This window comes from Podarcis tiliguerta (assembly GCF_965153285.1).
Source record: "Podarcis tiliguerta genome assembly, chromosome: 9".
Lineage (NCBI taxonomy): Eukaryota > Metazoa > Chordata > Lepidosauria > Squamata > Lacertidae > Podarcis > Podarcis tiliguerta.
The window spans coordinates 23,241,247-23,343,575 of NC_139542.1; the positions used below are offsets into that span (position 1 = coordinate 23,241,247).

At 43.6% G+C, this 102,329-nt stretch overlaps 1 protein-coding gene across 1 annotated transcript; it reads right to left on the minus strand.

Annotated features, from left to right (window-relative positions):
* Positions 1 to 29,931: 29,931 nt before the first annotated feature.
* On the minus strand, positions 29,932 to 78,327 carry PAPSS1 (3'-phosphoadenosine 5'-phosphosulfate synthase 1). Its single transcript, XM_083456777.1, has 12 exons — positions 77,777 to 78,327; positions 67,972 to 68,086; positions 66,576 to 66,811; positions 63,811 to 63,949; positions 62,245 to 62,363; positions 52,967 to 53,080; positions 52,194 to 52,305; positions 49,112 to 49,317; positions 47,123 to 47,258; positions 44,040 to 44,308; positions 38,101 to 38,330; positions 29,932 to 30,652 (listed from the first exon to the last, which is right to left on the minus strand). Exons 1-12 carry the CDS (start codon positions 77,834 to 77,836, stop codon positions 30,514 to 30,516), a joined length of 1,875 nt encoding a protein of 624 aa, XP_083312903.1. The 5' UTR covers positions 77,837 to 78,327; the 3' UTR covers positions 29,932 to 30,513.
* Positions 78,328 to 102,329: the final 24,002 nt, after the last annotated feature.

Here is a 102,329-nt window from a genome sequence, read left to right on the forward strand (position 1 = left end):
TTCAAGGACTTTCAGAGACCTCAATTTGATAGTTTTGATGTTTTGCATTATTTAATAAAGTTTTCTGTACTGTAATTGTTTCTGGCCATCGTGTTGCTTTCGATATTGCTGCGTTACATTTTAAACACACCTAGGTCTGAAACATTAATATTAACATGCAACTTCACTGCAACCAATTAAAAAATATAGACTCACTTCTGCTACCTTCCTGTAATTGTTCACTCGTACTCATTCTCTTGAAGTAGCTGCAATTACTCCATAGACCAAAAAGCTTCTGCTATTCTACCTTTGGTCAAAATAATAGCCGCCAAAACACATGCACAAGTATGGAAGTCTGCCCTATGAGGAGGAGGAAATGTGTGAGAGAGGCAGGTATAGAAGACATTGGGCCTGTTCCTGGCAGGCTGCCCCCTTCTCCCCTCACCACCCCCAGGTGCCACAATGCTTGTTATATGATTTGTCTTTGCACTTTCACATTGGCCAACTGCCTTGGGTGCCTTGGCAGAAATGCAATGCAATGAGTAAATATAAATAAATACTTTCCTCCCCCCTCAAAAAACCAGGTTGTTTAAGAAAGCCAACCCAAATTGCTTCCACACGTGACTGGTGGAATGAACGTCTTTATGAGGATGGTCCTGATCTGACTCAACACTTCCCATTTGAAATGCTTCATTTCCTGGGTTGACGACAACAGTGTGACTTTTACACAGGAGACAGGTTACAGTATCTGAGGCTGTTTCTGGTATGGAGTTAAAAGGGCAGTTTTATTCATTAGCAATGCAGGCAGGCCTTTTTAAGAGATCAGAAAGTCTGGCAAGATTAAAGTAGGCTTCCCAAAGAAATGCCAAAATGCATAGCCTATAGCTGAGGACCTGCTGTGAAGAAGAAGAAGAAGAAGAAGAGTTTGGATTTGATATCCCACCTTTCACTCCCTTTAAGGAGTCTCAAAGCGGCTAACCTTCTCCTTTCCCTTCCTCCCCCACAACAAACACTCTGTGAGGTGAGTGGGGCTGAGAGACCTCAAGGAAGTGTGACTAGCCCAAGGTCACCCAGCAGCTGCATGTGGAGGAGAGGAGACGCGAACCCGGTTCCCCAGATTACAAGACTACCGCTCTCAACCACTACACCACACTGGACTCCCAACTCCCATCAGGCCCTGAGAGCACAGAAATGGTCAGGAACAATAGGAGTCCCAGTCTAGCAACACCTGTAACATCCCAGATTCCCCACCCCAGCCTAGAAAGTGCAAGCATAGATATTTAAGACATTTCAAACATCCTTGTTCATATCTATATACATGGTGACCCATCAAGCTAATAACAGTTCACCAGCCAAATATAACAACCTATCAGATATTCAAACAACCCTTATTTTTTCTGCTTGTCTGAGATTTCAGAAATGTGGGTGGGGTTGACCCTTGGCAGGTACTGTACATGACTGGAAGGATGGATTTGGTGCAATGGTTCACAAGCTATTTATACTTGCGGTTTTTGCATTGATAGTCATCTTCTTCTTAGCGCACAAGTTCTTTAACGCAACCCATCCAACAATATTGCAAAGGGCATTATACCAAGGCACAGCTGTTCCAGGTGCTGACAAGTAAACTCTCAGAAGCGACAATGTGACAGTCATGCACTCAAATTGAGCTTGATATGCAAGAATGCACACATTTGAGATGCATCTTTATGCCATCTTGATTTTCTTATTGGGAACATATTTGGTTAATAATTAGCTCAATATCCAGTCTGAATTTAAGACAGGAGGACAAATATAAACAGCTGGAAAGTGAGTCATGTCGCATTGTCAGGGACTATGTATTATGCATCCCACGTTTATCATGTTTTCATGTAATGATGCTTACCACAATATATTATATTAAATGTACAATGAAAAGGATAACATGAAGACTTCCATGGTGGAGTAGCACAGTGGGGAGCATTTAAAGAAGTTCCCATATATATTTTTAATATGGGTGAGAATGAAAGATAGTGACACAAAATAAGCAACATAAAATAAGTGCTAGCAACACATATAGCCACATTCCAACCACCGCTGCATACCCAAAATCACATTCTCTCTTATATTTCAATCCACAGTTTGATATTCAATAGTTCTACACCCTTTTCTATCTTCTGCAGGTGATTACAGTCTCATAGTCTCCAGTTGCCCCCAAAATGCATCACAAAAACCTTTAAACCATCATGGCATCTCAGTTTCTCATGCTGAGTCCCAAATTCCTAAGAGGCCTTCCCTTCACTACAGCGTTTCAACATGTTACTGGAAATTCAGATCCGTTAGTGCCTCTAAAACATTTATATGCCTCTCGCTCCCTTCCTCCTCCCGCCCCTCCTGTCAATATGGCGCTACTTCCTATTTCTATGAAAAACAAGATCCTGGTCGCTTGGATACCCCTAAGAAAGTCTTTCACTGTTTCCTCAGCAGGTCGGACTCCCAATAAAGCGGTAGGTGGGGGTGGAAACGGAGCAGGGCCTGTTGGCAAGGCTGTTACAGTTGCTTGGTTCTGGTATGCTTTGCTTGGCTACCAAGTCTATATCCCTGCCCTGGCCTTGGAGGAAGAGGCGGCACTGGGGGACACAGAGAAAGCTGAAGGATTGCTGAAGCCCTGAGACCGCTGGGCACTGAGATGGTGGCCCTGTGGGGGAAAATGCCTTTGCTGAAGGTGGAGCTGGGCACCTGCCAGAGCTTTCTGGGATGAAAGAATCCGCTGCACCTCAAAGCCCAGGCTAACATTCCTATTTTCATCTGAGGAATGGAGGGTATGCATCCTATTAGTAATTACAAGAGAATCTCTGCAATAGCTCCATAATCTTTCATTTAATATCAGCAACATATTTAGTTTATTAATCTTGGAACTAAGGAGGGTGTCGTAAAAAGTTATACTAAGATTAAGTATTAAAAAGGACCGTTATTATGAATAAAATATTTTCTGGGTGAGGCCATTCCGCTCGAAAAAATTAATAAAATGAGCATGATTTTTTGTCATCTTTACACTGTTTGTCCTGACAGCCTTCCAAGTATGATATGTCATTCTCTCTGAAGGGCATTTGCAGATTAAAATGCTATTAAAGGACAGTTAGAGCTGGCAAACTGGCAGCTCAAAACTCAGCTGTATAACATTAGAAATGGCTCAACATTAAGAAACTGTTGATGAATACTGAGTGTGTTTCTCCCCTATCCCACAGCATACACACCCATTTTGCTTATGGAGACTTCCATAATAAAGTTTTCAAAAGTCTCCTAAACACCATGTGCGTCAATATTTTCACTTAAGTATATAAATCAGACTTATTTTTTAGTGTGGTTGTTCCATGCACAAATGAACACAGTCCAATACTGCCATGGGAATGGGGTGATTTCATGACCTTGTTGTCTACTCTCTGTGGTACTTCTGCCCAGATTCCCTTTTAGCTGCCCCTACACATCTCAAGCATTAGATCTATATCACACATAGACTCATGCAGGTGTGCATGTACTCTTTCCTAAAGACCTTTTTGTTTGCTCTTCTGCACTTCTCAACACACCTCTCCATTTTGAACTTTTTCCACTAGGGATGGATGAAATGATTGTCCTACAGAACTTTCAGATAGGAGAGTCCGTAAAGGCAGCCCAGTTAACCCAAGTGAGCCTTTCGTATCCCGGGGTTGCTTAGATATCTAGATCATCCTGCCCATCAACTTCCCAGTTGAGTGACCAGATGCAAGAGAGAACATTTGAAAAGCTCGAAGGTCCATCTAGTCCAACATGCTCTTCTCACAGTGGCCAAGCAGGACCTGAGTGCAACAGCACTCTTCCAACTTCTGATTCCCAGCAAACAACTGGAGAGAGACATTAACCAAGTGCCATTTGTCATGCTGAAGTGAGGAAAGCAAGAACTGCCTGAATTCCCTCTTCTGCAAAACTCTTGCAGGTAAGAGGAACTCTGTTGTCCTTTGTAGCTGGTAGCTCAAGCTCCTTATTCCTTGCATTCCTAAACTAAAATTATTATTTGGTCCTGCAGGTTATTCCCTTATGACTTTAGCAGTGAAAGCCATTCACACACTGTGGAACTCTACATAAAGGTGTGAAAATATAGCTTGGGGCTATTTTGCCACCCCCATGAAAATGCGACTCAGTCCTTTTGCGTTATGTTGCAACTCATATAACAGTCACCTTGAGCCCCTTGCCTTCTCGGTTAGGTTATTGGTTGCAAAACACTGTTTTGATAGGCACCAAATGGGACAGGAAAATCAACTTCCTTTCTGTATGCCCAGTTTGAATGACATCATGCTCCAGGTGATTAGGATACGGATGCTAATAATGAGGCTTTAAAAGGGATAAAAAACTGGGGTGGGGGGAAGTCCTGCGGATCTCAAATATTCCATTTTGGATTCCCAATTCCCATGGTCATCAGCAGTAGAAAGAGAATTAATACTTGCTAATCAGCCCAGCATTCCATTGCCTTGAGCAGTACAGGTGCCCTTGCTCTACATAAAAGCAGAGATTGGACATGCTTTCTGAAGCTGGGCGTCCTGTCTCTCTCCCTCCCCCCCCCCCCCGCCCCCCCTCAATCTATAAAACTGCAAGCTATAAATTCTTCCTTCCCAACCACCACATGGTATGATTTCACTGGCTATTTTTATTCATTAAGACCAGCTGCTTAGCAGTGCCTGAAGGTAAAGGTAAATAACAAATACATCTATGCTGAATGCAACAAATAAGGATGCTTTAAACATACGCTTCATTTAGAGAGGGAGAGAGAGAGACCTTTAATGTACCAAAGAAGCTGCTGATACACACATCGCAAATTAATACAACAATAAGCACATGGGAAGCATATAAAGCAGGACTCCAGCAAATCCCTTATTAACGTTAACTGTTTTAAAGCGTGATGTGGGTCTTTTTGTTCGCTTGCAACACGACTAGAAGAAAGCTCTCTCATCATCACCACCACCACAAGTAATCACTATTAATCTCAACACAGTTCAGATGGCAAAAAGAACCATTATGTCATCACTATGTTTCCCTTCCTCCCTACTCTACCTTAGCATGTGTCACCTATATTTTAATTTTTTAATGTTCTCCAAAACCTCTTCTATGCCACCAGATTTATGCAAACAGTTAAAAAGGAGGCAGAAATGTTTGTTACAGTTGGCTGATTATCTGTGATTTTGCTTGTGTAGTTTTTATTGTTCATGTGCTTCTTGTAGCATGCTCCAATCTTTCTTATTGATGAAATTGTGTGTTCTGAATCCCTGGCCTACCTGGCAGCAAGTCAGTATGCCAAGTCCTAATTTCAAAGTCTGAGAGTCGATCCACACAAGTGAAGTCCAAAGGTCAGGAAATGAGGTTCAGGGTCAGTCCAAGTAGCCAAGTTTGAAGTCCAGCAGTCAGGATACAGTCCAGAGTCAAACCTGAAGCACAGTCCCATGGAGGTCCAGGAGCATCCAAGCCAAGGTCCACCAACATGAATAGGTGAGCACACACAGCACCTCAGCTCTGCTGCCCTTTGGTACCTGCTGATTACAGCATCTGGGCTTGATGAGGCATGTGATCCTCACCTGTTCCAAGCCTACTCCAGATGAGGAATCATATCCCTCCTCCCAGCATTACTGAGGCCCACCTGGCCAGCGAGGGATCTGGGCTGTGGGCCCTTACTTGCTTCAGCCTCCTAGAGTGCCACTCCTGCTGCTCCCTATGCCTCAGAACCCACTGTGGTCTTGGAGACAGGGCCCTCTCTGGCCCTGGTGATGGGTCCTGCTGATCCTCTGCTTCTTCAGCCACATCTGGTGCACCTTCCTTTGTCTCAGACTCCCCTGGCTCTCCCCTTCCCTGTCTCCTGCCTTGTGGGTAAAGTCACACCTCTTATATCACTGGTCCCCTCTGCTGGGTTCCTCCCCTGGTCCCTTGCCTCCACCCATAGGCCCCAGCTCCTAGGGGCTGAGGCACTTTTTGATCTCCCCAATGTTGTTTTTTGAGGGGGTTGGGCCCCCTCAATGTTCAGAGGGCATTTGCTTCTTCACCCTGACTCCACATGGCATTGCGTGTGAGACATCAGGAAGTCACGTCAGGCCCTCTCAGTCATCTTGAGAAGATGGTGCCTCTGCCTCCTCCACATGCTCTCCAGAGCCCTGCTAGTCCCTGACAGGCTCTCTGGAGTGCATGCAGGTTGTGCAGGGGGGGAAATAGGTTGGAAGTTCCATTGTAGAACGCAAGTGGGTGGATACTACTCGTGGTATGCGCAGCATCACCGCATTTCTGCCAAACAGCTGAAGGCCATGCACAGTGAGAAAGAGTCAGACCAATGCTCAATAGAGTAGCAGTGTGCGCTGATGGATAGAAGTTCTCCGAGATCTCAAGCAGAAATATTTAGGAACACAGGAAGCTGTCTTTTGCTGAGTCAGACCATTATAAGTTCTTGCTCAGTGTTGTCCACACTGACCAGTGGTGACAGGGGACATTTCCAGACCTACCTGGGGATTCCGGGGATTGGACCCCATGGAAGTTTGCCTGGTGCCTTCATTACTACACCTTTAGGCGCCAGGCAAAAAAGTTCTTTTTTAACCAGGTCTTTGATTGATTTGATTGACAACCTATGCCCTTTTAAAATGTGGGGTTTGGGAGGTATTGTTTTTATTTTGATTATATATTTTGTGATTTTATATTGTGATTTGGTTCTGTGAACTGCCCTGAGACCTCCAGGTATAGGGTGGTATATAAATAGGGTGGTAAATAAATAAATCTTCTTCTTCTTCTAGATACAAAGTGGATGCTGTGCTACTGAACTAGGGATCTTCCCCAGCCTTGCAATACCAGATTCCTATTGAATGTGGAGCTGGACTTCATATATGGAAAACGTGTTTTCCATTGTAGAGCTATGACCTTTCTGCCAAGCATTTCCCTTTCTGTTTGATCTCCCACCAAGACCCAGCATAAAGCTCAGCATCCTGGAAGCCTGTGCCTGCAGAGCACTGCTGCTGTCAAGCAGCTGAAATATACTTAAATATACCCAGCATCAGTACAGAACCCTTAACAGTGCTGGCACCAGGAACTGCCTAACTTGAAAGAGGAGGGGCGTGCAAAGCAGAAATGGTATCACTGCTGACTTCCAGGCCCTGGCAAATGCAGTCCAAATCCAAACTCAGCTCTCACCTGTGGCTCCTAGAGGTGCACTCCATCGTCTCTCAAGACAGATGGATGCCAACAACAGTTGAACCCAGCATAGCTGTCAACTTTTCCCTTTTCTTGCGAGAAATCCTTTTCGGAATAAGGGAATTTCCCTTTTAAAAGGGGAAACATTGACAGCTATGGAACCCAGTGGAAATGGGAAGATGTGGATGGGATAAGTGATCTCCACCTGCTTGATCACTCCAGTGATGGGCTTGTTTCTCAGCTAGCTTCCTGCATTAAGATGAAGTGGGACTCTGGAAATGTGTGGCACAAGCAAACTACCTGCATAGCTTAGCCAGATTATCTCATCGTGTATCAATAAATGGAGATCCACTGGGACTAGCACTGTTTCCTTCCCATCATGGCTTGCTGGAAGCAACAACCTGAGCTCCAACCAAATCTTAGGAAGAGAGAGCTGTCCTGACTAGCTATCCTGTCAGGAGCATTAACAGGAAGATTGTTGTGTACTGAGTTGAATAGGATCCAAAAGGCAGCAGTCTGATTGGTCCTAAAACAATAGGATTCAGAATGCAGCAGTCTGATTGGTCCTAGAACAATAGGGTGCAGAATGCAGCAGTATGATTGGTCCTAGAACAATGCAGCAGTATGATTGGTCCGCAGGAGCCACCCTATCCAGCTCCAGGTGGAAGTGAATCCGCAACCTGATTGGCCTACAGGAGAATCCCAGAATTAGCCAATCACATGTGGCCCATTCTGTAAATAATGTATATAAAGCAGATATTTTGGGGAAACTTTCATTCCTCACTACTATGAGCTGAATAAAGAGCATGAAATCCACACTCGACTCCAAGTATATTTCAAAGATCTAGAAATGAACACTGATTCGGGGGTGGTTCTAGGTTTGAAGGGTCCTGAACAAAGTGACTTAGCTGGATGCAGCAGCTGCACTCTGAGGAAGCCTAGCCAGCTGAATGCAGCCACTCTTTTCATTTCCCACAATGCCCTACAGTGATGTCAAGTCAGGAGAAGGTGTTTTCTAGTAAATCAAAATGGTGGTTGAATCCAGCCAGCTGACACTGAAGTGTTGAACCCGGCAGGAATCAGTGCTGGGGGCCTTGGCCACTGGCCAAAAATTCTAGGTGCTGGCACCATCCTGGGTCAAATTAACCAAGAAGACTGAAATGGCTGGCACTAGCATGGGTTGGAGGGGTGGGGACAACACCACGGAACAGAATGAAATTATTATTGCTGTTAGCAATCCTTACCTCATTCTTCTCCCTTTCAGTTTTTTTCTTTTCTTTTTGCTTTGATGAGTAAAGCCTGTTTTCCCCCAGCACAACAATTCACAGTTAAACTCAAAACAACCATTTATATGGGAAAAGAGCCACAATCAAATCTTCATTATCTCCCACCTCCTTGTTGTATCTTGGTCATAAAAAAAGCACCAGCACACATGCTCAGCACATGCCCACATGTCACTATCACTCCCTTCCACTCCATTCGCATAAGGCTGGTTTGAGCGTGTGAGTGTACACACACCAGATGCAGAGCCATCTCCTTCCCACAGGTCTTCGGCAATGGCACACAAATTGCGTTTCCTAAGCTTTGTCAAGAGAACACACAGGGTCCGCGAAAGGGTGGAAGGGTTAATGCAGGATGGCTATGCAAGTATATATTCTGCATAAATATAAATGTTAATTCAAACCATGGCTGTGCTGTAATGTACATCATTCAGAAGAAAAGAAAAGAAAAAGCAGACTTTGAATTCAAAACAGGCTCTGTGAAAGTTTGAACAGTAATGAAAGCCCAGAGCAATTAAAATTTCTTTATCATCACAAGCCTAACAGGAAAGCATATGTCAATCATATAGCTCCAGCATGAATAGCTGTGTCCGTGCCATTGCATCCATGCAAACTGTTTCCAAGAACATCAGCTTGAAGTGAGGTTTTCTACAGTCTGCTCATCTAATTGGGCCGGATACTATGTGGAGTTCGGAGAAATGTCTTCCTGACAGTATCATTGACATGTCAACAGGCAGAGAAAAGGGAGTCTGGCAGGAGTCCATGAAAAACTATGTTTATTTGGGAAGGGGGGATTAACAATGAAATCCTTTATTCTTTATGGAAGTCAACCAAGAATTAGAATGCCATGTGTAATGCAGATATATCCTTTGCATCACCCAATACTGGATTATTTTTCCACAATAGTCCTTTGCAGACACTAAACATGATTATAATGCAGGACAATGTGATGGTAGTTCTTGTGGAACGGCAGGAAGTGGAAGACAAAATAGAATGGGAAATACAACGTGATTTGGAAAAACCTCATGTCACATGTTGGATCACACTCAGACAGAGTCATCAGCCCAGCTGTCACACCAGAGTGCTTAAATTCATTTTAGCAGAGCTTTAATTGATTATAGATTTTTCCCGCTTTTTCTCCAAGGGGCTCAGGGTAACATACATGGTATTCCTACACCTACACACACACACACACACACACACACACACACCTTTTATCCTCACAGAAATCCTGTGGGGTAAATGAGGCTCAGAAATCATGATTGGCCAAATGGAGATTTATAACTGGGTATCTCTCATCCTAGTCCAATACACTAACCACCATACAAGATCTTATGTGTGGTTTACTAACCTTAAGTGAAAGGCCAATCACCTCCCTTTCAGAAAGGCAATGGGGCCTCCTTGGTTCACCCTCTAACATATTATTTATCTTAGGCTGTGTGCAAACTTATCTTAGGTTGTGTGCACCTCTAAGCAGTGACATACTTCAAGGATTCCATCACATACCTTGGAATGAAGGTCATTGGAGACTGTGGTGTCTTTATCTCATATGCATCCCTGTGGAACACCCTTCTATCAGAGGTCAGGGAGATAAAGAATTACACATCTTTTAGAAAACATCTGAAGGCTGTTCAGGGAAGTTTTTAATGTCTGGCATTTTATTATTTTTTATATGTTGCTGGAAGCTGCCCAGAGTGGCTGAGGAAACCCAGCCAGATGGGTGGGGTATAAATATTTATTATCATCATCATCATCATCATCATCACCACCACCACCACATTTATACAAGCTGAGCATAAAATGGAAGGACTCACAGCATCAACACTTTAACAGATCTTGTTACCCAATTAGGTTACAGCTTTGGTTTCAGCAGAGAGCAAGGCAAGTCTCTCTGACTCTCAACCCCAGGTCAAAAGGACAAGACAGACTCCTGGTCTATTGTTCTCCCTCTACTCAGGATGGTATCACCTGAAGCCAGGTGAGGAGGGAAAGCCTGACACCTTCTTCTGGAAGCCAGCCTGCCAGGGATGATAGGAGTTGGAGTCCAACAATATCTGTATGACCCCAGGTTCCTCACCCCAACTTTACATGAACCTCACGTAATCCTGCCCAAGGAATCATTACCACACAGTGCTGTTATAGGTCTGTTTTCTCTTGCTGGATTCTGAATTGAAAGTGACCTTTGTGTATTGAAAGCTGTGCATCAGCTAAGCAGATGAAATAGCCAGACAACAAGTTAGATGTGTTTCACAAGTATTATATTTAGGCTGTGCGCTGATCATCCATGTTACATGGGAAAAATCAGGACAGAGTGAAGCATTAGATGTTGGAAAGTGGGGAGCAATGATGGGGATTTAGGAGACACAGCAATATATGCCATGTGGCCTCCTCTGAACCTCCCTGGGGTATCATGCTGCCTTCAAGTATGGTGGAGGATGCTATCCCATCACTTGTGTTGACCTGCCAATCCAGTCAACTTCTGTACATGGTACATCATTTTGTCCTTTGCATCAAACAGCAAAACATTGTTTATTTTAATTGTTGCGTTTATGTCCCACCTTGCGTTTATGTCTCCAAGTTGCTCGAGGTGGCATACATGGTTCTCCTGGTCCTCAATTAATCCGCACATCATCCCTGTGAAGTAGGTTGGGCTGAAATAGTTACTGACCCAATGTCACCCAGTGAGATTCATGGCCAAGTGGAGATCTGAACCCTAGTCTCCCAAGTCCTGGTTTGACACTCTAACCGCTAACACCACACTGGCTCTCATGAGCCAGCCCTAAAGGAGAAACTATTTACTAATCCAACAGAGGCAGGGACTCTGGAATAGTTATTGGGAAATGGCCATCAAGCAATTATTAACAATCTGGGCTTTTCACAATGTTTTTGTTTCTTTGGTGAGCACGGAATAATTGGGCAATGTTTTACAACACATCTTGCAGTCTTCGTTTACTAAGAAACGGAACTATTTAATCTCCACATCATTTTTCCAATTGGAAAATGCTTGCTTTGGCCCTGGCAAAAGGGTGCTGTGGGATAGAGTCCAGCTGGCTCCCTAACTGTTCTATCAATCCACAATGCCAACAGAAGTAAACACTTGGTTTCTCACAAAAGAAAACAGATGAATGGCAACGACCCCATGAGTAGAAGTTGCCTCCTGGTTAAGCCCAGTGCTGTGCTTTGAATTTAGACATGAGCTAGCGACAAACCATCTGCCTCACCCTTCTGTTAGGACTCACTCCTTAACCTAATTCACGTGTCTGTGGTGAAGAGCTGCATTTCAACACTGACAGCACTCTATGTGGTAGAAGCAGCTGATTGTGACATGAAGAAACAAGTCTGCCTGGGAGATGTATTGCAAGATGGAGAGGGAACCTGTGACCTCCCAGACATTGACTCCAGACATTTGACTCCAACTCCAATCATCCCCAGCACATTGGGACTGGTAGGGTGGAAGGCTGGGAGCCTCACTGTAGATGGAACCAGAGTGAATGACAAAAGGAGCCAACTCATTCTAGTTTCCCATCACCTCCTTACTGAGTTCTAGAAGGGCAAAAGTGAGACTATGGAGGAGAAAGCCAACAGCCAGGCCCAACCCCTGGGTTAGTCATAAGTAAGGAGGGGGTCACTGATGGCAAACATATGTGCCATATTTGCTATAGTGGACCGGCCAGGGATAATGGTCAAGGGAGATGGGAGTTGTAGTCCAGCAACATCAGGGAGTGCAATGTTCCTCAGCCTATAATACAACCTCTGGATCTTCACTCCTGCATATTCATATACAGAGGCAGCCCCAAAATTTTATTGTTTTTAACATTCAATTGGGAGCCGCCCAGAGTGGCTGGGGAAACTCAGCCAGATGGGTGGGGTATAAATAATAAATTATTATTATTAGATTTTTGGAAGTGGAAAATGCAAATGATGCCCTCGCTACCACCCATTATATATTGATAATTCAAAGCACATGATGGAGCCTGCAGAGAATGCTGCCTTCTACTAGGTCAGACTCTTTCCCCATTTAGCTTTGTGTGGTCTCCTCTAACTATAAGTGACTCTCCAGGGTGCGATTAGGAACTCCTGGTTTATGGGCCAGGATTCTGGCTCACATCAGAATTCTATCTGGCCAGTGGTCAACTCCAGCCCTGCCCTACACAGCAAGATAAAAGGTAAAGGGACCCCGGACCATTAGGTCCAGTCGTGGCTGACTCTGGGGTTGTGGCACTCATCTCGCTTTATTGGCCTCGGAGCCGGCGTACAGCTTCCGGGTCATGTGGCCAGCATGACTAAGCTGCTTCTGGCGAACCAGAGCAGCACACGGAAATGCCGTTTACCTTCCCGCCAGAGCGGTACCTATTTATCTACTTGCACTGGTGTGCTTTCGAACTGCTAGCTTCCATAAACTGAGTAGTAGTGTTGTGCTAAATTTTCATGATGGTCATGGTGAAAGTTGCCATCAATGGGGCATTTATGGGATGGACCTTAACCTTCTAATCTCCTGTTCTCCTGCTTCCCTGACCCCTCCCCCTGACCCCAGTTTCCAGGCAGAGTTTCTCCAATATACATACTTCTTGTTCGTTTTTTTAATAAAAAAATGACGCCAGCTAATCAAGGATTGTGGAATGCTTATGATGTCATAATGGTATCACATAGCCAATGAGATATGGCTACTAAATGACACGAGGAACATATGGAAATAGATGATTAATTAATTTTGATTTAATCTATCCCATCTAGAAGGCCCCAGGCAGGTAACAATAGATTATATGTAAAACTTAAAAGTAATTAAAATTTAATTATATGTTAAAACCTGCTTCTTAAAAGAAATGGCTCCCATGTCTTGGGGATGAAGTTCTCAATCAGCACACTGGCTAAAAAACAAAACCACCATCTGGAATATTTTTTTACCTTTGATCTATGACACATGCTTGAGAAAAATATCTCATAGGAAGGGCGTCACATATGAAGAGGCATAATTAGATTCTATGGTGTAATCTTGTGATCAGTAATTTCTGATTTTTTATGTTTAAATAGTTGTTTTTAACCAATAATATTGTTTTGTTTTGTTTTGTTTTTTGTTAAACCACCTGGAGTCTTTTCACAATCAAGCAGCGTGTAAATTTTATGAAATAAAACATGACATGAACTAGTGGGTGCAAATTTGTCTTTTGGGCCTGTGCATAAGAAAGAAATGTTCTGAGATACAGCATCGCTATTTCAAAAGTGTTGAGCAGGAGCATTTCAATAGTTAGCAGTTGCCCGATGCCTTTGGGTTCCCACAGAATGAATCAGCAACCACAGCTGGATTACCTTTTATGAAGCAAACAAGCTTCATGGATAGAAAGGGCGGGCGGGAAATATATACGGCACTCTTGTTGCAATAAAGCACTGGCAATCTGTAGCTGCCTTCTTAGAATAAAGTCTCTAATCGCCATATAATTAAACTCCTTTCAGCCCCCCACTTTCCAATTTGGGCAAGAGATCAGAGCGAAAGGAACGAAGTGTGTCACATCTGAGCAGCAGGTCTGGTTGGGGTTTGATGATGGGGGGGGGGACCCTATTACGATTCTTGCTCATTCAGCACAAACCCTTATGGTGAGTCGGGGGCGAGGTTTGTTAGTTCTTCAAGTTATATAATTTATTGAGAATTTTATAGCTTCAAGAAATGCAGTATACCAAATCAAAAGCAGTACCAGAAAAGAAAAAAGAAAGGCAAGACACACAGAGACACACACACACACACACACAGAGCGCCAGATATTTTGTTGAGACAATTGGGCAATCTTCCAGTCACCTAATCAGAAAGAAAGGAAAGAAGGGTGAAAACTAAGCTGGTTCCACTGGTTATATCCACCTCATGCTGAAAGCAAATTTCAGAGCCCGTGTGGTGTAGTGGTTAAGAGAGGTAGACTCGTAATCTGGTGAACCGGGTTCGTGTCTCCGCTCCTCCACATGCAGCTGCTGGGTGACCTTGGGCTAGTCACACTTCTCTGAAGTCTCTCAGCCTCACTCACCTCACAGAGTGTTTGTTGTGGGGGAGGAAGGGAAAGAGACTCCTTCTGGTAGTGATAATAATAATAATAATAATAATAATAATAATAATAATAATAATAATTTATTATTTGTACCCCTCCCATCTGGCTGGGTTTCCCAGATGTCTTCTGAATGTCAGGTTATTTATCGCTTTGACATCTGATGGGAGGGCGTTCCACAGGGCGGGCGCCACTACCAAGAAGGCCCTCTGCCTGGTTCCCTGTAGCTTTGCTTCTCGCAATGAGGAAACCGCCAGAAGGCCCTCGGCGCTGGACCTCAGCGTCCGGGCAGAACGATGGGGGTGGAGACGCTCCTTCAGGTCTCCAGATAAAGCAGGATATCAAATCCAAACTCTTCTTCTTCTAAAGCAACATGGTTCCCTCCAAAGTACCCCGGAAACTGTAGTTTCTTAAGGATGCTGGGGTTACAGATCTGTGAGGAGTAAACTAAAGTTCCCAGGAATCTTTGGAAGGAGTCATCCACCTCAAATGCATGGGGCGGGTTTGACCGCATTGTGTACAAATTTGTGTAAAAATAAATAAATGCAGATTTCGGGAGAAATATACCTGAAAATGCACACAGAATTTGCAGTGGGGCAAATGAAACTTAAGACTGGGAAAATGAGAAATGGAGAGAAACAAAAGGGACATCCAGCAGCGCAGGAAAAGATTAGCATCATTGTCCCAATCATGGAAAATCCCCTCACTGCTTCTACTATATTCAAGTTTTGCGTTTTAAAAAATCACATTTAGTATTGCAGGGAGCTTAGCCTTGATATGTGGAGCGAAAATGGTAGGACAGTGTATGCCTTTTAATGCATCTGTTGGGTTGTACCCAGATTTAAAATACATTGGACGCCACATTTAAGATGGGGGGGAAAGTGACTACAACCCAACAGATTTAAATCTGGGTACAATTATTCCCCCTTTCATGGATCACTGCCTTGCCGTGGCGAAGGGGCTTGAAGAACTTCGAAAAACTATGAACTATGCCGAGCAGGGCACCCAAGATGAACAGGTCATAGTGGAGAGTTTTGACCAAATGTGATCCACCTGGAGCAGGAATCGGCAAGCCACTCCAGTATCCCTGCCAAGAAAACTCCATGGACAAAGACAACAGGTATATAAAAGTTATGACACTGGAAGATTAGCCCCTCAGGTCGGAAGGCGTCCAACATGCTACTGGGGAAGAGCGGAGGACAAGTACAAGTAGATCCAGAGCTGATGAAGCGGCTGGGCCGAAGCCGAAAGGACGCTCAGTTGCGGATATGCATGGAAGCGAAAGGAAAGTCCAATGCCGTAAAGAAAAATATTGCATAGGAACCTGGAATGTAAGAACCATGAACCTGGGTAAGTTGGATGTGGTAAAAAATGAGATGGCAAGAATAAACATTGACATCCTGGGCATCAGTGAACTAAAATGGACGGGAATGGGCGAATTTAGTTCGGATGACTATCATATCTACTACTGTGGGCAAGAAACCCGTAAAAGAAATGGAGTGGCCCTCATAGTTAACAAAAGAGTGGCGAAAGCTGTACTGGGATGCAATCTCAAAAATGATAGAATGATCTCGATACGAATCCAAGGCAGACCTTTTAACATCACAGTAATCCAAGTTTATGCACCAACTACTGGTACTGAAGAAACTGAAATTGACCAATTCTATGAAGACTTACAACACCTTATAGAAGTGACACCAAAGAAGGATGTTCTTCTCATTATAGGGGATCGGAATGCTAAAGTAGGGAATCAAGAGATAAAAGGAACAACTGGTAAATTTGGTCTTGGAATTCAAAACGAAGCAGGGCAAAGGCTAATAGAGTTCTGTCAAGAGAACAAGATGGTCATCACAAACACTCTTTTCCAACAACACAAGAGACCACTCTACACATGGACATCACCAGATGGGCAGCATCGAAATCAGATTGATTATATTCTCTGCAGCCAAAGATGGAGAAGCTCTATACAGTCAGCAAAAACAAGACCTGGAGCTGACTGTGGCTCAGATCATCAGCTTCTTATAGCAAAATTCAAGCTTAAACTGAAAAAAGTAGGAAAAACCACTGGGCCAGTAAGATACAATCTAAACCAAATCCCTTATGAATACACAGTGGAAGTGAGGAACAGGTTTAAGGATTTAGAATTGCTGGACAGAGTGCCTGAAGAACTATGGATGGAGGCTCGAAACATTATACAGGAGGCAGCAACGAAAACCATCCCAATGAAAAGGAAATGCAAGAAAGCAAAGTGGCTGTCCAATGAGGCCTTACAAATAGCGGGGGAGAGAAGGCAAGCAAAATGTGAGGGAGATAGAGAAAGATACAGGAAATTGAATGCAGAATTCCAAAAAATAGCAAGGAGAGACAAGAAGGACTTCTTAAATGAGCAATGCAAAGAAATAGAGGAAAACAACAGAATGGGAGGAACAAGAGATCTGTTCAAGAAAATTGGAGATATGAAAGGAACATTTCGTTCAAAGATTACCATAATAAAGGACAAAAGTGGTAAGGACCTAACAGAAGCAGAAGACATCAAGAAGAGGTGGCAAGAATACACAGAGGAATTATACCAGAAAGATATGGATGTCTCGTACACCCCAGGTAGTGTGGTTGCTGACCTTGAGCCAGACATCCTGGAGAGTGAAGTCAAATGGGCCTTAGAAAGCATTGCAAATAACAAGGCCAGTGGATGTGATGGTATTCCAGCTGAACTATTTAAAATTTTAAAAGATGATGCTGTTAAGGTGCTACACTCAATATGCCAGCAAGTTTGGAAAACTCAGCAGTGGCCAGAAGATTGGAAAAGGTCAGTCTACATCCCAATCCCAAAGAAGGGCAGTGCTAAAGAATGCTCCAACTACCGCACAATTGCACTCATTTCACACGCTAGCAAGGTTATGCTTAAAATTCTTCAAGGAAGGCTCAAGCAGTATGTGGACCGAGAACTCCCAGAAGTGCAAGCTGGATTTAGAAGAGGCAGGGGAACCAGAGACCAAATTGCAAACATGCGCTGATTATGGAGAAAGCTTGAGAGTTCCAGAAAGACATCTACTTCTGCTTCATTGACTATGCAAAAGCCTTTGACTGTGTCGATCACAGCAAACTATGGCAAGTTCTTAAAGAAATGGGAGTGCCTGATCACCTCATCTGTCTCCTGAGAAATCTCTATGTGGGACAAGAAGCTACAGTTAGAACTGGATATGGAACAACTGATTGGTTCAAAATTGGGAAAGGAGTACGACAAGGCTGTATTTTGTCTCCCTGCTTATTTAACTTATATGCAGAATTCATCATGCGAAAGGCTGGGCTGGATGAATCCGAAGCTGGAATTAAGATTGCTGGAAGAAATATCAACAACCTCAGATACGCAGATGACACAACCTTGATGGCAGAAAGTGAGGAGGAATTAAAAAACCTTTTATTGAGGGTGAAAGAGGAGAGCGCGAAATATGGTCTGAAGCTCAACATCAAAAAAACGAAGATCTTGGCCACTGGACCCCTCACCTCCTGGCAAATAGAAGGGGAGGAAATGGAGGCAGTGAGAGATTTTACTTTCTTGGGCTCCATGATCACTGCAGATGGTGACAGCAGCCACGAAATTAAGAGACGCCTGCTTCTTGGGAGGAAAGCAATGACAAACCTAGACAGCATTTTAAAAAGTAGAGACATCACCTTGCCAACAAAGGTCCGTATAGTAAAAGCTATGGTTTTCCCAGTAGTGATGTATGGAAGTGAGAGCTGGACCATAAAGAAGGCTGATCGCCGAAGAATTGACGCTTTTGAATTATGGTGCTGGAGGAGACTCTTGAGAGTCCCATGGACTGCAAGAAGATCAAACGCATCCATTCTTAAGGAAATCAGCCCTGAGTGCTCACTGGAAGGACAGATCGTGAAGCTGAGGCTCCAATACTTTGGCCACCTCATGAGAAGAGAAGACTCCCTGGAAAAGACCCTGATGTTGGGAAAGATGGAGGGCACAAGGAGAAGGGGACGACAGAGGACGAGATGGTTAGACAGTGTTCTTGAAGCTACAAACATAAATCTGACCAAACTGCGGGTGGCAGTGGAAGACAGAAGTGCCTGGCGTGCTCTGGTCCATGGGGTCACGAAGAGTCGGACACGACTGAACGACTTAACAACAACAACAACACAATTGTTCCATCAGTATGTGTCCCAGTGCAGTGCGTTACAGCTATTCATTTGGGCCACAGAGAGAGAGAGAAAGAGTGCAGGGAGGCGAGAGAAACAGGAATTGCTGGTGCATGGTGTGTGTTTTTGATAGCCTGCTGGAATAATGTCTTAGCTCTGCACCAAAGAGGCAGAGGGGAAATAAATGAGGGGCTACCAGCTACCATAAACAATTAATTCCCTTAATTTCCAGCTTTGTAACAACAACAACAACAACAATAGAGCTACCTTTTGGCTGATTTTAATATTAGGAATTTTGCATGGAATGTTCATATTTAGGAAGTCTGCTTCTCTTGCTGGTGGCCACTGCTCTTTTAAATGCATCTATTTCCAGCTTTGATTCAAGGAGTCAACGACCTTTTCACCTGCTGAGACTGAGAAGCAGCAGGGGGTTGCTGAATCCTGTCTGCCTCCTTTTCAAGGACTACATGGTGTCTCACCACAGTTTTGATGTGGCTGTAGTCCTGCAAGAGAACCATGCATAAAGCTCTGCTATTGCATAGCATAGCTCTGCTAATGGGAACCAAAAAACAAACAAACCAGTGCATCCTTCTTAGTTCTTGAGACCCAGCTCAGACAGTGATGCATTCAAGGAAGCTTGCTGCAATGTCTGGATCTTTCTCGCTCAATCCACATGCAAAAGCAAGTCCATTTAAAAACTTGAAACCCTTAACCAACATTTTCAAGTAGCCCCTTCGTTCTCTTCACACAAGCTGAGGTACAAGAAAGCATAGAATCATAGAATCATAGAATCATAGAGTTGGAAGAGACCACAAGGGTCATCGAGTCCAACCCCCTGCCAAGCAGGAAACAACATCAGAGCACTCCTGACATATGGTTGTCAAGCCTCTGCTTAAAGACCTCCAAAGAAGGAGACTCCACCACACTCCTTGGCAGCAAATTCCACTGTCGAACAGCTCTTACTGTCAGGAAGTTCTTCCTAATGTTTAGGTGGAATCTTCTTTCTTGTAGTTTGTATCCATTGCTCCGTGTCCGCTTCTCTGGAGCAGCAGAAAACAACCTTTCTCCCTCCTCTATGTGACATCCTTTTATATATTTGAACATGGCTATCATATCACCCCTTAACCTCCTCTTCTCCAGACTAAACATGCCCAGCTCCCTTAGCCGATCCTCATAAGGCATTGTTTCCAGGCCTTTGACCATTTTGGTTGCCCTCCTCTGTACACGTTCTAGTTTGTCAGTGTCCTTCTTGAACTGTGGTGCCCAGAACTGGACACAGTACTCCAGGTGAGGTCTGACCAGAGCAGAATACAGTGGCACTATAACTTCCCTTGATCTAGATGCTATACTCCTATTGATGCAGCCCAGAATTGCATTGGCTTTTTTAGCTGCCGCGTCACACTGTTGGCTCATGTTAAGTTTGTGGTCAACCAAGACTCCTAGATCCTTTTCACATGTACTGCTCTCAAGCCAGGTGTCACCCATCTTGTATTTGTGCCTCTCATTTTTTTTGCCCAAGTGCAATACTTTACATTTCTCCCTGTTAAAATTCATCTTGTTTGTTTTGGCCCAGTTCTCTAATCTGTCAAGGTCGTTTTGAAGTGTGATCCTGTCTTCTGGGGTGTTAGCCACCCCTCCCAGTTTGGTGTCATCTGCAAATTTGATCAGGATGCCCTTGAGTCCATCATCCAAGTCGTTGATAAAGATGTTGAATAAGACCGGGCCCAAGACAGAACCCTGTGGCACCCCACTAGTCACTCTTCTCCAGGATGAAGAGGAACCATTGATGAGCACCCTTTGGGTCCGGTCAGTCAGCCAGTTACAAATCCACTGAGTGGTAGCATAGTCAAGACCGCATTTTACCAGCTTCTTTACAAGAATATCATGGGGCACCTTGTCAAATGCCTTGCTGAAATCAAGGTAGACTACATCCACTGCATTCCCTTCATCTACCAGGCTTGTAATTCTGTCAAAAAATGAGATCAGGTTAGTCTGACATGACTTATTTTTCAGAAATCCATGCTGACTATTGGTGATCACAGCATTCCTTTCGAGGTGCTCACAGATTGTTTGCTTAATGATCTGCTCCAGAATCTTCCCTGGTATTGATGTTAGACTGACTGGGCGGTAATTATTTGGGTCCTCTCTTTTCCCCTTTTTGAAAATAGGGACAACATTTGCCCTCCTCCAGTCTGCCGGGACTTCGCCTGTTCTCCAGGAATTCTCAAAGATGACTGCCAGTGGTTCTGAGATCACATCTGCCAGTTCTTTTAATACTCTTGGATGCAGTTCATCTGGCCCTGGAGACTTGAATACATCTAAACTAGCCAAGTATTCTTGTACTATCTCCTTAGTTATTCTGGGCTGTGCTTCCTCTGCTGAATCATTTCCTCCAAATTCTTCAGGTCGGGCATTGTTTTCTTTATCGGAGAAGACTTCATCTTCTACTTCCACCTCCCACTCCTTTCCATCCAATCGTTGCTGGGCTTAGCGTACTTTAACATGTCTCGTTGCAAAATTACAGGAATTTGCCTGTTAAAAAAATTCACAAAATGCAAAACAATGACTGGTGTTAAAATTCTCTGCCAAAAACTTGTTTTATTTACAGGGCGGGGTTTTTTGGGGTGGTGGTGTATGCATTGTGTGTGCAAAAAAGAAAGAGAGGTTTTGCTATTTTTAAGTTATATTGTGTGTTTTTAAAAGGAGGAAATCAGTTTTCCCCTTTCACATGCCTTGTCTGCCTCAGCCCCCACTCCTCTCATAATTGAAAAATGATGTTGATTGAAAGGTTTTGGTTGTTATTTTTTTTTTATATATATATATATATATATATATATATATATATATATATATATAAATCTGGATACTGTGAGAATCTTGACTCAAAGCTGAGCAGCTTTAGAAAAACAAAGTTCTGGCATCCGTGGCAGGAAAAAGCAAAGAACCTCATGCTAAGAGGTTCAAAATACAAGCAAAGCTGTCACTGAAGTCCATCGCTGTTCATTCAGCAAATTTATTTATTTATTTGGTTTCACTCAATATTGGTTCAAGTAGCCTTTAAGGAGCAGCCATTGATCATGGCACCCATGAGCATCTCAAGCCATTGACTAACAACAAAAGAGGCAAGTTTCTCTTTACCAAAGAGCTTAGAGTTGAAAGGAAATAGCACAACAGGTTGCAGGTTGTGAAAGGTGGGAGAATCCATTTCAGATAATTTTGAGGTAGGCGAGCTGATAAGTAACTCACCAAAAATCCTCCCTGCTCCTGCTGGAAATGGTTTACTCAGGATGTCCTGGAATGCTTATTGTTAATGTGTATTACATTAATAGCCCATATTTTGCCTAAGGAGCTCAAAGTGGAGTACGTGTACCTCCATTTTATGCTCATGGCAGATCTCTTGAGGTAGCTTAGGCTGAGAGACAGTGACTGGCTCAAGGACACCCAGCGAACCTCATAGAAACATTGTGGGCCTCTACAATTCTAGTCCAAATCTCTAACAGCTACATGATGTTGTGAGCCATTGTCAGAAAACCAAAATGGTGGTCAGCTGCCACAAGGAGCAAAGATGAGGATCTTCTATGCATGGAATTCACCTCCTGGGTTCCCCCAAGAAGGAAGGTCATTTCACCCACACTTTCATGTGCATCTTCCCTAAATGTGGTCATGAGAACTTGGCACATAAAATAAAGCCAGGACAACTTACAACCTGAGAGGCAACATGTGAGAGGTAATTAAGGGAGGGGAGGGGGAAAGAATACTGTATGCATTTAGCTTCCTTTCATTTATGAAGGTGATGAGAACTAAAAGGGTTAACAGAAGAGATGTGGTTTGAAGAGGGACTTAGAGAGAGAGACAGCTTCACATAGGTGCGTTGGGATGGAGTTCTGGGAATAAGGGCAAGCAAGAGGCAAATGGTGGCGTTGCTTAAAAGAGCAAGTACCACCATATGGCAGAGAATAGTATGGCTGGAGGAGCAAAGGTTATGGAGCAGGGAGCCATTGGGATATGTGAGTAGAAAGAGCCAGGGAAGGAGAAGGCCATGGAGTAGTTTGAGTAGACCCACTGGAATAAATGGGACTTGTTAGTTATACTTAACTTCAGGTCTGTTCATTTCAATGCTCAAAGCATTACTAAATCTGGCCCAAAGGGTTTGTGCTGGATTTGGGACAAGGTCTGCCCTGGCATTAGGCAGAGTGAGGAGGTACCTTCAAACAACAGGTGCTGGAGAGTGGGTAAGTTGCTGGAGGACAACGATAGGTTGAGGCCATGCAGCTCCTCTGCATCTTCTAAGTGAGACTGCTACCCTCAGGAGGCCAATTGCCAATGATGAAATAAGATTCAACTATCAGTCTGGTTAGCTTCAACCATTTCAAATTTGCTCATTGTTTTTAAAATGCGGATTTCCCCCCCTGTTCTTAATTTTTTATGATACTGTTATTAATTGTAGGTTTTATTAATAGTTTAATTAATAAAAACAATATGCCAGTTTCTAGAGAAACAGATTAACACTCTCACATTTGTAACTCTAAAATTGTATTTTATGTATGTGAACCACTTTATTTTATATTAAGCACTACATGTTTTATTTGTAAATAAAGAAGATTTAAATCAGGAATTCTGTGCTCATTGCCTTCTCCAACAGTAGTTACTGTATATTTTTACTGGATTATTTTGTACAGGGATCTATAACACTTGGTGCAAAAAGTAGGGATGTCATATCCAGTACAGTGGTACCTTGGGTTACATACGCTTCAGGTTACATATGCTTCAGGTTACAGACTCCGCTAATCCAGAAATAGTACCTCGGGTTAAGAACTTCGCTTCAGGATAAGAACAGAAATCGTGCTCCGGTGGCACGGCAGCAGCAGGAGGCTCTATTACCTAAAGTGGTGCTTCAGGTTAAGAACAGTTTCAGGTTAAGAATGGAGCTCCGGAATGAATTAAGTACTTAACCCGAGGTACCACTGTATGTAGGTAAAACTACATGCATTTCAGAAGCCATAAAATTTGTGATTTTGACCAAAGGAATGGAGCAACCGGTTGCTAGACATTTAAGTTCTGAGAACAGCCTGTCAGATTTACCAAAAATTGTTATAGAGATACCAGCAGACCTAACCACGTTAGCAAAGAGAGAGAATTTCTGGATTCTGGATCACATTAACATTGCAAGGTCTCAGCCTGGAGGGTAGTACCAGCATCACTTAGCTCCAGCAAATGAAGCCCTCCTAAGCATGCCATCCTCAAAGCTCTGTAACTTACACATTGGAAACTTCATAATTTCATTTGATTATGACAGATTTTGCCACATCATTAAAAACAAAAACTGTGCAGAGATTATAGACATACACACTCCTAATGGCTGGGAAATTTGCCAGAGCAAGATCAGTAAAAGAATGGAACCCCAGGTAAAAACAGGATAACAAAGCCTAATCCTAGCAAAAGAAAATAACTAGTTTTCTTAAGTGATGTTTTCTTATAAATCACTTCTAAAATCAGATTTCAAAATGAGGGAGACCAATCTCACAAGCACAGCTACAGTAGTTTTAATGTTATAGTTCTGTCTCCTTGTCACATATATTTCACTTCTCCCTTGTGTAACTTCCACACAGGACCTCGGGGTTGAAGGAGGGTGGGATGTTGGGATAATCAATATTTCACTGGAGAGCCATTCAAACAGATGCCTTGATTAAATTGCCAAAGGCATCTCTCAGCATCTCAGGTCCTGGAAGCCTCCCTCTGGATTCCTTAGCTCCAAACAAGCACATCAGATCCTTCCTAATGAATCTAAATTAAATGTGAAGCAGCAATTACTCTTGATTATGCCTCAACAGCAATAATCAAGGGAACTGGAGGGAGGACCAAAGCCCATATAACCATCTGGGAAAGACACCATTCTAGACTAAGCATTCTCAGTCCACCAGACAGTGGGAAAATGGAAAAACACAAGGGTAGGGTTACAAATGACGTAGCTGTTCTTTAATGGCTATATAAAATGGAGGGTGAAATTCTCCATAATGAAGAGATTCAGTGCACGGCTCAAGTACTTGTTTAACTCCCGTTGGGATTTATTTACGTGTGTAGGGTAAAGCATACTGCATAGTTAAGTTCGCCACAATGGTCTTGTGCACAAGGAGTTTGGAGAAGGGTTCCTTTGATTCCATCCAAGCCTCATTGAATTTTATGGGGGCGGGCGAACTCAAGTGATTTATACTTGGGGCCATTTCTTGTCTTTTAGGAGTTGCAGATGTGGCTTTAAAGCCTGGTGATGGTTTTCAGGGGAACAGCCTTCTCCTCCTCTTTCCACTTGAAGAGTTCAAGCAGTATAAACATGGAGTTTCCAGGAAAATCGATGGTGACATTATAGGAACGAACTTGGCTTCCCTACCAGCCACCCTCACCCCTGTCGTAACAAAATGGAGATGCGAAAGAACAGTTTTTTGTGTGTTTTTTTGCATGGTATGCTGTAGGAACTTTCAGGAGGAGCCTCTAATCCCCTGGTCAGCAACCAGTTTTCCCAAAAGGCCTCTTTTAAAAGGACCAGGAATAGACATGGTAGGCCGTAAGCCCCAGACGAAAAGCCTGCGGCCTACTACCACCAGTGTCATTTTTTCATATTATCTCTTTTGTCTCTAAATTGGTAACAAAGCAGTAATATGATGTTGTGAAAGATCCCAATTTTGCCCTTCATTTACCAGTCTCTACCCAAATAAGACAACTTGATCACTAGCAGCTGGTATTCAGAGGAACAGCACCTCCAACAGTGGAGGTAGAATATAGCTTTATCCTCTATGAATTTGTCTAATCTTCTTTTTAAGTTAACCCAGTCCTCACATCTTCTGGGAACAAATTCTAGTCCAACTTTGCACTGCATTAAGAAGTCCATTATTTTGTTTGTTCCAAGACTTCCAATGTTCAGATTAACTGGATAGCCCTAAGTTTGAGGGAGATTTTTAAAAAGCTTCCTCTCTCCACTTTCTCAACACCGTACATAAGCTTACACATTTCTGACATGTCCACCCTAACACCCATTTTTCTAAATTCCTTTTACGTGTGCATAAACGCTCGTACAGAAATACTTGTTCTAGTGTTTACTCTTTTGCAAATGCATATTGATCCTCTTAGGCTTTTAAGGGAATAGCTATACTTAAAAGTAAGCATGTATAGCATGCGATCAGTGGGACTAACTCTCTAAGCATGCTTAGGACTGCAGCCTCTGAATAGCTGTGCTATTATCCATTGCCCTGCATTGATTCTTTTAGTCTTCACTCAGGGATAGGTCTCAGGGCTGCTTTCACGGTTGCATTGACGGCAGCATCAAGCACACACTTTCATGTGTGAATGCTACAGAAAACCAGCAGTGGAGAAAGAACTCCACATCACTTCACTGCAGGGAGTAGCCAGCATTATATTACATTTCCATATCTTGCTGAAATACAACTCCCATAATATCTCTGGTCAATGCCTATGTTGGCTCTGGCTTGTGGGAGCTGGAATCCAACAGCACTGGGAGGGCACCACAGTGGGTTCTTAACACCCAGGATGGTCTGTAAGGAAAGAGGTGGTCTTTAGCATCAGTTGCCAAATCCACAAAAAGTTCATGCATATAATGTGTGCAAGGATGGAACGCAGTGAATAGGGAGGCCCAGCTGGCCCAAATCCTAAGGCCAGTGCACTGAGCATGGATGGCTGAAGATGAGCACTTACACATAAGCAGCTGGTCAGCCACAATAAATGCATCAACATCAGCAGGTGGGAGCTGGCACAGCCTGCAGCACAGCCCCTGCATCCTGCTCATCACATGAAGGGGACTTTAGTCATGTTTAACGCCTATTAAAATAAACATGACTAGTTAATCCCATTCATTTCAATACAACTTTAATGTGCCTTTCTTGGACTATCGGCCATATAGTTTAATTTATTGCTAAGGAGATTAATAGCCCGCCTTCATGCTGTGCTCCCATGGTGCCATGCAAAGAATTCAATAATTATTTGGTCAAGATGCAGATGGGCAGTCTTTAGTTCAAATTCTGTGTCTTGCCCCTTTCTCTTCATCTTCTATTTTTCCCACTTTTATAATTTCCCTTCTTTCCTTCATCAAAAAGAATGGGATAGTGATGGTGGAACTTCTCAGAAGTTAACCGCTGACCTATCCTGCTAGAAACACAAGCAACACAAAAATTAGGCAGCATTAAGTCAACGATCATTCTATAAATGAGAGAAAATAAATGGGCAATTCAATAATGTTTAGAACAGCCTAGGAAATGTTTTTTGGCCCCTTTGACTGAGGACTTTGAAGGTCACTTCACACCATATGGCCCTTGGAGGTGTAAGTCCTCCAAGATCACACCAGAAGGGTCTGATGCCATTTTGCCAAACACGATGCTCCTTTTAGAATAAAGCTTCTATTTAAAAATTTGCTTACCAAGGTCTTTGTGGCCCATTTCTTTTAAGAATCAGTCAACAGGGCTGACTTCAGTGCTTCACTTGCAAATCTCCTTAGACAATCAAAGACCAACAAAACTGAAACCCACAAATTCATGCATTGTGGTTTCTCCTTACTGATTTTTATTAGTGGTATTATTTGCAATGTAGACCTTTGGGTTGGCTCCAGGGTTTTTCTTTAATAGCTTTATGCAACAGTCCCACGTCTGGTAGTACTTATTGAGCAATCCAGGGTTTAAGATCTCTTACTGAGCATCCCAGATCCACGCCAGCACCCTTAATCTTCATTAAGAGAGTGACTTCTCCGTCCAAGTTCAGGACCTCAGATTCTGAACGTGAATTTATATAGCTTTAAAAATAAACAACTTGGAGCCTCCATCTTGCAAAGTGGCATATACCTAGCCTTTAGCTTTTTTGTTGACCCCAGGGGAATAATTGACGTCACTTAAAGTAGGTTAGAGAAGAAAGCATCATCTGGAATAGATATCTCATTGATGAACTGTAATGGTTTTATAGCACTTATTCAACTCCTCACCAAGATTTAGCAAACTCCATCCACCTCATTAACTTCAGTTTCAGGGGAAAAGGGAAGAGTGTCCCCCACTCTCCTGCTTCATTGATTTTAGGGTTCTTCAAAACTATCAAGAGGGTTTTATTTTATTACTCTCCCTCTCCACCCCCCTCCCAGCCCTGAAGCAGTCATGCTCCATGTGTCAGGATGATTTCTGATAGGGGCAAATAAAAGTTCCAAGGTTACAGCAGGATTAGGACAAACATATGGTCCTCCTGCGTAAGATTAAGAAGGGAAGGTTTCAGCACACTGGCAAGGACCATAGCTAGACAGGAAAAGTATCACTTCCGTGAATTTTGTATCTAAATTCAAAGTTAATGACCCAAAAACATTGCTTGAAAAGGTTTTCAATATGATCCAAGAAGAGAGGGTCTTTGGATAGATGGTCATATACTGAGTAGCAGTGGAAAAGGTTCAAAAGGAAGTCTGCTTTAGAGAAACCAGGTGGGAAACTTCACTGGTTTTCAAGAGACAATTTGAACCAGTAAATCTAGCAGGAGTTAACAGGAGCCAACAAGCCATTCTAGTGTCTTCCACAGTGCCTGGAGTTGAAGATGGGATTCACATGCCCTGTCACTGTATCTAGAACTCACACATCTCCCTATGGGACAGATATGCAAGTACAGTGCTACCTCAGGTTAAGTACTCAATTCGTTCCGGAGGTCTGTTCTTAACCTGAAACTGTTCTTAACCTGAAGCACCACTTTAGCTAATGGGGTCTCCTGCTGCCGCCGCGCCGCTGAAGCACGATTTCTGTTCTCATCCTGAAGCAAAGTTCTTAACCTGAAGCACTATTTCTGGGTTAGCGGAGTCTGTAACCTGAAGCGTATGTAACCTGAGGTACGACTGTACATTCTTTGGACATTACAGAAGTAATGCAGCAACAGAAAATGACTTGTTCCTCCTCATCCCTTTCAAAGATGTAGCATCAAAGCATCTGTTAAGCTAAGGAAATGGCAAATCCTCAATTGTTGGAATAAAATGCCCAATTTTACTGTTTTACTGTCATGCATCAGCATTCTATACCATCACCTATGTGAGCATTATGTAAAGTTCATATGAATAGAAGGAGCTCATTTACTCAAGAGTGAAGCAACTGAAACACCTAGGTCAGCATTTTCTAATGTAATATCCCATGGTCTCAAGCAGAAGTCACTCTCAGAAATCTCCGCCTAGGGTCTTTCTAACCCCTTTCTGACTATGCTGGCTGGGGCTGGTGGGAGTTGTAGCCCAACAACATCTGGAAGATCACAGGTTTCCCAGACCTAGTCTTGGAAGCCTACCACATTTTTTTCCACAGCCATTTTAAACTCTGCCTTTTTTCTGTTGACATTACCCATCAGGATACATAAATAATTTGAATTACATTCCTCCCACCTTCTTCCTCCTCAATCTTCTCTTTGCATTGCCATATTTCTGCCCACAGTTTAGGGTCTCTGTTAGTGTTACTCACTTAATATTGAAAAAACAAATGCATGGAAAAGCACCCTATGGCTCTTCTCATTTCCTTGGTGGTTTATACTGAGCAGCTTAGTTTAGCTTTTTACGCACCTACAACTGCAACATACTTTGCTGTGGAATTAGAATGATCAGGACTTGAGATGAGCATAGGAAGCTGCCATATATACAGAGTAAGACCACTGGTCAACCTCACTCGGTGCTGTCCACGCTGATGGTAGTGAGTCTCCAGGGCTTTTCTCCATCTGGAGATGCCATAAATTGAACCTGCAACCATTCACATGAGAAACCTGAGTTCTCTATTGAGGTAGGGCTCTCCCCTATCTAACAGCACTAGTGATTACCATGGCACGTTCAGGAAATAATGTTAGGGGGTTGCATCCGAAATAGACCCGCTGAAATTCATGGGCATGGCTAACTTAGGTCCATTAATTGCAATGGGTCTTACTGGGAGCAGAACATCTCTAGATACAACTCATTGTGTCTAAGTAACGAGGAGACAGTACCTAGCAAACATGGACATTCCTATCTTTCCCATATAAAGGGTATGTTACCATCATGTTTTGAAAGGAGAAACAAGTGAGGTTCAAGGAAGCACCTTTGAAGTAGCTCCCCTGCTCCTACTCCCTAAAAGTGTATCTTAAGTGATAGTCATCCAATGGAAGTGACAACCAGCTCTTCAACAACAACAAAATATTAATGTCATGTTAGAAGACAAGAGCAAGGTTGGAGAGAAAATTGCAAAACTTTTTTTTTTTTTTTTTAAAGCAGGCAACTGTGTTAAACCTACCACAAGTATGTGAGGCAAAAAAATCAGTAATGCTTGAGGATTTGCAACCACAAAATTCACAGATTTGGTACAGAAAGTTTAATTTGCAATACAGTGTAGTCTATTCTGGAGATTCCATACAAGAACTTCAAAGAGCACTGGCTGAAAAGTACAAGGTTAGTATCTTTTTAAAAATCTTTTTCGTTTTGATTCGATTTAGCACCTATATCTAGCTGGTATAATCAAACTGCTATATTTAGCCTGTAAACTATGAAAAGCAACAAACCCACACAGAAAAAGACATGAGATACATTAAATAATGTGAAAGGAGGGAGGGGGAGAGTTTCAGCAGCACTGAGAACCGCAGGGCACAGAGGTATAATAATGTTTTAGAAAGACGAGGTTTAGAAAACTTACTGCAAGAATATCAACTGTAATAAAAATAGAAGACATTAGAACCAGCAGTTTGTTAGGTGCCAATAAGTAATGGAACCCATAAGAGAAGCAGAAAACGATGCTAAGTTAAGGAGAAAGAGCCTGGTGTTTTTTAGAGGAAATGCTTCCTGACAGACACGACAACAAAGCAGCACCAAAACGGCGATTGTGTGGTCCTCCTTCTTGCTAATAAATCAAACGTCAAAGGCTGATCTGCAACAAATAAGTAGCCTAAGCCTTTTCCAAGGATTTGTAATACTCTTTCAGCACAGTCCATGCTTTGGGGGCCATGAAGCCTTCCGGAGGATTCTGTCCCTCCTGAGCCATTTTGCGCATGCGAGTTCCTGAAATGAATTCAAAGTCTTCGTGGCTGAAACGAAAAGCAAAAAAAAAAAAGGAGGGTGAGTCAACAGTTTCAACTAAACTTTGTATTTTAAAAATACAACCGTGATCTGCAAGTGCCCACTGCTGAGCAGTCTAGACCCTAAGGGCCTTCCATATGTTGTCAGATTACAGATCCCATCAGCAGGGCCAACCGTCAGGGACGATGTGAGTTTTAGTCCAACATCTGGAGCAGGCTTCCTCAAACTCAGCCCTCCAGATGTTTTGAGACTACAATTCCCATCATCCCTGATCCACTGGTCCTGCCAGCTAGGGATCATGGGAGTTGTAGGCCAAAACATCTGGAGGGCCAAGTTTGAGGAAGCCTGATCTGGAGGCATGAGGTGCAGGAACTGCTGCTCTACGGCGTCTCTATATGCAGTAATAAATAGAACAAATAGGAAAAACCATACACACAAGGTGGGCATGCAATAAAATGTTCCTGTTCAGAGGTCCAGCCAGCCATGCCCTTCACCGTATATAGCCCATTCCATTTTCCCTTTCTCTTGCCCCTCCAACACTCAGCTGGCATTCCATGGCCACCAAGCACTCTCAGTTCCCATTGGGCCATTTGGAGGGATTGTCCCACCCCCTTTTTTTGTACTTCTGTAACTCTCTGGGTACCCTCGAGCCAGCTGGTGTCTTCCTCTTGGGTGTGGCTGGTGCTGTTTTAACAGCATAAGGATCCACACTTAGATAATAGTTCTGCTGCAAATGTATGTGTTTGTGTGCACATGTGCGTGTACACACACAGAGAGAAGGTGCCAAGATGAACCATTTGTTCACCTTACGAAATCCATCACTACAGAATGTGATGTAAGAAATCTAAACTACTGGCTTCTTAGAAGGAGTAGAAAAATATAGAGAGAGTGTATATATTTATCACAATGGCTCTGATAACTGAAAAGGAGACTGCTATTCTTAGAAGCAATATCCCTCCACATACCAGGTACCACAGAGCCTAGGACTTGCTGATCAGAAGGTCGGCGGTTCGAATCCCCGCAACGGGGTGAGCTCCCGTTGCTCGATCCCTGCTCCTGCCAACCTAGCAGTTCGAAAGCATGTCAAAGTACAAGTAGATAAATAGGTACTGCTCCGGAGGGAAGGTAAACGGCTTTTCCGTGCGCTGCTCTGGTTCACCAGAAGCGGCTCAGTCATGCTGGCAACATGACCCGGAAGCTGTATGCTGGCTCCCTCGGCCAATAAAGCAAGATGAGCGCCACAAACCCAGTCAGCCACGACTGGACCTAATGGTCAGGGTTCCCTTTATCTTTTTACCAGTGTTGAGACTGAAAAATAAAACAGGTGGGCATCAATGCCTGGATACCCAGCTGACTGCTATGGGAGACAGTATTATGCAACCCAGAATGGCAATTATTGGCCTTAAATAAAAGAATGAAGCCATTTTCCTAGAATGGAAAATATTTTCATTCAGTCAGAAACATAACATTTATCAAATTTCCAGAAGGACCCATGGGGCAAAAACCAAAAATCCAGGTCACCACAAGATTTTTTTTTTGTAAAGTACCTAGATTGAATTTTATTAAAACAAATTAAAAATAAGGATGCAAAGAGACAGGAACTTCTAAATCCTCTGGAGCAACAGCGATTAATCCAACAATAAAATGCAATGGTTTTACTTACTCTGTTTATTCAGTTTGAAGCATCTATTTCTTACTCATCTGCTGCTAGCTTGTTTGAAATATAAGCCAAACACTGACCTCAGTTGGATATGGCTCAGGGTGGTGGTGGTGGGAGAGGGAGAATAGAAGCCAAATGTTTGCTGGGGATCGTTTTGTTTGCGCGGATATTAAGCTACACTTAGCAAACAGGGACTACGTTTTTCTCACAGTGCATGCAACACAACAGGGGCATACATCTTTGATCTGATTCACTGGATACGAAGTTGCAACATCCAGTTATTTGGTATGCAATTGAAGGTGGGATTGTTGCAATTCTTTGATTGCCCCTGTCAAGCAGAAATGCATGAAGAGCAATCCTTGATGATGTCCATCAACTTTGACTGTGAGCAGGTTTGAGTTGGTACATTCGTATTTTGCCTTTTTGAAGCCCATTCATGTCTGGGTCCTGTTCAAGGGACTTGTTTTGACCTTGGTCCTTTTTCCCCCTTTCCTATCTTGGCAGCAGATTTGTCATTCTCTCTCTTTTGCTTGCAATACAGTGGTGCCCCGCAAGACAAATGCCTCGCAAGACGGAAAACCCGCAAGACGAAAGGGTTTTCCGTTTGCAGAGGCGCTTCGCAAGACGAATTTCCCTATGGGCTTGCTTCGCAAGACGAAAATTGACGAAATTTTTTTTGGGGGGGGGGTTCGCTCCAAAATCCCTTTTTCTGAAGCGCTAAGCTGCTAAAAGCATTTTAGCAGCAAAACCGCTAATCCCTTAAGCCTTAAAAAGCCGTTTTTAGCCCTTAAACTGCCAATAGCGCTAATAGTGCTACTCCGCTAATGGGCTTGCTTCGCAAGACGAAAAAACCGCAAGACGAAAAGACTCGCGGAACGGATTCTTTTCGTCTTGCGAGGCACCACTGTACTCTGCTTTTGTTGAGATCTGGTACACTCAATTTGTTCATCCTTTAAGAACCTTAACAAATAGAGGCTTCCATTATACTCAAGTTGGTTAGATGAGTGTCCGATTTCTTTTTAAAAAATCTCTATGCTGTTTATTAAATTGCAATCTTTGCGGCAAGAACGGTTTTTTTTTAAATTCCGTACGATGTTTTGCTTTTTATAAGTATATTTCAACACTGGCTGCCGATTAGCTACTGGGATAGGTTTGAGGTGCTGGCATTGGTGCGCAAAGTCCTATACAGCTTGTGACAAAAAGATCTAAAAGCAGGGTCGGACTTTGGTCTTTCAAATTTCAGCAGTGCCCTGTACAAGGCCAAATCCCGCCACCCCCCCCCCAAAAAAAACCTCTTGCCTGCTCAAATAACTATGTCATAGTTGCTGTGACCTGTGGTGTCCCCTAGGCTCAGTGCCCAGTGTGGTGGAACGGGTCACGCGGCCCTAAATCCACCTCAGCAAAAAGATTGCCTCATCCCCTACATCCCCAACCAATCACTGCATTCTGAAGGGGGAGGAGTCCTCCAGATGCCATCCTATCATGAGGTCTGTTCTGCACAATGTTGGAATCCAGCCTTTAGTGAGGCAGCACCTAACCTTTGGCACTCCCTCCCACTGCATACTAGCCCCATGCCTTTTCTATTGTCTTTCTGGCACCCGTTAAAGTCTTCTAAGACCTTTATCCCAGTTGCCTTGGATTTGAATTGGGTTTTATGTATATGCCGTTGTTTTAAACTGCTTTGTATTTATAACTGGGTTTATTTTAAAAAACTGCTTTTACATATGTTATTATATTGTAAACTGCTTCGAGATGCGTAATGGGAAGCAATTCATAAATGGAAAAGATAAAGGTTTTTTAAAAAAACTATTATCATAGTGTCAATCATTAAAATGTGGAGGATCGGAAAGAGCAACGTTTGTTTCTCTTTGGCTTCAAAACAACACGTACCATATGAGAAGTCATGAGGATGTAACGTAAGAGCACACCTGCAGGATTGCGCCAGGCACCCCTCTAGCCTTATTTAAATCCTTAAATAAGAGACACGGGGGAATGATTAATGGACTTCAATGTCTGTACACTAATGCACAAAGCATGGGAAATAAACAAGATGAGCTTGAGCTCTTGGTACAGCAAACTAAATATGACATAATAGGCATCACTGAAACCTGGTGGGATAAATCCCACGATTGGAATGTAATAATGGAGGGCACACAAGCAACAGCTTTGCCATTCCGGCACACAGCCTCCACAAAATGTGTTTCCGCTTAAGTTTCCATGGCTAATAGCCACTGATAGAGATTTCTAATCCGGCTAATCCCCGTTTTCTAAAGCCATCTAAGCTTTCGTTGCCATCACGACGTCTTGTGGAATACAGAACTCTGCATATTATGTACTGCATTCGAAGAACTTTCTCTCTTCTGATCTGAATCCAATTAGTCTGGCTGGATAATAAGAGGTTTATTAAAACAGAAAAGAGTGAAAGCTCCCCCCCCCCCCCGGTACTTGCAAGAGTTTTTAGTCCAGGGTTTTTTCTTCTTCCTCACCTGGGCACGTTTTCCAGTTTCTGCTTCCACGATTCTGCTTGACAAGTCATTCCTACCATCCTCTTGGGACTTGCTTGTACCTTTGCTACGCAGCAGTACACATTTTAGCTGAGCTATCAAATTCTGAATGCACAGCACGTGTTTCTCTAACTAAGCTAAAGGACCCTCCTGCTAAACTGTAGCCATCAGTCAAGAAGCATGTGTGTGGCAACCACCTCTCATTTTCTTGGGCTAACAACAAATGCTCCAGAAGCGGATATAAACTTCCTAGAGTATACAAAAACTCTGCAAGGGATAAAGGGACATCCGATATTGCAAAGACACAGAACCATTAACTTCTCCAAAGGGACTTCTCTTGGGTTTTTTGCAAGACACATTTCCATGCTGAACAATGCTTGTTCTGAGCAGCACCCTGTGGCTAAATTGTACAGTTAGGCTTCCAATAAAAGCTTATGAATCTGTGCACCACCAAAACAATATGGCTGACTTGCCAAGTCTTGTCTTGTAATATTTACCCATCCTCACATGGCCAAATACATGTACTCTTAAAAAAAAAATTAAATAGGCCAGATGTTCTTTCATCATCTGCAGTCTGATAACTGGCCAAACACGATCTCGCTCTCGCGCTCTCTCTCTCTGTGTGTGTGTGTGGTGTTGTTGTTGTTTTTACTGGCAAATTATCATCACAATCAATGTTTTCAATACTTCAAAAGCCCTCCTACTGTATTCATTGCCTGGATCGTCCAGAGGTCTTGACAAAGTGAGGAACATAATGTCTATTGATAGTCCAAGACCGAGTCTAGGACTCTGGGAAGACTAAACCCATTTTAATTTCCCCCTTGTGAAACATTCCCTATGCACACTCCTTCCCAATTTTCCACTTTGCGCATTGGGCCTGCAAAAAATAAAACAAATGGCTGGTGCCTGCCAAGGTTTCAAAAGCATCTTTCCGATTCAAATACAAATGGCACTGGGTGAGGGGAAGGGGAAGAGAAGAACAGACAATCTGTATCGTGCTCTAGGGCCGCTGCTTGTCTCTTCAGGCAATAAACTGCTCCAACGCCGCATTTTGTTTAATCAAAAATTCCTCAAGTGACAATACCCATATTTATGTAGAAGATTTGAGCATGACCTGCTGTCTGGCACAGGAAATGGAATAATAAAAGCCTACAAGTTTGTTCTGTTCCGACTTTTTGATTAAAAGAGGGGAAAGGAGGCCAATCAAAGCCTTATATTCCCCCAGAGTGCCAAGCTCTCTCTCTCTCTCTCTCTCTGTGTGTGTGTGTGTGTGTGTGTAGCTCTGTCGGCTGGCATGCTTCCCTTTTGAAGGGGGATTTAAAGCGCCGCTCCCTAGGCACCTTCTTCTGAGAATCTTTCACCCTACATCTGCGCTTCATGCTGCAGACACCATTCCAAATGGGAGTTCTGCTTTCACGTCTTGCCAGCCATCTTCTTCCCAATCCAGCTACAGTAAACACATCGGCACAGCCTAATTAATTAAGAACCACTTGGAAGCTTTTGCCCGGCCGCATGCTTCTTCTTTTTTTCCACCACCACCGTGCCTCACGGATGGAAAAGGCCACAGCACGCAGAGAGCTGTTTTTATACAGCAGGGGAAGTCTAAATTTTCCAGGCCACCACCAACCAGCACACAGCCACCTGCGCCACAAGGCCAGCTGCTCTGGAAACTTCGCTGGGGTTTGATTCGGGGCAGAGCTTGGCTGCGAGCAAGTGCAGGCCTGAGTACAGACACCATTCCCAGCCGACACATCCAAGGTGCTAATCCGTGTGACAGACAATGCCTGTCCACACGAAGCAGCGAGACAAATAAGAGTGACGTTGCTACAGAGCATAAAAACAAGAATGCTAACTCCCAGCTGGGCTTCCTGACTGGGCCCTCCCAGAATCTGGTGTGTGTGTGTGTGTGTGTTCCGGAAGAAACACCACATTCACTGGCCCTGAGTTCTAATGGAAGATTAACCCTGTGTGACCAACCAGCCCAACAGATGACAGAATATTGGATTTGTGACACTGTGCACAGAGCCAGAACAGGATTGTCACTAGGGCTGCTTGCGCAACTCATGCTAAAAAATGCATGAAGTTGTGTCAGAATATCTTTCTGCCTCTCATACGAGAGGTGATGTTACGGAAACTACCGCCCCCCCCCTTAATCTCCTCCTTGATGCAGCATATCTTAATTAAGAACCTCGGAAATTAAACTTAAACAGTATCGTTCACAACATTACACAAATTGTTGGTGCGGGCTGCATTTGGAATATGGTGTGTAGGGTCGCCTGACCCGAAAAAGGATATTGTAGAGCTGGAAAAGGTTCAGAGAAGAGCAACCAAAAAGATCAAAAGGGTGAAGAGACTTCCCTATGAAGAAAGGTTGCAATGTCTGGGTCTTTTTAGCTTAGAGAAGGAGGAGAGTAAGAGATGAGATGATAGAAGTTTATAAAATTATGCATGCCTGGTTTTGCACCAACTTTGCAACATAACGCCTCTGCTTGCCAACGATATTTTATATGAAAGTGTGCTTTATAAATATTTAAACTAAATAAATGAATAAAAATAAACCGACTGATCCGCTGTATTTTGTTGAGGTCTCTTTTCTTAGGTTTCTTTATTTACTGTGATAAGAGGATGTTTTTCTATCTGAAGCATAAATAGGCTTCCTTAAATCTGTCAGTGACGTGAATGTACAGCCTACCTTGCGTCTGATTTCTGTCCTACGCGGCGCACCATTCTGCATAAAGTGTGCCAACAAAAAATTAAAGATTTATACAGAGGGATTTTAGACAGGTACCACAGACAAAAGAACTGCCCATAATTATAAACATACTGAAATTGAAACATAACCTAGAAACTTGTAAAGCTGAACAACAGTATCAAGTGTAACCTGAAACTAAACTCTTAAAAGAAGAAGTTTGAAACATGGCCTACATTATCATGGCAAAGCAATATTTTGTATGATAGATGCGGGAACACAGCCTGGTTTCACTCCAAGGCCACCCAGACTGGCAAAGCAAATTCAGAGCAGCGCAGATTCAAGTTGGTTTTCGGGGGGGGGGGGGGGGAGCGGTTATACAAAGTTCACAAGATACCAGCTTAAAATCGCTAAATGGTTTCCAGTGGGGGCCATTGGTTTCCAAATAAGACAGGAATGAATGGACCCCGAGAAATGAGAATTTACTTGGAAGGTATATGCTGAGACGTGCTGGTGTGCAAAGCCAAATTCCAAATCACCCTATCCAGCGTACTGTGTGGGACCGTGGGACATTAATCAGTTCTTAAAACCGAAAAAACTTACTGTTCCAAGTCATAGTAATCCATGCATTTCTTTTTCTTGTTATAAGCTGCCACTCTGAAGGGTACGATTTCCAGCGTTATCAGGCCTGGCGCCATAGTCAGCACTTTGGCACCATGGGTTGGATCGTAGAGATCTTTTCCAGTCTCGGGATGAGACATGCCGGCAGGATCTCGACCCACAATGTAGAAGTTTGCTCCAGCTACCATCCTCGACCTGCAATGCCACTGAACCTAGGGTGAGATCGGAAAAGCAAAGTTAGCAGAAGCGAGGGTGGAACCATGGAAACCGGAGAAGAGGCCCATCACTCGCTGTACAAGAAAGCAAAAAAATATTCTCCAGCTCTCCGAAATAAGCCTCCAGGTCATGTGCTCACCCACAGCAGAGCTACTGTGGTCACCCACTTGTTTATTAGGTATGGGTGAACACACACACACACCATTCGGAAAGGCAATACTTGAAAGTAATTTGTACAGCAGTTCCCTAAAACAGTAGACGGCCCCTTGGCAAGGAAACCTTCCTGCCAGGAGTCAAAACTAGCACTCTTGAAGGGAGGCTACCCATTTGAGCCAATTAGCTCCCCTTTGATCAAGTGACCATAAAGGCATGCCTCTGGACAAGACAGAGACGAGTGCCAAGGAAAGCTTTCAATCGCAGTCATGCATTCAACTCTGGTTAGCTAAAGTGGGAAGGCATGGACAAGGAGGGAAACTGGATTCTTAAAAGAGCAACAAGTCAGTGGGATGGCATGTAGAAGCAGAAAGCAGAAAGCTGGTGAGCTGGTTTCAAGGTCATGAGTGAACCCATTGCCCAGAGAAATACGTATTTTTCTGTGTATAAGACGACCCCGTGTATAAGACGTCCCCTATTTTGGGGGGCTCCAAATTAAGAAAATGGGGGGAGATTGCCAAAACTTAAGCTTTTTGGGGGGAGTGTTGTTGGGTTTTTTTTGGGGGGGGGTAGCCAAGAGTTGTTGAGCTTTTTGAGGGGAGGATTCCTGATAATCTCTCACCCGCCAGACAAATGCAGGCAATCTCACGCATCGACAAAGCCACCAATCATCTGCCTGATCGCCACCAGCACCCGCCAATCACCCGCCCAATTGCTGCAGCGACAGCCAATCTACAACAGCCCTTGCCGCAGTCACCAATCACCCACTCAATTGCCAATGACTATCTCCTGCTCAAGGGACGCGGGTGGCACTGTGGGTTAAACCACAGAGCCTAGGACTTGCCAATCAGAAGGTCGGCGGTTTGAATCCCCGCGACGGGGTGAGCTCCCATTGCTCGGTCCCTGCTCCTGCCAACCTAGCAGTTTGAAAGCACGTCAAAGTGCAAGTAGATAAATAGGTACCGCTCCAGTGGGAAGGTAAACGGCGTTTCCGTGCGCTACTCTGGTTCGCCAGAAGCGGCTTAGTCATGCTGGCCACATGACCCAGAAGCCGTACGCCGGCTCCCTCGGCCAATAAAGCGAGATGAGCACTGCAACCCTAGAGTCGGCCACGACTGGACCTAATGGTCAGGGGTCCCTTTACCTTTACCTATCTCCTGCTCACAGAAGCAACCAAGCGCCCGTTCCCACACTGCACTATCCGTGTATAAGACAACCCCCAATTTGTAACATAATTTTAAAATAAACAATCCTCGTCTTATACACGGAAAATTACGGCAATTGCTGGGTGTGTGGCCATATTGCCCTTCATGTTGTAGGAGGGTTTCCTATGCTACCAGTTAATCTGAATGCTACCGCTTTATGACATAATATTAACCCTTATTTGAAACCAGAATAAACCTGGCTTATATAGGTCATAGAATCATAGAGTTGGAAGGGACCCTGAGGATCATCTAGTCCAACCCCCTGCAGTGCTGGAATATGCAGCTGTCCCATAAAGGGATCGGCAACCCTGAATATGTACTTCTAATTTTTTAAAATGCTTTTTAAAACAAAAATAACAAGAGTTAGCCAGGGCATCTTTGTAGTCAAGTGACAGATTTTGTTTTAAAAAATAAGACTAATCTAACCAGTTAATCAATCCAACTTTGCAGCCCTGATCATGAGATGAATTTTGTGGGTTTGTTAGAGATCTTTTATTCATCTGTGAGTTTCTGAGGCTTTTGCACAACCACAGAGGAAAGAGAAGCAGTAAGCTGAGATCCTCCTAATTTTTTCCAGAACTTTTGCTCAAGAAAAACAACAACACTATTTTTTGCTTATTCCAGCCAGGAGATTTCCAATTCACATCCTTTTGACATAATAAAATAAATTGCTAATAAAAAGTGTTTGCAACAAAAATTATTCATTTTAAGCTGGAGGCTTAAGAATAGCTCCAGAACTGCAAGCTGACAAAGGTTTATACTTCTTAGCATTCACTCATCTCGCCCCACCCTTGCTTGCAAGCTCCTCTGCAGTAGTCAAAGACTGCAGAGTTTCTTATCTACCCAGCAATGACAACACAAACAAAACACAAAAGGCAAAGTTACAAAATTCAGGGCGGAAAAAGACTTTTCATAGTAGGTAATGTGCTTGGATTGTGTCATTATATAGTTTAATCACTAGGTGGCACTGCAGCAGAATCAGGAGTTTTCCTGTTGCTGTTCTGTTCTTCTTGAAGAGAAATAATAAAGTTCTTGTACAGCTTCCAGGCTAGTGTGTCCTCTAAGCTTTTCCATGGTGTGCTGAATACTGCCCAAAATATTTTTATCTGGTATCTAACATTATTTATTTTATTTATTGCTTGTGAGCCTCCTTGGGGGCTTTTTTTGGCTGAAAGACAGCACAGAAATAAACATTAACATAGCACATCAGTGCCACTACAGATGCAGACAAGCTCTTTCTTCTTTTGTTACGTTGCAAGTCAGACGTCAGGTGTCAGACCAGGCATGTCCAAGGGCTGTTTTGGGGGCCTAATCCGGCCCGCCGGTCAATTTAATCCAGCAGTATAAGTCCTGGGGTAAAATCCTAAAAAGAAACCTCAACAACTTTGGGGTAAAATTGTAGAAAAAGCTCAACAACTTTGGTTGGCCCTCACACATGTTCACTTCATCAAATCCGGCCCTCTTTGAAAAAAGTGTGGGCACCCCTGCAACCATCACACTCACAACTTTTTTCAAAACACTTTAAAATGCGACATTATAAAACGCACAGATTACTAGCAAAATAAGTTTACCACCCAAACCCTCTGCACACCAGAGGGCAAGTATGACAGCCAGCAGCTAATCTGAACAATTGCCAGAGTGAACAAGTGGTAAACATTTTCACCTTGACCACAAAAAGGAGGGACATGCACTGCAGATTATGCTGCAGCTGGAGGGAGGTATGTTTCAAAAACATGTGGGTTTCCCCCCCTCCCTTGTTATCCCAAACTTTTAGGAGTTTGCTCTACACCAGTATATCCTATTTAAACAATGGTGCACAGCTGTGCCACTCCAGCTCTGGGTGTTTAGGACAGATTTGGAAAATTATTTGCTTTCGGTTGCTGTAAGGCAAATCAAGCAAGGAAGCAAGATTCCCATCCTACTGGTAAAAATTAATAAGGTTTATGAGCAAGGTTTTTTCCCCGAAAGACTGATAGTGTTAGACATAAGCCGCTATGCACTGATCTTCCCCAATGATTTTAGCAATCAGGATTTCGCCCAACCCCACTCCTGCAAAAGTATCTGTACTTTTCAAACATATCCTTTGCTATCGTGTAGGTAATAAACCTATAGGCTGAAAACACAATTTCCTAGCTTATTGGACAGCACCCCATAAAAAGCTTGTTTTTAAAAGGAGTTTCAAAAATATATATCAGATTGAGACCAACAAAACATGTCCATTAAATCTTTACTGACTGGGAAACTATGTTCAGACAGTTGATAACCATATTGGCTTAGCAACTGTCTGTTGTTCTGCAAGTCATTTGTGCTACAGAAACAAATCTGGTACCAATGTCTTCTAAATGACCTACAGAAAATGATTAAAGGAAGAGTTGTATTTTATTAGTTGTCTAAAACACACTATTGGCAAATGGTTTTCTGAGGTCATTGAAAAACGCGGCATAAATTAAGGAACATTTCTTATTTTATTTGCATCCATGACTGAAAACAGTGTGTACAGGTTTTGTTCAGCTCCTTGCTTCCGTGTTCTCCTAACGCACATCTCAAAACCACAAGGGAAGGCATGTTCACATGCAAAGTTTTTGGAAAACACAATAAAATATGGCAAGTAGTGAAGGGATCAGGCATGTTATCTGTTTCCATTGTAGTGAACAGGATTTAACCAACCCCTGTTCCAGATTGCAGCCCATAGTGTGAAGCATTGAAAATATGCATCGGCAGTGCTCCTCCAAGAATAAACTAGCATTTTAGGAATGTAAAATGGAGATAAGGGAAGTCTTGAAAAGGAAAGCCTGAAAGGAAGATGCCAGAGATCCAAAGGATGGAATTCTCCACACAAAAACACTGCATTGCCCAAGTATCAGAATCCGTAAGATTATAGTTTTCTGTTTTGAGTTTTTGCAAAGCTCTCTGCAGTTATTTGAGGCAAACACCTTTTTTAAACATATATATATATATATGTGTGTGTGTGTGTGTGTGTGTGTGTGTTTAAAAAAGGTGTTTGTGTGTGTGTGTTTGTGTGTGTGTGTGTGTGTATATATATATATATATATACACACACACACACACACACACACACACAGTGGTACCCCGCAAGACGAATGCATCGCAAGACGGAAAACCCGCTAGACGAAAGGGTTTTCTGTTTTTCGATGCGCTTCGCAGGACGAATTTCCCTATGGGCTTGCTTCGCAAGACGAAAATGTCTTGCGAGTCTTGAGATTTTTTTTCGCTCCCCACCCCCTTTTTCTAAGCCGCTAAACCGCTAATAGCCTTTTAGCAGCTAATCCGCTAATCCCTTAAGCCTTTAATAGCCGCTAATAACCGCTAAACCGCTAATAGCGCTAATCCGCTAATAGGGTTGCTTCGCAAGACGAAAAAACCGCTAGACGAAGAGACTCGCAGAACGAATTAATTTCGTCTTGCAAGGCACCACTGTATACACACACACTAAGGACATGATGGCTAGCTAACAATGCAAGACCCCACAGCTTTGAGTTTAGCACATTTTTAGTAGAATTTCCCTGGACAGAAGTCCCAAGTTGCGTTTACTATCCTACATGCCACCTCACCTTAGTCCAGTCTTCTCCCCTAGGCTGAAGAGTCCGTCAAGAGAGAGACTCTTTCAAAATACAGATAGGACACAGATTAGAAAGATCATCAAAAGAAGTGGCAGGATATCTTTCACCTGAATCCTAGGATTAATGTGGTTCTGCCTTCTGCATGAATTTTACTCACCACCCCAGCAAGCAAGGTAAATGGCCTAAAAGTAAATGGACTTTAAGCAATTAGGAGGGACCACAAGTGAAACGACCTCAAAAGCTTTACAAAATGCACAATGGCAATAGGGTATAAAAAAGCTTAATCCCCACCAATAAGCAACTCAAATATTTCTAAATCGCAGATTGAAAGAAAGCCATCTTTATAGCACTGCACGTCATGCCTCGAAGCCATTTGCTCAGTCAAGGAGCCTGCCAAAAGCATGTTCCCTTCTCAGTTGTTTTCCTCAACTCCATGTAGATCAGACGAAAAACATTGGAATAAGAAGAGAACCCAGCTCTTTCAGCTTTGGCCACGATTCAACCTGTTAAAGAGCACTCATATGACCTTTGAAAGAAAGGGAAGAGGAAGAGATGGCACAACAAGCCCCTTTAAGCGTAAACAGGAAGTTTCTGAAGGACCTCCCATTTAAGGCCTTGAAACCAAACTCTAGAAACTCCTCGCAGCGCAACCACCACGCATGGGTTTTGGAGAGTAGTGGTTGTCTCCGAAGGAGGCCGTATCGACAAACGAACATCAGGGAAATCATTCGGGACGAACTAAGAACAAAAACGCAACTCGTTATACCTCAGTTGGTCCAGCATACATCATGGGAGAAGGAAATATGGCCACCACAGTCGTTTCTGGGTTCAATATCCCTTCCTCCAGGACTGCTGCATGTTGTTTCATTCGCCACGACAGAGGAACGTCATCGTCCTTTGTCCAGCCCCCCAGAGGATGCAAAAGGAGGACGGGGCGCCTGTAACCTCGACCTAGAAGCTGCTTATGAGTATCTTGCATTAGCAGGGCATGTCCGCTGTGCACAGGGTTGCGCAACTGGAAGGCGAAGACAGCGTCTAAGGGGAGAAAGAGAGAGAGAGATGCCAATATGCTTGACGGTTATTAATTCAGGCAGAAGCCGTCAGCGACAAGCAGCCTGCAATGTTCTATAGGCCTCGCTTTCAGACCTTGCACAGTCTATCATTTGCAGAAAGGCTTCTCTCCCAATGCAGCTGGGAGAGGAGTGGGTGGGTGACAGGAACCCTGCCAGACGACTGAAGAGAGATACGTCAACACAACTGTCCGCTTGACTGTGCCAAGCATTTGAGAGATCAAAGAACAACGTTGCTGCAATGAGCACTACTACACAGGACTGTACTTCTATTGGGAATATTTAAAGTCTCAGCCAGTGGCTGGCTGCCTGGCATTTTCTACAATCGTGTGACATTTCGCCAGCGCTATTGTCACCTGCGTTTGGCGCCAAGGATCCTTCAAACGGCAGCCCAGCAGCACAGGGCTGCCGCATCTCATCACTGGTCGTGTAATGTCTCAATGCTCTGAACTGAGCGATGAGAGCTCTGACAGGGATATTTAAATAGCTCTCAATTAGATAGATGGCTGAAAATAAAAGAGTAGCAAAACCAAGAATCAAAAGAGGCTTGGCCGATCAACATATTCCCTTGAATCAAGGGAATTTTTGTATGCATTATAGGCATGCCACAAAAAACCAACCCCAAATTAAACACTCATTGCTACAAGAGCAGCGAGTTCCCCCTTGCCCTAAACATGTTTTAGAAGTTATCAAAACTGGCAAGAATCAGACACTACATGGGGCAAAGCAGGGGGAGAGAAAAGATGCTTCTCCCTTTCATAATGGAAAGAGGGTGTGTGTGTGTGTGTGTGTGTGTGTGTGTGTTTTCCCACTTCAACTTCGCCACACATAGAAATCTCTTTCCAAATGACTTGCTATCACTGGACTAGAGCCTCCGTTTTCTTAACCCAAGTATAACAAGTCCTGTTTCTACTCATTGCTCATTTTTTACTACAGAAAAGCACAGCAGGTCAGTTCTCGTGTTATGTTTGGTTTTCCACACAAGCTACTCAAGATCTGTAAATGTCAAGTTGCTTCTTTTTAAGACAACGGAAGGTTTTAAATTTCATTACCTAACTTCTAGCTTGGGGCAGCTAATGAGATTCCATGCAGATGGGACCTCACTTCCCATCAGCCCCAGCCAGCTGAAGGTGAAGGATTATGGGAGCTGTAGTCCTAGAACATCTGGAGTACCCCATGCTGTCTACTCATAGCTCTAACTGATTGAATGAGCTGATCAATTTAAGTAATACTAACAGTACAGTAGCAAAACTTTAGGTCCAGTATATTCTAAAGAATTTTTTCTAGAACTACTACTCATTACTAGAAGTTCCTTCCCACTGCAAACACATCCACAAAACTTTTTTCTATTTTTTAAAAAATAACTTGATGGACTTTTTGGAAAATTAACACACAAAACCCTTAACAAAAATTCTTGTGAAAATACAAGAATACACAATCAGCAGTCTAAAGACACAGAACAACAACCAAGGGTCTGGATGTAAAAAAAATTAATAATAATCAGGATTTTTTTCCTTATTCATGTAGTCAGTTGTAAATGAGTCCTTGTGTCTCACTCATGAGCTAACCATATTTTGTTGTTCAATTTCTCCATCGGGCCAAGTTCCATTAAGCCAATTTGATAAGGACATCCCTTCCAAGTCTTTCCAAAACCGGGCCAACAGTGGATAAGCAATGAGAGATTTAAATAAGATATCTGCATTCTGACTCTGAAATATATTTAATAAAGCTAACTCAGGTGAATGAATTACCAGTGATAATTATGTAACTCTACAAGTACTGTCTTCCAAAAACCCAACACTTTAGCACAACGCCATCACATATGCTGCCATGCCTTTTTTGCCCTATTAAAGAAATATCTCAGGGCCAAAATAAATTCAAAGAAAAAAGTCCACCCTTAAATATCAACCTTACTGATGGAGATTTAACCCACCTCTCTCCCATCTAAAGCCAGAATTAATTCAAGCTTGGGGTCCTACCTATTATAATTTGGTCATTTCAAAGAACATTGGTTTTTATTTTTCCCCTGCCTCTGTTTTTCAGCCGCCTTCCCCCAAGCAGCCTTTTGAGAGTCGTACAGGAGGCTGCTCTCGCTACCCCGGCTAAAACAGCACAGAACAATCAGCTGCCAGACTATTACTGCTTGGTCTGTTCCTTATTTCTCTAACACGAAACACAAAAATGGAAAACAAAACAAACAACCTAACAGGCTGCGGATTTCTCAACTCGGCTGTGAAGCTAGCAAAACTATTCCCAAAACTAATTTTTCAGAAAAACTGTAATACCTTTCATCGCACTCTGAGTTCCCTGTGAGACACATGTGGTTTGTTCCTTTGCAAGAACTTTTTTTTATCGCTTTCACAAGAAAATCTAGGACAATTCAACAAAGGCAAAACAGTCGAAGTACTGAGAGAAAAAATGGGATTCACCACACACTGGGATTTACCTGGCAAGTCTTTTAAAAGGTGCAGCAAAACTTGGGCACACATCACCAAAGGTGTTTGAAAAGTTCTCACCACCACCGATCACTTTTTGGAAGGCAAGCAAACCATTTCTCAGAACTACTTTGACCGCAGTCCTTCGCCACTGCTTTTTTAGGACTGCAATCACAGAAATTGTGTTTTCTTCAAAACAAAAAGGGAAAATAAAGTAAAATCCCACTGGTACTGTGCTGCCCTTTGCTGAAAGAGACATTGCTAGCGAGCTTCTGGGCAGCTGGAAATGAATTTCTCTGTCTCTCGCTCTCTTTCACACCACCCCTCTTCATGTCATAACTTACCAGCATTCATGTCTTTGAACTTCTGCTTTAGTTCAGCAGGTGTGAGACGGTATTGGTCAAGGCCATCATTCCAGTAAATGCGATCAAGGACTTGGAGATCACCCCCCACAAGCCAATCCCCTTGTTCCATGACCATCTAGGAAATTTAAGGAAGGGAGTTGTTTCAACAGCATGCAACACTATTCCTGCAATTTGTCTAAGCTGTTTTTAATTCTGAATTTCAGATTTGGGGATTGGGCACTGCTATCAATGGCTAATAGATACAATAACTGAATTCTGCTTCGCTATCAGAGAAAAAGAAGACGAGTTTGGATTTGATATCCCGCTTTATCACTACCCAAAGGAGTCTCAAAGCGGCTAACATTCTCCTTTCCCTTCCTCCCCCACAACAAACACTCTGTGAGGTGAGTGGGGCTGAGAGACTTCAAAGAAGTGTGACTAGCCCAAGGTCACCCAGCAGCTGCATGTGGAGGAGCGGAGACGCGAACCCGGTTCCCCAGATTACGGGACTACTGCTCTTAACCACTACACCACACTGGCTCTCAGCATACCACTTAAGGCCACTTGCTGGGAACAGGAGTAGCTGGCCACTATCAGAACCAAGATGCCTTTGATTGATCCAACAGAGTTATGGCGCTTTAAACAAGCACCTTGAATTGGGCCCAGAAATTGATCAGGAGCCACTGTTTAAGACTACTTAAGGTAGTGTTCGAGATGGCCTCACCTAGTTCGCAGCAGAGCTGCTATATGCGCCTGGCGCCATCACGCCAAGCTGTACTTCACATATTTCTTTTCATCCAACTTTACCCAAAATAACTTACATTTTTTTTAAAAAAAGCTCACAAATTAAAAAGAAAAATATACAAGGGAATTGGGGTGGGGGTGGGGTGGGAGAAATGCAGAGGAAGGGGATCAGTTTGACAATGCCATAACAAAAATGGTGAGTTGGAAACGGGCCTTTGTGCCCACTTGGGGCCAAACTGTTGGTGGTTTGTTTACCATATTTATTTACTTTCTTCTCCAAGCAGCCCAAGGTGGTGCAGATGGTTCTCCCCCTCCTCATTTAATCCCCACAACAATCCTGTGAGGTAGGTTAGGATTGGAAGCAGCAACTTGCCCAAAGTCACCAAGTGAGCTTCATGGCGGATTTGAGCCCTGCTCTCCCAGGTCCTAGTGCAATACTCTAACCACTACGCCAGACTCTCTCCGCTTCCCTGAATACATATTCTGCAACTCATCCTACAGTATTGCTCCTCTGGCCTATGGCAGAGGCCAGACCTAGGGCAACGAGGGGTTGGGGCAGAGCATTCGTTCTGTTGGTGGGCGGAAAGGAGACAAACTCAGTTCCCTACCTGCCCCATAGATGGAGCGAGGCAGTTCTCTCCCCACCCCCACTGTCATATTTTTTTCCAACCCAGCCCCACAAAACCCACTTTTGCCTAAGCATGCCTGCAGCAAAACTGGCATTCTACCCCATTTAAGAATTTGAACTATGACCTGAATTAGGGCCATTTAACAATTAACATAGCATTAAAAGAAAAAATCATTAACTTGAAGACTGGGCTCTAAATATTCTGATCCGGCTGAGCCAAGCCCTGAAGCAGAGCAGCCAGCTGTTTTCCTGTCATCGCTGCTGAGTAATTCATTTTGGTGTGCTTCCTCTATGTCTCTTGCACACAAGGCTACATTTATAAACCACAGGAGAGGACAAAATTCTCTCTGATCTTCCCTGGCAGACTACGGGGCTCATCTTAAATCTGTTTCTGTCACATATCTATCTATATATGCACACACAATCATCTGAGACAGGCTTCCACACTCTGAATGGCCACAGAATGTGTCCACAAACAGTCGGATGTACCAAACGGGAGAGAGAATTTGCTAGGGAAGATTGGAATCTGGGCCGTCGTTTGCATATGGATTGTTCCTCGCACTTCTGTATGGAACTTCATTAAGGGCTTCAAGTCAGCAAGCCTTGCAAAAGGCTACCTTGATGTAAGGGTGGTCCTTGCACGTTGTCCCCCACTGCCGGGCACAGCGTTCCTCTTTCCGGTGCTCGAAGAACTCTGGATTGCGGAGAATAGCCACACGGCGACCATCATACAGCAGAGCAAAAGCTGTGCAGCCATCTAGTCTCTCCTTGTCTTCTGTTGTGGCTGTCAACACTATAGGCACTGACAGGTTAATGATTCCCCCTGTAGGGTGAAAGAAGAAGCAACGCAATGGTAGTTGTCATCTAAACAGAAAATTCATCCAGGTGTCCTGGCGAAACAGTAGTGCTAAAAAGCCTACTGTTCTGAGAGCCTGCACTTTCCTAATGCATAGCAGGGCTACCTAGCCTTGGGTTCATTTGAGGTATAGGCCTGTCTCAGGAATCCTTTGCAGAATTTCTTTACTTCTCCATACTGGTATCTAGGTAAAGGCACCAAGGAACAAGACTATTGTGGGTACAAGTGGGAGATCCCTTGTCCTGAGCTGGAAGATGGAATCAAGTTGCATAAGACTCTCTCATTGGGGCTGCCATTGCAATGGTTCCTGGTTCTCTGGAAGAGTTGCAATGCCATCAATTCACAGATACACCCAGGAAATGTGCCTTGTGGAAAAACCTGCCAACTCAACAGTAAAAACTTAGCAAAGTCCCAGCTCTTCCATAATTGAGTAGGGCACACACGACTGTTCTTAATACTGTCCCTGCCATATTGGCTTGAAATTGCCTTATTGTCATGCAGTTGAAGCAAATAACTAATGCCTGGGCAAAGAGACACATCTTTCCTTCTGGTGATTCACAAGACTGGAAGCTAAGAGATACCCAACTGCCACAGAAAAGTTGGAAGCACCCACTGAAGCATTTGAGAAAATAAAAGGAAGTTCACATTTTGGCAGGGGTAGGTCTAAACACAGACACACTTACTTTACTTATGCAATCCATTCTCCAGTATTACTTCTACTAAGGTGGTTAAGGTAAAGGTAAAGGGACCCCTGACCATTAGGTCCAGGTCATGGCCGACTCTGGGGTTGCGGCACTCATCTCGCTTTATTGGCCGAGGGAGCCAGCGTACAGCTTCCGGGTCATGTGGCCAGCATGACTAAGCTGCTTCTGGTGAACCAGAGCAGCGCACGGAAATACTGTTTACCTTCCCGCTTTGACGTGCTTTCGAACTGCTAGATTGGCAGGAGCAGGGACCGAGCAATGGGAGCTCACCAACGCACATAAAAATGAGTAGGAATAATACAATAATCTCTCAAATGTCAAAAGTACTATGGTAAAGTACATATATAACCATTCAACCACTTCGATCCGCAGAACTGGCACAGCCACATAGCATTTGTTCTGGAGTCGTAATAAATCAATCTTTCATTGTGGCAGTTCCTACACTTTGGAAAACACTGCCCTCCGGCATCAGGCAGGCCCCTTCACTTAGAACAGTGTTTCCCAAGTTTGGGTCTCCAGCTGTTTTTGGACTACAGTTCCCATCATCCCTGACCACTGGTCTTGCTAGATGGGGATTATGGGAGTTGTAGTCCAAAAAGAGCTGGAGACCCAAGCTTGGGAAACAGTGACTTAGAAGGCAACTAATAAATCAATGTTAATATCAAGAACAGCACTCCAAACTATGAGCCTACTGTAACACTGACAAAACTTATGCTCAAGCTGAAAAAGCCTATGCACATATTAATAGGGAGTTCCTACAAAATTAATCTGGAACATGGCATTTTTGTCTATGTCTTGCGAATTTGACACCCAACGGCCTGCTGCAATGCATGGCGATCCTACAACAATACATGGTTTGTTTTAAATATCCATTTCCCTACAAAGAAACGTTCTGCATTTATCACTTCAAGCTTCAACGATTGCCAGTTGATTTTATGCTTGCGGGAAGCTATTACCTGGAATTCTTAGAACTACATTTGTTTCCAATAAAGAAACAAATTTTAGTATACAAGGTTATAATATTTGTAGAGTAAATGTTTTGCAGATGGCTATCCATGCATTTGACATATTAGCTCTTCTCTTACATGTTTCTCACTCCTTTATGAAACTCACTATGACCCCTGGACTCCTGGCAGGTTCCTTCTTTTTTTCAGCAATGACATCTAGATGATTTTTTTTGGTCCCTACTAGTCCACAAAATAAATCAATAAATATGTTTGTGTGTATAAATATATTTAAGCATGTGCATATATATTATATGTGACAGGGAGTTGTGTGTGTTGAGTGAGTGTGTGTGTGCGTGCGCATCTTACATGAATTTCACAGATGTGGTTTCAACCATACGTGATGTCCTGGTCTGGCTGGATGTAGAGGAGAGGTGGGAGGCACCAGTTGGGGAACCCCCTAAGGAACCACCTAGGGGAACAAGGCTCAGAACCAGGGGATTGGTGGTGGGACAATGATGTAAGGTCAGAGAAAGAAGAGGGAGCAAACTGGCAGGGAGGAGATGTCAGAAGCTGAAGGGGCAACAGTGTTTAGTGAGCAGGAAGAGACTGTGGCAGAAGGCAGACCAGACTGAGAGGCAAGAGAGGAGGGGGACCAGTAAACAGATGAGACAGGCTGCTCAAGAATCCAGGGAGTCTCCCCCTTCTTTTGCAACCAGCTGCCCTGCTCCCTGGTGCCCCATAACACAGAGAGAAATGAAAAGGGCAGGGGAAAGATCAGTCAAGTGCAGGCACAGTCTCCGATTGCTTGGGGAAAACCCTGGAGAGGAGGGTTTTTTCTGTTTTTTACCAGTGGCCACATTTGCAAAAACATGGCTTTGCACTGCATGGACAAGCCTCAAGGAGCCTGGGAAAAACTTTCCCCTTTTCCTCACACCCAGCCGAGAGTCTTTCGAAGAATCTCAGCTTAGCATCGCATTCAAACCAATGACTCTAGTTTAAAAACAAACAATGGGTAGTTTTAATAGGCTAGCTTCATGACTCAGGGTTTGAAGTGGCTTATGAAGCTGACTTTGAATTTTTTACTGGACCTATGACAAACTATGCTTTTAAAAGACTAAACGAGATGATTATCCAAAGCCCACATGACCAACATAAACTGATGCTGCTGTAGGTAAATTTCAAGGTGTCTTACCATCAAGCAGGCAGTCAAAATGAAGGCACTGCAGGTATTCTCTCTCTCTCATAAAGCCATTCAGCGGTGTTGCCCAGCCCTCTGCCAGGACTTGTACCCACTGCATATCCAGCTAAAACAGGAAAGTTGATAGTATTAGACCAAAGATCCCCCATCACTGCTCAGAGTGATAAACAGAGACACGTAGCCATTAACAAACAAGGGATCAATGAAGTTGCATGAATGCCACAGGGGTCAACAGTCAAATTCGGGACTGCAGAAAGAGAAGTTAACCAATTAAAACAGAGGCATAAATCTGTAAACTGAAGTGGAAAAAGGGAAATGCATAGCATACTGAAGACTTCAGAAACGTGATTGTATTAAACTACCGGCTACTCAGATGCAATACAGATGCTGTAGGAAAAAAATTACTGGAGACAGTGGCAGACTAGTTAAAAAGAGAAAATAGGCCAGTTCAATGATATCAACAAGATACTTCCTAAAATAAGGCAAGTTGTCCCAAAGCACTGACACATTGGGGGGGGGGGGAACAGACTTATGGCTGAAAGGCAGAACAATCAGAATTGTAGTTTGAAATTGAATCATGGAAACAGAACCCAATTCCTGCTATCTCAAGCTTGCAAATCGTTACTCAGCCAATCACGAGGGGTGAGCAAGAGAAGACTCCAAGGCAAAACAGTTTTAGCAGACTGGGAGATCAATATGCCACAAATAACACAGGTTCTATCTGGACAAGTAAAAATACTTTTGTGGCCTTTGCAAACCTGCATTACCTTATTTATTTCCAGGGCAGGTAAAGACTCTGCATCTGTTTTGGCCAATTTAAGTTTGTTTTCAGGCACATACAGCTCCTTAACCTCGTAAGAGGCATCCACTGGTACAATGTCCTGAAAGAAAAAGGCAAAAGTTGTTAAAAATTTCGTATTATTATTTTATATGCTACATATCAAATGGTGGTGCTGCAGGTCAGCAGCCTGCTGCCTTTTAAAACTAGCTGTAACCTGTATTAATGCCAGTGCTTTTGCCATTCAAGTTACCTGCAGAAACATTTTTATCTTCTTAAATCTCACATCGCTGAAAAATCCAGCAGCGGCTCTAAAACATTCTGGTGTTAACTGAGAGTTAAGTCCCTTTGAATTCAGCAAGACTTACTTCTGAGTAGATTTGGTTTAGATTGCATTGTCATTTTATTATTATTATTGAATTTATATACCGCCCTATACCCGGAGGTCTCATTGTCTTCCCTTATAGCCAAAAAAGGCTGAACTGTCAACCAAGGAAAGACTCGACCCTACTTTCTCCACAATAATGTAAATAATCTGATGAAAAAAGAAGCGGGAGGCCTAGTTAAATGGAAACAAGTTATATACAGACAAAAAAGAAGATGTCTTAGAATTGGGAGCCTAGGTAGGAAACCAGTTGCCCATCCCTATAATGAAAGTGGCCATTCAACCAGACCTATTAATGCTTAATCCAAGCCCCAGGGTGGTGGTTAAGAGTGTTGAGATTAAGACCTGGGAGACTGGTGTCCAAATGTTCACGTGCAGTGCTTTTTTCTAGAAAAAGAGGTTCTGGAACTCACCATGGGCACCTCCCTTGTTCTCTTACAATGGCAATGGCGCCCACCTGAGTGGTGCCAGAACTGAGTTCTGGTGAGTTCCAGCGGGGGGGGGGGGGGGGAGCCCTTCTCATTTGGCCACGAAGCTCATGGAGTGACTCTGAGCCAATCACAGTCTCTCATCATAACTTACCTCAAAGGGCTGTTGGGAGTATAAAATGAAGAGGGGGAGAACTAGGCGCACCCTACCTTGAATGAATGGTAGAAAAAGAAGCAGCTGTCCAGTTATATCTGCTCCCCCAGCGTTATCAACCTGCACTAGCAACCCCACTGACAAAACTGATGGAACAATGTACACTAGGATAGAAAAAAAATAATAGGTGACTCATACATCCTTTGTTAGGGACGTGGGTGGCGCTGTGGGTTAAACCACAGAGCCTAGGGCTTGCCCATCAGAAGGTCGGCGGTTCGAATCCCCGCAACGGGGTGAGCTCCCGTTGCTCGGTCCCTGCTCCTGCCAACTTAGCAGTTCAAAAGCATGTCAAAGTGCAAGTAGATAAATAGGTACCGCTCTGGCGGGAAGGTAAACGGCGTTTCCGTGCACTGCTCTGGTTCGCCAGAAGCAGCTTAGTCATGCTGGCCACATGACCCGGAAGCTGTACGCTGGCTCCCTCGGCCAGTAAAGCAAGATGAGCGCCACAGCCCCAGAGTCGTTCACAACTGGACCTAATGGTCAGGGGTCCCTTTACCTTTACCTTACTTCCTTTGTTGCTGCTTACTCTGCACAGGGAGACATTCGTTCTCCTAACTGATGGACAGAACCATACATCTTCCCCTTTGTACCTCCTCCTCCAACTTCATGAGAGACAACAAAGCAGCAACAAAGGAACTATGAATTATTTGTCCTCCCTCCACTTTCTAATCTAAACCTTATACAGTGATAAATTTGTCCTCCCCTTTCTTACTGTGTGATGGCCCAAACTCATCACAGCTAAGACTTAAAAGCATGGCACAAGACAATACAAATGTGGTGCCTGGTTTGGAACATTTTGAATTAAAAAACCAAAAAACAGTGCAGTTCAGCATTTGCCAGACAGCACAGAGGAGGACACAGACAACCAGAACAACATTCGAGCGGGAAAAGAACGTGACAGAGTCACCACAAAGTTAAATTTCTCGCCAATGACGTGTTCAAATGCTATAAGTAACTTAAAACATGTTAAAATATTGGTGCTTGAGCAGCCTCTTTGTCCCACCCTCCCCCTACCCAAAAGTTCTGTGTGCTTAAAAAAAAAAAAAAGGAAAGTCTATCATGCTTCGATTCTGAATCTGGAAAAATATACTGCAGGGTGTCTTAAAATAAGGCAGCCATTCAAAAGACTTAACACAAACCAAAGTCTGCTCCTAAATTCTTCCATTCCTCACAAGGCTGGAACATCTACACCAATATGCTTGGAATCTGTCAAAAGGTTCAGTAACTAGATGCACAGGGGATTCTTCTATCCAAACCTAATTAGCATAGTTTGAGAAAACAGCTCGATGAGAATCACATTCAGAAATTTGTATGTTAATTCCTTCCCGAAGGAAACAGCAATTGCTGTAGAAGGAAGATGATGGGCTGTATATAGGCACTGACTGATTAGCCAAAGAGCATCTACCAAAATATTTTAGAAACTAACAAAATGAAAGCAAACACCCTGCCACTCAGATTTCAGCTCATGGCATCTGGGCAGCTTTAACATACATAATACTGCACAGAAAGGAATCTACTGTCAGACCCAAAGGTACGCAGTGTTGCTGACTTTACAATGGTAGTGGTATGTTCCACTAGTTTTTATTTTATAAATAATTGTTAAGAATAATGGCTGCAAAAGATTAAGAAAGCAGTGACAGAGGCCAGTTTCAATGGCTTTAAAATGGTGTGTTGTCCATTGGGGGGGACAAATGCTTATTTCATGGACCCTTACTCCCAAGAACCCAAGTTTTAATATTTTTTCAGTGACCCTGGTGTAGCCCTTTGGCAAGCAACAAGCCTTCCTGCAGGATGTAAGCATGGATTGCTCTAATCAGCTGGATAGCAATCCCTGACCTAGGATGTCTAGCATGCCTCACTTCAGAGGGGCCAAGCTGGCAAGCTTCTCCTTGCCCTATCCTTTCCCACAGAAGAGACCAACAGGGGTCTTCCTTGGCTACTGTTTGGCAGAGGGACCCTACACAACTCTGTCCAAAAGTGGCGAAACCATCCACCTTTCCAACAAGAAGGTCCAGGAGGAAGCTGGCTCACATGAAGCACATACTGTTTTTGCCTGGGCTGTTGACCACAATCTAGATCTCTGTAATTAACACCATAGGGTGGCGTCTTACGGATCTGCACCAAAATACTAAAGAAAAAATATGAACCTACAAGCCAACAGTGGAGGTTTATGGGGCTTGCTCTCGGGTTAAGTGTGTAAAGGTTTGCATCCACAGAAATGCAGGATTATGCCTCACACTGAGTCAGACCATTCAACCGAGCTCAGAATTGTCTACTAAGACAGGCTGCGTCTCTCCAGCATTTCAGACAGGATTCTCTCCCAGCAAAACCTGGAGTTCAGGGAGATAGATAGATAGTGTGTGTCTTTGCTTCTCAAGTTGTACTGTGTTATTTTATGCACTGTAACTTGTTATTTTTATTTATTATGGTTTAGAAAATATTTATTGCAATTAAAGAGTGAATTTTTGTTTATTTGCTGATATTTAATTTTATTGTGTACTATTATATTCCAATGGATTATTGAATATTACTTTGATATAAGTTGTTCATTTTAAAGTTATGTTTTTATTATGAAATTTCTGTATCGGATCAGATTGTTGTATGTTGTGCGATCTTCGCTGTTTCTATAGTGATATAGAAAGGTGGATTAGAAATTAAAAGATGGATGAAATGAGATGAGATGACAGGTCTTGAAACTTAGACCTTCTGCATCCAAATCAGATGCTGTATCCTGCCCCAAAGAATTACGGAAGCAGGGGCTATTTAGGAGCAGTCTTTACAAAAAAAAAAAAAAGTGCTAGGATAAGCTATAATGATGAGGATCAGATTGGACACTTAAAACTGGTTCTGAACCCCCATTGTAACCGCAAAAACAAGATGGATATGAATCACGTTAACACGGTGTCATTTAAAGAACTTTGGAGCAAGCAGATCCAAGTACAGCTGAGATTCATGCATTAGCGATTTACACATTTACTCTTCAGTGCTTGCAGAGATGCAGGTATCTCTTGCTTTTAGTGTGTCTACAAAAGATGACCGTGAACTCCGGAGAACAAATATTCCTCAGGTTTTACAGACAAAGAACCCGCTAAGTTAACAATAAAGTTGAATCATTTTATTGCTAGACTCTATGTCTATTTTGAAATTAATACTACTTTCTTTACTTCATAACGCCTAAAGGCCGAAGCCTATTAGTAAGCGGCCTTAAAGATATTGTCTGCTATTTTGCAGAAATACGTAGTCATCGGCAAAAGTTTTAGAAACAAAGCATTTTAACAAGTTGTGTTTGTTTTTTAATGTAATAAAAGGACTTCCTTTTCAGTCATTTTTCACATGGGGCATATGTTTTATTCGTGAACACTACAAGTCTATTTTTAAATGTTTATATTTTAAAGTATATAGCCAGAAAGCCTGTGGGCAAGACAGATATAAGAGACTGCATCTAAATATGTGGTGTGCCTTGTTTTAAAACAAAAAATATAGCTTTAGTTAAAGAGTGTTTCCAATCAAACTGCTAGGAATGAGCATTCTGTTAAAAGCCACATAATATTAAAAGTTCCTTCGTTGTCGTCTGCTTTGAAAGTAAAACAACAAGCATAGAGGCTAGTCGTTTTAGGAAGCATTTTAGCAAATTATTAAAGCATTTTTCTTTTACACTTTATGAAGTTGTTCCAAACGTGGGGATCAAGTCATGTTGTGTGACTACTGCAAAGTCTACTATCTTGACTGCCATAAATGTGACACACACAAGGCACAATCACCGTACATACTTGCATTTCACCCTTAGCCCAAGATGCAAACACCGGCAGTATCTCAACGCTACTTGAGCTGAGAAGCTTGACTTGTGCACGGGCACAAAATACATTTCAGAACATTAAACCGTGACTACATGAAAAGGCTAAACATTCGAGTAATTTATAGCATTAGTAAATCTAATGCTCCTGGTACATACAGATACAACTTTTAAAACATCGCTTTAGATTAAAAACAGAGGCAAGAACCTCATCTCTTAGGAGTCACATACAGCTCAGTGAAAAATGCGGTGTTTGGAAGCCCTCTAGTGGTGAAGCCTGTGCTTTTTTTCGAAGTGTTTTTTTAATAATAACTTTTATTAAATATGTCTTAGTTTACAAAAAGAATATGTGCATTGTCTCTTTTTTCAAGTTTTGTTTTCTACAGCTCAGTTTCATTTGTTGTGAGGCGTCAGTGTTGCATGCAGTATAAGGTTGGGAAGAAAAAAAGGGGGGAAGAGTTGGAGGGTGAGGAGCGTACATAGGGTGGGGTGGAAATGCTTCTATTCGTCTACTGAGTTTATGTGTTTCCAAGTTTCTTTTAAAATGCATCTTAACATAGTCATTATTTCACTGCGATTGTTGGACATACCAATGCATTTATCACTAGTCAGAAAATGCAAAAGCACCCCATCATAAAAAGATAGTGTTCTATTATCTACATAGCTGCAATGCTATGTGTAATGTTATTTAAATGTATTTTTAATCTTTGTTGGAAGCCGCCCAGAGTGGCTGGGGAAATCCAGCCAGATGGGCGGGGTACAAATACAGTGGTACCTCCGGTTAAGTACTTAATTTGTTCCGGAGGTCTTAACTTGAAACTGTTCTTAACCTGGGGCCTCCTACTGCTGCTGTGGCACCGCCGGAGCACGATTTCTGTTCTCATCCTGAAGCAAAGTTCTTAACCCGAGGTACTATTTCTGGATTAGCGGAGTCTGTAACCTGAAGCGTATGTAACCTGAGGTACCACTGTAATAAAATTATTATTATTCATTTTAATGAGCTGTTAAGTCAATATTAATTGATTCATTATTCAGGACTAGGAACCAAAAGATGTTTCTTGCACCCACTAAAACTGAATGCAGCAACATGAGGTAACTTCTTTTTAACAGCTATCCAGAACCTAACAAAATTCTAACACTGCCTGAATCAAGTGCATATCCACAGGAAGATTACAGAATGCACATTACAGAGGTAACTAGAATAATGAACTTAGCTGTACTATATATACACCAGGTGACATGCACAACATTGCATGAACAAAGCCCTAGATTTAGTTAAATCAATCTCCCTTGGGCTCCTTTGAAAGGAAGGAGGATACAAATTGAAATAAATAATTGCAAAGGATTTGTTCCACAGCAAGGATGTTGCCTGCCCCTTAACAGCCATGTACATTTCATATTGCAAACTGTGTCCAAAAGAAGTCAAAAGCCACAATACAGAAATACTTAAAACCACTAGTATCAGTCTGTGTTGGATTACAGCCAGAATGATCTGATTCTGTTTGGTCACATGAGTAAAACATTTTGTATCTCGGGGCATAAATATTTAAACTTCTGTTGCAATGTAGAAAACTTTTCTGCTTTGACTGCTCTTTGTGAGCCACGGTTTCTTACTTTAAGGCTATATATAGCTCAGGGATAAAGCATCTACTTAGCATGTAGAACGTCCCAGACTCAATTCCTAGCATCCCCAGAAAGAACTGGGAATGTCCCATGTTCCTATAAACAGGGAGGCGGCATCTGAAAGTTTCCAATTTTCTGCATTCTGATGTCCCAATGCACCATTTATTGGCAGGTGTTGCTGAACTTGAATTCCCAGCAAGCATGGCCAATAGCACCCATAATATTTGCTTATTTTCGTCTCTGGTAATGCAAGGCTTTGAATTCTTTTGTTTACCATTTGAATGACAACCTGTTTATGGAGGGTTTTGAAAAGGCTCCAAGAAAAGTAGTTTCCAGCTATTTCACTTGAATGCACACAGCTCAGCACAAGCCATTTTGGACAGCTGGCTGGGTGAGGAATCTGCTGGAGCTCTATGTGGATGGAGCCAGGTGAACAATGCTCATTTGAAAAATGTCGAGTTCCAGGATGCTACATCCTAGGAGGTATATCAATTACAGAGAGACCATATTTCACCCAAGTCTGACATAACAGCAATGAAAAATATTATGAGACACTTTACCTAACCATTTATTTTGAGGGACAAAACAAAGGGAAAGCACGTTTATAACTCAGCTGAGAACATTTGTTGGAGCATACTTTCAAAACTGACTGCTTTCTCTCCTTTGGGTCCGAATTGCAACACTTGCTGGGGAGTTTAAAACATGTCATCTTCTTCCCATTGCAATAAGAGGAACAAAATGGAACATGTGCAGTCTCTAAGCAGAACTATCATGGCCGCACAGGTCAAAACCCATTTTAAGAAGCACAAAGGAAAAAACAGGGAGTCTTTCATACTGGCACATTGGCTCTCGAGCTGAAATGGTGCAAAATGAAACTTATTTCAATAAAAAAGAACTGTGGCATCAGCAGAAACCTGACTCAGCGGCATCAAATGGAAGTGCTAATACAAGTATACAACAAAATAAACTGGATTACTAATGGTACTAGGAATACCAGCAGTTTGAGAGTTTAGGTGAATTCACTGACTTGGGGTGGGGGGGTTAATTCTTAAATGCCTTTGAAATTCTTCTGTAAGTTTTAAGAACATAACCTGCAAGTTGCCCATCTAGTCCAACACCCTGTTTAGGATGCCCATGGGAAGTCCACAACTAGCGACCGAGTGCAACCACACTCTCACCTTCTGAGTTTTCCAGCAACTGATATTCGGAAGCATACCGCTTCCAACAGTGGAGGTAAGATAGCTTTCACAGTAGTAACATCCCAGGGGGGTTGCCCTCTCTTACTGAGGAAGTTATCTAGGTGGTGGTTATTTACCAGACTGGGACTCAAGGCAGCTTATACATAAACTGCAAAAAGTTGAAAAGTAATCAGTGTTTACTGTTGGATCTCCATTGGGTATCCAATGGGAGCCTCCACATGGATCAGCCAAACACATTTAAGCTATGTTTTAGCAGACATATACAAGCCCAAATTGCTTTCTCCTTTCCGTGATAAGGATCTCGCAGAGCTCCACGACTTACAAAATAAAAAAGTGATTCTGCTAATGTGCATTAATGTAGCAGAAACATACAAAAAAGGACAGCAACATGCCTTTCTTTTCTTTTCATTCACTCACAGCGAAAACAAAACGAGAACAAAAAACAGGTAGTTCATTTCCATTTAAGACAGAGGGGCAAGGGAGTTCCCAAAAATAAGAGCGCTGCAGTAAAGTCTCTCTTTATTGATGCTCTGTGTATTCATTCCCCAATTCTCTTCATTCAAGCAATTCCACTATGATCTCTGCACCACTCACAGCTGGAAGCCCGTGGTAGCAGCTACAACCTGCCTTTTGGGAATTGCCATTTCAGAACAGAACAACTTTTCCTCTTGCAAAGCTCTTGGCTGTTCGTTTATTACAGACGCTTTAATACAGGCACTCCTCCTCCACCCTCAAATGATCCAATTACAAGAAGGGCAAGTCAGCCCAGTAACAATAAAACCAAAAAAGCTGCAGTTCGCATATTATACCATTTATTCATGAAGTAACTGCAGTTATCCCTTCATAAGCCGAATGTGTAAGATCATCACTTCTTACCATGGCAGGCCAACAATAGCTTTGCTCAAGCACTAAATGCAAAAGCAGCTCTCGGTTTTGCTGTCCTTTTTCCTGTCACATTGAAAAGACTGAAATATTTGAAATCATGCGGCTGAAGTACTGTTTGCTCACCGATGCGAGATATAGATTGCTGGGTATCACCCAATAGAATTAGACCCGCTGCATTGGTTTTAGGGGCTTTACACTCGAGTGTGACTAATGTTGCATTTCACCAGATTCATCTACCCCATTCCACTAGCAGAAGTCAATGCAAGGACCTCCTCTACCACCTCAGGGCTCCCCCCACCCTTCCACCAAACCCTTTTTGGACCCCACTCCCCCCCAGCAAAGCACACAAGGGAGGAAAGTGGGGATCACTCCACTGGGCAAATAGAAATTCTTCCATTGACAATATTCTTAGCACTATTATGAATTCCACCCTCAAACAGGGATATCAGCAAACAACGAAACTTAACTTGATTAATGGTACAAGTTTGGATTGAGCAGATCTGCAGAAGCCTGCATATTAATAAAACCACACTTCTGAAGAGAGGGACACATTTTACCTGTTTTTGGAAAATACACAGGAATTGCCATTCAATTGGAAGTTTTTAAATCGATGGATCTAACCAAGTCAGGGACCAAATGTTGCACCCACTACTTTTCAATAAGCCTGTTTACATGTGTAGCGAATATTAAGCTGGCAACTTCACAAGATATTTACAAGTCAGCACTACAAGACTCCATACCCTCTCTTGCAGAAGTTCCACAACTTGCTGAATGCAGTCATTGACATCACAGGAATCCGTTTTAAGTACCAGCTCAGGAGCTTCAGGTTTCTCATACTCTGAGTCAATACCAGTAAAACCTGAGTGGAAGGAGAAAAACAGAACATAGGACAAGGCTGCTTTTCAGATGGGTCTTCTACTCTCATGCTGTAATATGTTATTCCAGCTACTTATCTGAAAAGCTTGCTTGCATCTAACATTCCTGGTATTTTCTGGTCCATCCCAAAATAATTACTGAACTGTAACTAAAAGGGTCCTTCTGTCTCACTGTAAATCTTCTTGTGGACAAAGACAATGTCATAAGCACATTTTTGAACAGGGAATATGAGGTATAAGTAAAGCTTGTGGTGGCTGACACATCAGTAATTTCAAATTTTCTTTCACTTCTGGGCAATGTGTGTGTGTGTGTGTGTGTGTGTATATATATATATATATATATATATATATATATTGCTTACTGTCTCGCCAGAGTGGTGCATGCTCTAGTTATCTCCCGCTTGGACTACTGCAATGCGCTCTATGTGGGGCTACCTTTGAAGGTGACTCGGAAACTACAACTAATCCAGAATGCAGCAGCTAGACTGGTGACTGGGGGCAGCCGCCGAGACCACATAACACCAGTCTTGAAAGACCAGTACGTTTCCGAGCACAATTCAAAGTGCTGGTGTTGACCTTTAAAGCCCTAAACGGCCTCAGCCCAGTATACCTGAAGAAGCGTCTCCACCCCCATCGTTCTGCCCGGACACTGAGGTCCAGCGCCGAGGGCCTTCTGGCGGTTCCCTCATTGTGAGAAGCAAAGCTACAGGGAACCAGGCAGAGGGCCTTCTCGGTAGTGGCGCCCGCCCTGTGGAACACCCTCCCATCAGATGTCAAAGCGATAAACAACTACCTGACATTCATAACATCTTAAGGCAGCCCTGTTCAGGGAAGTTTTTAATGTGTGATATTTTAGTGTATTATTGGTTTCTATGGAAGCCGCCCAGAGTGGCTGGGGAAACCCAGCCAGATGGGCGGGGTGCAAATAATAAATTATTATTATTATATATATGCTTAGACAGCATATCTTGTTGGGCATGTGCAGTTTGAGAGAAGGTACTGGATCTTAAAAAACAGCTTTGTATCCAGAGTAAACAACAGCCAGAGTAAACAATAATTTTGCTCTCAGGGAGAATGAATAATAGTTAGACAGCTAAGTATGGTTGCATTTGGATTCTTTGCAGTGTTACTGGGTTGTGTCTCTATCACATATATATGCTTAGACATAGAATATGAGACCGGAAGCTAAGCAGGTCTGTGTCTGGTCAGCACCTGGGTAGGTGACCACTTGGGAACTACATTTATGCCACTTTGGGCTCCATGTTTTTAAGAAAAGGCAAGAATTAAATGAGTGCTCTTCTGTACCCTAGTATTACAGAGAGCAGATGGCATGCATTATATTTTATTTGTCATTAGCTCATTCGTACAGTAGGCAATAGCCCAACAGCCCCAGTTGGGACACCATAAAAGAACTTTGGCATGAAAGCTCACCTTTAATTTCTCCAGCACGAGCTTTTTTGTAGAGGCCTTTCACATCTCTCTGCTCACAAACGTACAATGGAGCATCCACAAATACTTCAAAGAAAGGCAGGCTTGCCACTTCGTGAATTTGCCTTGCATTGTTACGGTCCTGAGAAGCAGCAAAGAGAAAAGCAATGGCAGAAATAAAACTTTCCACCACGTCACATGTTAAACAACGACCCAGTGAAATGTGTACCTATGCAAGTCACGGTTAACACAAAAAGGCTTCCTTGTAACCTTGGTTCTCAGTATCAATAACAAATACAAATCCTCACTGTAGAGTGTAGTATCAGTTTGAAGTGGGCTTTCAAACCATGGTTAAGAGAAAACCTAGCCTGTGCTGGCGCACATGGAAGGTGGTGAATCTGACTCCCAATTTACAAAACCACAATTTTCAGGGAACCAGTGATATGTCTACATGAGGGTATTATGTCGGAAGGGGGGCAGGAATGAAACACACTAAGGCACTGCAAAGTATCATGATTAGACACAGCGACTGCTTATGTATCAAGCTAACTGAAAATGTTATCAAATGTTGTATCTGCTTGAATGACTGCTGGGCTGGTCTTCATAGCACACCAAACGAGTAATTGATTTAGACTTGCACAGTAGGTAGCATTTTTATATCCCCAGCATAAACATATGTTTGCCACACTTGCCATGGTGAGAATCCCACTGCTTTGGGGTGGATGCGATGAGACCCAGCCTACTCCTAAAAATGAAGCTGGGATGGGAGAGGAGAGAGAGAGACTGAGGATCAGCAACAGCTGAATTGTACTTCTGAAGTTTCCCAAGCGCAGCACTTCCAAAGTGCAACACAAGAGGCTGGTTTGCACAAAATGTTAGACCAAGATTTAGAGCTATGTGAATGAGCCTCAGAGAGCCAGAAAATAGCACCCAGTTCACATGTGGGTCCGAGTTGGAAATCTACTGAGTTTTTTTTTTCAAAGGATCTCAGCTTAACGTTAAGTGTGAAACAGGAAAACTGGTACAGTGGTGCCTCGCAAGACGAAATTAATCCGTTCCGCGAGTCTCTTCGTCTTGCGGTTTTTTCGTCTTGCGAAGCACGGCTAATAGTGGCTTAGCGGCTATTAACGGCTTAGCGGCTTTAAGAAAAAGGAAAAAACTCGCAAGAACTCGCAAGACGTTTCGTCTTGCAAAGCAAGCCCATAGGGAAATTCGTCTTGCGGAACGACTCAAAAAACGGAAAACTCTTTCGTCTAGCGAGTTTTTCATCTTGCGAGGCATTCGTCTTGCGGGGTACCACTGTGTTTTTAAAAGGTTTTTCAAAATAACTGAAAGTTTAGAAAGCCTGCTTTGTAACTCATGGTTTGAAAATGACTTTAGAAAGTAACACAGGCTTGTTCTGTTACTGAATATATGGTATTCAATGTTCTTTCTAAAAAGCCAATTTTCTCCATGCTAATTATGTTTTAAAAATTCTACCTTACTAAGACGAAGGTTATGTTTTGAAATACAATGAAAACTGGCTTCAGATTTATCTTGCACCATTCCCAGGCCTATGCGAGGTGTTGCTAGCTTCCCTTCCACAGTATTACCTTTAACTACCTGCCTAACCATTTGCAGGTCCACCTGCCCCAAGCCTTCTAAATAAACAAGTAGTTTACAAAAATGAAAAAAATCTGACTTAACGGGAAGCTGCCCTGCATCCTGCCAGTATCTACTAAGGTGTGAGCCAGTTTTGCCTGGAGTAAGAGCGCGAGCATTAAGCAAAGTGGAAAGGAGTTGCCGATTTTGCTGTTCGGAGGTGATTCTCACTTAGGAGGCTATGAACCTAGTACCCTGAGTGCTTTTAGCTACACCTTCTGGTAAGCTCAACTGACACATCTGCAAATAAATTGCACCACAGGTCTTCCTTTCTATAGCAGCAGTTCCCAACTGGTGATCTGTGGGTCCCAGGGGGTCTGCATAACCCATCCAGGGGGTCCATGGTGCCATTTACATGAGTAAAACGACCATAGAGATATTAAAATTTTCAAAAGTAGGGAGTCCATAGCTTGGCTTTTGAAGAACAGGGAATCTGCAGTACTTAGTTTATTGGGAACCACTGTTCTATAGCATTAAAAAGGTAAAGGGACCCCTGACCATTAAGTCCAGTCGCGAATGACTCTGGGGTTGCACGCTCATCTTGCTCTATAGGCCGAGGGAGCCAGTGTTTGTCCGCAGACAGCTTCCGGGTCATGTGGCCAGCATGACTAAGCCGCTTCTGGAGAACCAGAGCAGCGCATGGCAACGCCGTTTACCAACCCGCCGGAGTGGTACCTATTTATCTACTTGCACTTTGACGTGCTTTCGAATTGCTAGGTTGGCAGAAGCAGGAACCAAGCAACGGGAGCTCACCCCGCTGCGGGAATTCGAACCGCTGACCTTCCAATCGGCAAGCCCTAGGCTCAGTGGTTTAGACTAATTTCAGTTGTTTATAATTTATAGTAACCTGAATCTACTGGACAGGATACAAAGGACTGTACACCAAGCTTGCCCTCGCCATGGCCTCTCAAACACCGCTTAGAGGGCATTTCTGATTACTGAGAAATCCCTTCAGATGAGCATATAACGCCCACTGAAAAAATACAATTTCTGATGTGTGTAAGGGGCTCCTAAATCTCTGCCAAAATTTAACATAGTCAACAAAGGAAGGATTATTTGACCATATTCTTGAAATAGTTAACACCGCAGTACAATTTTGGTGTACAATGAGGACATAGGGTGCTCACCTGGGCATAAGGAGAAATAAAACTAGTGATGCACACCAAGCCAGCATCTGCAAACAACTTGGCAACCTCAGCAATCCGGCGGACATTTTCTTCCCTGTCTTCTGGTGAGAATCCTAGATTCTTATTCAGGCCTTGTCTGATGTTGTCACCATCCAGAGTATAGCATGGAATGCCATGGCACACTAGATATTCTTCCAGTGCCATGCTAACTGTGGTCTTCCCAGCTCCAGACAAACCTATATTAGTTTTAAAGAAAAAAATAACCCCAAAAAACATAGGATCCGGTCAATAAAAGTCAATAGATGACTGACATTTAAAAATCATGCCTGGCTCATCATATTTAGGAGAGTGGAAATGCAATATTAATCATGCTCACTCCAAAATAAACTACATGAATGGGATACACTTCCAAGTTTAGGATGCTTAGGACTACACCTATGGCCACACAACTCCAGCAGCTTTTCAGTATATGCCTGAAATCCTTTGGTGGGGGAAGGGAACTGTGTTTGGCTTAACATTAACGTAACATTCTTAAAATGTCGCACAAGACCCACTAAAATTTTACCCTCTCTCTTTCCATCTAGACAAATGGGTACTCATCTTGACACTCCCTATTTTTTCAGAGTTCATCAGCAAAACGTTCGCTCTAAGATAACAACAAGAAATCAGCTGCCTTGAAAAGCTGCGTATCTCCTACACAGGACAAAAGCACTCTGTGCAGGAAAATGTGAACAAACAGCATGCATCACCACGTGGCCGACGTACAGTGGTGCCCCGCAAGACGAATGCCTCGCAAGACGGAAAACCCGCTAGACGAAAGGGTTTTCCGATGCGCTTCGCAGGACGAATTTTCCTATGGGCTTGCTTCGCAAGACGAAAATGTCTTGCGAGTCTTGAGATTTTTTTCACTCCCCACCCCCTTTTTCTAAGCCGCTAAACCGCTAATAGCCTTTTAGCAGCTAATCCGCTAAGCCTTTAATAGCCGCTAATAGCCGCTAATAGGGTTGCTTCGCAAGACGAAAAAACCGCTAGACGAAGAGACTCGCAGAACGAATTAATTTCGTCTTGCGAGGCACCACTGTACTTGCATCCATTTCACTGCATAGGCACGTGCCAGTTTGACAGTGAGCAAAACTGCAAAAAATGCATGCATATGTGCATGCCTGTGTGAGGTAAAGTTCTTAACCCGAGGTACTACTTCCGGGTTAGCGGAGTCTGTAACCTGAAGTGTTTGTAACCCGAGGTCCCAGTGTAGTCAATTTGCAATTCTATGCTCCTGCAAGAGCTACTGGTGAAATCTTTAGCTGGTACCTCCTTCTGCTGCCATCACTTTATAATGGCAAGAGAGCAAAAAACACACTAAAACAGAGCAAACCTATGGGCAGCAATATTGTACCTGTTAGCCAGACTGTGCAGCCCCGAAAGCCACTTCTGGTCCCTACTACCTGACCCCTCTTGTTGCGGCTGACATGGTGCGCTTGATAGGTGACATTGGTAGCTCTCTGCATTCCCTGAAAGAAAGAAACAGGTAAAGTTCTTCAGTTCCTTAAATAATCAATTTTCGACAATCCAGGTAACATATTAAAGCGAACTGGGACAAACGAGAACTATTAACAGAATGCCGTGCGATCACAAAATAAATAAATGTGGAGTTCTGTGACATTTTCCTCAAGGATGTAAAATTATGCAGCAGTATGTCAAAACTAGAAGATAATCCTCTTTGGGCTACTGGAGTTTCAAAATGCTTTCATGCTACTTATTGATATTGTCCATCGTTTCAGGGCACTTCACCATCACATTTTAGAACCACCGACACTGAACTCTAGGCTCAATTGAACAAGCATAAACTGCACAGAGATTTGAAAACTTCTTCATGATTTCTAACAGGGCCACTTAAAAGGCACAAGATCCATTTCGATGCAAGGAAGGGACAACTAACCGTGTAGCCTTGTTGGGATGGCTGCCTTCCACAGCTCCTTGTAGCAAAATTTGTGTTTGCCAAGGTGGTGCCTTCTTGATGTTGTTGGGCCTGCAGCTGGCAGGGCCTGATGGGAGTTTTAGTCCAAAACATCTGGTGGGCATCCACCTGGCGAAGGCTGGTTAAGACCAAGAAGGGGACACAGGCAGTTCTGCCTTCCTCATAAGACAGGGTATTGAAAAGCACACCAGTTCTGTAGCATCCCAGGACGGGGAGAGACCTATTTTGCACAACTTCCTGCTGATAAGAGTTCTAAGAAAGTAAGCAGGCAGTTCAAAATTCAGCAGGATGCTCTCAGATCACTCAAGAATCTGGCAGCTACTGCTCCAAGGATGACAAACTTCAATTCTTCTGGCTACGAAGATACTACCATGACCCCTTTAGTTGGCAAAACTAACTATCCAGCATCTATGCTTACTAAATAGTGTCTGTATAGCCCTAGGTCAAAGTGATTCATATGTTTTATCTCACTATAATTCTTGCCAGCAACCTGGTATGGTAGGTAAGTGTTATTTCCATATAACAGATATAGGGCTAAGGTTAGAGATAGGCAAGCTACAAAGCATGGCAAAGATCAGATTTAAACTGGGAAGCTCCTGATTCATAGACGTTCCCCACTACACACACCAACTTACTTCTTGGGCTCCACATGGCTTCCGCAATATTTGTCTTGGGGGTATTGCCCCGTGCTGCAGTCAAAAATCCATACGTTAACTCCCAAATTAAAATTATGTGCACTTGGATTGGGCAGCTCTGAATCTCATGATTTTGCAATGCCAGCATTTAAACAATTTAACTTCTTGAAAACAGAGTGCAGCCTTATGCACTAACCACAAGACAAAAATAAGAAGCTACAGGCAAAAATTTAGTTTCTTTTTAAAGCCACTCTGGTCTCTACTACATTTAATTTGCCTACAATCTACTTTACCCCACTTGGGATTCTTCTGACAATGGAATTATACTAGTCTTTCAAAAGCGGAACACATACAAACCTCAAGTTACTTAAATGACATTTCTCCTCTAGTCTATGCCTAACTAGAAAAAGCAGAAGGATCTGGAGGTCATCACAATTAAATACGTTATTGGCTAACACAGTTCCACTCCTTACCATTGTACACATCCATTTACACAACCGCAACGGTTTTTCCCTTCCCTACACCAGCCATGTCCTAGACCTTCATTGACTAACAATGTGTTATGTAAGTTATTACACCACCTCCACTTCCAAGCTAAACCCATTTAGGAGGCCAAGTCACAACAACATACTCACACAATTTTATCTTTGCAAGCACCCTGCAAGGTAGGCTATGCTAAGAGGTAGCAGCGGTCCAGTCACCCAACAGATTCTTAGCTGAATCTCTCCAACTGTTACTTGGAGGCTGAATCACTACAAAAACAATGACCGATAAAGATGGCTTGTAAAGCCCTGCCTGTTTTCAACGGAACAAGATTTGAAAGCTGCTTCACAGGACAAAATTGCGTTATCTAAACAAGTTTCCAGGGATAGCCAACATGGTATTTTCCAGATGCCTTGGACTCCCAACTCCCATCAACCCTAGCCAGAATGGCAATAACTCAGGAATCATGTGGGCTGCAGTTAACATCTGGAATGCACCAAATTGGCTACTCGTGTTTAGCCTGCTGTAACTTAGTGTGGGGTCCTTAAAATAGTTATTTCCCTTCTCTGCACCCTGGCATCCCCAGAGGGTCACAAAGAATACCACCTTACTTGGGCATCTAAGTAGAACCATTAGTAGAACAGCTGTTAGCTCCCACCATATTTGCTATATATTTATGTCTATCTTTGAATACAAAAATGGGTGCCATTTTAACTCAAGATGGCAGAATGAACCTTTCAAAATTGCACTGATTTTAGCAACTGACTTCAAATAACTGCACTTTTTTCCTTTTGTTTCCTAAAACTCCTGTGCAACACTGGATATGAGGCTCCTAGTTCGGAATACAGAGAAATATGACTCTACAGTAGCCTGGCTAAAAGGCTGGAGATAAGAATGTGAATTCAGAATCCCCTTGGATCAAACTATACCAGTTGCACTATAACCAAGCAGAATATACAGAGCATGATAAAGATAGAATTAAAGTTTCTTCTAACTTCTGAACTATCAGCTTAGCTCAGTCGGTAGAGCACGACTTAGGGTTGTGGGTTCAAGACCCATGTGGGGCAAAAAGGGGGTTGGGCTAGATGACCCTCATGATCCCTTCCAATTCTACGATTCAATTATCTGCTGCAGCAACAGCTGAGCCTGGAACCAAAAGTCTCTCTTTCTATTCTCCTGGCAGATAAACAATGTAGACTTCATGGCGCCTCATCACCAGCTAACTCCAGCTGAAGTCCACTAGCACAGAACTTAGCTAAGCATTTCTAGATCTTGCCTGTGAAATTGACACAAGTAGCCTGAACTGCATCAGGATGGTGGCAACAGAGAAACAAAGGTCAACCTGGATTGCCCATTCAAGGAAGAGGAAATAATACTTGGGCCTTGGGCTGTAACGAAAGGTCAAACCTAAAACATTTTAGGCATTTTTAAAAAACTTAACCCTCAGCATCCCAACTTTCCATGGCACCTGCATCAACAAAGAACAGTTGACAATCATGACACAAGAAACTCTGCTGACACTGCCCTAAAAAGTGGGGAATAACTGTCACATATACAACACGTACCAAATATGCAATAGGCCTACAATTTCTAAGTTTCCTGCTGGCTGCTGACTTCTTAACATACAGGCACTGTGAACCTACAAAGGTAATCTTACCTCCAAACAGCAACAGCAGTTTAACAAATTAGGCATTGTTGGCAAAAACATTTACCGTATTTTTCGCTCTATAAGATGCACCAGACCACAAGACACACCTAGTTTTTGGAGGAGGAAAACAAGAAAAAAAATATTCTGAATCTCAGAAGCCAGAACAGCAAGAGGGATCACTGCGCAGTGAAAGCAGCAATCCCTCTTGCTGTTCTGGCTTCTGGGATAGCTGCGCAGCCTGCATTCGCTCCATAAGACGCACACACATTTCCCCTTACTTTTAAGGAGGGAAAAAGTGAGTCTTATAGAGCAAAAAATATGGTAACTAAAATCTTGCACTAACAGCTAACATAGGAACTTCCTTTGAGAAGCAGAAGTATGAGATTATCTCCACAGCAACAAGAAAAGGGAGCAGATAATCTTCAAGTTTTGCTTTCCTGGACATAGAAACCATCATGTTAGCAAACTGAAGTGTTAAAATACAGGGGATATAATAGTTTGCTTAAACAAAAACTGGAGAACGTCCAGAAACTCAGTTGGCTACGCCTGCTTGCCAACTTCAGAGAATACTTACCTGGCTTGCCAAGCAGCAAGAAAGAACAGTTCTCTGCTCATAAATACCCCATTGCTTTTCTCTCTTTTTTTTTTAAAAAAAGGCCCTTCTTGCTCAGCTATGTTTTGGGGGTTTTTCAAGTTTGGTAAGAATTGATAGAAACAGTCCATATTGAAACACAGAGAAATGGTCATTAGCTTCCTAGAAAGGGCAAGAAATTCCAATTATCACAAGGAGAGCTAGATTTTCCACATTGGAAAGCCTTCTGTTTTGGTCCTCGGAAGAACCGGCGAATGTAATTTGAGTGAAATATCCTATTTGCATCCTTGTGGAGAACAAGAAATGATCTTCTCTCAGTGATGTATGTATTTGAAGAAATTTGGTCATGACTGAAAAAACCTAATTAGTCAAAAAGGACTTGCAATCAGTCTTCTGCTATATCGACTGCATACTGTATATATTATTTGAGAACAATATAGTATATTTGCATATTTTAGGTTCTATTATTTTCTATGCACTGTTATATCTAGTGAGACTATTGGCCCATTTAGCTCAGTGTTGTCTATGCTGATTGGCTGTGCCTTTCCAGGGTTTCAGGCAACTGCTATTCCCAGGAAATACCAGGGACCTTCTGCATGAGTCTCAGATGTTCTGTTACTGAGCTACAGTTCTTCCCTAATAGGGTTTATATTTTCTTAGTATACCACAGGCCAGATGTGAAAGTATGACACTAACATTTTGTGAGAAGTGGGTGAGGAAGGCTGGGGGGGGGGAATCCACCTCGGCAACACCACCCACCTAATCTATTCGCTGTAATCTGGACTGAACTCCAGTAGAAATTTTAGAACGGGCAATGCAGATACTTGCAGAAGATATAAAAATCTCTAAGCAATTGTTATGTTCTATTTGGAACCTTGCTACTGGCAGCTTTTGTACCAATCCAACGTCAAGACCAATTAAACACTCCCTTCCTTGTTTTACTGAAACTAAACTGAACAGAAATCATCCCCGCTAAGGTCACCTGCCCAGGTTCAGAGTGTTTAAACAAACCAGAACCACACATTTATCAAGAGAAGCATGATCCAAGGTTAGGCAAGGTTGTGCGTACTGAAGAAATATGCAAAACTCCACTTTTACCCAAAAAACACATGCCTGCAATCCTATGCTGGGGGAAGAGAGGGAAATGGCTTCTCTGATCCAAACTGTCCCCCACTTAAAAATTTTGAGGGGATTCCCTACATACAGCAGCCTTTAAGGCTGGGTATATGCATCTGCCTTTAACAGGTAGTTCTGTTCTTTAAGCGTCTTAGAAAACAGAAGGGAAACAGTTGGAATATCCCCACCTCCCAGCTCTATAAATACTAAAAAAGAAATTTAGTCCAAACTAAAAAAAAAATTAAAAGAGAGGGAAGAATAATCACGTCTTGATTTAGGAAGCATTTTTGCAAACTTTTACTGAGCTGCTTTGAAAGTTGTGCCTCGGAATGTCAGTAACGTCCTTTCACGATGTCTGAAGCCTGAAGGGATAGAATGTTGACTTACCAGGTTTCTGGGCTGAAATCCAGCTTTGTTGGCTTTTTTCAAGCTAACTTATCTGCTGTCCATGATTGTGCTGGGTTTACTCAGCAACAGGGTGCTCTACCACTGAGTACCATTGTGCTTGGCAGCTCATTATCTATAGACCTCTTACCTATAGCAGTCATGCATTACTAAAAAGGAGCGGTGCCATTTATATTGATGTTATACAAAGTTACTGAGTAGCATGATAAAGTTACACTGCACAATACTGGATACCCTTTAGTGTGGTATGAGAACAACCAACCGTGTTCTTAGGAACCCTGCTAATTTCATTTTCAAAGCTTACCAGGGAGTCCTCAATGACAACATTAAGTAGCAGTGAAACTGTCAAGAAGAGTATTGCCTTGTATTACTGATCTGGTCCTACAGGGCACAGCCAGAGAAGAGTGTTGGGTCAGGTGTCTTCCATAAGCAACATTTAAAAGAGACTTATGCAACCTTGAAGACTAACAAATTTATTGTGGCCTCATAGAATCATAGAGTTGGAAGAGACCACAAGGGTCATCGAGTCCAACCCCCTGCCGAGCAGGAAACACCATCAGAGCACTCCTGACATATGGTTGTCAAGCCTCTGCTTAAAGACCTCCAAAGAAGGAGACTCCACCACACTCCTTGGCAGCAAATTCCACTGTCGAACAGCTCTTACTGTCAGGTAGTTCTTCCTAATGTTTAGGTGGAATCTTCTTTCTCGTAGTTTGGATCCATTGCTCCGTGTCCGCTTCTCTGGAGCAGCAGAAAACAACCTTTCTCCCTCCTCTATGTGACATCCTTTTATATATTTGAACATGGCTATCATATCACCCCTTCACGATGGCTTGAGCCTCTGGCTCAAGCAAGCCACATTACGAGGTACATGAAGTGGTCAAAGTAAATAAATAAGCTTATGAACTCACACATGTATGCGCACGCACACACCCCTAGTGCAGAAAGACAGAGAGGTGGAATTATTACTTTACAAGAAGGATGAGAAATCATAACAAGCTGTTATGATAGCCACACTTTGATTATCTGAAACTTTGAATAAAGGGCAATACATTACCATAAAAACATAAAACCAGTCCTCTTGGATCAGATCAAAGGTCCAGCCTCCTGTTGGTGCATCTTCTGGTGCTGCGCTGCCCCACAGATCAGCTGATTCGCAGGGCAGGGCAGCTTCAAAAGAGACATGTCTTTTGGTGCACCACTAACCAGCTAACTAGTGCAGCATCACTGGCCAGCCAGATGGAAATGTTAGCCACCAAACCTGGCAACCAGACATCTCTCCCCTTGCTTGCAAAAGGCCAGTTGCCTGTCGTGCAACGCAACAGGTGCCGGGTGAGTTTTGAACGCTGAGTGGAATAATTTGTTTCACTTGAGCTAAGAAAATTTACTTAAAAAAAAAAAAAATACAGAAACAGGGGCAGAACCAAGGTGTGACTTAGAGCAGGGGTGGGGAACTGAAGGTGAACCAGACCCCTGCAGAAAGCAAGACCAAACCCTCCACTCATTAGCTGGTTGCTGTTCTGCGAACATGCTTCCTGCAGATGAAGCAGAACCCTCCCCCATGGGTCCACTTTGACAGGTGGGCAGAGCTACCCAACTATCAGTCTCCTGATGTCAACTAAAGGTGCTGCTGCCCTCTGGTCAAAGTTGGCATAGCAGGGGGTGAAATAAAGATCTGGCACCCCAGGGCGAAAAGATTCCCCACCCTGAGCTTAGAGTCTCTGATTTCATGGTTTGTCACATGATGAACTATGAGATGTAACTGTGGCTTGATCTTCATTTAGAGCTCATGGTTTGTCTGTAGGAGACAAATAATGAGTCTGGTTTCAAAGGTACTTACCATCAAACCATGTCTCTGCCACAGATTGCAAGACAGTGGCAGGACCAGGGGAGGCAAGAAGTGGTCATGAACTTCTCTCTAGGAACCCACACGCTTATACTAAGTCCGTTCCCCAGCACAGCACCCTTAGAGTCTTTTCCTAGCCCCCACAAAGCCTCCGTCCAAATGCCTCCTTGGTCATGAGGTGATGGAAGTGGTTAACATTTTCTCCCTCAAAAAGTACATGGAGCTGAAGGGAAAGTTGCAAGAGTGGCATTCTTTCCCACTTCCTCTGTGAATTATTTTGGGCTTTTCAAGGCTCAGGTCAATTCCGCTGGGTTCGCGTTTTACCCAGATTCCTTGAAAAAGTGAAGCACATGCACAGTCTCTGCTTCTGCCTTTTGGAGGGATGGAAACTGATCTGGTCAGGGGATGGGGAGAAAAGTGACCAGAAGAAGTGGAACTGACCAGTGGTGGAGCTTCATGCTTTGGCACCGGGGGGGGGGGGAGAGAAAGGGGCAGGGCTGGCGCGTGTGGTCTCTTCCAACTCTATGATTCTATTTCTTTGGAGGTCTTTAAGCAGAGGCTTGACAACCATATGTCAGGAGTGCTCTGATGGTGTTTCCTGCTTGGCAGGGGGTTGGACTCGATGGGCCTTGTGGTCTCTTCCAACTCTATGATTTTATGATTCTATTTCTATGTGTCCTGGGGCGAGGGGCAGCCAGAATGGCACCCTGCCAAGATCACACTGCCAGGGGCAGTGCGCTCCCCCCGCACTCCTCTTCCTCCGCCAGTGGCACTGGCGGCACACAGGCCTGAAAAGGGTGGCAACCCCTGTGCTAAGCCATGATTTGGCTAAGGGTTATGTAAACTAAGAGCACTCCAGCTGCTCTTCTGGGCTACACATTTTCATCAGGAACACTTTTCCTTTTAGCTAAAGTGCCACTACAGGAGGCATACCAGAAGCAGCTATGGAACTCAAGCGGGGATCTGAGGTTAGTGTGATTCAACGCTCATTTCAGACTTCTTTCTGGCCTTAGAATCAGAGCTGGAATGCAGGAATATGCAGATGTCCCAAACAGGGATCGAACCTGCAAACTTGGCCTTACCAGCGCCACGCTCTAACCAACTGAAGGCAGACCATCAAGGAATTCTAACCACCAATAGCATGCTCTCTGCATCACCTTAACTGCCCAACCCCACCCTCCTTGATAGCCCTTTAGAAAGGGATATAGCAGAGTAGAAGAGCATCTATTTTGCAAAAAGGAGGTCGCAGGTTCAATCCTCAGCATCTCCAGAAAGGGATGGGGAAAACTTCCCCATCTGAAACCCTGGAGTGTTGTTGCCAGTCAGTGTAGACAATACTGAGGCAGATGGACCACTGGCTTGGTGGTATCGGGCAGTTCCTATGTTCACATGGCCAGATTCTGGGTCTCACAATGAATGTTCATCACACATCACAAGACTAGTCTTTTTTCTAAAGCATAATCTTTGATATAAAGTAGGTAAAGGACGCCTTTTAAATTTCTTCTTCCATTTGAAAAGTATCATGATAAAGCTTTTAGAATCATGCATTAAGAAAGCAACATAGCTTCCCCCCCCCCCAATAATTACAGCTATTAATTATGCCATCAAAACCCACCACCATTTTTCTAGCAAAGGCCTCTTTCCACCACTGCCCCCAGTAGTTTCCTAGCCTTTGGCCAGCACTGTAAATTGACCTGTTGGCACCTTTGCAATTAAAACCCAAGTTTGTTCATGCCTCCTTCCACAGTGCTCTCATTCAACAGGCAACCCACAAAGAACTTCAGTGTTGGGGCTGCCCAAGATTTATGAATGCTCACATTGTACTCTTGAGATCCCACTCCTTTCCTCCTCCAATAGACATGAAGAAAAAGGAGGAAAAGAGGGGGGGGGGGATGATGCTGAATGAGGTTACATGCTCCTCTGCATCACAGTTATGCTTGCCACCCACAACTTTTAAAGCAAACACGGCACTATAAGGCCACTCTTAGCAACGGAGAACAGTCATATTTAACTTCATTCATAAAGACAGGCTATACCAGAGACATTTGCAGTGAGGAGAGCGAAGAGATGAATTGCCTTCCTCTCTTTTTTTCCTTCCTCAAAGCAAAAAAAAAAATTAAAAATGCAGACACGTCAGTGGAATCTATTGAAATGCGATCCTCCTGCCGAGCCAGCAAGGCTTCGTATCCCAAGCAGCCTGCGTTATTCCCTCCACCCACTTCCCAAGCCTGCCCCATCTTGTGCAAACGCAAAGAGAGAGAGAGGCGCTGCAAGCCGCTGCGCTCGCCCCACTCGAGCCTCCGGCAGCCAGCAGCAAAAACCACACGCCAAAAGGTTGCTCAAGCAAAGCCGCATCCCGGCAGGGCGGCATCCCTCTCCCCCTTCCTCTTTGGACTGTTTTCTTCATTGGGAAGGGGCCACCTTCCCCTCACCAGGTGCGCTATTTTGCCAAACTGCAGCTAGCTAAAACGAAAACCAAAAAACGCCCCCAGACTTACCCAACTCTGCACTTTGTTGCTCAGCTTGACTTTTTTGCAGTGGCTCGCGGGCAAATCCATTGGCAAGAGAGCCCGGGACGCCGGGGATGTTGGCAGAAGAGGAGGAGGAGATGCGGGGACAGAAAAAGGAAGGGCGCGCGCTGAGAGCTAGGATTCGGCGCGGGGCCTGAAGGCGAGGGGGTAGGGGAGGGAGCGAGCGAGAGAGAGAGAGAGAGAGAGAGGCTAGGCGCGAGGGGAGGGGAGGATGCTGCTGCTGCTGCTTGCTCCGAGATGCCGGCTTGGCGCTGGGAGGCTCTTGCGCGCGCGCCTGCGCCTGCCTGGTGAAACGGAGGCGGGTGGAGTAGGTGGGGCGCAAGCCAAGGAGGAGAAGGGACCGAAAGGGGAGGAGCGAGAATCAGGCGGCCGGGCGGAGTGAGAGAGAGAGAGAGAGAGAGCACTGGCCACGCGCACGGGGGGGGCGCGCTCCCGGTTTCCTCCCAGGACACGCGCGCGGGCGGGCGCGCAACTCTTGACTGCCACGCCGCACAGCGCTTGCCTCTCCGCGCGCGCGCGCCTTGCTAGACGAGGGCGGGGGCGGGAAATGCGCGAGGCGGGGGAGGGCGGCGTCTAAGACCTATGAAAGGAAAGGAGGAGGAGCAGCGGATGGGGATCAGTGCTTCCGGGTTTGCCCCTCTAGCCTGGCCGGCGCTGCTCTCTTTTGCCTGCTGCTGGTGGTGGTGGAGGAAGGAGAGGCGGAGGTGGGAGGAAGGCAGCTGAGCATCCTCGGTTGCATTTATATAGCCCACCAAACTGCGGAAGGCAGTGGAAGACAGGAGTGCCAAATCCCACCCTTACAGTTCTTAATGTTGTTGTTGTTTAGTCGTTTAGTCGTGTCCGACTCTTCGTGACCCCATGGACCAGAGCATGTCAGGCACTTCTGTCTTCCACTGCCTCCCGCAGTTTGGTCAAACTCATGCTGGTAGCTTCGAGAACACTGTCCAACCATCTCGTCCCCTGTCGTCCCCTTCTCCTTGTGCCCTCCATCTTTCCCAACATCAGGGTCTTTTCCAGGGAGTCTTCTCTTCTCATGAGGTGGCCAAAGTATTGGAGCCTCAGCTTCACTATCTGTCCTTCCAGTGAGCACTCAGGGCTGATTTCCTTCAGAATGGATAGGTTGGATCTTCTTGCAGTCCATGGGACTCTCAAGAGTCTCCTCCAGCACCACAATTCAAAAGCATCAATTCTTCGGTGATCAGCCTTCTTGATGGTCCAGCTCTCACTTCCATACATCACTACTGGGAAAACCATAGCTTTAACTATACGGACCTTTGTTGGCAAGGTGATGTCTCTGCTTTTTAAGATGCTGTCTAAGTTTGTCATTGCTTCAGAGAAGCTATGAGCTATACCGTGCTGGTCATCGTGGAGAGTTTTGACCAAACGTGATCCACCTAGAACAGGAACTGGCAAGCCACTCCAGTATCCCTGCCAAGAAAAGTCCATGGACAAAGACAACAGTTCTTAATAGCCTTCAAAATATAATTTACATTGCCCCCCACACACACACGCCCCCCACCCACGCCCCACACACCGCTAGACGGTAGCGGACCATGTAATGCAAGGAGGTGGGGTCGGTTGGAACACAGCTGCTCCCTGGGAGGTTGAGCGGGCTCATGCAGTGCCAGATTTACTGAAATACTTTTTTGTCACTTGTACAACTTGTATACAGTGAGATTACACGAGCACACACACACCCCACTCAGCTTTCTCAGTCTTAATTCCCCTCATTTACTGACGCACACCCACCAAACCCGAAAGTCAGTTGCCCTGTTGTTATCTTTTCATTCAGCAGCCTAACAGCCCACGGATAGAAGCCGTTCTTTACCCTGTTGGTGCGACTAATCATGCTTCTATATCTTCTGCCCGAGGGCAGGAGATCAAGAAAGTGCCGGTCAGGGTGTGATTCATCCCTGAGAATTTTCCTCACTCTCCTGAGGCAAAGTTCTTCCACGATGTCATCCAGCGGATTCACGGGACAGCCCATAATATATTGTGCTGTATTCACCACCCTCTGTAGGCACTTCCTATCAGTTGATGTCAAATCACCGTACCACACCATGATGCAGTATGAAAGGACACTTTCTATTGTGGACCAGTAGAATGAGATCATCAAATGTTGATTGAAATTGTTCTTTCGCAGTACTCTGAGGAGTATAAACTAAACAAGCTATAGCTTAGGGCCCCACTCTCTTGGAGGCCCCAAATTTTTTAAAGAAAAAACCAAAACGATGTACATTTCCAAAATACAAGATAAAAAACAATAAAACAGTAACAGTGGCAAATAGCTTTAGATACCTATTAGGTCCATAAATTACCATATAGCATATATTCAACACACAAAACAGTGAAGATTGGTTGTTGACAAAGGACAGCTGGACATATAAAGGGCCCCATTACCTTCAGTAGCTTAAGGCCTCATCAAACCTAAATCCGGCCCTGCGCACCACTCCCTGCATCTCCAGTCGGTTGTACCACAGCTGCTCTCGGGGAGGTTGAGTGGGCTGAGCATGGTGTGGTGCAAATGCATCGGCACGTCCCATTGTTGAAGCACTTTCAGAGATATGTACCGTATTTTTCGCTCCATAGGACGCACCAGATGATAAGACGCACCTAGTTTTGGGGAGAGGAAAACAAGAAAAAAAAATATTCTGAATCCTAGAAGCCAGAACAGCAAGAGAGATATGGTTTCTGGGATAGCCTCTTGCTGTTCTGGCTTCTGGGATAGCCACTGAAGCCTCTCCTGGGCAGTGGGATGAAGGCTCCCCCTTCCTGGAAGAGGCTACACGCAGGTAAACTGCCCTCTTTCCCTTCCCCCACCTCCTGCAAGAGCCGCGCGCTCTTTAAAGGGAGCGTGGCTCTTGGGGGCTTTTCTGGGAGGTGGGGGAAGGGACAGAGCCCCACGCTCTGTCCCTTCCCCCCCACCTCCCGCAAGAGCCACGCGAAGCCTCTGCAGGGCAGCAGGGAGCCTTCATCCCGCTGCCCTGTGGAGGCTTAGCCGCGCAGCCTGCATTCGCTCCATAAGACACACACACATTTTCTCTTACTTTTTAGGAGGGGAAAAGTGTGTCTTATAGAGCGAAAAATACGGTACTTGTTCCAGGGAAATCGGAAAGATTTGCCTGTTTCCATAGAATCATATAATTGTAGATCTGGAAGGGATCCCGGGCGTCAGCTAGTCCAACCCCCTGCCAATGAAAAATGGGAAGATTTTTCAGGGGTTCACCAGCCTCTTGCAAGCGCGGCAGAATTTTAAAGGAAAATTCGCTTCTGAACCAGTGTAGGCTGATCTACCGCCTTGCTCAAAGTCTCCACAAAGAAAAGCAATCAATATTTAACTGCACAACCACTTCTATTGGCCAGCCGCTTTTTAACCGGAAGGTCTTTCTTAACACCTAAACCTGCTTTCCTGAAGTTTTCATCCCCTTACAGCAGTCATTAAATAGCTCAGTAGCAGTGGAAAACAAGCTTTCAAAAATTATTGATTATTTGACAATCCTTTCAACACACATTTTTCTTACACTAGATAAACTTCTCTCATTCTTTGCCCTTTTACCATGCCGATTGTGAGAAGTGTAATTAAAATGTATTAAAGGGCATTAATCTAAATTCAATATGACTAAATAATTACATGTAATTAATCTAAATTAAATAAGATTTTAAGATTTGTGGTTTGCTTACAGTTAGAATTATTCACAGACGTGCTAAACCAGGGTGGTATTCAACTAATTTGTACTCAGAATAGATCCTCCAAAATTAACAGTTAAGGTTAGGTAAATTATGTACATTAAAATTAATGTACATAGTCTGAGTCTGAGTAGCCGGCAATATTAGGATATTTTAGTGCATTGCTAAATCATTGTGCTTTAGATTATTCTCAGATCCTTGTTTTGAAGTTCAGTTTATTTGTCCTGAATCTTCCAGCATTCAGATTCCTTGGATCTCTACAGGTTAGAGATATATGACAGAGAGAGAGACACTTCTCTGTTTACTTTCTCCATTGTTCACACTTTCCCCAGAAAGGGTCTAAATAAGATGCAGTGATCAAAACATTACACAATGTGAAGAAAGTGAATGATACAGAGGTGTTTTCTCTTCCCCTCTCACAATATTAGAACCCAGAGTCTTATCCAAGGGAGCACAAGAATGGGAGATTTGGGGCAGACTTTGGAACACTCCTCTCCAGCTATATCAGAGGCACTTGCAGGGAGTGCTCTCAAGGAGTGTTAAAAACACCTTTATTCCTTAGGCTTTTCCCAATTGGGCTATCGTCTTATTTTAGCTGTTATAAGGAAGAAGCTGCATATATTTTCCCATTTGCATGTTGTAGCTGTTTTGCAGATGTGTTGAAAAGGTAACCCATTTTAGAGCACGAGAGATTGCAAGCAATTTAATTTCTGTATTGGTATGTGTTCTCCACTAGAGGTCACTCAAACTTTTTTTTTAAAGAAAAGAAAAGCTATGATGCTATTTCTAGAGGGGTATAATGCTGGCCTCTTGAGTTTTATCTCCATTTATTTATAGCAAATGTCCCTTAAGATTTATTGCACTATTAAGTAAAACTCAACAATCACAGCAATGTATTTTAATGTTCTTGTCGCACAAAAAAACAGATCATAAGGATGCAATGTTAAAATTAGCCTACATGGGTTTTAATTATGGAAATGCAGCATTTTAGGATAAGTAGTGATGGTTTTAGGGACGTGGGTGGCGCTGTGGGTTAAACCACAGAGCCTAGGACTTGCCGATCAGAACGTCGAGGGTTCGAATCCCTGTGGTGGGGTGAGCTCCTGTTGCTCGGTCCCTGCTTCTGCCAACCTAGCAGTTCGAAAGCACATCAAAGTGCAAGTAGATAAATAGGTACCACTCCGGCAGGAAGGTAAACAGTATTTCCGTGTGCTGCTCTGGTTCACCAGAAGCCGCTTAGTCATGCTGGCCACATGACCCGGAAGCTGTACGCCGGCTCCCTCGGCCAGTAAAGCGAGATGAGCGCCGCAACCCCAGAGTCGGCCGCGACTAGACCTAATGGTCAGGGGTCCCTTTACCTTTATTGATGGTTTTAGATAACCTTTGGAATATGGAAACTAGCTTTTTGCCTAGTTTTGACTCATCCCATTGAAATTGTGGGTCTGGGCAATTGTCTCTGAGCCTCTGCATCCTGAAAGTGATCATGATTAATAATAACAGTCAACAGGAAAAGAAAAAAGAGAAACAGTGATGGGTGAGGACATCTAAATAAATTTAAAAGACTGCATTCTTACAGAAATGCACTCAACAGTATCCCCTCACCCACACACCACAAACACCAAACAGGGCACCACCCATTAATCACTTGAAGCCCCATTGATTTCAGTGGGGGGGAAATCTATGGGGCTTTGAAGTATTAAACTTTGGCTGGGCCTACAGGCATCTGTTTGCAACTTGCAAGTTTCCATGGCCATTCATGTATCTGGGGATTCAGAAACCAGAGGCTTGGGCAAAGTAAGAGAAGCTGTCTTTAGTTTTGTTGAAAAATAGACGCCCATGTTCCAGAAACTGCCTCTGAATATCATTGCAAGAGAGAGGAGTGTACAGGCTGAGACAAAACTGCATTGAATGAGGGAGCTGGAGCTTGTGGGGGGGTAGGGGCGTCTGCAAGGACTTCTAAGGCCTCAGTTCACCTCCAACCTTCACCCAAGCAAGTTGTTCAATTGGAGCTTTCCAAGGTGCTGGAAATAGTTTGCCTTGTGGGCACCACTTGGAGACAGACCAGAACAAGTGGGAGATGGACAGGTAAATCATTGGAAGCTGTCTCAGAAAAAATATCTGATATCTTTGTGGAGGTGTTGGAAGGGGTAGTTTCTAAATTTAATCCGAGGCTCACTTCAGAGAGGTTGTTAATCTCTAAGAAGTGGGGGTCATTTCTGGACCAGTGGGCCAGACTGTGATGGCCTGGGATTCGGACTCAGAGGCTGAACCTGAGGAATCCCAGCCTGCACAGGAGTCCCCACCTCCAGAACCAGCTGAGCCGGGATTGGGGCTTGAGCCTGAATGGTCCTCACCTGTGCTGGATCCTCAGGTGCAGGCACCAGCTGAGTCTGCTCTGGCTCCTGAGGTGATGGACCCATTGCCTGCAGGTGCTCCACTCTCAGCCCCGTCAGAGGAAGAGGAGGTTGCCTCTGGGTCCAGTAACCCTCCAGCCTCTCCTGAGCTGCAGAGGCTCAGGGCGGAGAGGCGGAGGGAACTAAGTTCCTGCAGGAGGAGTGCTCGCCTCCAGGCCAGGAGAGGTGAGTCACCTGTGGACCAGGGCCACACTATGCCTCGGGGCAGATAAAAGCCAGCCAGCCCCAGTCCCAGGTTGCAGGAGCAACATTGTTGGTAGCCTGTTCCTGCCTGTACCCTGTCCTGCTCTTCTGCCAGAGTTCCTGATCTCACCTGACTCCCTGCCTTGGACCCAGCTTCAGCTTTTGATGGACAGCCTCCCTCGACCTCGGACGGAACTCGGACCTCACCGCACAGTTAACCCTCGGGACCAGCACACAGACCTTCATCTCCCCACCCTCATGGGCTAACTTTGACAGGTGGGCGGAGTCACTCATCTGTCAATTATCTGATGCTGTAGTGGTATCAGGTGATGGAGAGGTGAGTCATCCTGCCCAGCTGCTTAAGGTAGTTTGTGGATGACTGCAGGGGTGGGGAACCATTTTAACCCCAAGGGCCACATTGTCATGGGCCAGGAGTTGGCTTCACTGGCTGAGCAGCAGCCTGAAGGAGCAGAAGGCGAAGTGACTCCACCTGCTACAGATAAGCCTTCTTGCTCCTGATGAGAACCAGCAGGCTCCAGCCTTCTTAAGCAGGGTTTCCAGCCTCAGTCAGTTGCTGGAAACAACATTTGTCGTTCCTGACCAGACCTTGCTGCTTCTTGCTTCTTGCGACCTTGGACCCTCGGCATTCTTGACCACCATATCGTCTGACTACGTGAACTGAGATACTGCTGACCTTAGGGCTGGGCTGGACCTTGTATATGGACTCTGCCTCCAGGCAAGTTCCCCCCTGAGACTCGGCTGGTTGGCTGGCTTCTCCCTCCACTGAGCTCTGCTGTGGCTGGCAGCACACATTCTGTTCTAGGCAACCTTATGGAAGCCACATGCCAATGGGAGATGGGGCAAGAAGCCAAAGTGGGAGCAGCAGTGGACCTTTTGCCTAGGAGGCTGGTTTCTACACACATTCAAACCCACTCCTCTCTACCTTCCATCCAGGCAAGCAAGAGGCGTTATCAGAGTTCAAGGGCATATATCAGACAGGCAAAAACGCTCAAGGAGGATGCAAAGCACAGACAGTGAGGTGTGTGGCCTGGAGAGGGGGAAGCAGTGTTGCCTGGAAAGAGTCACAATAAGAGGCCTGGAGGGCGCATATAATGTGTGTGTGTGTGTGTGTGTGTGTGTGTGTGTGTGTGTGTATTTAACCAATACATTGATCATTGACTTCTCCCCCCCCCCTTCCATGGTTCCTTTTAGTTATTCATTGCTTCTGCATATTCTAATTGCTCCATATTTTTTCCCCTTTCTCATTAGATCTCTGCTTCATTTATTCTGCTGAATTTACTCTAATCCGACTAACATTTTAACCCATTTGCAATGATTCGTAAGATATTCTACAAACATTTCCCCATGTTCTTTAAAAACTCTTCCTTCCTGCTTTCTTATTCTGTTAGTTAGGTTTGCTAATTCTACATACTCCATCAATTTCATCTGCTACTCCTCTGTCATTGATACTGTTCCCTCCCTCCATTTCTGAGCACATATCATTTGGACTGCCGTAGTTATATAGAGAAACAAATTCTTTTGATCTCTGGGTACATCTGTGGAGGGTCACATTTAGCCCACAAGGCCGAGGTTAATTTTGATCCAGAGGCAAGCATTTCAGGTGGTGTTCAACTAAGCTTTATTCAGAACAGATCTATTGAGATAAATGAATTGAATTTGTTCATTACTTTCACTGGGCCTGTTCTGAGTAAAATCTAGTTGAATACTATGAAAGGAGTATTTTAATTTAAGTTTTTTTTAAAGAATGTGAAATAAATATATACTTACTCAAATTCTTTAGAATGTTTCCTTCTATGTTGATGTTAGTTATATGTTCTAAGTTTCAAAAATATTCACTTATCCTCAAAGTGTTGGAAAAGCAGGCCACTGGTATGAACAAAACCAAAGGAATTAAGCCTGCTTTCATTTCCACTCCCAGGTCAGCAGTTTTGACAGTATTTTCCATTGCAGACAGACATAAATAAATGTGAGGTCCTTTCCAAGATTAGGTTGTGTAACAGAATAAGTACAAAATGTGCTGTTAGGTAGGTGTGGAAAAACATCTTTAAATGTGCTCTGAAGACACTTTTGCTCTAATATTTCGGTCGGTGGCCTGCTGGTGGTCTGTGATGCTCTTGTATTGAATGCATACAGAGCAGTTGTCATCACTCAGTGCTTAGAGGAGACCGAAGACTGTAGCGTGGGAGTAAGGGCAGCATGAAGGATGAGCTGCAGTAACAATAACCCCTCCTTTCTGCTCACAGTAATATTGCCCAAGGATGCATCAGTCCACTATAGAGAAGTGAGGATGCAAGTTACCTACCACAAAATAAATAAGGGGGGGGGATTATAGTCCATCACAAACGTTGCCAGAGAACATCAGTTTGCCACCATTGTGGGACCCCAAACCTTGCATCTGAAGTCCCCATTTTGCCTGGAAAGTTTCGCTGGCAAAGGTCTATCTAAGGTCTGTCTAAGGCAAAGGCCATTTTCCATCTCTGCTTACATCTTCTGAAATTGAAAAGACAAGAGTGGAGTGGAGTCAACACTGGTGATGTTGCTGCTTATCTGAATGCTTCTGGGGTGAGCCTGAGGTCGGGGCCATGCAGGTCCACTAATAAGCATTGGATTGGTGGTGCCAATCTGTGGTGGCTCTGCCATACCCTTAGTAGAAAAGTCCTCTTTTGAGGATGACCTGGAGCAACCCAAGGCAAGCCTTTAAAAACTGTAAGACAGAGCATGTTTCCATGTAAAAAAATTCCTTATGGCTATGGAACTTCAAAACAAAAGGGGGGGAATTAAGTGCTGCACACCCCAAGTCCACATTTGACCACCAAAGCCATTGCAAGTTGTGGGTGGGTGGGCTTTGTGTTTGGAGAATGTGTATCAAACCACCATCCCAGTAATGCAAAGGATTCGTTGAGAGGCTCAGGAAGACCACATTGTGGCAGAGAAAAGGGAGGGGAGCTAAAGGAAGAGCATATCTTCCCCCACCCCTTTGGCCTTTTCTTGGGAGCAGAAGTGGAATTCAAACCCAGGTCTTTGTGACTCATCCGAGCTCACACGCTGAACTTCTACATTTCTCCTCAGGCCTCACAATTGTGAGTGCACCTCAGCAGTGATTTAACTTTGTGCTTGTTGGTTATGAAAACAAAAGTTATAGCCCACTTTTAATCGCATTAATAATGGGTGGGAAGACATCATAAACTGGCCTGGGATGTTTTCCAGCACAAGGACTGCATTCTCCTGTGGGAGACCTACCAGGGATTTACAGTGTATGCCAGTGTTGGGCAGGGTCAGAGGCGTAGTGAAGTGGAGCAATGACTGTGATTTATTGTTGTACCGTGGGCTCCATTCCAGTTGTGCAAAGGCCAGATGATTCTACATCCCTTCTCTATCTCTCAATCCAGTTAAGCAAGAAGCCTCATCATAGTTCAAGGAAACTTTCCAACCAGGGAAAAGTATTCAAGAGTACAGAATGAGCTTGGTAAGTGGTATGCCACAGTGACCATCCCAAGGACCAGTTACAGTGGCCTGAAGTGCTATATTTGGCCCACAGGGTAGAGGCTCCCTACTCCATCATAAAATAAATGATAATTAGCTGGTCAGGGTGCTGAGAGTCGCTGGGAGACCCCCTTTCCCTTCACAAAGCTGCATTTCCCAGAATCCCCTGGGAAGAGGGATTGACTGTTAAACCACTCTGTGAATTGTAGGTCTGTGAGGAGAATAGGGGTCTCCTAACAACTCTCAACACCCTTAATAAACTACAATTTCCAGATTTTGGGGGGGGGGGTAGGGGGAGCCATGACTGTTTAAAGTGGTATGATACTGCTTTAAATGTATGGTGCAGATATGACTGGAGTCTTTCGCTCCACTTCAAATGCAGAAACCTGAAGTCTCAGTACATTCTTGAACCACTCCTACAAAACAGTGACAGTCTGACAATACTCTCCGATTTGTAACCTGCCAGTTCCAAATGGCTCATGTTGGATAATAGTAACTTCACAGCCAATGAATTAGAACCAGTTAAATTAGAAAACTTAAAAACCTGCCTCCACAACAATTCTCTAGCTGTGAAGGTTCAAGCAGTTTCAGTAATCAAATATTCCTTTTCAAAGTCATGTTTTAAAGATCAGCTTGATGTTTTCCCACCTTGCCCCTATACGTCTGCAATTCCAGCATGAAGCGCTTTGTACAAATATTGAGCGTAATATGTTATTTTTCATAACTGTGAAAAACATAGCATTTGATAGGAATGAAGTTTAGCCAAGGGTCAGACTGAAAGATGTGATCAAAGCATCTTTCAAACAATTAATTTATGAGCCTATAATCCAAGGGCAGATCAGGCTGAATTCACCTCCTATCTATTTATTGTTCATCAATGTGCATGATCTATATTTCATCAAAGAAGAAACAAACTGAAATGATCACATAGCGTGTATATGTGAATCTTTATAAAAACATCTGTCTCCTCTACTTTCATGGAGTTATGCAAGCCCCTCTACCCCAGGCAGTAAGAAGCCGGAGATATCACTGCAGGACTTAGTTTTCCTTGGCGGAGAGAGTAGCGGAGATGCGTGATGTCTTTGTTATATTTGTTTCGCATAATAAATACACAAGCAGAGCATACTCAAAGCAAATCGGCTTCCATAGCAAGAAGCAAAACCTTTCATTCTCCCTCAGATTTGTAGAGCAACAGTGGATGGGCCCCCAAGTCTGCCTCCTGTCAGTGTTAAAAGAATATTCAACAACTCTCTTAAGGAACTGAGAGTTAGTACAGTGGTACCTCAGGTTACATACGCTTCAGGTTACAGACTCCACTAACCCAGAAATAGTACCTCGGGTTAAGAACTTTGCTTCAGGATGAGAACAGAAATCGCGAGATAAATAAGAAAGATAGGAAATTATTCTTATATGCAGTGACAGCAGCGAGAATATTGATAGCTCATAAATGGAAGCAAGAAGAGTTACCTACATTGGAAGAATGGAGAATGAAGATGATGGACTTTGCAGAACTTGATAGACTGACAGGAAGAATTCGAAATCGACGAGACCAGAGATTTACTGAAGAATGGGAAAAGTTTTCAGAATATATGCATAACTTAAGTGAGAAACAAATAACGCTTGTAACCTTTAATGAAGCTTTGTAAAAAAGAAAGGTTAGAATTTGAGTGAAACAAGATTTAATTTATAAATAATTAGGTGAGATTTCAGAAATGTGTAAGAAAGTAAGAAGGGAAGGAGTACCAGCCAAGTTGAGGGAAGTCAAAAAAAGAGAATGGATGTAAAAAAACTGTATGAATTGTATTAATTTGTTTTATTTGTAAATGGAATGAAAATTATATTTTAAAAAAAGAGAGAACAGAAATCGCGAGGTGGCAGCACGGCAGCAGCGGGAGGCCCCATTAGCTAAAGTGGTGCTTTAGATTAAGAACAGTTTCAGGTTAAGAACGGACCTCTGGAACGAATTAAGTACGTAACCAGAGGTACCACTGTATCTGGAGAAGGGGCCATCTGCATTCCAATGCAGTGTCAAAAGAAGAACCTAACTTTAACCTACAGCCTTCCCATTTCAGAACATTGCCATCCAACTTGTGGAAGGTGATCAGTGTCTTGCTCACTGCTTCAGGTCCCCAGTGCTGGTCTGAAGAAAACTCTGATTTGGATGATGCGCTAGTCACCCCAGACCCCTCAGGGAAGGCTCCTAAGAAGAAGCACCTCCTCAGGATCAAACCCCCTGCATCCTGCTGCTTCTGAAGAGCTTTCCCTGTGGTGGAGGCTCTTGAGAAGCAGCATCTACAGGATCGAAGCCTCCCTCTCTGCCGGGAGAGAGGAAAGAAGGTCAACAACTATCCTTTATCCACCTCTTCCCTAACTTTCCCTTCAGTGGAGCTGAAGCAGGATTCACCCCTCCCTGCCTTCGGCCTCTTTTTTAGCATTTCCCAGCCTGCCATTTCCTGTTTCTTTCTCCTCGCTTGTCCTCAGCTTTCCTGTTTCCTGGAATTAATCATAGTTTCCAGGTCAAGCACCCCCATAGGATTTGCAACATGGTTGGCTCCTGTCATCGCTTTCTGACTGCCTGAACCTTCAGCACAGACAACAGCCGCGGATGAGCCGCTTGGCTCCTGGACCTCCTCCAGCTGCCCCACCAGAGAGTGCAGAGTCCCCTCCTCTCCCCACCCTTTCTGTCTTGCTCTTACATACAAGTCACAGAATGGCAGATGTAATGAGTCACAATGTAAACAAACGGTTTTCTATGCATTCCTGCATTCCAAGTTGACTTTCCTTGGATGCATCACCGGACTATTATCCAGACCGTCTACCATTATCTTTATTCCCCAAACCATTAGGGAAAAAATACTGTTTCCGCAGGATGTTTCCAGATTTTGGTATGCTGGGATTAGTCAAGACATATATAGATAAATTTTCTGCAAAAACAGAAATTTATCACCACCTGGAACAATTTCTGTCAGTCTTTTCACGTTGTGTTCTTTTTGGTTCACTGTGTGCTCTGCTTTTGTTTCTGGAGTCTACGAAATGTACACACACGGAATGTTGACAGTCCTTCCTAAGGCAACAAGAGTCCATAACTTGTTTGGGGTTAGAACTTTAAGTACCAACTCTCAAGGGTGAATACTGGCTACATAACAGAAACTGCCTGGTCGACAAGACCCTGGAGAGGGACTGTTTGTTTTTAAAAACATGCCATGGGCAACAGCCCTCAGCCAGTGTTGGCCTATAACTAGTCCCAAGGGAATCAGGTAGCAGGAGATCCTACTGAGAGCTCACCGTCCCTTCAAAAAAAAGCAACGTTGTGTAGAATAGCTCCTTGCGGAGGATAATATTGGTTAGTTGTGGTCGGTTGGATGCTTCTTCAAAATACTTCTCTGTTTCTTTTTCCGTTCTCCATTCCAAAGCCCAAAATGCTTGCAATCATTCCTCCTTCCAAACTGGATCCCCACCCCCTGTCCAATCTTCCACCATTTGCATCCCCATTGCCCCTTAATTCACCTTCCTTTCCATCTTCACTCTTTGGAACATCTTGTTGCCGACTTCCGTGCTTCTTTATAACATAAAGCAGAACACTTCTGGAACACCTATTTATCTTCGAAGGATAAACAGTTTATTTCATATCCCTTTTAAAGAGATTTGGAAACGCATTCGTATCTCTAAGAATAGAGATAACAGGGGAGTAAATGCAGGCATGTCCAACGCGAAGCTGGAAAGGATCTGAATGTCATCACGTTCAGCCTCTGAACACCAGTGGAGAATCGATCACCATCATTTCTTAAAGTTTCTTATAGAAACCAGGCAAACAGTTTGGCTCCAGGGATCTGGGACAGCTAACAGCCTCTGCGTTCTAAAGTCAGCTTTTACTCAGACTGCACAGCTAAGGAAGGGAGCGAAATTCAATTCAGTTTGCATTCAAAAGTGAACATACCTAATTCACATTTCTAAAACAACATATGGGCCAAAACTCAGCCATCCTTTGAAATCCACACTTCTCTGAACTTTGTGATGCGGTTCTTCAGTCAAGTAAATGCATATACTAGGGTAAAGGGTGCTTATAAATATATATGTTAGCAAAAATAACATATGAAAATGCATTATATCAGGGGGAAATGCTTTACAAAAATGCGTCCTGTATATTAGACAAAATGGCATACAAAATGTATATATTTGGAGAAATTTGCACTAAAATGCTGATGAAGACATGCTTTTAAAAAGAGACAAAGTGCAAACTGGTGTGGAGAAGTGAATGTAAGATTGGGGAAATTAGAAAAAGAGAGCTTCATGGCCCTAGTGCAGCACTCTTAACCACTATGCCACATGTGCTAATTGAATCCCACCTGAAAATAGTGTCAACCTGGAAGTGATCTCAGTTTAAGGCAGTTACCTATGTTCCTGAGATATACATTTTTCAAAGTGCAAATTACTATTGTATTATGTACTGAGTTGAAGTATACCTTTATGCAGTATGTTCGAAGGTTGTTGACTTTGCTGATTAGATTTTAATCAAATATCTCTCTGAAATTAGGTTGCAATCCTTCACTGTGCTGCAGAAAAGTATGTTAATAGGGAGCTTTTGTTCTCCAGAAAATTATAATGTGGAATCATACTTCAAAATGCTAGGGCAGAGCGAAGGGGGGGAAATGAAACCTGCCAGTAATTTTTAAGAAGGGAGGGCAAAGGGGTATCAAAGAAGCTAGTAAAAAGCTAAAGAACAAAGAAAGCTTTGAATCTGAAGACCAAATGTTTTCTTTTTCTGGCAGAATTGCTAGAACGCAGGTGCCCAAACACTTGCCCTCTATTCCTCTTTCTGCCTCAATTTGCTGTTAATATAAAGAGAGCTCACCTGATGATTGCCATTTAAACATCCTCACTCTGTGAACTGTTTTCTCTTGATAATACTTTGTGCAATTGCACATTGTTTCCTCTAATAAGCATATAGTAGTTCTGTTTGCCCTCTGTTGTATCCTTTTTTTGTTTTAGATTACTATATAGCATCTTAATGTTAATTTTCTGAACAAGCCCTCCTTCTAATTCCTTTGCAGTACCCATCATTGCAATTGTTATCTTTTTGTAAGATTTTTTATAGCTCAGGTGGTATGAACTATTTATATATCTTTTCTCTTCACAACGGCCCTACATAGTTTTCTTTTTCAGAGTCATCAGGTGAGGGTGTGCGTGTGCAGAGCTATTTGATATGCCCAGTGTGTAAAATGCAGAGTTCTCTTTTCTGTGCTGGCATCTGCTGGATCACACCCTGAAAAGAGTTCAGATGGGTTCTCTGAAATATATTTGGGAAGCCAATTTTCAATTGCTCGCTTTTAGCAGTGGTACGGGAAACAAGAAATAGAAGTCCTGACACAAGGCAACCTTATGAATCTGTTCTTCAAGAGTATTAAACAACCCTTGTTAAAATTAGAACATTGCTTAAATATTTGCCCAGCCCACAAAGGACAGAGACTGAGGTCTTCTTTCAGTACCCAGGTCTAGCTGAATAGGAATATAGGAAGATGCCTTATAAAAGGTCAGCCGATGAGCTGGATCACGCAACACGTGCAGACTCTTCCCCGTGTCCTTCCTGCTGCTGTGCTAAACTAAACTAAACTAAACCAAGGTTTGGCTTAGCATGTTGTCCAGCTGGAACTCTCGTGGTCAAGGCCCCTCCTCACTAAATGCAAACTGTAGCCAAGAAGAAACCCTGCCCTGCAAAATTCAGAGAAGTGCAAATGAGGATGGATGTGTTTTAGTTTTCGTGCTGTTTCAAATGGCGCCAATCTGGTTGGTTCACATTTAAATGCCAACTGCATTGAATTTCTCCTCCCTACCAATAGTGTTAGGGACACGGGTGGCACTGTGGGTTAAACCACAGAGCCTAGGACTTGCCGATCAGAACGTTGGGAGTTCGAATCCCTGTGATGGGGTGAGCTCCCGTTGCTCGGTCCCTGCTCCTGCCAGCCTAGCAGTTCGAAAGCACGTCAAAGTGCAAGTAGATAAATAGGTACCGCTCCTGCGGGAAGGTAAACGGCGTTTCCGTGTGCTGTTCTGGTTTGCCAGAAGCGCTTTAGTCATGCTGGCCACATGACCCGCAAGCTGTACGCCGGCTCCCTCGGCCAGTAAAGCGAGATGAGCGCCACAACCCCAGAGTCGGTCACAACTGGACCTAATGGTCAGGGGTCCCTTTACCTTTACCAATAGTGTTACTTTCCCCCTCCCTCATGTTTATGCTCCTTCTATAATGTTTTCTCTGAAATAAATACCATTCACCAAAGGTACCTTACAATGTTAATTAGAAGCTTACTCCTTGAAAGTACTGCCCCCTATCTTGCTTCTTTCCCAGGGAGGCTAGGAGATTAGCAATATTCTAGGGAGAGGGGCTTAATTGCTCCCTAATGAGTCAGTTTGTTCTGCACTAGGATGGAAGAAGCTTTAATTACTGGGGGTTTTATTGGTTTTCTTGTACACTCAAGGCAGTCCAGACAGTGGACACAACCCTGAATAGGCTCACCAAATGAAGAAACCAGCAGTTGTGTTTACCCATTGAGAAAGAATGCTCTCAACCGTTACCTTTATTCATTCCTGCAGAGGAACAGCCACCACATCTTGAAGATCCCTTTCATTACTACTGTGCCTATTACATAACATTTGCTTGCTTCTTTCCACTTATAACCAAGGAAAACAGACCATTTAAACATGGCAACAAATCCCTTCAGTTCGAGAATTTGTTTTACCCACATACAAGGAAGCCTTTGGAAAAGTTGCACCATTCATTGGGGTGGGTATTCAAGTGAAGTCGTCCAGATTTCAACCCTATGATCTTTTCCTTAAATGGAAAATCTTGTATTTCAAAGAAAACCAAAACTTGTGTCTTTAATTTTGGTACAGTCTTCAAAGGTCTGTTTTTACCCCCTAAGAAATTACTAGCACATGACAACAAATATAATTGTCCATTTTGCCATACATGAGATTTAAAGCTAACGACTGAGCCTCTTGGGCTTGCCGATCAAAAGGTTGGCGGTTTGAATCCCCGTGATGGAGTGAGCTCCTGTTGCTCTGTCGCAGCTCCTGCCAACCTAGCAGTTCGAAAGCACGCCAGTGCAAGTAGATAAATAGGTACCACTGTGGCAGGAAGGCAAATGGCATTTCCGTGTACTCTGGCACTTTTCACAGTGTCCCGTTGCACCAGAAGCAGTTTAGTCATGCTGGCCACATGACCCAGAAAGCTCTCTGTGGACAAACGCTGGCTCCCTCGGCCTGAAAGCGAGATGAGCGCCACAACCCCATAGTCACCAGGATTGGAGTTAACCATCCAGGGGTCCTTTACCTTTACCTTACCACATGAGATTTACAGCATCCAGTTTAACTTTGGGCATCTCCAGACATCCTTTTTATTGTACTCATGTTGGTATTAGGGGAGTCATACGTGCTTCCCCTCTCAAGACTTTTTGCACCTACAAAGGCTTTAGGGTGGTCATATGGCTTCATTTCCAATCAGTGGGTATCCTTTTATTTCCTGCTGAAATCCAATAACTTTTCATACTGCAACTGTTCTGGGGGAGGGGGTTTGTCCCACTTTTGCTGCAGCCCTTCCAGACAGCAGTGATATGGTAGCATTTGGGAAGCATCACAGAACAATTAAGCAGAATAAATACACCAGTAATGCCCTGTTATTGCATTAAGAGAACCTGTGGCAAAATACACCAGCAATTATCTCCAGTATGCTCCTCAATCCTGAGTCTACTCTTTGCTTTTCTCTCTGCTTGAGCATAGGTCCACTGGAGCAAGCCTGGCCCAATGCATTATGGTACCTGAGGTAAACCACAAAATGGCACCCCTCTCCCCACCAGGGAAGAAGGCAGGAGCGAAGATCGACATCAGGGACAAGGCAGAATAAAGAGCAACATCAGGATCCATTGCCCCTATGGATCCTACCCCTTGAGGTGGTTGAATCTCCTCGCCTCATGGGTCGGCCAGCCCTGCCCTGGAGAAAGCTTTTATTTGTAACGGAAAAGACAGCAAATACAGTGGTACCTCGGGTTACATACGCTTCAGGATACATACGCTTCAGGTTACAGACTCTGCTAACCCAGAAATAGTGCTTCAGGTTAAGAACTTTGCTTCAGGATGAGAACAGAAATTGTGCTCCAGCGGCACGGCAGCAGCAGGAGGCCCCATTAGCTAAAGTGGTGCTTCAGGTTAAGAACAGTTTCAGGTTAAGTACGGACCTCCGGAATGAATTAAGTACTTAACCCGAGGTACCACTGTAAAGGGAAGAAGTAACAGTCAGTGGGGCAGCACCTGTAGGACCTGACTGCTCTCTTGATGTTCAAACACTGGACCAGAATCACAGTAATTCCATTCCAAGCAACTTTGTGATTGTGGCAGGACAGACCCCATAATAACCATGCTGTTCACGCAAACCCTGTTGTTCGCCTGTACCCAGGTAGTAGCTGATGTGCTAGTTTTTGTCCCGTTCTCCCATTAATTCTTGACCTTTTGCTTTCATGGCTCTTAAACATGAGCAGTCTTTGGTCCTTCTCCTTGGTGTTAGATGTGTTGGTTGCTAGACATGCAAATAGGTGAGAAATGAGGGAATCAGTGTTGATGTCAGAATTTTTCTGATGCTTTGAAAGCAGAGCAAGTCCCTCCATGCAAGTCTGCGGGAAACAACATTCGGTGGGGCTCTCCGAGCACAAAGTCTAAAGGGACACACACATAGCCTCTTATTTATTTCTCCTGCTCAGCTTCCTGGTGGCACCTCTCCTACTCATACTGGGAAGTGGTTCAGAAGTGGAAGGTAAACAAACAAAGCATCGGAGCTGGTGTCATATGAGACATGATTATATAAGATAGTTCTTAGGAAAAGATTACATCTTCAGCAGTATTGTTCTTCTTACCACCACACTCAAATCTGTAGGTTACCACAAAGGTGACTCACTATTGCCACTCCCTGTGGTAAGAAACCAACAAGGGCAATGCTGTTGAAGCAAAGCATTTAGGATTTAGGATGCAACAATGTATGAACAAGTTTAAAGCACTTACGTTATTTGGAGGTTTAATTTTTCTTGTTTCTTTTTCAGTCAAACCATACATTTAAGGCATACTTTTACCACTTGGATAGCCTTTCATAGAATTATAGAGTTGACACCAAGGGTTATCTCGTCCAACCACCTAAAATGCGGGAATCTCAGCTCAGATTGCCATCCCATCTCTGTTTAAAAAACTCCAAAGTAGGAGACTCCACCACCTTCTGAGGGAGTCCATTACACTGTTGAACAGCTCTGATTGTCAGAAAGTTCTTCTTGGTGGTTAGTTGTATACCTGGAGGAGCATCTCCACCCCCATCATTCAGCCCAGACACTGAGGTCCAGCTCCAAGGGCCTTCTGGCAGTTCTCACTGTGAGAAGGAAAGTTACAGGGAACCAAGCAGAAGGCCTTCTGGGTAGTCATGCCCGCCCTGTGAAACACCCTCCCATCAGATGTCAAGGAAATAAACAACGGTTTGACTTTCAGAAGACATCTGAAGGCAGTCTTGTATAGGGAAGTTTTTAGTGTTTGATGTTATGCTGTGTTTGGTGTTTTAATTTGTTGGAAGCTGCCCAGAGCCAGAGTGGCAGAGTCAGATGAGCAACATATAAATGATAAGTGGTTGTTGTTGGAATCGTCTTTCCTGTAACTTGAAGCCATTGGTTCGGGTCCTAGCCTAGCCTCCTGAGCAGGAGAAAATAAGCTTGCTCCATCTTCCATGTGGTCAGCAACTCACAGGAACTCAGTTCCGGCACCTCTCAGGCGGGTGGCATTGTCATTCTAAGAGAATGAGGGGTGGGTTCATGGTGAGCTCTGGCACCTCTTTTTCTAGAAAAACAGCACTGCAATGGATAGCCTTTTAAATATTTGAAGATTACTATCATACCTCCTCAGTCTCCTCCAGGCTGATAACTGTGGTTTAAGTGTGCTGGGAACTGCAGCTCTGTGACAAACTACACTTCCCATGATCCTTTTGGAGAAGCCAACACTTTAAATGTCCTTTAAATGTATGGTTTAAGGTGACCTTCTTTAAATGTATGGTGTAAGGTGACCTTCTTTCTACTGCGTTTCCTTTCTTCTGATGGGCACTTTGGGTAGTTTCTTAAATCCCTGAGATTTGGTCAGCCTTTACCAGGAACCAAGCCTTTAGTGTGACAGGCCCTGCACTGTGGAACCCCTTGCCAACAGACATTCGGCAGGAGTCCTCCATGATTTCTTCCAGTCATCTTTTAAAAACAGTATTGTTCAGACAGACAAGAACAGGAAATTCACCCATCAGTTTTTATTGACAGATGATGTTGATGCTTTTACTGTTACTATAGGATTGTGTTTTTAGGTGTACCATATACCACCTTGCTATAATTTCTATGGATGTGCAGTTTTTAAATATTTAAATAAAAATAAATATTATTCATTGCCTTTGTTTGTTGCTTTGTACAAGAAAGAAAAGCATCACAGCAACTTAAAAACAAGTTAAAATACAAAGAGGTAAAATAAATTAAAAACCAATAATAATAATATCTTAAAATTCCTTTCTCTTTGTGTACTTTTGAGGGTCGAAATGTATAAAGATAATGCTTTTGGTTACAATGCACAAAATTGTATTGATTGCTTTGATTTGTATCCTGCTTCTCTGGAATCTCCAAGCAGCAAGCAACATTCAGAAAATAATACGGATACACTACAGGTATTTCACAATCCCTTTCCTGACTCTTCGCCTCTGCTGCTTCACCTTTTCAGGGCAACTGCCCTGTCATCACCATATGATAGGGAAGTGACAAAGGGCACAGTGCATCTGATGCAGAAGCAGGCAATATCTTGTCAGGGACTGGCAGGGCTCTGAAGAGTGTGTTGCAAAGGCTGGGGGACGCTGACCCAGGAGAGGAGGTCAGCAATTTATGGGGTTTTGTGCCACCCATGAGACATCTGTGAGGGCTGGAGGAAGGTGAATTTATTATGTCCCATCAATGTTAGGATTTCAGCCTGTGCAAGAAGACTGTCCCATTTCTCTTCCCCCTGTGTGTTCCCTACCCCTTCCCCAAAAGCGATCTAGGAGCACAAGAACAGACGAAGGGGGAGGGAATATTCCATTACACAAGTAGAAATAATTCTTCTGATGGAACAAGAGATTTACATAGCATTCCACCTTGTTTACTTTTTCTTCCTTTCTCCATCTTTGATTTCTGCAGATTTCTGCAGAGTTGGCATTTCACATCTAAATATTATAGACCCTTTCATTTTTCCAAGTCCTATTTAAGTGATTTGTACAACAGTTCCACAAACTACTGATCTGTTATCAATCTAAAGTGCTGGTTATTTTCTATAAAGCCCTACACAGCTTGCATCCAAAATATATTTAGTACAGTGGTACCTCAGGTTACAAACTCTTCAAGTTACAGACTCCACTAACCCAGAAATAGTACCTCAGGTTAAGAACTTTGCTTCAGGATGAGAACAGAAATCGCGCGGCAGCAGCGGGAGGCCCCATTAACTAAAGTGGTGCCTCAGGTTAAGAACAGTTTCAGGTTAAGAATGGACCTCCAGAACAAATTAAGTTCTTAACCCGAGGTACCACTGTACTATATTCCCTCAAATGAGCTTGCTCAGGGTTTGAGATCTTTGGGAGAGGCCCTTCTCTCAGTCCCGCCACCCTGACAGGCATGTTTGGTGTGGATGAAGGCAGAGCCTTCTTGGTGGCTGCTCCTAGACTTTTGAACTCCATCTCTAGAGAAGCTAGACTGGCTCCCTCCTTGTTGTGCTTCTGCCGGTAGTTGAAGACTTTCTTCTTCCAACAGGCTTTTGGGAACTGACTGTTTTTAATGAAAGGCCTAGTGCCGTGCTGTTTTAATTGCAATTATTGGAATGGTTTTAATAGACTTTGTATTTGTATACAGTTGTAATTCTATCAATGTTTAATTGTGTGTTTTTTTTACTTTTTCTGTTTGAGTGATTCTTGTTTTTATCTGTAAGCTGCCTTGAGTCCCATCAGGGAAAAAGGAGGGAGAATGAGAATAATAATAATAATAATAATAATACACACGCTCACCACCAACCTACATCCTTTGCTGAGAGAAATGACAATCCTAGAAGGGTCAGAAGAGTGAGCCAGTCAAAATTTACAACAGCATAATACTTAGCAATAACTGTATATCAGAACAGACATACTATATACTGGAAAGAAGAATCTCATTAAAAGAGATGGATAGTTAAGTGATTATTCCTGAGACTGAAACACATTAAATTATTTTAAAAGATTGGTGGGGGGGGGGGAATATGAACAAAGTTTATTGGTCTTTTTCTTGCCAACAGCTTTGATATGTGAGTAAGCAGATAAATATTTGGATTTTGTTACTGATGGCTACATTTCAAGCAGGATGAGTCTCACAAGAAGGAGCTGTGCATCACACACAATGGTAATCATCATGGTGATTTTAATTTATATACGGAATACCACCAATATAAAAGTTCAGGGCTGTGTTCAGGGCTATCTCAGATTTGAGGGAGTCCTCGGGTTAACCCCCTCCCACACTGGGAGATCCTGAGACAAGGGTGTGGGACTTCAGACCCAGGAGACAAATGTGGCCCCCAATTCCTCTCTGTCTGGCCCTTAGAATCCTCTCCAGGCCACACCTCCTCTCCCCACGCTGTGTAAGAACTAGCCTACCATAGAAGGAGTACATTTGTAGGTCTACCCACTTTTGAATCTGGCTCCACTCACCACTGGCATGGGGCTCTCAGAAAGGTTGCAGCCCAGAGAAGAATGGGGCTGTCAGGCTGAGAAAGGTTCCCCACTCCTCACCTGAGGGAACTGCAACAGTGCTGGGATCACCACCAGAAAGCTGCGCCTGATTGGCAGGAGCGAGCCAGCAGTAAATCACATCGAGCAAGTCAGAGTTAACTAAGGTTACCAGATGTCCCCGTTTCCCGGGGACAGTCCCCGCATTTACAAACCAGTCCCCATTCAAAATCCATTGAAGTTGAAAAGTGTCCCCGGATTCATTGAAAAAAATCTGGTAACCTTAGAGTTAACTCTTTATTAGCAAAAGCAGGATCTGTGCAGGAGTGTCAGGCCTAATGAGTACAGCTGCTAATCTCCAGCAAGTCTTGCTCTCATGAAGCAGTTGCTGAGACTGAAGGTCCTCACTTCCCCACAGCTGCCTAAGTCCCCTCCTCTCCAGGGTTTTCCCCAAGCAATCTGAGACTGCACCTGTGTGAAGCTAACTTCTCCTCCTCCCTCTTCATGCCTCTCTTGGTTCAAAACAGACAATTGCCCTCTGTAAAGTAGGACACAGGGCCACCATAACCCAGCCAGCACCCCTTCTTCTGACCACATCTCTCTGCCTTTGGCCCTTATTTATTTAACCTACAGCAATCAGTGCAATCTAGGAAGGATTCAGCACAGCAGCAGGTTTTTCTGGGGTGCCAGGAGCCCCAAAATTGTCACAGGTACCACATACTGCTGCTAAGCTTGTTGCTTAAGGTGAAATAAACTAACCAACTGCCCATGTTAGCACTATGAATGATCGGTGGCCTAGAAAGCTCTATTCAGATTGCTACCTGATTATAAATAAATGAAGATTTTACCTAATGGAAATTTACTCAGAAGGAACAGGAATTTCAAATAAGTACCATATGAAAATGGGAGCATGTCCATGTGAGCATAATCAGACTGTGACTGCCCATTAAGGGCTTGTCCTTATATTTACTGAAATGAGAGAAGCAGTTGTACTTGAAGGTAACTAAAATAAACTTTTGGCTCATAGCTATAGGACACTGGGTATACCACAGGTGTTATTAACTCCTGTCAAGAGTGTTTCCATGGCAAAGTACAACAGCAGTTGCTTGCAATGCTAAGAAATGGCTGTGGCTCATAGGAGGAGATTTTCATGACCAAGAATGCACAAACACCACAGGAGGTATTAAAAAAGAAACAGTAACTGTTTACAACTGATTAGTTACTTGAAAACTACCCCTTATTTATGGCAAGTTGGGTGTGTTGTGTGGGTATATGGCAAAGACGCTCACTGGGGGAAGGGAGATGAAACTGTTCTAGCTTTGGGGTGGATCTCGGATAACTCACAGAGTGTCTTTTAACCCAGTAACTCTGTAAAAGATCCAGGATTAGAAATATTATGGGAAATGATTTGGTAAGATCTTGCACGGGCTTGTCCTATGTTACCTTTCTTGCCTTTGTGAATGGGCAAGAAAGATGGGAGAATAGCTTGTCCTTTCATCCTCTGTGTGACCAAGGGGGAGAAGGGAAGTTAAGCTTGCAGTTTTGGATAGAAATCACTTCCAGGTGACCTGTTCAATGAGAACTAGCAGTCTTATATCTGGCGTTGCTTGGGAATTTTAAGAATAAATGAATAAAAATACCCTGCTCCATGACCTCAGAAACTATCCTGCCAAATTTGGTTAAACTCAGTGCAGTTTTGAAATGTCAGTCTGCCATCTTGATTCAAAATGGCATCCAGCTATATCCAAGCAGAGATAAAAACTTGTTGTGATTTCAGGAACCACCTTGCAAAATGTTGTTAGATATCTTAAGAGGTGTCCAAATGCACAAAAGAATAGACAGACAAAGAAAAAAACCTGACCAAAATATATAGTAGCTTCACTTCCTTCATTTTGATTTGTTTGTGGGGAGGTTAGACAAGGTCACATCAAATATCCAGTGCATTTTCCTGCCACTTTCCTTACTT

Bases quoted from the DNA above. Each gene is read 5' to 3' on its own strand.
- PAPSS1 (XM_083456777.1), bottom strand. From the start codon at position 77,836: ATGGATTTGCCCGCGAGCCACTGCAAAAAAGTCAAGCTGAGCAACAAA. The intron at 38,331-44,039 runs GTATAACGAGTT...ATCTCACCCTAG, and splicing joins TGTATGCTGGACCAACTGAG to GTTCAGTGGCATTGCAGGTC. The intron at 30,653-38,100 runs GTAAGTTTTTTC...TTTTCGTTTCAG, and splicing joins GATTACTATGACTTGGAACA to CCACGAAGACTTTGAATTCA.